Below are 144179 nucleotides of genomic sequence, written 5' to 3' on the forward strand. Positions count from 1 at the left end.
AAGGTTTTTCATCGGACCACAGATCCCAAGAAAGAACTTTTACTTTTAAGAGTGTAGGGATCCTCTTATCATCTGTGTCCTTAAAAACATTAAGCCTAGTTTGTTCACCAGACATTGTAGTAAGTTAAGGTAGTTCATGGCGTTGAAGCATTAGTTCACCCTCATGTCGTAGATATTTTTGATGAAATCCAAGAGGTTTTTTTTTTTTATCTCCCATAGAAAGCAATGAAATTACCACACTGAAGGTCCAGAAAAGTAGTAAAGACATCGTTAAAATAGTCCATGTGACTGCAGTGGTTCAACCTTAATGTTATGAAGAGACTAGAATACTTTTTGTGTGCAAAAACAAAACAAGTTCCGTGTCTACGTCTGAACGCTGGATCAGTATTGGCCGACAGCGTTCGTGTGAGCAGCACGACGCATGCATGTGATGCTGATGCAGGAGCCTGCCAATCCAGAGTCGGCGTTCTGACGGAATGCAATGTGTCTTCAACGTAAACTGCGTAGGAGAATGACAGGGTAGAGAGGAAATTGTTGAATAAAGACGTTTTGTGTACACAAAAAGTATTCTCGTCACTTCATAAAGTTAAGGTTGAACCACTGTAGTCATGTTGACTATTTTATCGATGTCTTTACTACTTCTCTGGACCTTCAATGTGGTTATTTCGTTGCTTTCTATGGGAGAAAAAAACTTGGATTGCATCAAAAATGTCTTAATTTGTGTTCTGAAGATGAATGAAGGTCTTACAGGTTTGGAACAACATGAGGGTGAGTAACTAATGACAGAAATTTCATTTTTGAGTTAACTAACCCTTTAAGACACTGCCTAGGACTGAACTGGAGAGTAGTCAATGCAACCAATGCAAGCACCTAATGATATTTCCTCCTCTTCTCTAGACCAGATCCCTTTCGCAATGACATTATCCCAGGTTGGTGACATCAACCAGAGTGACCAAAGCTTTATCCAGAACAGAGCTGTCTCCTTTAGCATTAATTTGCATGACCCGAGCCAGTATCTCAGTGGATCAGACATCAGCTTCAACTGGGATTTCGGTGACAATAGTGGAACTCTCATCTCTCGAGAAACGACCGTTACCCACACATACCTTACAACCGGTTCCTTCAGGCCTCAGGTGGTTTTGATGGCAGCCATCTCAAATGGTTGTCAGGTCAGTCCAACTCCAGCTGCCACTGTTGTTCCTCCTGTTCCTCTCACAGGTATATTTCATGTCATTTCATGGACAAGTCTTAGTCCAAAAAGTGTTTTGAAGAGATTTTAGAATGGAATTCCCATTTACATCCAAAGTATTCATCCGTTGGTGCCTTTTCCCTTTTATCAGATGAAGCTACATCAGTGGAAAGCATTGTGCTGAGTGTTTCTCCTCAGTCTGTTGATGTCATGCCAGCGGCAGAGGAAGGAGTTGCAGCGGCTGTCACTGTAGCTGCCAACGATTTGGCAGTGGCAGCAACTGACACAGCAGCAGAATTAGATGCTGCTGCTCAGGAGGTTGCTGTAGACACAGCTGTGGCTGAAGCTGACAGCACCGCTGCAGTTATGGTCGCCACATCTGCAGCTATTGAGGCTCAACCTGCGACAGAACTTCCTGTGGCTGACATCAATCTGGCAGCCACAGTTCTCCCAGAACCCCCTGCTGCTGTAGTTGACACGACCTCTGTCCAGACAGTCATAGAAACAGTGGCTGATGATGCAACAATCGTCATCATCACCCCTGAGGCAGTGGCCGCTGATGTCGTAGCATCTGTTATACCTGCAGCAGAAGACATAGAGGCAGTTAATGCAGCCGCTGCTGGAGTCAGCGAGGCAACCGAAGCCATCACTGGTGAAACACTTTATATCGATGAACATAACTTTAAAAAAGAAGTCCATAGCCAGTTAATTAAGTTGTGTATTTAATCTATTTCCATTGGTGCTTTAATTGCAGATGTAACTAGCATACCTGAGGCAGCAGTGAGTGAATTAGAAGCTGAACTGGTGGCGGGAACTGAAGCAACACAGGCAACTCTAGTCATTGCAAAGCGGCAAGCACCAGAAATGCCAGCAGAAACAAACTGTGTGATTTATCGTTATGGCTCCTTGTCTACAACTCTTACAGTTATCCGTGAGTACTTTTTTTTATAATCACTAAACAATACTATTACACTTGAAAATTAATCTTTTGGGCATCATTGTTCCCAGAGAGGAAACAAAAAATCTATACAAAAGTCTCTTGTTGATCTTTAAATTTCAGCCAACTTGAACTTTGCTTCACTTCAGCATTAAGCTCAAAGTATATTTCACTTTTTAAGCGTATGCGAGCGTATAGTGCACGTGACACGAATTTCGTCATCAGAAGAGTATGCACGTACTGTACGAGCACCGAAGGTCATGAGAAATTGAGTTCCCCCCAGGAATTGGGTCTCCTTTAAGACCTAGGCTGTAATGCCTGATCAAAAGTTTTTATTGCAATGTCTTCTTGACTAATTTTAACCTACTTAACTATTGTATGGTGTTTATTACATTAAGTGCACACACAACATGCTTGAAATATAAAATAAATGCCTATGTATTGCATAATAAAACAAACTGGAAACACATGCCTAACAATGTATTTTTTATAAGGATAAGGATTGTTGCAACACACTATGTTCTGTAAAAGGTAATTTAATATTAATTTCACACAATAATAGCAATGTGGTATAGTGTATAATAATACTATAATACATTTTAATAAATTAGTTGTAATGCTAAGTACACACAAACATTGGGAACTATATTGGAAGCAAAAAACATACCTAATATAATATAAGCTAAACTAGTAGGCTAATCGGGTACATAAGCTAACTAAAAATGAAAACCAGTAAGAATGAGAGATGCTTGATTTCACAACCTGTAGCTTCAGTTATATACTAGTATATGAACCATGAAATTTAAAAGACATTAATGGTCATTATAACACATTTTAAAAGATATAAATCATAATGTAATTTTGCTGGAATTGTAATCAGGCGCTAAAAATGCTACCCATTAAAGGTCAGTTGAACCAATGGGATCGCTCGGGGTCCTAAAGGCGACCCGATTCCTGGGGGGAGTCGATTTCTCACCACACCAGATTTTTGTAACCGCGCGTAATTTATACATTTAATATTGTGCAGTAATTAGTTTATCCATAAGGTGGCAACCATGCCCTGGGGGCGTCAATTCACAAGTAGGCGAAGAAAGCTTGCATAAACAGAACAGACGCGGAACACATGCAAGCTACAGCTACAATGAAGGCCTATATAGATGACACATTGTGCAAAGAGGTTAGAAAGTACCCTCATTTGTATAACTCTAGCAGGAAAGAATACAAAGATGTTTACATGGGCGAGACATTGCTCAAAACGAATGCCTGTGTACTTGGTACGAGTCAAATGAAATATACTTTGCAAGGCTATGCGTTCGACTGAGTGTACACATAAAAAAGTATACCCAGGGCTTCACTGGCCTGGCTTAACTGTCAAGTGTTTCACTCAGAACCTCATATAATGACAACAAGAATTGTGTAGCATTATCAAGACCATGTTAAAACACTGTTGCACTAATGTGTCTCTTATCTACGATAAAAGATAAAAGTGGCATACAAATATGCTATGAACACTGTACTAATGGTAAACAGGTTTTCACATGTATTATGATGATACCTTTAAATGACTGATAAAAAGAAGCATGCAGTTACTTCTACCTCAACTTTAGTGTCTAGACTGTTGTGTAAATTTAAATCTAACTGTGCAAAAGCACAAAAACAGCCTGTCTACAAATGTTTAATATTCTCTGCATTTATGTTTTCCCCCATCAGAGGGAATAGAGAGTGTTGAGATTGTGGAAGTGAATAATGTGGTGATCATGGCCACAGAGCTGGAGCAAAATGCTGTGGATCTTACAGTCACATGTCAGGGAAGGTAAATATTCATTCACTGTAATTTATTTTTATAGACTGTTCATAGCTGCTTTATAATAGTCTCAAAGTCGGCATGAAACTGAAGTGCGATAGACTTTTCTTAACTATTGAATGAATGAGTCTTTTATATCGCACTTACTATGTACTACTGTACATCCAAAGCAATTTACAATCATATCAGGAAGAGTCTCACCTCAACCACCACCAGTGGGCAGCATTTAACTGGATGATGCAATGGCAGCCACAGTACAATGACGTCACTGTGCTCACCACACACCAGCTGTAGGTGATAGAGCCAATCCAATGTTTGCGGATTATTAGGAGGTCATGATTGATAAGGGCTAATGGAGGGAATGTGGCCAGGACACCAGAGTTACCCCCTACTCTTTACGAGAAGTTTTATGGGTTTTTTTTAAGGCCACAGAGAGTGAGGACCTCAGTTTAACATCTCATCCAATGGATGGTGCTTGTTATGGTATAGTGTCCCTTTCACAACATTGGGGCGTTAGGACCCACAAAGACCACAGGGTGAGCTGCTGCTGGCCTCACCAACACCTCTTCCAGAAGATATCTAAGCCGTGTTTACACCTAGTATTAAGATGCATTTTGGTTGATTGGATCACAAGTGGATGGCACTAAATACAGATGCAAATGCAGTCTAAAATGTTTTGAGTTTGTCAACTTTCGGCGACTTCCAACGCTTGTAGTCGAATGCGTTCGAACAGACACAAAAGGCCGCCTACTCTTCACCTACTGACCTAATGCGTATTGGTCAGTAGGCGTACATAGGGTCCTATCATACATCCGGCACAATGTGACGCCAGGCACGACGCAAGTGCTTTTTTGGTAGTTTCAGCCCGTGTGTGTCTCATACGTCCTGAAAAGTGAAGCTGCGGGCTCTTTGATCGCCCCCTGGAGGCTGGATGCAGTACCGGTCATAAACCCCGCCCTCTCAATGCAGTCGAATGAGACTTCAGTGAAAACTTAAAAATAAATTCTGCTTCAAATAAAACTTTCTGAAAGATGGTTTTGGTCATTTAAGGTAGTTGTTATCACGCTGATATATATTCAATTGTTCGTTTTTGTGATGATTTAGATTTTAGCTAGCAATTTGATGCTATAAAAACGGGGCGTGACGTCATGATTCGAAGTTGATTGACAGCTTGTCTGAGGACTGTCGGAGCTTCGAGGGGAGATTGAAGATGTATTAACTGTTAGTTTTCGATTTCTTTGTTATTTAACACCAACAAAATGAGTTGTTCAGCAGTAAACTGTATTAACTGACCTACAGGATCTGACGGATCACTGAACTTTTTTTCTGTAACATTAAATGTGTTAACCATGTCGGGAAAAAGCAGGTGATCGTTATCTGGCAGTTACTTATTATTTTTATGGGTATAAAATAATAATTAGCTGGACAAAACTGATAGCCTACTCTAATTACAGCAGTCGATCTCCTGTAACGTTAGTTCAACTTGATTTAAAATGGCAGGACCGTTTCTGACGATTTAGAGTTGTTTCTAGTGGCATATTATATTGAGTTTATCTACTGAATTTGCTGTTTCAAAAATATTATTGCTCTAGAAACAGAATAGACTATTATTTTATTGTGTATAATTTTTATAGTCTATTTAAAATATACATGAATGATGACACAGTCGTCCAAGGACGATACCTTATGCGCATGCCCAGGTTGCAAACCTTTTTTTTTATGACGTTTTTGCATAACATGTCAGCGCCCATCGTCAGCCATTTTGGCCTCAGTTCATTACAATGGAAGGAAGCGGCGTTGCGTCGTCCATCTTTTTTTACAGTCTCTGTTTCAGCCCAACACAGTTATCATTTTCACGTCCTGCGTTTAAATAGCAAATGCACTCTCGCTCATCTGTTCGCCCATGGGTGTGCTGGTCTGAAAACGAGGTGTGTTCAGGTGCATTGTTGGCGTGTTGCTATTGCGAGGCAACTGAAAACGACTGCACCATTGACCATCAAAAACCTGGTCTAAAGTCAATGGCGCAGTATTTTTTGGTTATTTAAAGGGCGCGTTAGTAATATGTGCCTTTAGGCGTGTGCACAACCCGCGCACACTCTGCCTATTACACACACAGGGATGCACATCAGCACACAAACATGCCAAATATTAAAAATAAAAGGATAACAGCGCTTTAATCTCGTGTACGAGCAGATCCGTTTCCTCTCTGGAGAAGTGTTCAGTCTTTCTGCTTGCAAATTCCACTATGTAAATAGCAATCTGCCATGGTGCAAGCGCACCTGGCTTTTAAAGGGAATGGGAGATGAGACTCTTTATTGAGAGTTTATTGCACATTACGCCCAAAACACACCCATGACTCATTAAAAGAATAGGTACAACACTTTTGAACCATGCATCTTGTGCACCAACCATTTTTTCCGTTGTTAAACTAGCAAAAGTGGATTCGGACACGCCCTAAGTGCACCTGCACCATGTGCTTCAGACCATGTACTGTGTTGCTCATTAAAAAAAGGGCCCAATATGTTGTATAAATGCAACTACATTGTATTGTTCAATGCGTACATTATGATAAGCGCACTAGCCAGATGGGATTAAACTTTGTCGGCTGAAGACCCAAGTTTGGTTTGAAGATGAAAAACATACCAAGCACAATGTTGTCTCATCATTCCTGATTTCTAACACACACTCACACGGCCGGTCTTGTAGCTGTCAGAGCAGAAACGAAAGCTGATGCTCTCCATATGTTTTTCCGTCATCTCCGGTCACATTTATATGTAAATTGTGTGAACTTTTTTTGTCCATTAGATCAAAAGATCTGAAAAAAACATACATTTACCCATCCATAGACCCCCCCCATTTGAAGTGGTTGAAAGTGGAAAAAAAAGGATTAAAACTTCAGGTGTGAACAAGAAATGTGTCTCCCTCATCTACTTGTGATCCAATCGTCCAAAACGCATCTTAATACCAGGTGTAAACAGGGTCCCAGTTTTCACAGGAGCTCTCCCATCCATGTACAGACCAGGCTCAATCCTGCTTAGCTTCAGTGGGCAACCAGTCTTGGGCTGCAAGGTGATATGGCTGTGGCTATTGTGACGTAGAGCCGAGTGAAATTACTTCTGAAACAAGAACAAATGTAGGATGGGATTTTGTTCATGGGGAATTGATTGGATGGTTTTGGTTTGCTATTGGTGGATTTGATGTGAGTGACAGGTTGCCCCGCCCTCACGCCAGTAAACACATCATCAGAGAAGAGATGTTGCTGCAAAAGGGATGGGAAGTTATTTTGGTTAAAGATTATGAGGGCACAAAATATCTGCATGAATAATTTATACTAAATCCTGCAATATTCATAAAACAATAAGAATTGACCATTTTGATTTCACAGTTACTTTAAATGGGTAATAATGATGACTGGTCATTATTTTTGTTATATTTGCTTTTCAGCCTTCCTAGTCAAGTGTGCACCGTGGTGTCTGACGCTGACTGCACAAGTCCTGTTCAGAGCCTGCAGTGTAATGATGTGACGCCAACACCCGAGTGTCAGATGGTGCTGCGACAGTTTTTCAACAACTCTGGCACCTTCTGTATCAACGTGTCTCTGACCAATGACGTCAGCTTGGCTGTAACCAGTGCAATGCTCAGTGTGGCTATAGGCAAGTGTCACATAAATTCAAAGCATAATAAACATTTCTTTTCCTGAACCTGCCCTAGAACCTCACTACTCTTTGTGCACAACTTTTCTTCTTAAAACCGTAGACACAAATTCATCAAGGAATACGGCTGGAGCAATACTGGGAGTCCTGGTTCTTATTTGTGCTGTGGGGGCCATTGCTTTTACATACAAGTAAGACGCCAATATTAATTTAATCAAAATATATATTAAGAATTTATTGTATGCTGCCTAATTAAAATGAAATAATGCCAAATGACAGTAACCTTTGAAGTATGTTTTCACGCAGGCGGTTTAAGGAGTACCATCCACTGAGGGAAGATAATAGCAGCAACAGTTTCGGTTCTGGAAGAAGCTCAGTGTCTTTAATGCTGTGGAACCTTCTGAGCCAGAGATCCACTGCAGAGAGCCGTCCACTCCTGCTGGGACGGGTGGTGTGAAAGCCGCCCGCTCCCGCTTAAAGGCCTATTACATAGTCTGTACAATCTCTCAACAAGAGAATATAATATAAACAATGAGGGCCTCATTGTACTGTATTAACAAAAATGTCATATGTAACATGCCTCAACTTATTGCAGCATAATTTCAGAGTACTGTATGTTGTGTATGTCGTCATAAAAACAAGTTGCAGATATTTCCTGTCAATGGCTAGCTTCTAGCTTTCTTCCCTTCAGTATTTGTTACGACCCCAGGTGTCAATCAAGAAGTTGTAACACTAACTATTAAAAATATACTTTAAGTGCAGTGCAAAAGGCAATGCGATGTGATTCAAAAAGTGTTTACTTACATTAAATTAAAACAATACAAGACTAACTCGCTCATAACCAACTACGCCGACATGCAAGAAGAAGAAAAAACATACAGAATTAAAAGTGAAGTCTTTAGAAACCCAAACTAATTCACTCTCTAACAAGAACCGAAGTACACTCACCCTGTACCTAACAGTAATGTGGATAATAGGGCAGGAGTATCTTCATTTATTATAGGGAATGTAAATATAAGCACCCACTGCAAACTGCTTGATAGGAATATTGTCCTATTGTCCTTCAAATAATCTATTAAATAAATGTTCAGCATTTATACAACAGTACAAGTAAATTGATATTAACATTTAACCATTAATAATTAAAAATATTATGTATTTTCCCCAATTACCTTGGTAGAACTAGCATGTCATTATAATACTCTTATTCCATTGTAATTGATTTATCAGTCATTTGCATTTTCAACATATCACGTGTTGTTTGATATCGACCCGTGAGGCCTGATGTTTTATTTATAATGGAAAATGCCCACACTAATGACTTATAACCCCTAAATAAAAACATTTCCTATCACTGTCTTGGCTCCAGCCCTTTTGTTACTTGTTTATTTAATTGCTTGAAGTAATTGCAGTGACAGAAATGTGTGCAAAGCAGCTAACAAACAGTATATTTACAGTATATTACTTATAAAATGTAAATATGTTATATCTGGGTTTTTACAGTGTCCGATGAGGAAATTTGTTTCATGGCTGTCTGCTCTGTTTTCTTCAGTTTGTTTTTGTTGGATTATATCTCTCTGGCTTTGACACTTGTTTATTGGGGACTGAATTGGTTTGATGTGATTTCATAAGGGTCTAATGAAGTCAAATGGGGTCTGAAAGTGCTCTAATACAGTGAATCTCAACCTTTTTTGAGTAATAGACATCCATCATATTTGGAACCATCCTCAAGGACCCCAGAATAAAATTGGCTCATCGTTATCCTTAATGTCTTTGTGAAGACAAAATGCAATCAAGTATAATTTACTACTACATTAGTTGACTTGTCCTATGTTTAGTCATATAGTCAGTTATATTATCTTCTTCTTTTATGGGAACATGTCAAATGTCAAAATATACAAAAATTCTTATTCAGAAATTCAAAATTCTTATTTTATAAGGACCCCATGGCACACAGCAAAATCCCCAGAGTTAAAAACTCTGCTCATAGTACATATGGTCCCTCTCTAAATAGTGTTAAAATAACACTGAAGCAGAATTAAATTGAATGAGATAATTAAGCAATTAAGTAATGATTGTGCATTAGTGATGAACGCCTGCTGTTAACAAGCAGAATCACTGAAGAAATAAAAAAAACAAGAACTACAAGTGACTTAAGTCACAGCCTTATTAATTGCTTAATTATCTTGTTAACTTTAACTCTGCTTCATTGTTACTTTAACACTATTTAGAGAGGGAGCATATGTACTCTGAGCAGAGTTGATTTAACTCTGGGGACTTTGCTGTGTATTCTGTAAAGGACCACTAGGGGTCCATGGACCCCTGGTTGAGAAACACTGCTCTAATATGATCTGTCTGAGATATTATTTTTCATGTCTTCATCTGATTTACTTTTTTTGACAAGAAAACTTCCAGCATTTAAAACTGTTTTTATACTTTCAGCCCAGTCTTTGTCAAGCCAACATCAAAGTTTGTCTTTAAAAAATTTACTATATTGTTATTCTTCTACTAAATTGTCTAATTGTAACTCCTCCTAGAGAGCTTTCAAGCTACAACCTCCGGAGCAATAACCAAGAATACTTCAGCAACCTTGTCTTTCATCTTACATTGGCTTTCATTTGTCTAACATCGCCCAGCATCATGTTGCAAGTGGGGAGCTAAGTATGCTAAAACATATTATATATTACACGTTAGACTTATAAAAGAGACTAGAAATATGTAAGACCATGTTAAAATCATGCTAAAACAGGCTAGCAACAAACTATCATCAAGCTAAAACATGCTAGTACAGGCTAGAACATTCAATTAACTATTATCTATACCAGTCTGGATGGGTCAGATAAGGAAGACATCCAGAATGTGCAGAGTTGTGTTTCCAGAAAGAGGTTTGGGTTACACTGTTTTAAAGGTGCCATCGAACGCTTTTTTTACAAGATGTAATATAAGTCTAAGGTGTCTCCTGAATGTGTCTGTGAAGTTGCAGCTCAAAATACCCCATAGTTTTTTTTTAATAAATTTTTTTAACTGCCTATTTTGAGGCATAATTAGAAATGCACCGATTCAGGCTGCGGCCCCTTTAATTGCTCTCGCTCTCCGCCCCCTCCCGAGCTCTGGACTCTATCACAGCATAAACAAAGTTCACACAGCTAATATAACCCTCAAAATGGATCTTTACAAAGTGTCCGTCATGCAGCATGTCTAAGTACAACATAAGAACAGTGTTTAATTGGATGTTTACATTTGATTCTGAATGAGTTTGATAGTGCTCTGTGGCTAATGGCTAATGCTACACTGTTGGAGAGATTTATGAAGAATGAAGTTGTGTTTATGAATTATACAGACTGCAAGTGTTTAAAAATGAAAATAGTGACGGCTCTTGTCTCCTTGAATACAGTAAGAAACGATGGTAACTTTAACCACATTTAACAGTACATTAGCAACATGCTAACAAAACATTTAGAAAGACAATTTACAAATATCACTAAAAATATCATGATATCATGAATCATGTCAGTTATTATCGCTCCATCTGCCGTTTTTCGCTATTGTTCTTGCTTGCTTACCTAGTCTGATGATTCAGCTGTGCACAGATCCAGATGTTAATACTGACTGCCCTTGTCTAATGCCTGAATCATGGGCTGGCATATGCAAATATTGGGGGCGTACATATTAATGATCCCGACTGTTACGTGACAGTCAGTGTTATGTTGAAATTCGCCTGTTCTTTGGAGGTCTTTTAAACAAATGAGATTTACATAAGAAGGAGGAAACAATGGAGTTTGAGACTCACTGTATGTAATTTCCATGTACTGAACTCTTGTTATTCAACTATGCCGAGGTAAATTCAATTTTCAATTCGATGGCACCTTTAAAGCAGTGCTTCTCAAACCTGTCCTGTAGACCCCCTTACCTCTGCACATTTTGGATCTCCTTCATAGGTTCTACTTGTGTAAAAGTGTAAAGCAGTTGATGCATCCTTCAAAACACGCCAAATGAAGGACGCAAAAGGAAGGCTGCTTTCCAAGGATTCTTCGAATTGAGACACATGTATGCCAATCCTGCAATGATGCAAACGTGAAGGTAAACAGGGAAGTAATGACGCTGCTCTCAGAGGAACGCTCTCTGTTCCCCTTCACATGCAAACCTGAGGAGATTTTATGGTTAACAGTATAAAACCTCGACCCTGTCAGGCTGATCCAATTCTGTACAACTAGACTATGCCATACCACGCTTTTGCCATGATTCCATAAATTGTGGGTCAAGAAACCACACATCCCACATATGGAAGTAATTTACTGATGATATTCAGAAGATTTAGCTTGTTTAATTACTGTTTTGATTTAAACAGGTTTTGAGAATACGTGGTTCCTAATATGACAACTCCCTATCCAGGACCGAAAGTCTCTGATGGTTTTCATTGAAATGACTGCCTTAAAGCTTAAGTCAAACAAATGACTTGAGGGTTAATGGTCAGTCTCTCTTTGCCTGAATGAAACTAAATAAATATGTGGACATAACCTTTTACATTGGCAGAGCGCAAAGCTTTCCATGGTCCACACAGTCTTAACATGTGGACAGACTTCAACAAAATCCTCCTTACTTTGGCCTTCAACAGGATTTGCTGAAACTTACTGCCTTGTCAGCGGTGTTGTTAGAGAAATATTACTTTTTGCAGTAACAAGTGTAGCTAATTACTAATAATTCAATTCACATTTATTTGTATAGTGCTTTTCAGAAATTAATATCGTTTCAAAGCAGCTTTACAGAAAAAGCATGTCAACATTACAAGTTAGAGTAATCTGTTATTAGAGGTTATTAGAGACTGCGTCCAAATTATGTAATTTCATAAATGTACACATACAAATCATGCAGTTAGTTAACAATGTATTAATTTAAAGGGTTAGTTCACCCAAAGATGAAAATTCTCATTAATTACTCACCCTCATGTCGTTCCACACCCATAAAACCTTTGTTCATCTTCAGAACACAAATTAAGATATTTTTGATCAAATCCGATGGCTCAGTGAGGCCTGCATCGCCAGCAAAACAATTAAGCAATTAAAGACATATTTAAAACAGTTAATGTGGTTCAACCTTAATGTTATGAAGCGATGAGAATACTTTTTGTGCGCCAAAAAAACAATATAACGACTTTATTCCACAATATCTAGTGATGGACGATTTTAAAACACTATGAAGCTTTGAAGTTCACATCAGAACTATATTCTTTGTTTTTTCTCATTGTGATGAATGACTACAGGAATTTCCCCTTTGTGTTTCCTCATGTTTATTCTCCTGTGGAACAGGAAGTCATGGCTGGACAATTTCATGTTCACGATCACCCTGGTGTGCTAAAAAAATGTAAATATGAATGGGAATATACTTCAGAGATATTTTACTCATAAGAATTTCTAGGGGTGCCAATAATTGTGGCCAATGTGTTTTGGAGAAAAACATTTATTTCATAACGTGAGTTTCCCCCACTTTCAACTGTTTTCCTTCAATGAAAGGTTAGAATTTTGTGAATTTTTTGAATGAAAGATCAAAAGGATAAACAATGCAGAATTATTTTCATATCCACCTTTGCTCATATTTACTAAGGGTGCCAATAATTGTGGAGGGCACTGTATATTGAAAACAACAGAGGGCCTAACACAGATCCTTGCGGCACTCCATAATTAACTGACGTTATCTTAGATTTTTTCTAGACAAAATGGCGATGGTCTGATGTAAACCACATAAATGCCTGTCCCTGAATACCAGTGTAATTTTGTTCAACAAGACGTCAGTAATAATATCACAGATACCATCCATAAAAAAAAAAAACTTTGTTGCCTCAACCCCTACTGATTTGAAATCCAACAATTCAATCATTTCTAGATTAATTTTCGTGATCTTCACGACTTTCTGATCACCACTGCAGCAAGCTAGCTTGGAATATGGAAACGTTTACAGGAAAATGGAAAGGAAATATTGACATTACTTTTGTCAGGAGAAAAGATGACAAGAACATGGCTTGCCATCCACATCCCTTTTGATCCCGATAAACATCACCTTTCTAAAAAAACAGAACAAAACATTAATTTACGACCTTGCCCGTATTCTTTTGACTGCATACTTCATGAAATATAACTGATTTGAGTAACAGGTGAATTATAGCTACAGTTAGCATCAAGCTACATGATTTTACTCAAAACTCACAGTAAACTCCTGAGTGTTTGTAATAACTTCCGACTACAATCTAATTTGGATTTCGATCATATGATAAGGCAGAAATGTTGTTTGTAGCATTTTAGAATAAGCAAATCGTTACATGTAAACATGAAAATCACATACAGACCATATGCTAGTGATCATACGTTCATTAGCTTCATGTTTCTTGTGGAGAAACGTTTCTCTCGGTTAGTACGGAACAGAACACCGAAGTGTAGTGGAACTTCATCATCGGAAGAGACCGGAAAGGTTATGAACACATAATATGAGTGACATATGAGCAGAAAATAATGATGATTCTGTAGAAAATAAATTTAATATACACTATAGTAACATTCACAAAGGGGTGCGCATGCAACATCAGAATTTTGAGAAAATATAATTACCACTTCCGTGGGGTGTAACACAAAAGTAGTATAACTAGTAGTGTAATGAATTACTATTGCCAGGAAGTAGGTAATAGGTAAAGTAATAATATTAGTTTTGAAAGGAGTAGTGCGTAATAAGTAATAAAATAAGGTTTTTGAGTAAGGGGCCCAACGCTGCTTGTCAGGAGATCTCTGTGCTATATTAAATAAAATGCAGTTTAGGTTAAAATAATACTGATGCTAACACAGAATAGGACAACTGAGCTGTATGATGCATCATAAAGCATGGTTTAACCTTGTGCATCAATTTAACAAAGTTACACAGAGGTCCTATAGAGGACAAAAATGTTTGTCAAAAAGTTATTATATGACTACAGACTGCGCAAACTTCTTCTCTGGAAAACAGGTTGCCAGATACAGCAGGCTATAGGCTACAGGTTCCTCAAATGTCAAATGTGATGTTTGTGTGTTGGTTAGTTGGAGCAGCGCTCTCTGAAGACATACAGGAAGTGCATCATCTCTTCTTGACTCGAGATTTACAGTAAAACAACAAGACGCCACTGCGCGCGCTTGACTCAACTCCATTCAGCTCTACAGATCAAACCACTGGAGCTCTCTCTGTGCTGACTGGGATTATGGCTCAATGGTTGCAATATGCAATATTGCTGACTGCTGTTTTACGTGTTTGGTCATCTACTGAGACGAGCAGAAGACGAGAGTTCACAGAGGCACAGGTAACAAAAACCTGATTTAAATGTATGTTTGTTTAGTTATAGCCTATATTTTTTATTTGTTTAGGTTTTAAAATCGACAAATAGGCTATATATCATCCTTATTGTTAACACTTATATATTTCGAACAACAAAAATTTTAAATATGTCGAAACATTGATAAATACACACGTCTAAATAAAGATTAAAAAGAAAGCAGTTGTGTTGGATGACTGCTGTTATAAATGTAGGCTACTTTTCAGATACTTTAAAGTATCGCTAAAATCGTCGGAATGTTCTACTTTTTACACGAATCAAACAGCCAGAAAACGCTAAAAAATAACCTAATACAGACTTAAAACCAAACCCAAGAATTCTGAATGAATCTTAAAGATTAGGGGAAGTTCAACGAGTATTGAGACAGTCGTAATATATTTTTGACCAAACTGTTCTGAAGCTTTTGGGTCAAAATGCACATTTTTTTGTTTTATTAATGTATTAGTCCTTTGTGTCCTATTGTCCTATTAGTCCCCTCTCTCTCTCTCTCTCTCTCTCTCTCTCTCTCTCTATCTATCTCTCTCCGTGTGTGTGTACGTGTGATATATATATATATATATATATATATATATATATATATATATATATATATATATATATATATATATATATATATATATATATATGAACTCAGGGTGATTGGGACACTTTTTGCAATTGAGATGAATTGGAAAAGTGTCCCAATCAACCTGAATTCACCCTATACATATTAACTGCAAATATGAATTCTAACATTAATTAAAAATACTCTGAAAAAAGTCTTGTGTTTTCGTTGTGTTCATCACTTGTGTTAACTGCTTTCAAAAATATGATAATATTGGAAGTTTAGATTGAAGAATAGAATTCAAGGGGAAAAAATATCAAATTTAACAAAAAGATTTGAAGCAGGTGTTTGAAAGCAGGATGCTTCACAACTGAAGAAAACGAATATTTGTGTAATTGAATTATTGACTTGAAACCTTATATACGGCCCTTGTGGCTAGCCACAGTTTGCTGGTTTTGACAATCTTTCAGAATTTAACATTCATAGTGCATGCATTTAAATTTTTTAATTAATGGGGTAATTTTTGTTAGACTGCATATCGTTTCACATTTAATAGATATACCTGAGACGGTTTGGATATCTAGATACTCCACTGGACCCAGAAGCTCAGAGAGATTCCAGTGAGTGGGATATGAAAGTGGCTGTTAGGTAAAATCAATGTTGTGTTATATATATATATATATATATATATATATATATATATATATATATAAATAATATACAGCGATCAGGCATAACATTATGATCACCTTCCTAATATTGTGTTGGTCCCCCTTTTGCTGACCCGTCGAGGCATGGACTCCTCTAGACCCCTGAAGGTGTGCTGTGGTATCTGCACCAAGATGTTAGCAGCAGATCCTTTAAGTCCTATAAGTTGTGAGGTGGAGCCTCCATGGATCGGACTTGTTTGTTCAGTACATCCCACAGATGCTCAATTGGATTGAGATCTTGGGAATTTGGAGGCCAAGTCAACACCACAAACTCGTTGTTGTGCTCGGCCGCCCATGACCCTGTCACCGGTTCACCACTGTTCCTTCCTTTCACCACTTTTGACAGATACTGACTGCTGCAGACCGGGAACACCCCACAAGAGCTGCAGTTTTGGAGATGCTCTGACCATCACAATTTGGTCCTTGTCAAACTCACTCAAATGCTTACGCTTGCCCATTTTTCCTGCTTCTAACACATCAACTTTGAGGACAAAATGTTCACTTGCTGAATAATATATCCACCCACTAACAGGTGCCGTGATGAAGAGATAAACAGTGTTATTCACTTCACAGTCAGTGCTCATAATGTCATGCCTGATCGGTGTATATGCATGCTCAAATGCTTAATTAAAAAAAAAAAGTTAATATTTTTGTGACTTGCTCCTTATTTAATCAAAATTGTTGAGAAACAAACTCTCATTTTAATCTCTGTAATGTCGTGTTGTATTTGTTAAAGTCTCTTTCAGAGGGTGTCAGGGCTGTCAGTCACTGGAAATCTTGACAAAGCTACTCTTCTTAAAATGAGGCAGCCGCGGTGTGGTGTTGAGGACCCCTTCAACCAAAAGTCTTTCAAATACAGGCGATTTGGTGGTGGGTGCCTATACTTCCAGATTGTTTAATAATAGTCCTTTTTTACTAAAACGGTAACATTTCCTATGAAGTCTGTATTTATATGTTGCGATGCATGAACAATGCTTATCTGGACATTAAGATCTGCACAATATCTTAGTACACATGTAGGAATGAGTTATGCTGTTCCAGTGACAGTCCTGAAAACCAGCGTCAACACGCAACTGTGAGACAGTTATTAAAGGTACAATTTGTGATATTTTTTTCCGCTAGAGGTCGCTAGAAGCCTATTCAAAACAAAGGCGTAGTTTGATGACGTCAAGTATTAGAGCGGAAACTTGGGACATGTGGTCTCCATCTCAAAGGACGGTGCAAAAGAATAGGGATTGGAGTCTGGAAGAACTCATGTTCGTGGATGTGATTATTAACGTTACTGTAGTATGAAGCAGAGCAGGACCGAGTGTTGTGGGAGCTGAACGAGGAGCTGGAGCGATTGATCAACACACGCCTCACGAGCAGCGGGACTTTTATTATGACACAGTCGCCAGCGCCGCTTCCGCTTTTCCGGTCATGAGTTTACGGGAGCTGTCCTTGTCGACAGAACCAGCAGCAGATGGTAAACAGTAATTATGTTCCATAAATAAGTAACACAATCCACCATAAAACGTGCAAGAAGTAAATAAGGAACTGCTTGAAGCAAGCTAGTGGTTTGCTGGACGCTAGACACTACTTCCGCATTTGTCCACGGCACTGTTGTCATGTGGTTTCTACGTCAGTAAAGGCGGTAACAAAGGTAACTGACGTCATTGACAGGCGACTGCACTGCCCCGTGTCACTGTTAAGAAAGGGAATTTTCTCATGATTTACAAGTAGTTGAAAACATTAGAGATATTGTTTGTAATCAGCTGGACAAAATATATAACACTAACCTAGTGGTTTTTGGATATTTTACTGCAAAAATTGTACATATTGTACCTTTAACTTATAATATGGTGGATATGGTGTTAATCATGTGTTACTATTTCTAAAGGATATAACAACATATAGGTAAGCATTATAACTGTTGTTATGATTATTTATGAGATGATACAAGAAGTTTTTTTAAAGGGTTAGTTCACCCAAAAAATTTAATTCTGTCATTAATTACTCACCCTCATGTCGTTCCACACCCGTTTGGAGGCAATTGAAGTCCACTTTAAGGAGAATAATCTTGGAATGTTTTCCTCAAAAACCTTAATTTCTTTTCGACTGAAGAAAGAAAGACATGGACATGTTGGATGACATGGGGGTGAGTAAATTATCAGGAAATTTTTATTTAAAAGTGGACTAATCCTTTAATGACAGAATTTTTGGGGGAACTAACCCTTTAAGAAAACCCTTATACAATATAAATACAGGTTTTCTTAGGGAACGTTACCAAAAAGTGTATTAAAAAGCAGTTTATTCTAATGCATTTTGCATCTTACTCTTAAAGAAATGTTGTGGGTCATGTCTGTCTGTCTCTGTCTTACTCACAGAAATAACTTGAAAGGTTTGCATGTAAATCCAGAATACTTAATTATATTTCCTTTTAATTAGATGCTTACAAACTGGCAAGATATGATGCAGAATAAGTATGTGTAAAGTACAGACATTGGAATTGTGCTAATCTGCAACATTAGATAGTTTTCAACCAATACAAAGAGATATGTACACAGTATAAATTTTTTTTTTACAATTGATACAGTAAAGGATAGAATGGAATGGTTGGCATAACCAAGTAATCAGCTTTGCCCTTTACATGGTAAAAACAGTTGGTCTTTCTAATTTTGTAGGATTTTGGCGAAAGAAAAACTTAACATATCGAATTTACAACCACACACCAGATATGGGGAAAAGCGCAACACAGACAGCCATCCGCTCAGCCTTTAACTACTGGAGTGATGTCGCGCCACTCAGCTTTAAAGAGGTTCACTATGGGCTTGCTGATATTAGAATCTCATTTCACAAGAGAGATGGCTGTCCTTCACCTTTTGATGGTCCTGGTAAGTAAATCTCACTGCATGAATTATATTATTTAATAAAATAAAAAATTATATATTACAAAAAATAACGGAACATAATACAATTAAATAGTGTTTTATATATTTTACTCCTTTCATGACGTTTTACAATTCAATAAGATCCAACCTTAGATTATTCTCTCTACCACCATCTGATCACAAAGAAAACATTCTATATAGAATCTTGAAGGGTTCTGTCAGGTGATTCATATATAGAATCTTTTAGGTGTTCCCATCATTTTATGGATTTAGTTTCAATTAATTAATTTTTTTAATTAATTTTTTTATTTTGATTAAATTTTATGAATTAAACAGCTCATAAACATACTTTCTCACCAGAGAACATGAAAGTATTATCTTATGCAATCATTTAAGACATTTCTCCTTATATAGAACCTTTTTGGCATATAGGGTTCCTTAAAATTAACACTTTCAGATGCCCAGAAAGCTACTAAAGACATATTTAAAACAGTTCATGTGACTACAGTGGTTCAACGTTAATGTTATGAAGCGACGAGAATACTTTTTGTGCGCCAGAAAAACTAAATTCTAGTGATGGTCGATTTCAAAACACTGTCTTAAGAAGCTTCGAAGCTTTATGAATCTTTTGTTTCGAATCAGTGGTTCAAAGCATGTATCAAACAGCTTTGAAGCTTCATGAAGCAGTGTTCTGAAATCGCCCATCACTAGAAATTGCTGAATAAAGTTGTATTTTGTTTTTTGGGGCACAAAAAGTATTCTCATCACTTCATAACATTAAGGTTGAACCACTGTAGTCACATTAACTGTTTTAAATATGTCTTTAGAAGCTTTTTGGGCATTGAAAGTGTAAATTATCTAGCTGTCAATATAGGCCTCACTGAGCCATCTGATTTTATCAAAAATATCTTAATTTGTGTGAAGAAGATGAACGAAGGCCTTACAGGTGGAATGACATGAGGGGGAGTAATTAATGACAGAATTTTCATTTTTGTGTGAACTAGCCCTTTTAGTTAGATGCAGGAAGTAATGCAGGACAAATGAGTGCTACATTAACACTTCAGCTACTACTATTAACTAATATGGAAACAAGATGAACTAATCAGTAAGTAAAAGTGAATTAAAACTAAATCAATAAACAGATCCCCCTAAAAGGTTCTATATATGAAGCACCTGACAGAACCCTTCTATGTAAAACCTGTTCTTCTAAAAGCGTATAGTTCCTGCAGAGTGACTAGGTAACACTTGAGTGATGAGTGATGCATTCTATGACCAGGTTCAGAGTAAACAAGACAATTGCTCACATCTCAGACACCAGTTAAAGTGGTAGTTCGCCCAAAAATGAACATTCTGTCTCACCCTCTTTTGTTCCAAACCTGTGTAAATGTCTTTGTTCTGCTGAACACAAAGGAAGATTTTTTGAAGAATGTTTTTAACCAAAAAAGTCCATACTATGGAAGTCATTGGTGCCCCACAGCTGAAATTTATACAGGTTTGTAACAATTGAGGGTGAGTAAATGATGACAGAATTTTAAATTTTGGGTGATCTATACCTTTAATGTTGTAATTTGTCTTAGTTCTTAATGAGGCCAATCTCATGTAGAAATTATTACTGATTACCTAATAATGAAATATCTCTGTCTTAAACTTGCTTTTACTTACAGAATATTTACTCTTGTGTCCATATTAGTTAATAGTAGTAGCTGAAGTGTTAAAGCATTAGTTTACTTCACAATTAAAATTTTCCCCCATGTCATCCAAGATGTTTATGTCTTTCTTTCTTCATTTGAAAAGAAATTAAGGTTTTTAAGGAAAACATTCCAGGATTTTTCTCCATATAGTGGACTTCAGTGGGGTTCAACGGGTTGAAGGTCCAAATTGCAATTTCAGTGCAGCTTCAAAGAACTCTACATGATCCCAGCGAGGAATAAGAGTCTTATCTAGTGAAACAATCAGCCATTCAAAAAAATGAGAAAACAGCAAGCATTTTTATAGAGAGCATTTATAGAAAGCACAAAGTGTCTGATCATAAGAACATTGGTATGTTAGCACGAGCTCTGCAAATTAGCACTCCAGTCACGTCACGTTTATTTATATAGCACTTTATTCAATAGATTGCATAAAAGCAAGCAGCTTTATAATATCAAACATGAAAAGCAGTGTTACTGCCTCAGTCATCAGAAGCACAACTTCATTTTGTAATATACAGTGGTGTAACATAGAGGGAGTCCACTGGAGGCGAGCGTAGCGTAGAACCCATGTGCAGTTTATTGATAGCAATTCATAATACCAATGTGAACAGAAACAAAGACGTGACTCGACTCGACTCGACTCGACTCGACTCGACTCGACTCGACTCGACTCGACTCGACTCGACTCGAGACACTAACACATACCAAACAGCGGGTTACATAAAACAAAGCTAGACAACAGAACAATGAAACATGAGGTCTATTTATACAGGGAGACTAATGACAAAACAAGGAACACCTGTGAACAATGAAGACAAAGGACCAATGGCAAGACAGAACTGAAATCACATGACAATGACAACCAATCAGAACATGACACATGAGAAACACATGACATGAACACATGAGAGCAATGGAATCACATGATACAACACATGGCAAAACAAACAAAGCATAACTATGAAAACAAGCCAAAAACCATGAACATGAAACAAAACCAAAACATGACATGACATGACAAGTGGCTATCCAGTTCATGATTTCACCCACGGAGATCTTACCTCAACGAACTCAAGTAATGAAATGAATCAGAGAGAACTGTTCCACGTGAAAGAAGGCGTAGCCTCAGTGCACACCTCCTATTACGTTATCGTCATGGACCAATGGTAGTACGAAGATATTTTGCAGCTGGAGCGAACTTTTCCTGAGAGTTTGCTTTAGCAAGCCGTTTCGAACTCCCAAAACGAACACAAAAAGAACTTAGTTTTGGCCAGATTTTGTTCAAAATGACATCACATCAGTTCGTTCTTCAATTTCATTTGAAGTATATTGGGGCCTTAAAGGGGTACTTCACCCCTGGAAAGATGAATGTGTATTTAAAATTGGTCATTTATGTAATAGAAATGTGAAATTATTTTTGAATTTGGAGCTTTCTAGACTGAGAAAAAAAGGCAGAAAATGTATTTTTGACTGATGTGGATGAAAGACAACAACTCCCAGAATGCACTTGTTTTGCTGCCGTTGCAAGGCCACGCCCAAACCACGCCTATCGGTTACAGGCGGCATTACCAGGAAAATTCAAACAAATAAAAATCGTGAGTTAGTTCAGACATTTACTGCGAAATGGTGCTAAATTGCTTTGTACCTGGATGTACACCCAAAACCAGGAAAGGACAAGTTAGTTTCCATCATTTTCCGATTAAGGTAAAGATTTGGAGCGATGTAAACAGTGGCTGCGGGCCATCAATCTCCCGAAGTTTGGAGATGACACCGTTATAGAAAACCTAAAAAAACGCAGAATATGTAGTCTCCATTTCAAGCACGAGGACTACGAACCAAATATCTTTGCAATGAAGAGAATCATTCTGAAGGACACTGCGATACCATCGATATTCACTTTCCCAGAGGACGAACAGCCTGGGCATCTGGTACTAAGCGTATTCGCCTAGAGGTAAGACTCGCTGATACTAGACTGATAACACAGTATGTAGTGTTGTAGGTAGCAGCAAAACTGCAAACTTAGCAAAGTAACGTTAGATAGACAATTACATATAAGTTGCATATAAGTTGACTGTTATCAAAGTAAAGCCTCTGTTCTGTAAAACTGAGTTTATTTATCTATTTATGCTAACGTTACCACAAAAGCCTGTTGCTGTATTGGTTGAGATGACTGCAGAGACCGATAAATTTGCGAGATGAACCACTGATGTAGTGCAGACAAAATAAAGTTAATTACTGTAAGCTTAAAAATATAATTGACACCCACTTTTGATAAAATCTTTGATCTGTGTCCGTGAGTAACCTCAAACGCGCATATGTATGGGCGTGGTGAAAAAATGCGGAACTACCTGCTATTACTGCCTGTAGTTTTAAGCCTCTGGCCAAAAAAGCCTCCGATGACGCAAAATGACGATTTTTGCGTCATCTGAGGCTTTTTTACAGAATAAAAATGCATAAATCTCTCATCTCGGGCTGATATGAAGGGGGAAAGCACCCTAATTCGAAAATATTAGTGGTATTCTACTAATACAAAGCTTAATGCTAAATCCTGAAGTAACCCTTTAAGTCAAATGCCCTTTACAAAATAAAGGTAAAACAACAATATCGGACAATTTTTAAGCTCGAGGAGAAAATGAGATGGAGTTTTTCGCCCTACCAGGGTACTTCCACCTACATCACACGTGACCTTTCCAACATAATTACTTAATGCATGGAGAATTGCATTGAAAGTCGTTTGTGGTTAAAAAGTATATAAATGTTTTTTTTTTTTTTTAAATGGCCGATCGTTTCACTAGATAAGACTCTTATTCCTCGTCTGGGATTGTGTAGAGCTCTTTGAAGCTGCACTGAAACTGACATTTGGACCTTCAACCTGTTGAATCCCAGTGAAGTCCACTATATGGAGAAAAATCCTGGAATGTTTTCCTCAAAATCCTTAATTTCTTTTCAACTGAAGAAAGAAAGACATAAACATCTTGGATGACATGGGGGTGAGTAAATTATCAGGACATTTTAATTCTGAATTGAACTAAGCGTTTAATTTAGTACTCATTTGTCCTGCATTACTTCCTGTATAGTTACCTATTAATGACAGACCATTATTCTAATGTGTTACCTACTAATCTTTTGTTAGGCCATGTTCTTGCCCATGCTGAAGCTCCTCCATCAGGAATAGTTCACTTTGATGAAGATGAATTCTGGACTGAAGGGAAGTATTATGGTTCCAATCTACGTATTGTTGCGGCTCATGAGATCGGCCATGCTCTTGGCTTGGGACATTCTCAGTACAGTGGTGCTCTTATGGCAGCGCACTACACTGGCTATCAAGCCAATTTTAGACTGCACATTGATGATATCAGAGGAATCCAAGCCATATATGGTGAGATAATCAAGTGACTTTTTAAATAAATGAATATTTGCCAATGGATATAACTGCCAATGCTGATTACTATTATGAATTCAGGTAAAAAGATATCCAGTACAACTACTACTGATGATATCTATGATGAGGTAACATATCCCACTACCATGGCCCCATTCCCCAGGAGCGATGTGCTAGATCCATGCAATGCTAAACTTGATGCTATAATGCTGGGTGAGAAAACTGTGCCATATAACAGTACACATGACCTCAGTTCATTCACATTAAACAAATGCAGAAAATTTTCTTGTTCAACGGTAATCATATAATGTTTTAGACACTGTACTAAAACATTAATTATTTGTCTTAGGTCCCAGGCGTAAGACGTATGCATTTAGTGGGGATTATGTGTGGACGGTAACAGATACGGGCCATAACTCTCCAGTAAAAATAAGTCTGCTATGGAAGGAGCTGCCGGGAAACCTGAATGCAGCTGTATATTCCCCAAGAACCAACAAGACGTACTTCTTTAAAGGTAGATTATTATTCTCTGCACATAAAAGTTGTGCTTTTTAAAATATGTTTTACTGAAAATTGTTTGGAGTCCCACCTGATAGTTAAAACTTAAGTCAACTTATTGATTTAATTCATATAGCGCTTTATTGTAGCCAATGGCAAGGAACCAAAACTCTATCAAAAAAAGGCTATAGAAACAATTTTCACTCAGAAATGGCTAGTAAATTACAAAGAAATCACAAACAATCACAAAGAAATGGCAAGTAACACTGACATTTTGAAGTGCAAATCTGAAATAGTATTTTCTTGCAAAACATACTCCAATAATCTTTGTTTTATTAAAGGGACACTGTGTAACTTTTGGCTCTCTAGAGGTTAAAAAACAAATCTGCAAACATTTTGTGGAAGAACATTGTTTTGGGATGAAGATAACCCTTCACAATAGATAATGCTTTACAATAAACTCTGTTAGAGGGATACATATGGCAATTTATCTGTTCAATAAAATACCTCTCCTGTTGAGTAATAAAGACATAATCTCCGAGTTGTTTTTACAACATTTTAAATCCCTCAGTTCTCGCCATCTCTGAAAAGCCAAGCCAATATTGATTCTTGTTTTTATTTCCCAGCAGACAGTTTGTTGGTGTCTGGTAACCTGGGGATGACAGTGAAACAATAGACTTCACTTTTATAATTCTGCTGCTCTAATGCAGTGTAATAATATACACTGTAATCCAGGATTTGTGTTAGAGGATTAAGGGAAAGTTATGTGTTTGCTTGGTTAAAAAGTTGGGTCTTTAGAGTTAAAGGCTTAGTTCACCCAAAAATGAAAATTCTGTCATTTAATACTTACCCTCATGCCGTTCCACACTCGTAAGACCTTTGTTAATCTTCGGAACACAAATTAAGATATTTTAGTTGAAATCCGATGGCTCCGTAAGGCCTTCATAGGGAGCAATGACGTTTCCTCTCTCAAGATCCATAAAGATACTAAAAACATACTTAAGTTCATGTGAGCACAGTGGTTCAATATTAATATAAGCACATCTTGTCTGATCTGTTGCAGAACTGCATATGGCTTCGTACACAAATGTTCATTGGATAATTTATGTCAGTACTTAACTGAAGTCTAAAAAATGCTCTTTTCTTCTACACACCTGCTTCTCTTTCTCAGGTGAAAAAGTCTGGAGGTTCACAAATTACCGCCTTGACTATCGATACCCCAAACCACTAAAAAGAATCCCTGCCAACATCGACGCTGCTTTGTATTATGAGAAGAACAAGAAAATTTTCTTCTTTAAGGTATAGTGAGATTTTAACATTTTTATACACAACCTATGCTTAACCCTTAAATTCATACCTCGGGTCTTTAGTGACCCGGGACGTCATTCACTACCCTCCTCCTCATTCATTTTTTAAAGTTAGATATCAACTTTGTTGGTATTCCTCATTCAATTCATTATAAAGAATATAACAAGAAAAAAAAAATTATAAAAGAATGCCTATTTTTATATTAAATTTTTGTAAAAATTGTATAGGGTTGCAAACGACCCGAGGTGTGTATGAGTGTACGTATATTTTTTCTGCACAACAATAATTGAATCTTAGATGACGGAATAAGTGTGATTCACCTTTATTCCACAAGGTGGCAATGTCTGATACACAATGCTGAAGTGACGACTCATTTAGACAGAAAATTAAATAATAAGAAAAACATGAAATGGCTCAGCGATTTACTGCAGAGCAAGTACTGAACGCAATCAAATATGACTGTAACTGTTACTGGATGTATCTGGTGAAACTGTTAGCGATCGAAATATTGATTTTGAAGATGATGAAAATTATATAGTTTTGAGAATACGTTTGAGATCGCAAATGGGCTCATATTCGTGACCTCAAACATAAAACTAGCCCATATTTGCTGAATTTACTGGAAAATGAGCTCTGACGAGGACAGTGATGATGGCATAAAACATCTGCTCAAACTGAGCGCTTTCAAGCTCCAAAAGGTAACAAAATACGATTTATTTTATTCTTCTGTAATTGTTACTCTAATATCAGAGGAGTTTTATATTATCGCGACAGATAGAGATCCTTCCGTGTTAGATATAGATCCGGGTCGATAAAGACCCGAATATGTAAGAATGACTGGCGAAACAGTCATGCATTTAAGGGTTAAGAGAAAAAAATCACGATAAATTGTCATGTCTGTAAAAAGTTCTCTTTATATAAACAAACTTTTTTGTTGATACATATTTTCCATTTACAGAAGGTCAGTGGTTCTCAGCTCCATTCTTGAGGACCTACATCACTACACAAATTTTGTCTTGTCTTATTTACACACCAGATTCAAATCATCAACTTGTTAGCAGAGAGTTGCATGAACTGAACTAAGGGTACATTTACACGACAACAATGTACTAAAAACAGAAAAGTTGACGACGTCATCAAAAAGAACCCCGTTCACACAGATCCGCGAAAATGACTGAAAATGATGTACTATGCATGACAGGCCAGTAGTTGGCGATGTCACTTTGTAAAGAAATACTACGCACCTGTGCACATTTGCAATATTTTACAGAGCATTCACGCCAAACGTGCATGCCTATACACTGAACATGTAATACGCATGTGCATGTCGTCACTGTTTTCACAGATCAGGGTTTTTGCAGTTTACATGGAGATGATAATGGTATTGTTTTCAAAAGTTTGCATTTTCAGGCACCCAAAACGCTGTTGTCGCGTATATGAACAGCCAAAACGTATAAAAAGTTTTCTGTTTTTAGTTGAAAATGGTGTTGCGTAAACAGCCCCTTATGCTGTGTCATAAATCATTTACACCTTCCTAATATTTCTTAGTAAATGGCGGTTGTGCACAACAAAATTACGTATTCCTTAAAACTGGTCACATGGCTTCCAGATCAGGTCTTTTGTATGTGCTTCTTTAAACATAGAGCCTTCAAAGGAGCAAGCAAAGATGAGCTTAACCGATGTCCTCGCATATACAGATTAATATATCTAAAAGTTTTTTATTTTTCTTCTCACTAACATTTAGATAATTTAATCAAATAAAATGCCAATAATAAAAAGAACTAGCTAGGCTAGCTGATTACCTTAAAAGTCCAATAGATATTGCTGTCAGTCTTTCTCTGAAACGTGGAAGCAATGAGATCTGTTTTCCTGTTTGTTCATGTGACTTTTGACTATATCCTTCCCTATATACTGCACATGGCAGTATATCCACTTATTCCCCGTGATCCTGTTTTAGTATCTCTCCCTTTACTCCTCATTACTTCACTAACATGCACTGGTGAGCGAGCCAAAGACATTATGTCTTTCCACCTGGTATTAATGCTGCCTTTATGTGCTGTCTGAAAGTGGATAATTCCCACTTCTTAAGTCATGATTATGAGCTCATTGCATTCAAGTGTTGAAATGGGAGGACATTCATGTGCAATTTTTACCTAGGAAACCCATAATTCAGAGAGCACATGAAGGCAGCATTAGATGCGTTTTGGTCAATCAGATCACAAGTGGACAAAGCTAAATACAAGTGTAATCGGGGTCTAAAACGTTTTGAGCTTGTCCACTTTCGTCCACTTCTAGAGGTAGCTGAAAACTAGATTGCTTTCGTAGTGTAAACGCTCATGTGGTCAAAAGTGTTCGAACAACCGCAAAAGAGCACCTACTCTCTGCCTACTGAATGCGTAAACATTATGGGAAGCACGCTAGCCAGATGGGATTTAAACTTTGTTGGCTGAAGACCCAAGTTTGGTTTGAAGATGAAAAACGTACCAACCACAATGTTGTCTCATCATTCCTGATTTCTAACACGCACACACTGCGTTCGGCAATGTTCTGAGGCTGTCAAAGCCAAAACCAGGGCTGGACTGGGGCTAAAATTTGGCCCTGGACAAACCCAGTCCATGTGGCCCACGAGCTCCCCTGTGAATGTTTTTGCTGGGGTTAGGGCCTTAAATAGGAGTAAATAAAAGAATAAATAAAATAGGACAGGTACAAATAATGATGGATATTATTGAATTTACTACAAATGCAGTTAACAAATTTAATATTGCACTTTTGTCACATAAAAATGCACTTTGGCAGTAAAGCACTGATTTTGATGACATTAAGCAAATTGAATGCTTCAGAAGACAAACCAATGCCCGGTATGCCTGATTACCATTCCAGCCCTGGCCAAAATGAAAGCTGCTGCTCTCCGTCTCCGGTCACAGTCATATGTAAATTGCACTAGCTTATTTTGTCCAATAGATCAAAAGATCTGAAAAAGCCCCTACATATATCTGCCCATAGACCCTCCCCTTGAAGAAATCAGGACAGAAGTGGTTGAAAGTGGACAAAAGAGATGGATTAGCACACCAGGTGTAATCTGGTATGCATCTCCCTCGTCCACTTGTGATGCGATCAACCAAAACGCATCTTAATACCAGGTGGAAACAGGGCATTAGAGATCAGCACAAGACCTGGCCAGAATCAGATCAATGTCTACGTCTTCATCAATGGCCCTGTTTCCACCTGGTATTAAGATGCGTTTTGGTCAAAACAAGCTTGCGCAATTTACATGTGAATGCTACCAGAGATGACAGAAAAACAAACAGAGAGCAGCTTACATTTGATTGTTTCCTCTACGAAAGCAATCCGGTCAAATGTGTTTCCGAGCACCTCTGGAAGTGGTTGAAAGTAGACAAGCTCAAAAAGTTTTAAATCCCATTTACACCTGTATTTAGCGTTGTGATCTTAATAGCAGGTGGAAACAGGGCCTATAAAGGAAGTACAAAATAAGTTGTTTTGCTATCTTGGTTTCAATAAAAACTTACAGTATGTTTTGTAGTACAAGGATTTCTTATATTGTATGTCAAAAGAAGAACATTTGATTTCTTAATTCATCAAATGATTTATTTTTCAGGGCTCAGGCTATTGGCAGTGGGATGAGATGGTTTATAATGACCTCAGCATTTATCCCAAACCCATTTCCCGTCTGTTTACTGGCATCCCATCAAATCCTGATGCAGCTTTCACATGGACCAATGGGAAGATGTATTTCTTCAAGGGCGACAGGTACTGGCGCGTGAATGAGCAGCTATCTGTTGATTCTGGATATCCGCTCAGTAAGCGTGTCCGCTGGATGAGATGCAGCTAATCTGCCCCATTGTTTTCCTTTAAACTCAGTGAACGTTTAAAGCTACACTATGCAAATTTTGGCCTTCAGCTTCACACCACCCACAGCCAAAGCTCCTTTTCTCTGTGTACGGATAAGATTGGTGAATGATGTATGTATGCAGTTTCCTGTGTAGTCTGTCCTAACAGCTCTAAAATATAATTAATGTAGGTTTATCAAAATGTATTTGAGTAAAGACAAGGTTTGCACTCTCTCATTAATGACATTTTGTTATTTATTATCTAAAAAGGTTAGTGTAGCTTTAATCATTTTTTGTCTTTCACAATGGCTAATGCTTTCATTTCTTTGATGAAGACACAAGATACAGAATACCAAAGTTTAGTTTTGGTCGGCATGCCATAAAGTCTGTTAAAGTTACAGTTAAATTGGGAATACACTAAGAGAGCTGAATTCATTTGAGCATCTGCATTGTGCAACATGCACATTTTATTGTATGTAATATATGTCTAAAATAAGGCCTAAAAGGTTTCATTTCACCATTCATTCTCAACCTACAATATATACTGTACAGTGCATTTTTCACGTTATGTTGCAGACTTACAGTCTTATGCTAAACTGCTTTAAATTACTAAATTACTCTACACCCCATAATGACAAAGTTAAATCTGATTTATGATAACATTGTTTATTAAAAAGAGAAAAAAAAGAAAAAAAACTATGATAATTGCATTGCATAAATATTCAGACCCTTTCCTTTGATACCTAAATTTTAGCTCGGAAGTATTCCCATTTCTCTGGATCATCTTTGATATGTTTCTAAACTTCGATTGGAGTTAAAGGGTTAGTTCACACAAAAATGAAAATTCTGTCATTAATTACTCACCCTCATGTCGTTCCACACCCGTAAGACCTTCGTTCATCTTCAGAACACAAATTAAGATATTTTTTGATAAAATCCAATGGCTTAGTGAGGCCTGCAAAGCCAGCAATGACATTTAACACTTTCAGTACCCAGAAAGCTACTAAAGACATATTTAAAACAGTTCATGTGGGTACAGTGGTCCAACGTTAAAGTTATGAAGTGACGAGAATACCTTTTGTGCGGCAAAAAAACAAAATAACGATTTTATTCACAATATCTAGTGATGGGCGATTTTAAAACAATGCTTCATGAAGCTTTGAAGCTTTACAATCCTTTGTTTCGAATCAGTGATTCAGAGCATGTATCAAACTGCCAAAGTCACGCCCCCTAGTGGTGAACTATTGAAATTTCGAAATGCATAACGAAGCCTCATTTACTGTAATCACGTGACTTTGGCAGTTTTAATACGCACTCCAAACCACTGATTCGAAACAAAGGATTTGTAAAGCTTCGAAGCTTCATGATTCAAATCTAATACAAATATTCTCAGATTATGTAATCTGTATGACACGTCCATATAGGTGCGTCCACTACTGCAGAGATGATGAGTCAGCATCGCCGACTTCATCTCTGCAGCCGAAAATACACAAAACACTAGTTTATCACTTAATTATTAAAATGTTCAGAAGTCTCCTCCTGTTTTTTCACGGCACTTTCATAATCATTACGTTTGCCGGTGCGCTGCTGCAAGATTTATGCGTGCGCTTGAGCGCTGATTTGATCCAATCCACCTAACCTGCATGTCTTTGAACACACAGTGACCCAGCCAAAGCTGGACTTGAACCCAATCAAACATCTCAGGAGAAACCTGAAAATGTCTGTCCACCAACAGTCCTCATCCAACCTGATGGAGCTCGAGTGGATCTGCAGAGAAGAATGGCAGAAAATCCCTAAATGCAGATGTACAAAACTTGTTGTATCTTCAAACTGATTTAAGGCTGCAATCGCCACCGATGGTGCTTCAACTCGAGTAAATACTGAGGGGTCTGAATACTTCTGCAATGTAATTTTCCCAAATATTTCTTTATAATAAATTTGCATAGTTATCACAAAATTGTTTTTTTGCCTAGTCATTATGGGGTATGGAGTGTTGTCAAAAAATTACATACACCTTGCAGAATCTGCATATTTATTTGAGCAAAATAAAATGGATCATAAAAATCATTTTTTATTTAGTACAGTCCTGAATAAGATATTTTATATAAAAGATGTAGTCCACAAGATAAAATAGTAGCTTAAAATAGTAGTTTACACATCCTTGAGTCTTAATACTGTGTGTGGTTACCTGGATGATCCACAGCTGTTTTGTTGTGTGATGGTTGTTCTTGAGTCCCTTGTTTGTTCTGAGCAGTTAAACTGCCCAACGTTCTTCCTCCAAGTTCTGCCAATTAGGTTCTTCACCCGCCATGTCTTTGTTCATGTATTCAACTGAATTGCTTGGATATATGTTGTTTTTTTGTATAGTTGTAATTTCATTTTGTTATTTAATACACCACCCACATAGATGTGTTATGTTGTGAGTTCCTTGAATAAATATTTTAACAGAACAAAAATCCAATATATTGTGTAAATAAGATCAAAGCAGCAGCTCAAGGGACAATTTGTACAGTTTGATTTGTTTCATGCCTGCTGAAATAAAATGTACCAATCCTCAATACAATCAACAAGTAAATAAACTTGGATGGATAGTTACTCAACAGGCCCTTATTACTTATGATTTGTTAGGAGAAATTAAAGAAAGACCTACCACCCTGCAATAAAGCAATAAAACTCATCTGGAGAGATCTCAAAGAAATAGGACCCCGTAAGCCCCGGGTCCCTTCACAGCGACCCACCGCCCGAACCAATTCAACCACTTGCCGTGAGGACTGGCAGGCCATCCCCGGCATGTCAAAGTGGATTGTGGGGATTATAAAACGAGGTTACCTACTTCTAACGGCTAGTAGACACAGTACGAGTGTAGTATCAAAATGGAACATACTCGGTTTCTTACGTAACCTTGGTTCCCAGATATGTAACAAGTACTGCGTACTTTGCCATGCTGTTCGTGGGAAAACTCATGCCGTCGCTTCAGTCCAATAAAATAAGTCTGCTAAAGCCGAGTTCAGACGGCACGATTTTCAAAGTAGTCGGGTCACTGTTCTTTTCACACTGCATGACTATCTTGGCCAGCATTCAGTCGCTGCTGTGTTCAAACTGCACGATGGATCGGCGACAGAAGGTTTCACACTGCATGACTTTACAATAGGAAGAATCGCCGACAACTCTGTCTGGCACGCAAACTACGTTTCACAACCGAACTCACGCGAGATGTGACAAGAAAACAACGCGATATCATGCGTGCAGGACCGGAGTTATTATTATTATTAAAAAAGGTAGCTGGCAAGAAGCTGGCAATATGAATTGCCTGTGCGCTGATTTGCAGCGAAAACAAGAAAAAGAAAAGAAGAATATGGAGGAGGAAATGGTTGGGGAGACTGTGGATTGTGTGTTCTGCAACGAGAGTTGGAGGTAAATAAATAACTTCAATGTGCTGCTGTTGCGGATGGTCAAGCAAATGTTTGTGCTTTGTTTCTGTTTGATAGAATTGTAATGTTTATCTGAAACAAAGCCATGCTTGCTGATGTTGTGGTCTATAACTCCTCCCCGAACTCCCCGCTGCTCTGTATCTTGCTCTCTCATTGGCTGTCGGTCATCGCTGATGTAGTTTTCAGTCAGAACACTTTTCGCACAGCAGGATTTTGAATCGCCACATGCCAAATATCTCACGGGTGTCGGCGACTCTCTCTCAGATCGCGTCTTTGCTCATTCACACTGTGTGATTGTCACTCGCGTGAACGAGCACCGATTTGCTTGTGATTTCGGGCATTTGTCGGCGATTTCAAACCAAATTCGGGGCTAAAATCGTGCAGTCTGAACTCGGCTTAAGTGAGACGCTTGTTTGTATAGCCAGTTACCCCGCCTCTTTTGGCGGGCTTTTGCAGACTCGCTCACCATAGGCTCGCGCAGCCATTGGTTTGTTTACTTTAACTCCACTAACAAATGGTCATGCAGTTTCACTGAGTGATTGAAAAAGTCTTCAGAAATTGGAGAAAAGGAGTTTTCCCCCATATGTGTCTTAGCCTAATGGCCGGGTGCACAGTGTGCGATTTATAACAGTCCTTTAGGATTGTTGCTTGTCAGACTGCACGAACATGATCCTCATGTCACACTGTGGGATCTCAGCTGTTAAAAACGGACGCATGAAAACTTGTCCGGAGTTTTACATTACCAACCCACTCACATTCGGTGACAGTGAACTTCATTACACGCTGGACTGAAATGATGGCTAACAATCTCTAGCGTTAATGTTGATCACGGCCGGCCTTGAAAAACGAAGACAATTTGACATTTGTCGTAGGAGAAGTCACACTGGGGGATTGTGCGCCAAATCTTCTGACACTGCCAGGAATTCGTCGGAGGTAAAGTTTGATCGCAACTGTCATTAACCGGCTGTCTGTGAACATGTCAAACTAGCGATCAAAGACGTACAGATTTTAGGCTAGGATTATAGAAATCTTTTAGGATTTGCAACATTTGTCTCAGACAACTAAATCGTGGCCAAAATCGCACAGTGTGAACCAGCCTTAAGGGAACATAAGTAACCGAGTACATTTCTCGGCAGCAGTGACGTCACCTCATAAACAACTGCTTGAGAATGCTGGCAGGAAATCTGTCAGAAGTTACTATTATATATCTTCTCTTGTCTGCAGTACCTGCGGATGCAGCAAGATTTTATTTTGATGTTTCTTCATCTACTGTGTGAGTCAACGGCACGCTTTTGTGCTGTATTGGGACAAGAAAGCGTCGGAATATACAAATTATTATCGCTGCCTCTGTCTCGAAGTGTGCGCTCAAGCTGGATGTGCATTTGCAGCAAGGACTGGTGGGAGCGGGTAGTCTTGACTGAGTTCACAGATAATGACCCGACAAGCTTTTGAAAAACTGTGCGACATCATTAAAGATAAGATGAGTCCCGACGATCTGCAGGTGTGTTCCCCATTGCAAATGCGTGTTGCCATAGCACTCTACAGACTTGCCAGCTGTGGAGAATATAGGCTGGTGGCCAATCAGTTCGGGGTCCACTGTAAAAAAAAATTGTGTACATGTTTTGCAAGGTAATGGTCATCCATAAGATCAGACAGTTTATCAAACCACCAAATTTGCAAGAGGCACAGGTGATAGCACAAAGATTTGAGGAAAAATATCACATCCCTCAAGTCATAGGATGCATCGACGGGAGACACCCAGTGATGGCTACCGTGATTTTGTTGGACATCATATGTTCTCCAAGGAGTCGTGAATGACAACTGTTCGTAGGTGTAGTTAAATAACTAATGTTATTATGTATAAAATGAGACAGACACACACACACATATATTTAATATATATATATATATATATATATATATATATATATATATATATATACACATATATTTTAATATAAATATATATATATATATATATATATATGTATATACATATACATTTATTTTAATATATATATATATATATATATATATATATATATATATATATATATATATATATATATATAATGCCCCGATCTTTAATGGGGAGTGTTGCTCAACTCGTCTCTACAGAATCCCCCACAGGCGCTCAAGAGTGTTAAGATTGAGTGCAGTACATGTCCACAGAAGGTTTTTCACCTTCGGAGAATGCATATCCTAACTGTCATGTTGAAAAAATGAGGAATGAGGAAAGGGTAACCTCTTCTGTTTCAAGTTTGTGTATTAAATTACACAGTGCTGTGGGAATTCATGACAGCATTGATAAAGTACAACTCCCTCACACCTTCAGCACTCATACATCCCTATATAAGAGCTTTACTACCGCTGAACTTTACTGTGGGAACCAGGCACTTCTCACTGCACTCCTCCTCTAGCAGCACCAGAACATTTTGGACGCAGTTAGATCCAAAATGATTGATTTGGTCTCATTAGACCAGAGTTTTGATTCCCAGAATCAAATTTTGTAAATATGGGCTAACTGACTTTATTGTGCTTTGGCTACAGTAGGTAGATCCAGTGAGAACAACAACCATGCATGTCGTTTCTGCAGGCTGCATCTTACTCTGTGAGATAAACAGTCTCTCTTTTCATAGCTTTGGAGGTGTATTCATTTATGCTGTGCACTGTATATATGTGTGTGTGTGTGTGTGTATATTTTATATATATTTTATATATATATATATATATATATATATATATATATATATGGGTAACACTTTACAATAAGGTTCATTAGTTAACATGAACTAATAATGAACTGCACTTACATAGCATTTATTAATATTTTGTTAATGTTAATTTCAACATTTAGTAATACATTATTATCTTGTTAACATTAGTTAATGCCCTGTGAGATAACAAACAATGAACTGTATTTACTTTAACATTAACAAAGATTAATAAATACAGTAACAAATGTATTGCTCATGATTAGTTCATGTTAGTTAATACATTAATGTTAAACTAATGAACCTTATTGTAAAGTGTTACCAATATATCTATATATAATGACACGTGTCCATTATGTGAATTTTGCATTTTAAGATGTCAGGATTATATGACCTGTTAAAATGTAAATGGTGTACAACTGATGAATGAAATATGTTATGTCTCATCAACATCAGCTGGGGGGGTCTTCAAAAGCAATATCAACAGCGTTATCATCGACGGATGACAGTGGCCTGTGACCAAGTAGCTGGTCCAGTTCATCGTAGAAAGGACATTTTTGTGGGTCTGACCCACTGGTGATATATTTTTTACATCTATAATAGGATGATTTTAAGGCTTTCCATCGGCAGCGTCTTTGTTCATCGCTTGTTGAAATCTTGCCTCTGCTAGCTTATCTGAAACTTTCTGAAACATTTCTGCATTTTGATGTTTCCGCCCATCAATCTATTTCAGAATGTTCATTTCTTTCATGAGGATTAGCATTAAAATGATCTCGTCCTTGCACCAGAAGTGCTGCCACTTTGTAGCCATTATTAGCTCGTTCCCTGTGTGACATGCGCACACGAATAAACTGCTAGAACGCTCTCTGATAAAGGCGTTTACATGCAACGCGAAGTCGGGGTAATGGGCAAAAAACTACCTGTACAAACCGGATTTTGTTTTTGACCTTTGTCCGATAAAAGAAATCGGCTTGACGCGTTTACATGACATTACACATTAAGCATAGCCAGCTTAAGAACGTGCATGTAAACGCACTCAATATTTATGTTGCACACACTCACAACATGTGTGGGCTGTTTCTTCACACCAAGTTGTCAGCGTCTGAAGGTGCTCATGAGAGAAAAAGAGAAAACTTCACAAACCTGGGAACTTCAAGAGCAAGTTTGTTCAGTCCGAACTCTTCACACATCAGCTACTGAAATGTGCTAAAGTTTTGAGTGCAAGATTATGTATTCCAAGATGCCACCAACATCCATTACAAATGACATTTAATGCTATTGTGCTAGAAGAGGTAAAGGCACTGTGAACCAGGAAATCAATTAAGAATTAGATTATTTTACCAAGATTGAAGTCATGAGATCTCCATGAAGAAGAGAATAAAGAATAGAGACAGGTTTCTCAAATGCTTCTGAAATCTGTAACTTGCTACACCTATATAGAGTACAACAGGCTACTATACTACAATGATTTAACTGTAACTGTTATAATAGTGTGGCCAGATTTCCTAACAGCTTGTGGCAGCACAAAGTCCGCAAACCCTACTGTTAAGGATTTACTAAAGACATGCATGGAAAAATTAGCCATAATTTTGTGGCTGATCTCATTTCATATTTCATATGTATTTATTGGAGTTTTTCTTTCAGATGCAAAATTTATGGGAGGAAAGTATTTAAAGGGGTGGTTGACTATGATTTCACTTTTTGAACTTTAGTTTAAAAAAGTGTTAAAGTGGTAAAAAGTTTAGCGTGTAATGTAATTTAAAATAACATAAACAACATCTGCAAAGTTACGACACTGAAAGTTCAATGCAAAGGGAGAAATTTCCTTTTAAAGAATTCTCTGTTTAAGGACTACAACAAACGGCTGGTAGAGAGACTACAACGAACTTCTTCCTGTGTTAGTGACACCCTCATGCTTCATCCTAGGTGTAAATGACTTTCTTCTTTTTTAATGAACGCAATCAGAGATATTTTAATAAACATCCAGACGCATCCGAGCTTTATAATGGCAGTGAACAGGGCTCACGGGTATGAGCTGAAGAAAGTGTCTCCATCCATCATAAACGTGTACTTCACATGGCTCCGGGGGTTAATAAAGGCCTTCTGAACTGAAGTGATGCGTTTGTGTAAAAAATATCCATATTTAACAAGTTATGAAGTAAATATCTAGCTTCCACCAGACCACCTTCCATATTCAACTAAGAAGAAAATGTAAATTCCTTACAAGAAAATGTAAACTGGCATTTTTCCGAAGGTTGAAAAGGGAAGGCGTAGGATGTAGCGTAAGCTTTTTGAACTGCAAGAGTTTTACAATTTCTGTGTACATTGAAGCTGGTTTGGCAGAAGCTACATATTTTACTTCATAACTTGTTAAATATGGATTTTTTTTTTTTTTTCACAAACGCATCGTTTTGCTAGTTAAATAAAACCACACAGCAGGTTGAGTCAAACATTTAACCCAACCAGTTGGGTCAAAACAACCCATTTGCTGGATTTGTCCATATTTAACATTTTTTAGATTGTAAAGTAACACTGTCTATAGCAGGAATGGGGAACGTTGATCCTGGAGGGCCATTGTCCTGCAGAGTTTAGCTCCAACCCTGAAAAAAACACTTACCGGCGTGTAACTTTAGTAATCCTGAGCACCTTGATTAGCTTCAGGTGCACTCTAAAAAAATGTTTGGTTAAAAACAACCCAAGTTGGGTTGAAAATGGACAAACCCAGCAATTGGGTTGTTTTCACCCAACCTGCTGGGTAGTTTTATTTAACCCAACTACTGATTAATGGCTGGCTTAAAATGAATCCAAAATAGGTGAGAAATTAAAAATCAGACACATAATTACTAGAGGCAACAATAATAATCAAAAGGTGTACATTTATTAATAAGCAATTTAATAAATGTTTATTGTTTATTATTCATTGTCTTACACTCTAAAAAATGCTGGGTTAAAAACAACCCAAGTTGGGTTAAAATGGACAAACCCAGCAATTGGGTTGTTTTAACCCAGCGGTAGGGTTAAATGTTTGCCCAACCTGCTGGGTAGTTTTATTTAACTCAACTATTGTTTAAAAATTACTGTATTGCTTAATTAAAATTAGCCTAAAGTATGTTGGAAATGAACATTTATTAATGTTCAATGAATAATTATTAAACAATAAACATTTATTAAATTGCTTATTCATAAATTTATATTAATAAACTATTAAATTTATATTAATAAAATATTAAAGCTTCACCTTTTGTCTATTATTGTTGTCTCTAATTGCATCTGGTTTTTAATTTCCCAACTATTTTGGGTTCATTTTAAGTCAGCCATATAGCAATTTTTAAATAATAGTTGGTTTAAATAAAACTACCCAGCAGGTTGGGCAAACATTTAACCCAACCGCTGGGTTAAAACAACCCATTCGCTGGGTTTATCCATTTTCAACCCAACTTGGGTTGTTTTTAACCCAGCATTTTTTAGAGTGTATTAATAAATGCTCATTTATTAAACATATTAATAAATGTTAATTTCCAGCATATTTTGGGTTCATTTTAAGCAAGCAATACAATAATTTTTATACAACAGTTGAGTTAAATAAAACTACCCAGCATGCTGGGCAAACATTTAACCCAACCGCTGGGTTAAAACAACCCAATTGCTGGGTTTGTCCATTTTCAACCCAACTTGGGTTGTTTTTAACCCAGCATTTTTTAGAGTGTGTGTTTAATTAGGGTTGGAGCTAAACTCTGCAGGACAATGGCCAGGATCAACGTTCCCCACCCCTGGTCTACAGCGACACCCGCAGGTATAGTTACAGCAGGATGCCGCATCTCTCTTGCCTCCCCTGAACACATTGACTTTTAACAGACCCCCCAAAACATGAAAAATCTGGTGCACTTATGGGTACCCATATCAACAGAAAAATACTGGGATAACCTCACCTCTCGAGACCCCCTGTTTCACAGCATAGTTAATGATATCCTAAAGCCCGCCCGCACGTAGATGGGATTGGATAAAAAATAGACCTATTTGTGACATAGAGAATACCAGTGATTTTGTGAGACTGTCTTTTTTTAAATTGCAGATTTAAAGAGAAAATACTCAGCAATGGTGTGAATTTGCACATGGTTTGTCTTAAAGCATATTAAAAACACCACATAGACATATAAACAACATTAAAAACTTGATTTTCACCACAGGGTTTTTTTAAGAGAGCATCTGTGCATCTGGGATTCCTCACCCAGGCTGACCTGATTCCTGTTTCTTTGGGACCATAAAATTATTCATTTCAGGTTTACATGTTTTCTTTCCACATTGTTCTTTTTCAATCATTGTTTCAAAAAACACATAATTTGAACCCATCATGAGAGCATTTGGTTTAATCTCCAGAATTCAATAGTATTCTTTCAGTTTAGAACTTAACAATCAGTCTTGTTGCTGAATTAAAGATGTTACAGAAACATTACAATAAAATACTCTTATTACATAACAGACATAAAATCTATAATGTTTGTAATAGAATTTCAGTGCATTTTCAATATGTGTGATGAATTTATGACACGACCATGAGGTTTTGTGCTGGAGCCTAGAACAGAGTTTGCTGCCAATGCAGTAAATGTACCACACCGCTGTACCATATGACTGAATTTGTACTGTATTTGACCCTGGATTTACATATTGTTCACATAACTGAACAATTGTAAAACTGCGAGAATTAAGAACCAAAAGGGACAAATGAGTTTCAGTGATTTCATCTGACTAGACAAACATCATTCAAATGTTAGTGAAGGTCACATAGAGTAGTAGAAGGCATTTTTCAATATTCGGTGTCAAAACTTTGGTGTCTTTGCAAAACTGCTCTTGTTTAACCAGTGCTAAAAATGCAACATCTCTGAGACCAGCTAACATTAAACAAGAGCCAGAGTGTTTGATTTCATTCCATCATGCTTTCAAGATGCAGTCACACAGCTTTCTTCATAAAGAACTGTAAAGAACCAAATAGAAATACATATATAAATGATCAATGGTTCCCAACCAATACTTTTACATTTTTAAAGGGGACCTATTATGCAAAATTCACTTTTACATGCTATTTGAACATATTGCCAGTCTGTTTACACAACCACCTTATAATGGTAAAAATCCACCCAGTTCTCTTTTTTTTTAATCCCCATAAATTATAAGCAGTGTCTCAGAACAAGCTGTTAGCAGATTCTAGCAATGTGGCATCACATTGCATAGGCCCCACCCACGACTGCTGATGGACTCTGCCCTATAGAGGGTATATGCAATGAAGTTACTTTCCCACTGGAACACGCTCCCTCAGCTGGACTGAGTGGCAAAAAAACCTGCTGCATGATTGGAAATGTCGTCAGACTCGAAACCCCAAGTATTTAGTCGGAGCCGACAGGCATACAGCTTGCTGAGGGTGGAAACTATGGGAGTACAGGACTGTCAGTCAGTGGGCGTGGCCGGGGCATGAGTAATGTGACGTCATTACTCAGAGAATCAATGCTTTGTTTCAATGGGGATTTAAAAAAAAGGAGTGGATGGATTTTTATCATTGTAGGGTGGTTGTGTTCACACACTGCCAACACACATTTATATCCAAACACCTTGTAAAAGTGGATTTAGCATTATAGGTGACCTTTAAAGGTGCCATCAAACGTTTTTTTACAAGATGTAATATAAGTCTAAGGTGTCCCCTGAATGTGTCTGTGAAGTTGCAGCTCAAAATACACCATAGATTTCTTTTAATTAATTTTTTTTAAACTGCCTATTTTGAGGCATAATTAGAAATGCGCCGATTCAGGCTGCGGCCCCTTTAAATCGTGTGCTCTCCGCCCCCTCCCGAGCTCTCGACTCTATCACTGCATAAAGTTCACACAGCTAATATAACCCTCAAAATGGATCTTTACAAAGTGTTCTTCATGCAGCATGTCTAATCGCGTAAGTATGGTATTTATTTGGATGTTTACATTTGATTCTGAATGAGTTTGATAGTGCTCCATGGCTAACGGCTAATGCTACACTGTTGGAGAGATTTATAAAGAATGAAGTTGTGTTTATGAATTATACAGACTGCAAGTGTTTAAAAATGAAAATAACGACAGTCTTGTCTCCGTGAATACAGTAAGAAACGATGGCAACTTTAACCACATTTAACAGTACATTAGCAACATGCTAACGAAACATTTAGAAAGAGAATTTACAAATATCACTAAAAATATCATGATACTGTATCATGGATCATGTCAGTTATTATCGCTCCATCTGCCATTTTTCGCTGTTGTTCTTGCTTGCTTACCTAGTCTGATGATTCAGCTGTGCACAGATCCAGACGTTAATACTGGCTGCCCTTGTCTAATGCCTTGAACATGGGCTGGCATATGCAAATATTGGGGGAGTACACCCCGACTGTTGCGTAACAGTCGGTGTTATGTTGAAATTTGTCTGTTCTTCGGAGGTCTTATAAACAAATGAGATTTATATAAGAAGGAGAAAACAATGGAGTTTGAGACTCACTGTATGTCATTTCCATGTACTGAACTCTTGTTATTTAACTATGCCAAGATAACTTCAATTTTTAATTCTAGGGCACCTTTAAACTCTGCTAGAAGAAGCGCTGAATTAGTGAGTCAGGAGGAGCAGACAGAGGAATCCAAAACTGCAATGAAAACATGTGCTGCTGAATCCCACAACATAAATCGCTGTAGAAAGTGTTTTTAGAGATCCAAGGAGGTCCTGGCAACTCCAACCCTGATGAAACTCACCTGCCTGTAGCTTCTATTAGCCTAATGTTGAAGACCTTGATTGGCTTGTTCAGGTGAGTTTGATTAGGGTTGGAGGAGCAAAGTGCTGCGTTCACGCCGTATATGTTGTAAAAATTCTTAATTAATATTCAAAGTAGTCACGGTGTCAACGCGTTACTGTTTAAGAGTGATTAAATGTTTAACATCATTACATTTCTTTAAGGCAGTTACCACACATTCAAATTTTATTTAATGTGACAAGAACTAAATGAATAGTTTTGAATAAAGTTTATCTATAAATGGGAATCACTGTTGTTACCCATAAAAAGGTAACACCAGTGACAATTTTCATGAAAATGCATTTTACAAAATGGCTATCAAATTACAAATTATACTATTATATTACGGTATATTACGCTTGATTAAGGTATCAAGCAACATGTTATGAATCACGGTATAGCCTACTCATTAAATTAAGTATTTTAATCCATTTGTATTCTAGTTTTTAAAAATTCCCTAACAATAAAGTCGGTCATACCAGTGAGTTTGACTAAAATCTTCTTATGAAATTATGAGAAAATTTCTGTTAACTGAAGAGATACAGTGGACTTTCCATGGGCCTTTCCTCATAGATCTTCAAGAAATAGGAAAAAGAAAGTCAAGTGATGATATCTTTTTTTTTTTTTTTTCAAAATGAGAGATTTTTGCTAAATGGTAATACCAGTGAGAAAAATCCAGGGAACCACTACTTTCATTACATATTTTACAATGGTTTTTTTTATGTAATTACATCATATATTTGATATTATGTACACATTATTGTTTTTTAAATGATGGAAAAGCCTGTTTCTGATCTCAAAATAAAGCACTTTCCCTCTGCACTACTGTGGGGACTAGCACTTAATTAAAGGTGCCATTGAATTTACCTTTGCATAGTTAAATAACAAGAGTTCAGTACATAGAAATGACATACAGTGAGTCTCAAACATCATTGTTTCCTTCTTATATAAATCGTATTTGTTTAAACGACCTCCGAAGAACAGGCAAATCTCTACATAACAGCGACTGTTACGTAACAGTCGGGATCATTAATATGTACGGCCCCAATATTTGCATATGCCAGCCCATGATCGAGGCATTAGACAAGGAAAGGCAGTATTAACGTCTGGATCTGCACAGCTGAATCATCAGACTAGGTAAGCAAGCAAGAACAATAGCGAAAAATGGCAGATGGAGCAATAATAACAGACATGATCCATGATATCATGATATTTTTAGTGATATTTGTAAATTGTCTTTCTAAATGTTTTGTTAGCATGTTGCTAATGTACTGTTAAATGTGGTTAAAGTTACCATCATTTCTTACTGTATTCACGGAGACAAGAGCCGTCACTATTTTCATTATTAAACACTTGCAGTCTGTATAATTCATAAACACAACTTCATTCTTTATAAATCTCTCCATCAGTGTAGCATTAGCAGAAAATGTGTGTCCTGGAGGAACACTAAGGTGAACCAATCGCCTTGACGAATATTTTTACACAAAGTTCTGAGCGAAAGCATTTTGAATTTGTATTTTCTAAAGTGTTTGTTGAGGACCCGTAAATCCAAAATGGGACGGAGACCTCTCCAGCTTTTGGGAATCACAAAATAACTGGAGTAGTAGCCCATGTGGCTTTCTTTCATTGGAATCACTCTTTTCACTCCTTTTTTTCTTAAAGAGGCTATTTCTTCCTCTAAAACCTGAGCTGTTTTCCCTTGGGCCACTGAAATTACAGCTCCATTGAACACTGGAGGTTTTACAGCGAATTGAAGTCTCTATCCCCTGTCTATCGTGGTTAAAACCCAGGGCTGAACTGCGCATGCGCGCCAGTTCGCCACCTGAGCAGCAAGTGGGCCCTTCCTGTCAGGGCTCACTAGCGGTGCTGCAGCGCACTCTAGAGGTGAAGGAGGGAATACTGCTACATTGAAGAGTTATATTCGTTATATTTGTTATATTACAGCTATATTAATTTTTATTTGTGACTTTTTTTTTTTCTTTTCATTTTTATCCTACTCTGAGCCCTCAGCTGCTGGTCTGGATGCATCAGAGAAAACTTTATTTTTAATGGGATGCTTATGAACTTTTGTCCTTTCTCCCTTAGAACAAACCTCGTAGGTGGAGAGAAAGACAATTCTTTGGGGGGCGCCAGAGGAACATGGGCCATTTTCCTGTGCACATTGGAATTGAACTGTCCTCACAAACACATTCCACATTTAAATTTCTTCTCCTTTTCCCTGCGGGAGGGAGAAAGGAATCATATTGAAGGGATGGGACAGAGAAACCCTGAGTGCTTTCTCCAAAGGGGTAACCGACCAGTGTATCGCTGCGGTTTCAGTTTCACGAAACCGGGCTTTGACTGAGGGCCCACATTTCCTGGTTTTTGTGATGGAGCAGGATGGGAAGGTTGATAGTCAGGATGTCCTCCTCTCCCTGAAGGTCTGAAATTAGCTGAAATAGCTGTGGTTTATATAAGGGAGGCAGGACACTGATTGCTTGGTCTGCCATGGTTGGCAGATGTGGTGTTATTGGTGCTTCAGCAACCAGTCACACCTGAGGCGTTCCCATAGTGAGATACTGAACCAATGTTAGAAAGAGATCCACATGGACAGTATGGACTTTCTTGTGGACAGAAAAGAAATTGCAGAATATTCTCACCGTACTGTATGTGATCATGAATCTGAGATGTGAACTAGTGCTCTTAAGATCTGTTAGAGCAGATGAGCGAGGTTTTTATGAAATGGAATAGGGGTGTGCACGAATAGCTGAATATTCTATCTGTAATTATTATTCGAAAAGTAAAAATACTATTTGAATTCTACTACGTTGCTTTGCTGGTCATAAATACAGTGAATCCATGATAAATCCCAAGTGTGTAAACTAAAACTCAGTTATAATTAAAGTTATAATTTACTCTGGAAAAAGGCCTGCCATCACAGCTGGAAAAAAAATCCTAGAGTCAACACTGAATCAGATTACTTTTTCAAGTAACTAGTAAAGCAATGCTTTACTTTTTCAATTTACAACAGAATATCTAAGTTACTTTTTCAAAAGTTACTTTTTCACATTTATTGACAGACAGCTCTCCTGTCCTCATATTGAGAGAAATAAAGTGCAGAGGTGTTGTGTGAACATGATGGTTGTTGTAGTTCTAGACTGAATGTGAACAGCAAACATACATTTACTCATCTCTTGCACAAAAACTTTCAGTAATCCTCAAAATGAATAAAAACAGTGAAATGCAATCTCAGAATTGTATGCAAACCCGTAATTAACTATATTAAATTACATAAATATACTTTATTTAATTTCACTTTATAATCCAATGTCTTTGCTGCTGACCTTCAATGATCTAATTCAAACATACTGAGCAAAGAAATAGAAATAAGAAATAAGTGTTGAACTTTCTACTCCTGTATCCTATTCTTCTGTATTCCAGAATGGCAGCAGAGCTAAAAGGATTGTTTGAGCTGCGCCCTCTACTGTACAGGTGTAAATATGCATTTCCTTCAGCCTGAGGCTTTTTTATTTCACATTTAGTGTGAAAGGCTCTTAACATTTGCCCTAAATATAACTTTTTGTTGTTATTAAAAAACAAACAAGCAAGCCCAGCCCAGGTGAGAAAAAGTTTTAAGCTTAAAATAATCTTAAATGTAAGACATCAAAGATAGTATTCTCCTGGTATTTTAGGCAGTATGGCAAAGGTAAAGCTTAAACAAGAAGCACATAAAGAAAAAAACTAATATGGATATCATATTGGATGAATGACTTAACTAAATTATTTTATAGTTTGACCAATATCATTCTTTTCAATTGACTATCATCTAGTTCTCCAAAGTAATACATGACTTGTATTAAACTTATCTATCAAGCATTTTATACAAAGAGATATGATGCTTTGAATGAAACTTTTTTGTGGTTTTATTCCATTATGCTTATTGCTGTTTAAATGGTGCTTCGATAAAGAGCTCTTAAAATGTAATACTATGACCAGACCACTGTATATTTCACCTTTATAATTTGCCTGTTGAAAAAGATGGTTCAGGGAACAGAATGTGGAAAAAATATGTAACACAACATATATAAGATGTAACATGAGTTTAATTGAAGTTGCAAAAAGATGTGTTTTATGAAACTATCAAAAGAAATCGGTTTTAAAATAAGTAATAGAATAATATAATCTTTAAAAAAAAAAAAAAAAAAAAAAAAAAAAGATACTGGCAGTCTAAACTGTTTGATTTGGTCTAAGGCTGGTACAGAGCATTCTCTGTGATATGTACTTATTGCATTCATGAATAACACAATTTCACATGTTATATTGGCCACTGACACTGGAATGTCATCTCCAAACTACGAGGATGAGGAAACACCACATCTCGTCTATGCAAAATCTACATCTTCCAGGTAATTTTAATGAAATGCTTACTATTAGCACAAAAGTTTTCCAGTGAAATGCAAAGGTTGCAGTGGATAAACTTCAGATAAAAAAAAAAAAAAACAGAAAGACTTGAGAAAAGGTACAACTGATCATAGATTATAAAAAACGAATTTCCAAACAGCTTGGAAATAGTTCTCGGAAAAAGTGGAGCCAACACTTGAAGTATGGTTGCCCTTACAAGCGTAAGGGAGGCACTGGCATGGTGACGTCACGGAAGAACCGATGAACAAGAGCGTTCTTTGCTGAGATCCTCTTGTTAGGATCATAGATCATCATTTGCTGTGAAAAAACAACAGATGTTTAAAACAAGAAATATTCAAATTAGAGGTCAACCAATTCATCGGTTTTGCTGATTAATCAGCACCGATAGTTGCAGATTGGTTATCTGCAAAAATCCATACCGATAGTTTTTCTTGGTTGTGTCCTTTGCTGGAACAGTTGATGTGCTGTCATTACACAGTATGAGAGAAGGGTCTGCTGCCATAACAGAACGAGAGCGGCCTCTAGAGGCGAAATAAAAACTATCACTGACACCTCGTGTTGTTTATTTTAACATGTGAGGCTGCGCGCTGCACGGAGAGAACTGACACATTAGATGTGTGTTTAAAACACAGACAGCGACACGGTATGAATACAGAATACTACAGTACATGCTGTCATATCATTATAAAGTAATTCATTTGTTGACTAGATGCTGCATTAGCAGAGAAAGAACAGCAGTATGATTGCTGTCAAGGATGAGAGGACGTTAACGTAACACTGACAAAAATCCAACCCAAATGTTTAATGTTGCAATTGTTACCATCTATTTGCATTCGTTTTTATCCAGCTGGTCTCTTTTATTAGCCGGCAAAGTGGCATGTTTAAAGCTACTGACGTGATTGATTGATATTGATATTGATATGTTAATGCAGCCAACAGAACCATAAACAAAAACAAACCAGAAACGTATTCGATTTCAGTTTTTTTTTTAATCACTGTAATACGTTGTTATTTTGATTAGATAATCATCAATTGTTCTAGGATAGAAGCAAATAAAGAGAGACTATACATGTAATATAAATTTATGTAATTTTAATGCTCTGTCCTTTACGTAGACATTTAAAGAGGCCCATTTTTAAGCATGACTGTTTAGATTTATATGAAATGGTAACACTACAATAAGATTCCATTTGTAACATTAACTAAGATTAATAAATACTGTAGAAGTATTGTTCATTGTTAGTTTTTTGTTAATTTCAACATTTACTAATACATTTTTAAATTGAGTTAATTTTTATTTTATCTGTTAACTTTAGTTAATGCACTATGAACTAACATGAATGATCAAGGAACAATTGTATTGCTCAAATATTAATACATGCTGTAAAAATGTATATTGCATAACGCATAAAGTTCATGCAAGCTAGCTAATACATCCTTGTTAACAATTTGCAAAGAGTTACCAATGAAATTCACATACATGTTTCTTGGATATAGCTAAAGAAACACATTTGGGCCCGGTTTCACAGACAGGACTTGGCCTAAGCCAGGATTAGGCCTTATTTCAATAAAGGCATTTAAGTAGCTTTTATAAACATACTCTAGAAAAAAAAAAACATTACTAGTGTGCATCTGGAGACAAAACAATGGCTCTGACATATTTTAAGATATGTCAGTGCAAGTTGATTTCAGTTAAAACAGCTCAAACATGCATTTTAGTCTGGGACTAACTTAAGCCTTGTCTGTGAAACCAGGGGTTGATCTGTAATATTTTAATGTTTAAATAATTTTCTGTAGAATTTGTTCTGTAGAGAATTTTAATATATTCATATTTATACACTTCATTTAGCGCATTTTCATGGTTCAGCACCATTTTATTTTTTGCAATAAAATTTTAGTTTAAAAATATCGGTTATCGGTGAGTACGGCACAACTTAGTTATCGGTATTGGTAAAATCCACTATTGGACGACCTTTAATTCAAATCAAATAGACAGATAAAAATTGTGGAATATGGGTCGAGGTGTCAAATTCAATGGCTTGGTTAAAAGTAAGAAGTGGCAAGGGCATAAATTTGGTTTCAACATTGGGGGGGTTGAACGTTGGTATGCTGTCTGTTTTTTGTTTTTTTATTATTATAAAAAAAAAAATCTGTTTTGTGTGTAACGTTTATTGGATAATTTATTTCCTATCTATCTATCTATCTATCTATCTATCTATCTATCTATCTATCTATCTATCTATCTATCTATCTATCTATCTATCTATCTATCTATCTATCTATCTATCTATCTATCTATCTATATTTATGTATAATCATTCATCAAATTCTGACATAACTGTGATACTAAAAAGAAAGACATTATGTTAAATATTAACATCGCCAGTAGGCGGCAGCGATTCGCTTTTTTTATTGAGTCAGTCACTTAAATCGTTCATTCAGCCAATTTGTTCAAAAACTTTAGGAAGAAAACAAACACCGATGTGAATACTTTTGTCATTGATAAATACAGACACTATTAAAACATGAACTAACAAAACAGAACGGCTGTTTTGGTAACTGGTTGCAGTTACACTGTTTGCTATGGCTGAATTGCAATGGATTATATGTGGAGTGTACCTCATACCTCCTTCTCAGTAACGTTACATGCTTTATTCTTTTTAACGTCTCTCTTTGACCAGCAGTTTAATATAGTTGGCTGGGAAGCGTTTCTCTTCATTTTTTGAGCTACCTGTACTCTCTCATTCAAACAGTAGAGCGCCACTCGCGTCGTTTTGGTGAAAGTGCGACGTGCATTGGTTGGACGTTACCAATCGGTTCAATGGAGTGGGAGTATTTTTTTCTCTAATTTATCTCATTTATCTCATATTTTATTATGACAAAGTCATATTTGAATAGAAACGATATTAACGAATTAATTCTACATATTTTTCATCTGATTTTTATGTTGAAATATTGGGGGGGGTTGTAACTGAAGCATTTGAATATTGGGGGGAGTTACCTCCCTACCACCCCAGACAACTATTATTTTGTTCAATTTTGCCAATGAAAACAAAGACAAAGCAGAACTGTTCACAATGCAGAGCAGTGTTTCTTTTCTGAATCCACCTTTTGAACGAACCGAGTGAAACCAATGATTCTCCGGATCATTCATAAAAGATTTGAAGTGGCGCTACACAGACCTAGGAGAATACTTTTGGTGCGCAAAAACAAAACAAAAACAACGACTTTATTCCACAATTTCTTCTCTTTCCTGTCAGTCTCCCACACTGTTTACTTTGAACAGACAGTGCAGCGCTTCCCGGTTCTACGTCAGAAGGGAGGCTCATTATTGGCCGAAGCTGTTCACGTGAGCAGCACAACACATGTGTGTGATGCTAACCCAGGAGCAGGCCAATAATGAGCTGTTGTTCTGACACAGAACCCGGGAGCGCTGAACTGAGTCTACAACGACAACAGCGTAGTAGTCTGACAGGGAACAGAAGAATTGCAAATTGCAAATGACTATTAGAGATAGCTCATGGATTTCATCAAAAAATATCTTAATTTGTGATCTGAAGATGAACGAAAGTCATATGGGTTTGGAGCGACATGAGGGTGAGTAATTGATGACTGAAATTTTTATGTTAATCAAACAACAAAGGACAAAGAAATCGCACACTGCACTTGACTGAATGACTTTTCTAACTTTTATAAAGATTAATTTATATTTAATTTATAGAGTGCAGATTATATACTGTGTTATTTTTACATTTGATTACTTCATTCAAAACATGTACCTGAAAAACATTGTTCATTTCATTTGTATCTTTGTTCCGTTGTATTTGTATTTGGATTATTTGTTCTTATTTTATTACTGATTGTTTACTTGTCTTTAATAATGTTTTAATTAGGCATTAATTAGGCTAGTAGTTTTTGCTGTAGTGTAGTGCAGCTTGATGCATCCTGTCAAACTACAAGCAGCTCAATAAATGTTAACAACAAAGCAGCTTCACCAACCCCAGTCAGGCTGATACTAGATAAACATTGTTGCCCTCTTACCCCAAGGAGGTCTCGGCCATCTTCATCAAGAGGGGGCACCACTTTAGACAGGTCCTGTCGTGCCCACTTGGGAAAGGAGGGTTTGTAGTCTGGCATTGAAGTTACTCCAGGCCATATAGATTCATCTGGAGTGCCGAGTGTTCGAAATATTCGGAAGAGCTGGTCTATTTCAGAATCTCCGGGAAACAATGCCCTCCGAGTAATCTGGTATGAAAAGCCAGACAGTAAATAAACATCTTAAGCCATCAATAAAAGCAAGATGATAAGATGTGTACATAAAACAAATAATAATACCATTTCAGCAAAGATGCAGCCCAAACTCCAGATGTCAACAGCTGTAGAATAATATTTACATCCCAGGAGAATCTCTGGAGCTCTGTACCACAAAGTTACCACCTATGAAAAAGGATCAAATTAAGGCAGTTACAGATCAGTTGTGCAGAACACAGGGTTTGTCCTGGGTCTATGATGGTAGCTTAAGTACATGTAGGGTTTTTCCAACATTGAAATCTTTTTGTTCCACCAAAGCCTTATTTGATCAGTTATTGAGTGTTGTTTATTAGTGATGCTGATGACTGCTGCGCTGACGGACAGAACGAGCAGAGCTCCTCCCTCGTGTAGGCGAACTCTCTGTCTTCAAAGTAAGCACCGTCTTTGCACTCTCATAATAATCTAAATCAACTGACACGATGCTAAAAGTTTGGAAGACTGAATCCAAGTTTCATGAGGCGCTTTCGGAGAATGTTTTTCCTGAATAACTGCTGGGAGTGAATAGTGAATAGAGTGAATAGAACATTACCTCATCTTCTCTGACAGGTGTTCCTGCACATGCAGCTGACTTAAACCACACTTACAGTTAAACAAAAAGAAAATCCACTGATGAAGTGTTTTCTGTTTGACAAATCTTTTTCGCACACAATGCGTCAACGTCCGCAAATGTCCGATTCGCGACCTAATGACTCATTTGAACAGACTCATTTTAATGAATCATGACAACAACTGATCTGTCCACACGGTCTATAATGAATCATTTACTCAAACAATTCTGAAATGAGAACAAACGTGTGCTTACCCCATTTAGCAAGAGTGGTTAGTAAAATTAGCCTTAATAATCCACAATATTTTCAGGTTATTTAAAGCTGCAGTCATCTAAAGCTGTCGCCATCAGGTTTAAAACCTGCGATTGCAGTCATATGCGGAACAGTTATCTGTACGTGCGCTGTACCTCGGCACAGCTCGTCAGCGCGGATGAATATAATGTTTGCTGTCAGTCACCACACCGGTGTGGATACTGTACTTCAGAATCACAGATTCTACGCCTTGAAAGTGAGAATTTTCACTGGAAAATATCCAAATGACAGAATGTCTATGACATGTCCGTCACCACCGAAGACCATTTTTGACCCAGGAAAAACCCTGACATATTCAATAAACTTTTTTATTGAATAAATTCAATTTTTTCAATAAAAAAATAGTGATTAATAGTGAACAAAAACTCCACTGTTTTTAGACAGTTTAGACTCATTATTGGCCGGCTCTTGCATCAGCATCATACTCATGCGTTGTGCTGCTCACGTAAACAGCATCGGCTAATATTGAGTCTGCATTCTGACATAGAACCTGGAAGCGCTGAATGTAAACAGCGCAAGAGAATGACACAGAAGAGAAGATATTGTTGAATAAAGTTGTTATTTTGTTTTTGCACACACAAATTATTTATCACTTCATAACATTAAAGGTGCTATATTCGATTTCTCAAATTCGTTGTTGAACACTGTTGATATTTGAAATCAACCCAAACAAACCCACCCCTCTCTTTATTGCTCCGCCTCCAAAACTCACACTCCAATCCTATCCACCCTGCTCTTGAGTCGGTCTCGAACCCTGGCTCGATCGCTGCTGGTATGCGAGGTGAATGCACTACCAACGACACTAAACACCTCATTCTCTAACAATCGTCAGTGTGCAGTGGTTTACCTGCACAACTCGCACTATCTGGCCACTGTTACACACACAATGCGAGTAGGGATGCACCAATCCGCCTTTTTCGCTTCCGATACCTGGGATTCAGTATCGGCCGATACCGATCCGATCTTCAAGTAATAAGAAAAGTGCCAAATTACCTAATAAACTGTATGCCTCACATAGGGCTGTGACGGTCGGCATGACAACCGCGCCACAGCGGTCGGCGGTAGTGTGGCGTGTATATAATATATAATCTCAAAAGTCGCGTTAACCGAAAATTTTCCGTCATTGATAAACGAGTGTTCGTTGTTAGTTGCCAACAGCACAGAAGCTCCAGACAATCATGACACCCAAACCCAGTGTTACTCATATAAGAAGGAATCAAAGCAGCCTCCGCGTCTGTTTTCAGGCCTTCCCTCTTAAATCTCTCCAGCGCTGGAAAGCTTTTCTAATATAAAGACAGGTCCTAAAGCACTTGCCCAGGCCCCTTCATTCCAGTGATATTCTTTTGAGCTGTTTTGTATTGTGTCCAGTGTCTCTTGTTCTGCATTTTCAAATCTCCCTCTTGCTCGTTCTCTCTCCTCGACCGTCATACGCCCAATGCTAATGCTGATTGGTTAGACGTTTGTTGTTGGTGTCGGCCCGACTAACCTCCAAACAGTGTATCTGAAATAATACGGAGTCCCCCTTTAAGGTTGAACCACTGCAGTCACGTCAACTGTTTTAAAGGGCATATTGCAGGTTAGAGCTTCAGTGATTCAATGTATAGAAAAATAATGTATGAAATAATTTTCTTGAAAAAACATGTATAAATACACAAATTAGGCTTCTGGAGTCGTTTTTTTGTGAGAAAATTTTACTTCCGCATCTGAAAATTGCCAAATCGGAAGTGATATAACTGAAGGGAGTGAAATCAATATAAACAATCGGAAAACAATTGATCGCAATGACAGTTCGGACGCTGAGGAAATTGTAAATGTTTATTCTTACTCGTATAACAAACCACAGCCATAGTCAAGAGAACGTTATTGATTACTAATAACAGAAACTCATAAACTTCCTTAATATCCGTCCACACTAACGTTACGTGATATAGCAGTTTCTCATCACGACTGATTTGGTAACTGATTTGGTAACAAGACTTAGGCCGTGTGTCCACCTAAGCGTTTTTTCCAGCTGCTAGCGTATTTTTTTCAATGGGAACGCCGTGTTTTTTAAATGCCAGGAGCGTAACGAGGCACTGAGCGTCTTTTTACTGGTCGCCTCGAGTTGAAGAATGTTCAACTTTGAGTAAAATCACTGTCACTTTTTAGCCAGCCGTCCAATCAGAGTGGAGGAGGGGCGGGACAAATACAACTCCGACCAACTGTCACATTCTTGTTGTACAGCGACATCAACAAACAGAGACAAAATGGATAAGAAATTAATATTGCTGGTCTCCGAACATACATAGCAAGTAATTCCACATTGTGTGAACATTTTTAGCCTGAAACAAATTACCTGCAAAATCAGTTATAAGTAACAGTGGATAACAGCGGATATTCGGTATCATAGCAACAAAGCGCCTCAACGGAAAACGCTCTCAAGCGCTCACAGACTGGCGTTTTAAGCAGAGCGCCTAGCGTTTTCAGCTGGCTAAAAATGCTTATTTGGACACACGGCCTTAGGGTGCACCATTCACGTTTCATCTCTCTGACGGATCCGTGATCATGTCTCCCGCCGGAGGCTGAACATGCAGTGTTACTGTATGTGTTTCTTGCAATGTTATCCTTTATTCATTCATTCATTATGTGTTATGAGTTTATTCCGAGGCGATCACTGTGTGGGGATGCATATGACGTCATTATTATGTAGTTGTGTGAACTTGAATGTATAGGCTATATACGTTTACAGTCAAGTTTATATACATGGCATGAATGAAATTGGAGTACATTACCAGCACATAATTCAAAACTGTTTTGTGTGAGTGTGAGACTGTATGCATTTGTGTACATAATTTCTATATTTATCAGTGTTGAAACTGATTCAAGTAAAAAAGGTGAAGAAGCATCGCGTCTAAGTTTATTCATTTAATATTATCATTTATAGTGGTATTACAATGTTAAACTCGCTGGGATGATAATCCCCTGGTCTATAATGAACGCGTTTTTCGAAGCAGATGCAGAAGTGAAGTCCCTTCTCTTCACCTGCACAAAAAATACCGGCACGGAAGATAGCAGTGTCCTTCTTCTTGTTATTAAACCTCTGGAATCGATGTCCTGACAGGCTGGAGTTTGTGCAACCTCCACAAACACAATAATTTACCATGATGATGATAAATAGAATACAAAAACTACCGAAAACGCACTGATTCACGACCGCGGTCACTGAACACCAACCTACTCTGCACTGAGTAAAAAGAGCTCAGCAAACAACTCCCTTTAGCGACGTAAAATGACGCGACGCTGAGAAAAAAAAAAAGAAAAGTTTTTTTACAGAGACCGTCACTTTATCTACTAAATTCATGCCCTTATGTCCTGCAAAACATTTTTAAACCCTGCAGTACCTTTTTATATGCTATTGTTGTACAAGGTAATATATTCATCTCAAACCTGCAATATGCACTTTAATGGTGTCTTTAGTACCTTTCTGGACCTGAAAGTGGTCGTTAAATTGCTGTCTATGGACGTGTCAGATACCTCTCGGATTTCATCAAAAAATATCTTAATTTGTGTTCTGAAGATGAACAAAGGTCTTACAGGTGTGGAACGACATGAGGATGAGTAATTAATGACAGAATTTTCATTTTTGGGAGAACTAACCTTTTAACACCTCTGATTGGCCATTGTGATCACACGCTCAACAACATGTCTTTGATTGGCTGCTCAACAGTTGAACAGTTCACAGTGTAAACAGAAACCTTGGACGCTCTTCACCGAGAGCTCACACAAACACTAACGGGAGCATTTGAAAGCAGCTGCCCGTCAGCAGTCGTACTTGTGAGACGAAAAAGTGGAGTGAAATTATCTCAGTCTTTATAAGCTGGTTTCTTACGGTCAGTGAAATTTTGCCTGCTGGTGATTTTTTATTTGACAACTATTTTAAACCATTACTGCATCTGCTTAGTAATCTTTAGAGTTGCATGTTTAATCGTTAAAAGACCAATGGGAACTTATTCCTAAACGATTCGGCTATGTCAATTAACCCTTTGAGAAATAAGATCATTCAATTCTGCGCTGGCTCTGCTGCTGACCCAGGGAGAGCAGTTGCCATGCATAGCTATGAAACAATTTCACAAACAGTATTTTCAACAACACAGTGTCATTATGTCTGTGTTACAATAATCCAAATGATCACAGAAGTACTGGGATAAAAGTTTATAGTTCAGATATAAACACTGATGTCTATGGTAGTGATCAAAATAGAGTAAATCACCTTTTGAAAATAAATTGGCACTTCAAATAAAGATTGTATCTATTACATTGATACACCAATAGGTGGCGGAAAGTGACTAGCTACGTTTACAAGGACACTTTTGTTTCAATCTGAATTAGTTCACCCAAATGACAAAAAATACAAAAATAACGAGTTTATTCAACAAATTTGTCTATCCTCTGTCATACGCTACGCTATTTTTGAGTTTAGCTCCAACCCTGATGATAACTCACCTGCCTATAGCTTTCTTACAACCCTTCAGGCCTTGACTGGCTTGTTCAGGGGTGTTTGATTAGGGTCGGAGCTGAACTCTGCAGGACTAACGTTAGCCACCCCTGCTCTAGAGCAATGTTTCTGCCTCTCACCTCATGTGTATAAGTCCGTACAGGTACACCAAACGCTCTGGCCAAACCAAAGTCAGCCAATTTGATCTCGCCCTGAGCGTTGATCAGGAGATTCTGGGGTTTGAGATCCCTGTGAAGAACCCGATGGGAGTGACAGAAGGCCAATCCCTGGAGCAACTGGAACAGGTAACTCTGAACAAATAGACAGACAGACATTAGACATTATTCCCACACCTTCTTGGATGTTTAACAGTTGTGGGCTGCATTTCCCAAAAGCACTAATAGTTATACATCACATCTGAATGTAAGTCACATCAGGACAAATTTTCATTGTTGAGAGAGAAAAAACCTGGTCACTTCATGCATTTTTACTGATCGGATAGCTATCTGATTTGTTAAAACTGTTCCATTTACACTTGGCCACATAATATAAATACAATATTCAATTCCCACGCTATATGCAAATTCAACAGTTGTTCAACGTCAATGAATATCAAGTCAATGCAATAGTAGAGAGAGCGACATCAGCACTGGTAAGATAATTAAGTCTCACTACTTTTAATGAACATGATGTGTTGAGCATCTGTGATGTCAAACTTTAATTTATGGCAGTTTGCTAAAAAGACACTATGGTGATAGAGAAGCGCTGTCACATCTGGCTATAACATGTCATATAGCCTATAACATGCTCTCACAAATATATTTTTTAACATTTTGGGAGGAGTAAAACTTACACATGTGGTTTCAACAACCAGATACATTACACTTGTCTAGTTTCATCTGAAATGTGTCTCAGACCACCTCCTGAAGTGAATTGGGTGATCGGATTTAAATCCGTCTCGAAAGTGTTTTGGACGGCATTTACACCTGGTCTTTTCATGAACGGACAGCTATCCAATCAGAGAAAACGCATGAAATGACTAGGTGTAAAAAGTCAGATTTTTTATTACATTCAGAAACAACAAAAAAATACCAGTGAATAAAACAAAATGTCTTCAAACACTACAAATATGCATTTTAGCTACCCTCACTCCTCAAAAATCATTTAAATTTACTGGTATACAGAACAAGAATTAAAAATAAAAATATGAAATAAACAAATCATGGTCATTTATCATTAACAACATTATAAACACAAATCCTAAAACCTAAAGTAAAACTGAATTACCAGCATGTAGGAAATAAACTATTCAAATAAACTTTATATGCCTTATCTTGTCTAACAAGCACAAAAAAGCACACATGCGCAGAAGTGTGGCATTGAGGCGTTCGTGCGGCACATCCCTTTAACGTACAATAAACGTTTTAAATGTGTTTGTTTTTGTTGTTTTTTTACAGAAACTCAGCACAGAATGGTCTTAGTTCTAGCTCCTCAGAACAAAAACTGACCTCTAGAGCACAATTTTAAGGTACATTCAGTGCTTCCCACAGGTTTGAAATATACTTGCGGTTCGGAAAAAGGCGAAAAATCCTATTACCCACGGCACAAAAATGGTCTACTACATGTGACAAACAAATAATGTGTGATTTTTAACAGTATTTTTATTTATTCAAATTCATTTTAATTACATAGCATATTACATTTAATTACATACTAATATTATGCATTATTATGCATTGTAAATTATGCAAGATTACAGCATTTAAATGGTTCACCTTTTCATATGTTCTCCTTGCTGTCATATAGTATCTCTCTCAGTGAATGGGACTAGTAAAATTTATAAAATGAATAATATATGTGTCAAATAATGTTCTTAGTCTTTTCTTCCTGTGGGGGAGACTACAATAATTTACTATGAATTAAATGGAAATCAGATTAAATACAATTTATTGTGTAACCAAAATACCAATAATGCCCAAAAGAAAAAGAAAAAACTTGGCGTGTGACCTTAAATTATAAACAAGCCCGAAATACACCAGGACTCTTATTTTGAAATGTCTGTACTATTGCAGGCTGATCCTTCAGATTCTTACAATCGTCTAAAACATTTTATATAAAGGCAATGAAGTACACTTTGTAATAATTCATCAACTTGAGTTCATTAGCAATCGCTTGGCATAAATCTGCGCTTTTCATTGATTGAGAATCACTTTGAAGCAGACTGAGGCACTGTTGTGTGAGCTTGTAGAACGCGCAACAGCGCCTTGTGACTTTGCCACATGCAGCGCCCGTTGGAATGCTAGTGGGAGTAAACAGTTCTGACACACACATAATGAGCAGGTACGAAACGACTAGTTATTCGATTGCGGATGGTTTCATTATCTTGCGCGGATATAAAAGTATAAGAGGATAAAAATAATAAAAGCAAAAATGTGTCTCCAAACATACCTGGGCGGCCCGCCCAAGTGAAGTCTATGTGTGGGAAGCACTGACATATATAAACACATTCTGCTTACAGGGGTGCTATTATGCTCATTTTCACGTTCATAATTTTGTTTATGGGATCAACTAGAATATGGTTACATCATTTAATGTTCAAAAAGCTAATTTTTCTTATAATTGCTGCAGTACCTGTTTTTACCCTCTGTCTGAACGCTCTGTTTTAGTTTCAGTATCTTTAAAACCCGCCTTCCAAGAAGTGCAGTTTGCTCTGATTGGTCAGCAAACTCCAGTCTATTGTGATTGGTCTAGTGCTTAGAGAGTGTGTCAGAAATGTAACGTATCTTACCAATAACCGGCAAGTATCAGCTCTGGAGGCTTCCTGAGGCACTGTAAACACTACTGTAAATATGCTAACTAAATACATTTTAACCACTGTTTTCTTAAGTTTGTCCACCTTAGGAAGGAGGTTTACATTCCAGGTGGAAAAACTAGCATCTCTTGAACATGGCAACAACATATTACAATAATGCAATACAAACAAAAAAAAATTAAAGTAAAATTTTTCAAACAGATTAAAGTACAAAAAAATGATAAAGAACAACAGGTAACACTTTACAATACATTAGTTAATGCATGAACTAAGATTAAGAATGAGCAATAGCTACATTTGTTACAGAAGATTATTACTATTTTTTGTTAATGTTAGTAAAGAAATACAACTGATTGTTAGTTTTAGCTCAGGTCCATGTGTTATTAAACATTAACTAAGGAATAAACATTAAGATTAATAAATGCCTTGAGTATTTTTCATGGTCAGTATGGTAATAATTAATTAACATGTTAACTAATGAAGCCTTAGGTCACTAAGTGTTACTGAACAATAACAAATAAGATTATGTGTCCAGACAAATGTTAAAGTTTGAAAATAAATAGCATATTAAGTCTTTAAGTATTAATTATTTGTGCTGTGATGAACAACATTGCCAATACAAAAAACTGAATGGCTTTTTGAAACATTTGAAATACTGTTCAGTAGTGCAGCTGCTTTGTTTACGCCCTTTGCAGGGTAATCGCTTCATTTCTGCTGTTGCATCAGCACCCTCTGCTGTCAGAGAGTGAACATGCACTTTCATTCAATGTGTCTCCTTCGCTCGTTCTGCCATGTGGTGCATTTTATTATTTGTGCATTTTAGACACTTAAAGGGGAAAGTATTCTTAAAATGCATTTTAAAAATTAATAATTCGTAATAAATTATTCACGGTATTTTGAAGTGCTCACAAAAACAATATTGTGCATATTCATTATCGTGATATATCACATTACCGAATATCGGCACGTGTAGTCCGTTCAGTCAGATTTTGTGCTGCAAACATGCATGACAGCTATTAAAGGATTAGTTCACTTTCAAATTAAAATTTCCTGATAATTTACTCACTCCAAGATGTTCATGTCTTTCTTTCTTCAGTCAAAAAGAAATGAAGGTTTTTGATGAAAACATTCCAGGATTTTTCTTCATATAGTGGATTTCAGTGGAGCCCAAATGGTTAAAGGTCAAAATTACATCTTGAACTAGCTCTCTTCTTCTTTATTAGAATTAGAGCTTAGATCGGGCCCAACAAATCAAGCCCGACCCTACCCGAGCCCGAGCACGTTGTGTCCGAGCCCGGCCCGGCCCGACACGTCCACTGTAATTATGAGCCCGAGTCCGATTTAAACCTGACCATTTTTAATATGTGGGCCGTTTTAACCAGGGGCGGCGCCAGATTATTATTATTTTTTTTAACGCAGGTGCTGCTGTGCTAGATCATTTAGGCTACAGGGGGGAGCTGCGCAGTTATTTAAATTATATAAATACTATTAATAAATGAGCAAAAATTGGCAACTCAATATTAAATATTAAATTATTTTAATTATCATTAATTAAAGTTTTAATTTTATTAAATTGAACAAGCTCAACATTCAGCATTCAATCAAATATTCTTAAAGATGAATTATTATTAATAATGTTACTTCAACCTATTGTTATTTTAACATAATATGTGTGTGAGCAACAAGCAAGATGTGCATTTGTAAATTCGGTGACAGCGTGTGTTACGAGTTTCAAATGGTGTGTGTCCGTGGCGCGTCGGCGCCTCCATGTCATAATTACATTGTCTGCTATATTGCTTTTTATGTATTAAATCCAGGTAATTGGATGATGAAAAATGTATTAAAATTAAGATACAATTTATACTAAACGAAATTCACTTTAAAGAAAATCTTTCTTCAAAACAAAACTTAACTTGAAACTAAATGTGCTTATTTAATGGCTAAAACACGTAGACTACAGACTCTCTTTTTGTACAAATTGCAGCACATTCATTTAATTCTGAATTTTGCACATGTAAGTTGAAAAGCATTTGTTTGTGCATAGTAAACATATCTGTAACATTTATCAAGTTCATAATTGTGCGTGCATTTATTAATTATTATCTTAATGAATAATACGACAAGGAAGAAGCATGTAAACTGCGTTGTTTGTTTATTAAAACTAGTTTAAAATGTTTCCATACCTCCGATTTTCCTCCAGACTTGCTCAAAGTTAATTCTCCTGTTTTAATTTTTTTCTTTGCTTCTTCAAGCTCCATGTTGTACTTAAGCCTCGTTTACACTGTTCGTATGGCTCCGACAAGGTTTTGTTCCGTCCTCTGAGCGGTGTCAACTCACACCAGAAGCATTTCAGAAGCGAAGCGGCTGGATTCGCGAGACCACTAGATTTGCCTGGCCAACATTGTTTTTGTTACATTTTTCATGTTTTTAATGGCTAAATGGTTATATTTTGTCCGGTTTGATTGTGTTTATTGCTATGCCATACTTTATTTTGCTGTAGCCATACAGATGAAGTTAACACACTTAAAATTCCAGTTATGGACAACAAAAACAAAGAAATTTCAAGTTTTTCAAAATCGAATCTCTTGTCTTCAGTTTCTGTCATTGTAGTGATGTGAAATATCAGCAGGAGTTTACAGGATTATTTTTACTTTATTTTGTATTTGAGCTGCGCGTCAAAAATAGGCTAGGCGCCTATCTTTAGCGAAGTGGCGCAGTGAGCCCCTTCTGGGACGCTTCTCAAACGCACCGCGGCTGGCGTAAACACGAGCATTGACTAGAGTAGCCGCGAATCAGCTCCGGTAGCCGCGTCGCAGCCGTAACGTGGCGCACACGCGTGCAGTGTAAAAGAGGCTTTAAGCTACTGAATAGTACAGCACGCACAACAGGTGTGATGAGTCAAGCGTGCGAGACTGCGAGTGCGAGTGGACGAGATGCTGCGCATGACACGTGACGTGCTTTATCAAGGGCCCGGCCCGGCCCGGCCCGAGGACGGTGGCGGGAAATATCGGCCCGGCTCGGGCAGAGAATCTAAGCTCTAATTAGAATTCCAGCAGTGTAGACACTGCTAAGTGTATTACTGCCCTACACAGGTCAAAGTTTGAACTAATTGTTATATACTTGCACTAGAATATTGTATATGACAATTTAGTTCAAACCTTGACCTGTGAAGGGCAGTAATACACTTAACAACATCTACATTGCCGGAATTCTAATAGAAAAGGGCTAGTTCAAGATGAGTAGTTATGGTTAAAACGTGTACATTTTTAAAAAAAATTTAGAAAATGAGCGATGGTTTCTCTAGATAAGACCCTTATTCCTCATCTGGGATTGCTGTAAACTGTAATTTTGACCTTCAACCATTTGGTCTCCATTGAAGTCCACTATATGGAGAAAAATCCTGGAATGTTTTCATCAAAAACCTTAATTTCTTTTTGACTGAAGAAAGAAAGACATGAATATCTTGGATAACATGGGGGTGAGTAAAATATCAGGAAATTTTAATTTGAAAGTGAACTAATCCTTTAATTAATCCATACTGGCAAATAATCATGGCCACCTGATGTGAATTATACAAATAATTTTAGTACGGCCATTAAAAACATGAGTGTCAACCATGTCGCGTAGTAAAGTAATCACCAACAGAATCATTTTGGGCAGGGATTAATGTAAACACAGATATCAACCACCAGTCATGTCTAAAGGGAATGTAAACAGATGTGACAAAAAAAAAAAAAAATCTGATATGGTCAAAAGATCAGATCTGTGCACAAAGTCCTGCAGCTTAAACGCAGCTCTAAACTCACCTTCACGAGTGGCAAGGATATGCCAGAAACAGAGGATGAGTCCATAAACCTCTTCAGATCTTGGTGAAGAAATTCAAACACCAAGTAAAGCTTATTTTCTGTATGTATCACATCACGCAACCTGTGGGCGAGAAAACAGCCACTGTAAGACTTAAGAAGTTGATTTAATCTACATCATGATGTGAACAGAGGACAAGGTTTGTATTGGTTAAAATAATGAATAGAAATAAGGTTTTAGACATTACTCATACTTGACTATGTTTGGGTGATTGAGCTCTTTTAGTAGAGAGATTTCACGTATGGCAGTGCTGGGAACACCTTCAGTTTCCCTGAAACCAAACAAATAATCATGTCAATCAAACACATCCAACATAAGACAAACATCTGTTTATATGGCTAGTGAACCTCATCTAACAGCCTATTAAATTAGTTAAAGGGATAGTTCAGCCAAAAATGAAAATCATCCCATTATTTACTCACCCTCAAGCCATCCTATATGTCTATCTATATGTCTATCTTCATTCAGAAGAACAGAATCAGAGTTATATAAAAAAAATTCCTGGCTCTTCCAAGCTTTATAATGGGAGTGAATAGTACCTTAGAGTTTGAAGCCCCCAAAAAGAGGGAATCCAAAGGACAGAGCAAAACAAAACACCGGTCACAAATATAAGAGAAGAGGAGCTTGAGTTTGTTGCCCAGCCCTACTTGTTTGAACTGCGAGAGGCATCTAAGCTTACACTACATTTACATCATGCATCGGGTCAGAGGTTACTCTTCTGTTGGAAATAGACTCGTGTATGGCCGTTACCGGAAGCCAGTGATTACAGTTTATTAAGTTATAAATATGGATATTTGTCTTACAAAAACACATCACTTCACTTCAGAAGGCCTTTATTAACCCCCTAGAGCTGTATGGATTACTTTTATGATGGATGGATGCACTTTTTTGGGGGATTCAAAATCTAAGGTACCATTCACTCCAATTACTAAGCTTGGAAGAGCCAGGATATTTTTTAACATAACTCCGAGTTTGGCTGAAACAATAAAATCTTATACACCTTGGATGGCTTGAGGGTGAGTAAATTATGGGATAATTTTCATTTTTGGGTGAACTATTCCTTTAAGATTAGTTAAATCAGGGATCATGAAAAAGCAATGAGCACTATAACATTTATCAATCTAGGTTAATGTTAATTTCCACGTACACATTTTAAATTTCACGTTGTACACCGAACAGGAATAACATTATGAACACTGACAGGTGAAGTGAATAACACTGATTATCTCTTCATCACGGCACCTGTTATAGGGTGGATATATTACGCAGCAAGTGAACATTTTGTCCTCAAAGTTGATGTGTTAGAAACAGGAAAAATGGGCAAGCGTAAGGATTTGAGAGCATTTGACAAGGACCAGATTGTGATGGCTAGATGACTGGGTCAGAGCATCTCCAAAACTGCAGCTCTTGTGGGGTGTTCCTGGTCTGCAGTGGTCAGTATCTATCAAAAGTGGTGAAAGTGAACCGGCGAAAAGGTCACGGGCGGCCGAGGCTCACTGATGCACGTGAGGAGCAAAGGCTGGCCCGTGTGGTCTGATCCAACAGACGAGCTCCTGTAGCTCAAATTGCTCAAGAAGTTAATGCTGGTTCTGATAGAAAGGTGTCAGAATACACAGAGCATCAGTTTGTTGCGTATGGAGCTGCAGACCAGTCAGGGTGTCCATGCTGACCCCTGTCCACCGCCGAAAGAGCCAACAGTGGACACGTGATCATCAGAACTGGAACACGGATCGATGGAAGATGATGTACCAGGATGCACTATGGGAAGAAGGCAAGCCGGCGGAGGCAGTGTGATGCTTTGGGCAATGTTCTGCTGGGAAACCTTGGGTCCTGCCATCCATGTGGATGTTATTTTGACACGTATCACCTACCTAAGCATTGTTGCAGACCATCTACACCCTTTCATGGAAACGATATTTCCTGGTGGCTGTGGCCTCTTTCAGCAGGATAATGCTCCTGACACAAAGCAAAAATGGTTCAGGAATGGTTTGAGGAGCACAAAGAGTTTGAGGTGTTGACTTGGCCTCCAAATTCCCCAGATCTCAATCCAATTGAGCATCAGTGGGATGTACTGAACAAACAAGTCCGATCCATGGAGGCTCCACCTCACAACTTACAGGACTTAAAGGATCTGCTGCTGACATCTTGGTGCAGATACCACAGCACACCTTCAGGGGTCTAGAGGAGTCCATGCCTTGACAGGTCAGAGCTGTTTTGGCAGTGAAAGGGGGATCAACACAATATCATGAAGGTGATCATAATGTTACGCCCGATCTGTGTATATTAACATTGTTAATGCATTATAAACAAACATGAATTAACAATGAACAGCATTTAAAAAAGGCTCATTGTTTGTTCATGACATTAACTAATGTTAACAAAGTGAACCTTTGTAAAGTGTTACCATTATCTGCTTGAACATTAAAGTGTTTTAAATGAGCTTTGACAGATCATCTCTCTGAGAGGTGAACAGATTTTTAAAAGCACTTATACTCGTAAATCACGAAAGAGTTCCGTTTTATCATTCATAAACATAAAATATACAGTTTAGATTGTGACTGTATGCGAGTTATTTCATTCTGAATGGCCTTTCGACTACACAAAAACAAATGACAAACACTTACGTGTCTAAACGAATTTTCTTCAGCGCGACAGTCTCTCCGGTGATTTTGTTCTTGGCTTTATAAACCACCCCGTATGTCCCTTCTCCAATCTTTTCCACTTTCTGAAAGGACTCCATGTCAAACCCCCCCTTTTCCGGGGAAACTTCCACTCTAAATCTATTTAAAACAACAGATGTGTGGCGAGAGTACTTTTGGTAGCACAACGGCGATCAGAAACATTAAAACCGTTTATTTCATACGTAAAAAAAACAGACGATCGAAAGTCATCACAACTTCACATCAATACCGCCAATTCCCGCGTTTCAAACAACACGCCCTCGCGACAAAGCGCACAAAACAGGCCCCGCCCTCCGACCAACAGAAGAAACGTCAGCCTACTGTGAACCAATGAACTGAGTGAAACAACAAAGACCTCCCACGTTACGTGAAAACCGACCACACTTAAAAGAGCTCGTCTCATGAGTAACCAATGAACTGAGAGAGAAAAATAACGCCCGCCCTCTTTAAGGTTCTGCTGGGCTGCAAACGAACATCATCATCAGTTCAAACTATAAACAGATTTGGCTGGCTCTGTTCCTATCTATGGAAGTTCATTTCGTACACTTCATACAAAAATTATAAAAAAATAATAAGTCACAACTATGAAATATTAAGTCGAAAATGTGACAATTACTACGTACGCCCTATTTTTGACTTTTATATCATAAATATGACGTAAAAAGTTAAAATTGATATAAAATCTAAATTATGACATGTGTAATAATTATGACGTATTAAATCGAAAATTTGACAATTACTACGTACGCCCTATTTTTGACTTTTATATCATAAATATGATGTAAAAAGTTGAAATTATATAAAATCTAAATTATAACATATTTAATAATTATGACGTATTAAGTCGAAAATGACAATTACTACGTACGCCCTACTTTTTGACTTTTATATCATACTTGTGGCATAAAGGATTGAAATTATGAGATAAAATCTAAATTATATGATATAATCATTATGACGAATTAAATTGAAATGATGGCATACTATGCCCTAATTTTGACTTTTATATCATAATAACTATGATGTAAAAAGTTGAAATTATATAAAATCTAAATTATAAAATATTTAATAATTATGACGTATTAAGTCGAAAATGACAATTACTACGTACGCCCTACTTTTTGACTTTTATATCATACTTGTGGCATAAAGGATTGAAATTATGAGATAAAATCAAAATTATATGATATAATCATTATGACGAATTAAATTGAAATGATGGCATACTATGCCCTAATTTTGACTTTTATATCATAATAACTATGATGTAAAAAGTTGAAATTATTCATACTAAGTAATTGACATATTAAGTCGAAACTATGAATACTACGCCCTAATTTTTGACTTTTATATCATAATTGTGACATCAAAGATTGAAATTGCGATAAATTCAAAATTGTATTATCATTATGATATTAAGTCGACACTAAGCTCTATTTTTTTACTTTTATATCATAACTATTATGTAAAAAGTTGAAATTATGAGATAAAGTCGAAAATATGACATACTAATAATCGACATGTTAAGTTGAAATACTCCGTCCTAATTTTTGACTTTCATATTATAATTATGATATAAAAAGTTGAAATTATGAGATAAAGTCGAAATTATGACATAGTAATAATTACAAAATACTTATGAATTTATGATTATGAAGTTATAATTATGAGATTAAAAAGTCGATTATGAGATTAAATTGCATGACTTTTTGTCATAACTGACTTTTTTATTCAACTTTCAAAAAAACATACAATGACAATTTAACCACAATTGACTTTTTAGTGACTTAGCATGTCATGATTTTGATTTACATTCATCATTACCAGCTGATAGATTCAACTGTTTTAATTCTATTTGTGCGCACGCTCTGTGAAGAGTCAAGTCATTTATACAGCGCTTAATACATTACAGATTATTGTTTCAAAGCAACTTCATAGTAATAATCAATCAATCATGAAACAAAGCAGCTCTATAGAAGACAACATTGTCATTATTTAGCTCAGTTTATTTCAATGCTGATTCAGTGTAAATGATCCATTGACTTCCTCAGTGTGTAAAAAATACTATGGAAGTCAAAGGGGCCCATCAACTATTTGGTTATCGACATTCTTCAAAATATATTCTTCTGTGTTCAACAGAAGAAAGTAATTTATACATGTTTGGAACAACTTGAGAGTGAGTAACCGATGACAGAATTTTCATTTTTGGGTGAACTATCCCTTTAACTAAAGTCCAACATTAAGTTTTGTCCCAGTCTCCTGACCGCCCGGTGGCGCTGCAGCGCAAAATGAATCACGTTAAAACCGGAAGGAAGCAGATTTCCAAATACAAACCTCTTCAAGAAAATGGCGGAAGTCGTGGAGCTGCATAAACTCAAGGTAAGAGACTAGTACAAAGGACAGTTTAACGTTCTACTTAGTGTTGGTATATGACTGTAATAGTAAGATGTGTTTAGTTGAATTGTGATGATTAAGTAATAATAGACGGAACGTTTCTAGGTTCATTCAGCACTTCTGTTTCTGGAAATCCAGCGAGCTTCCAATAGACAGACAGCGTTTTGACTCTAGTCTCTGCGTTTCTTTCGTTATTCGCCTTCTTAAAACATAAGTACGTTTACCTAAACAGCATTTGAGCATTTTAGTCTTTAAGACTCATATAAAAAGCGCGACTTTTACGTTGTTCCCCCACCATTCAGATACTACAGTCTACTCTTGCAGTGGTTTATTAACTAAACTTATATAAACTTAACATATATATATATATATATATATATATATCTCAAAATCAAATCAGTGGCGTGCAGTGGTGTTCTGAAATGAGGCACATTTTTTATTTATGAATCAGTTTAAATTCATGCATTACTCTTAACATTGACACATCTTCCTTGTTAAATGAACATTACTTACATTACATCAAAAAAGAAACCAAAGACAATTCTATTTTGTAATTTTATATTAACAGTATATTGTAATAAATGTTCTATCTATCAAAACCAAGTCAATCTTATCAAGTTAGTGTTTTAAGCATTTTTACATTAATTCCAAAATAATAACTAAAGGCTGTAATAACTTTTTAAACAATATATTTTGTGCATTGATGTTTTTCTTTTTAATTGTCAACTTAGGCTATTTTGGATCATCAGTCATGCTCCGTAAACACCGTCTGTCACAGACACGAAGATTTATTTTTAATTGTACCAAGCCGAATGCACTAAAAATCATGTTTTCAGTCCATTTCGAGTTTGATTTTGACGTGACATAAATAAATATCTAACTGTGATCTGTTCACTTACTTTTCAATTAATCTTCCTATTGACGCCATCATTTGTACAGTCAAACTGACACGTGGAACGTGCACGTCAACAAGAGGCGGGATTTATCGAACAGACCAATCATATCCAATCACAACCAGTTACATCCAATCATAGTGCGATGGAGACACTGCCTCCTCTCACATGACTTTTACCCATGCATTCTCAATTACCCCCCACAAAACCCACCGCACGCCGGGGGTCTAATGGTTTTCTATGAGAGCAAAGGGAGGCATGACTCCTGCTGTAACTTCACCTGCGGGTGTCGCTGTTGGACAGTGTTCCTTAATAAATACAAGTGACTTGCGCTCTTTTTAATGTCGTAATTTGTAATATATGTGGTGTTTTATATGTAATATGGATTATTTTCTCATCCTATTTTTTTGAGGAGGCACTTCCTCCCTTACCTCCTCAGAGGAAACGCCCATATATATATATATATATATATAAACCCAACAGCACATGTTCTTCTTTCCTTAACCGTGCCTATATGTCTTAAAAAAATAAATAAAAAATTTGACCATCATAGTCCACCAACACCCAGTCAGCTGCTTTCCTAAATAGCATTTTTGGGCTTAAACAACGTGTTGGCCATTTCGCCACCTAAACTGTTGTTTACTGAGATAAGCTCGTTTAGAATTTGACACCGCTTACTGTATCACAAGCTAATATACATTTCAGTCTTAAATTAAAGGACACCGTGAAAAAAGTCTTTGTCTCATTCTCTCTGCCTGTCTGTTTCTTTCTTTCTTTTTATTCTTTCTTTCTAGAAAAGTAGAAATTTCATATTGCTTTCAGTTTAGTTTGTCAGGACTTTATCAATATAGAAGTAGCCATGTTTTAGATGCCAGCTTTCTATGGACTGGCAAAGCATTGGTTTTGATACAGCAGATGTGTTAATTTGTGGTTGATAAATGTCACTCCAGTCATTAACAATGACATAATCTCCTCAGTTGGCTGAGCTGAAGCTAGAATGTACTGCTCGAGGACTGGATGCCAAAGGAAATAAAGCCGATCTGATTGCCCGGCTGCAGGCGTACCTGGAAGAGCATGGTATGTGTTTTCCAATGCAATATATTTAACTTCATGGTCCAGCTCTTTAACAGATCTCATTACAATTATGTTGTTAGATTTCTCATATCAAAGTGTAATACTGTAACAATAGGCATCATAGTCAAGTTAATGGATTTTTTTTTTACCTTTGTACTGTAATACTTATTTTACTCCTTTTTCTCTTGATAAATGTGAATGTAAATTATAGAAGATGGCTACACACTGCCAAATATATTTTAAGGTTGCACACGTTAAATATAATTCATAGCCTTTTCTCACAGCAGCTGGAGTAACTTTTCATTTTGATGCAGATTGATTAGACTGTACAGAAAACTGAAATCTACAGGTGATAATAATACACACTAAATATATATAGTCGCACACTGCTGATGTTGTTAACATTAACAATTTGAAAAAGTATAAAATAATAATTTGCACGGTTTTTCCTCAGTTGGTCAGAACAAAAGTGGCAAATTTGTTACTTACTTGTTCAGATGACATTTTCTGGTCAATTCTTATTTTGGTCGTACTTCCATGATTCTGAAGTACAGTATCCACTGGTGCGGTGACTGACAGCCACACATTCTCCTCAAAACGTTCTCCTCTGAGGAGCCGTGTCAGTGCACAACCCTTGTAAAGATGATAATGCTGCAAAATAACTGCAATTGTAGGTTTCGAACAGAGATGGCGACAAAGAGGCAACTTGCAGACTGCAGCTTTAACATTTAAAATATTTTTTTGTTTTTGTTTTATATAGAAGAAGTGAATGAAGAGGAAGTTCTGGGAGTGTATGGTGATGGTGATGGTGAGGGTGAGGGTGAGGTAAGATATCCTGAATGTAATGCATTTCCATAGTATTCTCAAGGCAAACACTAAAAACGCTGCACACTGAATTTAGTAGCTCCAGTGTTCTTTTATTTAATAGCAATGCATTGTGTGTGTGCCCTCTGAAGTGCTCCTCCAGTTTACACTTGGTATTAAGATCTGTCTTGGCTGATCACAAGTGGCCGTGAACAGATTTCGAGGGGAGGGTCTCTGATTTCATGACTGCATGCACCACTCACTGTCACTTACTGTGTGTTAATAAATCACATATGGAACAAAGTATAAAAAAAAGCACATCGTTTTCCCTGTAGTTGCCTCACCAGATATGATTACATGCATTAGTTTTTGTCAGTCAGACTCAACTCTTTGATAAAGTCGGTGTGTGCAGTAGCCAGTACAAATGTCAAAAGGGATTTTTGTTCACACTACTTAATGTAATATAAAGCATAATCACTTCAGAAGAACTGTACTTGAAACCTCTGAGTAACACTGAGAATATGACTAGAAATTTAAACAACACCTCCCCCTTTGCCTTTCGGACGAGTTACATGTTTTATAACAATCACTGGGGGTGTCGACTCATTTAAAGTCACTATGAAATCAAAATAATTGATTCTAATTTTGGGATATTGTGGGATTTATTATAAATGATTAATCCATGCACATTGTTTTTTTTTTTTTTTTTTTTTTTTAGTTTAAATTTGTGTGCCTAGTAATCTAAAAACCAAATTAACAGTCACTTGATTGGTCGATTTGTTGCTCACATGAGACCAACCAGTCTCAAACCACAAACATCCAACCATCCAATCGATTTCCCACAGACAATATCCTGTCCTGTCCTACATTTTATTCTTGTTCATGAAGCTGTTTCACTCGGATATACATCACAATAGGGAAGACAAGCTTATAGCAACTTCATGCCGACTTTGAATTTTTTTTTGTCTCCAAAGCTTATTGTCCTTAATAACATCAGCTTTTACATCAGGCACATCCCATTCTTTTTGCCATTCATGAATCTTTCTTTATTGCTCTAACATGGCTATATTTTATTTTGTCGGCAATCATTTTATTCATTATATTTTTGTTGCCCAGCCCTAGTTTTCTTGACAAACTTCATAGTTTTATTTTTAAGAATAACAGAGGGTGGTGGATGATTGACATTGAGGCGGTACTTTGCTGATCAGGAAGCATCAAAACAAATCAGAGTTTACATTATAAAGCTGTGTGGTCACATGCATCTCATTCCCGCTCTCATTAATCAGATCACAAGTTTTGGGCCCATCTGATCGTCTGAGATCGGTTTTAATACCAAGTGTAAATCAACAAAAAATGTTTCTTGTGTAAAGTTCCAGATGGTACAAACACGGTCATAGTGATTGCTTTGCTGAACATAACATACTTCACATGTGTTTTAGGAGTCCTTTGCCAAAGAAGAGAGTGCTGACCAGAAAGAGGAGTTTAGTCCACCTGAAACGTATGTCTTTTTTTATTATTATTTATTTTTTTATGCATTTTCTAATTAAAGAGGTCTTCCTTAATACATCAGCAAATTTTGTACCTCACAACATTTGTGTCAGGTTAACATAATTTTGCAATTAGCCACTTAAACCAGGTTTTTTCAAAGACAGTGGGCCTCCCTTCTCAATAGTGTTGTCAAAAGTACAGACTGTGGTAACAAGTCTGTACTGAAATTTTAAAAATGTAACGCTTGAGCGCTGTTCGTGAACATTAAAGTTAATTTTAGGTCATCCACTCATTCATCTTCAGAACACAAATTAAGATAATTTTTTGATGAAATCTGAGAGGTTTCTGTTCCCTCATAGAAGGCAACGCAAATACCACTTTCAAGGCCCAGACAGGTAGTAAAGACATCATTAAAATAGTCCATGTGACTACAGTGGTTCAATCTTAATTTTTATACTTGTGCTCCAAAAAAAAAAAAAAATCTGCAGCAGGTTTATTAAGTTGCTGTCACTTTAAGACCGAATGCACAGATCCGACATACGTGCACACCTGCTATTCTCCCAAATGTTTACCTTCACTAAAGATCTAACCGATTGTTTTTATGTGAATGCCAAGTCAGGCATTTTGATACGTAAGATGCGGGAGAACTGAAGTGGGTGCTGCGCGCTGACAGCTAAAAACCCCTGACTTCAACTGTTATCTTTGTCCCTAAAGGATTTTCTTTTTTGATTGGTGCTGCTGCCATTTAGTGAAGTTACTGTAATCTCAACAAAACGATGGAGAACTGGTGCCAAAGGAGAAATTGTAGTATTTTATCACTAGAGTGCTTTTTTGAAAAAATGGTTTGTTCGTTGTGCTCATGATTTCAGGGTGACTGAGAAAAAACTGGTCAAGATGAGCCCTCCTGCTGCGGTTGGTGAGGTAATGATCTAATGGATCTTTTATATATCATTTAATGCAATTTAATATTTTAAAGTGTTGGCTCACAAAAGAATGAAAAATGTAATTTCATACCTGTAATTCTTGCTTTTTTTTGTGGAATACCATGAATGTGTCATTAAAGTAATAAATAACTGAAACTACAGTTTCAGTGGTAAAGTGGTAGTCAAAAATACATCACCACAAATGTTTAAATATTCTCACCGAGTTTAGAGTCTACAGCAGGGTTATAGTTCACTAAAACGGTTAAAACATTTGTTCATTGAAATAAAATAAAAATATTATTTGAAAATGGGTAACACTTTATTATCTGCACATTATGAAGATTATATATGATATAATGACATTAACAAATACAATTATTAAACGCATTAAAGATATGCTTATAAATCAAGAACAAAGCATTAATAGCTGTATTTATAAACTTAGCTTACTAAAGTCTATTAATGCTTTATATTGATGAATTTGACTATTTACTAAAGCTTAACTGATGCTTCATAGCATGCAGTCATTATAAAGTGTTACCGTTAAAAATAAAATGAGAAAGAACTTTAGTTTTCAATTTTATTGGGGGGAAAAATGTAGCAGGTTGTGAAAAAATGGGAATAAATGGGAAGACCATCTGTTTATTTGAACCCTTCAACTATTGAAATAAAGAAATGGTTTAACAATTAATAATCAATCATGAATATATGTATACATTTACTTTGATTTGGAGAACCATTTCATCTGGTTCACTGAGACGTCTATTTCAAGAGTGATTTTGTTTATGAACTGGACATTTACTACAGACTTACTTCCTGTGGTTGTATATGTAATTGTCATGAGGCATTTTATGATAAATGTGATCCTGTTTAAACTATAACAATTGTGTTCATTGCAGAGGCTTCAGAAGAGAGCGGAGCGCTTCAATGTTCCACCAAGTGTGGACACAAAAAAGGCAGCGCGAGCAGCAAGGTTTGCCTGTTTTAAAGAGAAAAATGTCTTTAAATGAGGGTCAAAGACTCAAGAATTATGAAAATGTATTTTGTTTGAAGAATTGCTTTACCACCGTGTGGCTATATTTCTTGCGTAAGCTTTACATTTGTATCTTGTAGCAATATGTTAAAACAATTCTCTCACACACTACATCTACATAACCATTTGTTGACCATTTCAAAACATTTTCATGTGTGTGTACTTGTATAGTTACCTTTGTGAAAAATGGTTTGAGTTTTAGACCATCTTTGTGAGGACAAAGTGAGGATCTTTTGGTTGCCCCTTTAAAGAGCTATTTGAGGGTTAAGTTTTAAAAGCTCGCCCGCTTTTAGATTCTACTGTGTGTATGTATAGGCGGCAGCAGTACTGAATGCACAATTTACAAGATATTTGTCAATGACGTTCAGGATCTGTTGTGCACAAGGCCTAAAACAAACTTTTTTGCCACACCTGCCAATGGCCGGTGACTTAAGAAAATATCCCAACCATAAATATTTAAGCGCAGTGTGAAAAGCTCTTCTGACTGTAGTGTCCGTTGTCCAATTGAACTAAATGTTTTTTTTTTCTTTTTTTTTTTTTCTATAAAAAAAAAGCAAAAAGTCAGAAGGGGCGGTGCCGTGGTTGGCAAGTAATGTAATCAAACCCTTACAAGCCTAGTAAGGTTAGGGATGGTTAAGGTTGGGATAAGGGGATGGGGAATGCATTATGCCAATGAATGTCCTCACAAAGATGGATGTACAAACCTGTGTATGTGTGTTTTGAAGCGTCCCTATATCTTAATCTTATTTTTGTTTTATTAGGTTTGGTTTGCCAGTACCTGACTCTTCAAAAGGTGAGTTAACCTCAAAAGTTTTTGTTAAAAGTTGATGCTGTTACTTTAGTTAAGACCATGATTAGTATATATCTGCCACATAATTCATCTTTTACTTCCACACATTGATTGTCCTCTTTTATTTACAGTATCCAATTGAAATAGCATCATACCATTTTTTTTAAAAATAAGTATAGCATAACATTCAAACAACCAGTCAGTTTCAATTCTCATTTTCTTTTGTGATTCATCAGAATGTGTTATGAGAGTTGGTTGTTTGACATTTGGTCTGATAACTAATGTTCAATTTGGTTAATTTAAATCTTTTAATACGTGACTTAAACCTATTACTTAATTTTCTTCAGTAACACTTATAAAATATTATAATATTTTATTGCTAATACTTATCTTTTGTAAATTCCTTCCTAAGTAATGTTTATTTGAAGTGTTGTTTTTTTATTACTGGGCCTTTCTACAGAACTGGTTCAAACTGCTGTCCCACAACCAAAAAACACAAAGTATTCAAATTTTACATGTGAAATAAGATCCTTCTGTTATTTACTGAATCACACAATCTTTAAAATATTAATATATTTGTAAGCTTAATATATATAAAATCCTCATTTATTACATTTATTATCCTCATTTTACAACTCTTTCAGTTGGGAGGTAGCTGTCCCAAACCCTAACCCCTAAATTTTAACTTGTGAAAATATTACTTTTTTTTTTTTCTTCTCCATTTGTTGTTTTTAAAAATATATATTTTTTTTTTATTTTATTTTTTTAGAAAAAGGGAAGTAAAAAAAAAAAAATTATTTTATACTTTATTTTTAAATCATAAAACTTTATGTAAAAAAAAATGTGACCCACATTTTCATGTCACTACCAAAACAGTGTATGTTTTAGTCCACTTGCGCTACATTTTTGATCAGGAAATATTCCTGTGTCCCTCTCAGCCTGTTTCATTGGAGATACAAACCATCATTTTGAGTTAAATGTGTTCAAAAGTCTGAATCTGTGTGTAACTTTAAGGAACGTCACTACCGAAAACTTTTTTTTTTTCTCTCTTTTTTGGGTGTTATTCCAATAAATTTAGTGTTTTTTTAGCGTACAACTGTTCAGAACTGTGCTAACTAACCATGTGCTGATTAGCCTCTTTGAGCTAGACTCAAAAATATGTAAAACTGTCATGAACATGACCAAACATGCTACCAAACACTACCAAAACATGTGATAATTGTTTTGGTAGTGACAAGGGAACACAATCATTTATTTGGGGAAAATAAAACCAATTCTAGTGCAGTTATGCAAATCATTAGTATTTTAATGTTTTAGTATGCGAGTTAAAATTCTGTATTGTGATGTGGTGGCTAACAACACATTACTGTCACTACTGAAAATCACGACCGAAACATGGGACGTTTTGTCAAAAGTATATTGAATTATCAACTAAGATATTATTATAGTGTTTGTTTAAATATTCAAACTAATGAATCCTTAACTTTGAAATCAGTTTGATAAACTTCATGCCTTTTACAAAGAAACACTGGATTCAAAATACGACACTTGAAATATTGTTAAAATTGTAATTTATTGATTTACCTGTGAGAACTTTTTGTAAAAATAGCAAAAACTATATTTACAGGGTAGATGCAAACAGTGTTAATAAGTAACATTGTAATCCTTCTTATTGAATTATTTATTATTGTCTTTCAGTAGTGACAAATTTGGGGAGAGGAAAAATATTCCAAAACTATTTGAAATGCAACATGAGAATTAACTGCACAATTACTAGAAATGTGTGCCTTGGATATTATACAATTTGCATACATACAAAATTTGTGGAAAGACGCATTCAAGATGTTTCCAACTCTGACTTTGAACCAATTCTGTAGAATGTCCCAGTTATGATTCATTTGTGAAGCGTTAATATTGATAATGTGATCAATAAAAATATCTGAACATAGGCCATTTATTCACTGTCTGAATTGTAAATTTATTAAATTAATTTAACAATAAAACAGACTCCCAGACTAAAAAAAGGCTTCATTTATTCAAACGTCAGTCATTTGCAGACAGACAGCAGTGCTTGTTCTGTGTTTGTTGTTGTCTGTCGTGGCACCCAGTCTCTTTTTCTTTGAATTTAAAGGGTTAGTTCACCCAAAAATGAAGATTCTGTCATTTATTACTCACCCTCATGTCGTTCCACACCTGTAAGACCTTCATTAATCTTTGGAACACAAATTAAGATATTTTAGCTGAAATCCGATGGCTCAGTGAGGCCTCCATAGGGAGCAATGTTCCGAAGATGAATGAAGGTCTTACGGGTGTGGAACGACATGAGGGTGAGTAATAAATGACAGAATTTTCATTTTTGGGTGAACTAACCCTTTAAGGCTGCATTCAATGTTTAATAAATGAAAATGTAATGGATATGTTCATCCAGTGATGTTTGTTTTGTTTGTTTGTGTTTAGGAACTTCAGCGAAAATAAGTGTAAGTAATTTGCTTGCAAATTTGGAGGGAAGTTGCAATTTAATAATTTCTATCTGTGCAAAATAAATGTTAAACGCACCACTCTTCTTTAGGTTGACGTTGAGGTATTAAAGAAGAGAGCAGAACGTTTTGGCATGAATGTCTCCTCCGTTTCTAAAAAGGTACCTTTTTAATATTTCAGAAAAATCTTGGTCACAATTAATTAATGTGCCATATGAAGCTAAAATATTTTTTAAAGCAAAATGTGAAAAACATTGGTAATTTCTCATCCTCTGCCTTTTTAACTGTGAATTTTTATTTTACCTCTTGGTAATCAAAAGTAAAAGATAAAATAACATACAGTAAAACATAAGCACTTGAAGTACTATGCTGATTGTAATTTTGCAAGTTTTTCTTGTTTGTAAGAGGTCATTGTATTCTAAAACAACTGTCAGAACTCAAAACCTTCTCAGTTTTATATTTTTTGCTTTTGAGAAGAAGAATGAATCTGTTCCCAGGAAGAACAGATTCTCTGTTACCTTCTAAATGATCCTAACATTCGGAAAGAGTACCACACTTACACTGTTCATCACTGGAAATGATCACTTTTAAAGCCTTTCATTTCAGAAGAACTTCATACAGACTAATGTCTTGTATAGATGTTTTGTTAAGGTACTTTTTGTTTCACAGGTTGAGGATGATGAAAAACTTAAGAAGAGGAAGGAGAGATTTGGCATCGTCACAAGTGCAGCCTCCGCTGGAGCCGAGGATTCAGAGGTATGGATTCTGCTGGAGAAAGAGAAAGTCCTATTAAAGGGATAGTTCAGCCAAAAATGAAAATGCTGTCATTAATTACTCACCTTCATGTCGTTCCACTCCCGTAAGACCTTCGTTCATCTTCAGAACACAAATTAAGATATTTTAGTTGAAATCCGATGGATTAGTGAGGCCTGTATAGGGAGCAATGACATTTCCTCTCTCAAGATCCATTAATGTACTAAAAACATATTTAAATCGGTTCATGTGAGTACAGTGGTTCAATATTAATATTATAGAGTGACGAGAATATTTTTGAAGAAAATAACGACTTTAGTGATGGCCGATTTCAAAACACTGCTTCAGGAAGCATTGGATCATAAATGAATCAGTATATCGAATCAGCAGTTCAGAGCGCTAAAGTCACGTGATTTCAACCATTGGCAGTTTGACACGCGAACTGAATCATGATTCGACACAAGATTCATAACGCTCTGAAGCTTCATGAATCAGTGTTTTGAAATCGGCCATCACTAAATAAGTCATTTTTTTGTTTTTTTGGTGCACCAAAAATATTCTCGTGGCTTTATAATATTAATATTGAACCACTGTACTCACATGAACTGATTTAAATATGTTTTTAGTACATTTATGGATCTTGAGAGAGGAAATGTCATTGCTCCCTATGCAGGCCTCACAGAGCCATCGGATTTCATCAAAAATATCTTAATTTGTGTTCCGAAGATTAACAAAGGTCTTACAGGTGTGGAACGACATGAGGGTGAGTACTTAATGACAGAAGCTTAGTTTTTGGGTGAACTTACCATTTAAGATTATTGAATTTCTTAAGAATTGTTGTGAAGGGTTTAATTAATGATTAATCAATCATTAATTAAATTAATAAATTCGATTGGATCAGTTGTTGATTGGATTGAGATAGACCTGAATGCAAGTCATGTTACAAACTTTGTTTTCTCACTATGTAACCTTTCTCCTCAGCCTCCACCCCTTCTTTCTTTTTCAGGCAAAGAAGCGAAAACGTGCTGAGCGGTTTGGAAATGTATAGAAAAATGGATCTGACACTTTTTTTTTTTTTTTTTACTTTTTTTTTTAAATGAAGAGTTCTTTGAGGTTGATTTTGTGATACACTTGTAATCCCTGTAGTACCATGCTTTTTTTCTGCTATTTACATTAAAAGTACCTCCGTTCCTTCCTAGTTTCTCTTGTCTTGGTCTTCATGTGCTTGATTGATTTTTGCATTGTTTGCCGTAGTGGGGCTTAAAGCATCCTTTAGGATTACATCAGGAATTATGCTCAGAATTATGCTCAGATATGTATGGTGTATTGATGCAACACATTAAAAAAAAAAAAAAAATTTTTTAAAGGATTAGTTTACCCAAAAATAAAAATGGTCATTTATCACTCACCCTCATGTCATTCCAAACCAGACTTTCAGACTTTCGTTCATCTTCAGAACACAAATTATGATATTTTTGATGAAATCCAAGAGGTTTTTTACGGAAGCCCTGAACCGCATGGTGAAAAAAAAAAAAAAAAAAAAAAAAAAAACTTGGTAGGGAGAAAAAAAAAATCGAAATGTTCTCAACATAATAAGTCGTTATAACGACATAATATCTCGTTATTTCAACATAAGTCGTTATAAGGACATATTATCTCGTTATTTCAACAAAATAAGTCGTTATAACGACATATTATCTTGTTATTTCAACATAATAACTCTTATCTATCAAGTATGATAAAGGACGTGTATTTGACAACGCCCCCAGTGGCGTAACGCTAAAGTATTGGACCGCCAGTCTAGCTTTTACTGCGATCACCGCGGTTTCGAATCCGCCTTTTGCCGAGTTCGTTCTTCTCTAGTTTCACATCACATATCAAAAAAGGCATTTATTTTCAATAGAAATTAAAACGATGTTATAAAAGTGCAAATAACCTGCCTAACGAGTGTTTAATAACATTAAAAGTATTAATTGGGCAGGGTTAGCAGCATGTTCGATATTACACACTAGAGGGCAGAATAAGACAGGGAATCAATTAAAGAATGCAATAGTTATGTTGAACTACTGTTACAATTTGGTGCTCCAAAATCCCAGAGGTTTATCATGGGAATTTGCGTTCATCCCAGGCTAACCTTTATTGAGGTTAAATTTATTAGACCATAGTAAATAAAACAATTTACAGTGCAAATGTCAGGGGTGTCAAACTTACAGCCCGGTGTCCAATCTGATTTGAACTATAATAAAACATAGAGATGCACTAGTCCAGGGGCCAAAAACGTTTTTAAGCGGGTTTTTTTTTTTTTATTATTCTGAGCTTGCAAACAAACTGTTTAATATTTTCTAAAGATATAAAAATCAAAATAGGTGCTAATATATTGAAATAATAGGACACGGAGTGTCTATTTACAGTAAGTGCAAATAGCGTCCCTTGTTGACAAACACTCTTTACAGTATAGCTCCAGTGTCCGGTTGGGCCACTCAAGTTTAAAAAGGGACAGTTGTAATTTAATGTATTCAGTGGCGTAACAATAACATGTGGTTTCAGATTTTGGCTTTTACAGCGATCGCTGCGGGGTCGAATCAGCATTTTGTCGAGCTCACCCAATAATAGAGCTCACTCCTATTTTCTCATCATATACATTTTCAATAAAATGAAAATAATGTTCAAAAAGTGGAAATAAAATGTGAACAAGTGTTTAATAATATTAAAAGTGTTCATTGAGTATGGGGTTGGTGGAAAGTGGAGGGGTTTTATTCTCCCAATAATGCAGCATCCATTTAATAATTTTAATAAATATAATCACTCTATAAGATATTACTGCATCCTGTACAAAAATACTGAGGTACAAATAGTACGTATCTGCCAATACTAGCCTACAGCATCTAAATACTATTTACACTTCTTGCAAAGAACTGATAGGCTGCTTTTACATGGTGTCAATAGAATATATCGCTACTTCACCTAGTATAAATAGCATATCGTGAAAATGCTGCTATTGTCATTTAGTATAAATAGGATGTATCGGTATTTTCACTTAGTGTAAATAGCATCTACAGTAGGGGTGTCAAACTCATTTTAGTTTGACGGACTGGAAAGAAATGAACCATATGTGGGCCGAATTACCTTCTTATAATAACCTTATGCGCAGATAGTTGCATTAATATTAAACATATGAACAACAAATTAATTTGCAAGAAAACTGCATTGTTTTTTTTTGTTTTTTTTACAGTGAAAAGACTATTCGATTTTTATGATTATTTACTATTTTGATTTATCATGGCCAATTTCAATTTTTATAAGAAGCAAAACGTCTGATTCTGATACTGGTTGCAGTTTTTTTTTAAAGCAAATTTATTTGTTGTTTATTTTTTCACAGGCCAAACTGGCCTTAAACAAATATATCTTTGATATTTGAGGCAAACACTGGCATTTGGATATTAGAGGCATTTTTTATCATAGACAAAGATGTTATGCACATGAGCATGAGCAGTTGTTTTTAATTTAAATTACATACATGCTTACATACTTTGTAAATACACAGATGAAATTTTGGGAAAATATTACAAAGCAGTTTGTTTGCAAGCCCAAAAATCGCTTGAAAGTTAGTAGAATGCATCCGACTGAGTGCCCCAAGCACAGTCCAGGTGGTTTAATCCATGAAAAATTATATCCATAAACACTGTGTCTGCGGACCCGTTGGTTAGGACCTTGGGGCGTCGAACGCTAGTATGTGGGGCCCTCGGTAACGATGTGTCAAAGAGCCAAATTCCTTGGATTTTGGCAAGTGCCTTTTAAAAAAAAAAAAAATCTGCAAAAATATTCATTGAGAATTAAAAAAAACATGTACTCGTCCCTTTTCTGACCTTTCGACCCACAAATGAGGCTGTAGGGCCGCCAAACTTTTCCGCCCGACTCGGGGGCTCGTGACAAGAAGGAAAATGGCGCCCCCTAGTCGATCGGTCCTATCGAAGCTATTTTCTTCATGTCCCGCTCCCCCATTTAATAATGGGTCTGTGTACGGGTCCTAACTCGGCCCCTAGGGGGCGTTCGACCTAGGGGCGTCGAAGGCTAGTACGTGGGGCCCTCAGTAACGGCGTGTCAAAGAGACAAATTCCTCGGATTTTGGGAAGTGCCTTAGAAAAAAAAAGTCTGCAAAAATATTCACCGAAAATTAAAAAACGTGCTCGTCCCTTTTCTTGACCTTTCGACCCCCGGGGAGGTCATAGGGCCACCAAACGGGGGATTGAGGCGAGAAGATAAATGGCGCCCCCTGGCAGATCTGCCCTTTCTAAGCGGCGTCCGCAAAACTGCTATTGCGAACCCATGCAAATAATGGGCGACTTAGATTTTGCTACAAAAGGTCCCAGGGGCCCCAAATTTTGCATGGTGGCTCCCGGGCGACATACCAAGAGCGCCTGGCTCTAGGGTGCAGGGAAAAACATTGCATTTTCGTAGAGTTTCATGCTTCGGGGCCCTGAGTCATGGGCCCCTGGATAGTCCAAATCTCAAGGTCCCACGACCTTTTAATTTGAGTCCTGAAAATGAACGAAGGTCTCACGGGTGTGGAACGGCATGAGGGTGAGTAATAAATTACATTATTTTCATTTTTGGGTGAACTAACCCTTTAACTTTTGCCTTGAGAATACTATGTAAATGCATTACATCCAAGATATCTTACCTCACCATCACCATACACTCGCAGAACTTCCTCTTCATTCACTTCTATATATCTATAAAAAAAAAAAAAACAACCAAAAAAAACATTTTAAAGGGGGGTATCATGCTATTTGATGTAATCTGACTTAAGCCGGGGACACACCTAACGATTAGCTGAAACCATAGACTGTAAAAAAAGATGGACAACGCAACGCCGCTTCCTTCCATTGTAATGAATAATATTTTTGAGACAGCAAAAAAAGATAAACTCAATATAATATGCCACTAGAAACAACTCTAAATCGTCAGAAACGGTCTTGCCATTTTAAATCAAGTTCAACTAACGTTACAGGAGATCGACTGCTGTAATTAGAGTAGGGTATCATTAGTAGAGCTTAGATCGGGCCCAACAAATCAAGCCCGACCCTACCCGAGCCCGAGCACGTTGTGTCCGAGCCCGGCCCGGCCCGACACGTCCACTGTAATTATGAGCCCGAGCCCGATTTAAACCCGACCATTTTTAATATGTGGGCCGTTTTAACCAGGGGCGGCGCCAGATTATTTTATTTTTTTTAACGCAGGTGCTGCTGTGCTAGATCATAGGCTACAGGGGGGAGCTGCGCAGTTATATAAATTATATAAATACTATTAATATATGAGCAAAAATTGGCCACTCAATATTAAATATTAAATTATTTTAATTATAATAAAGTTTTAATTTTATTAAATTGAACAAACTCAACATTCAGCATTCAATCAAATATTCTTAAAGATGAATTATTATTAATAATGTTACTTCAACCTATTGTTATTTCAACATAATATGTGTGTGAGCAACAAGCAAGATGTGCATTTGTAAATTCGGTGACAGCGTGTGTTACGAGTTTCAAATGGTGTGTGTCCGTGGCGCGCCGGCGCCTCCATATCAATATTATATTGTCTGCTATATTGCTTTTTATGTATTAAATCCAGGTAATTGGATGATGAAAAATGTATTAAAATTAAGATACAATTAATACTAAACGAAATTCACTTTAAAGAAAATCTTTCTTCAAAACAAAACTTAACAAACTTGAAACTAAATGTGCTTATTTAATGGCTAAAACACGTAGGCTATAGCTAGACTCTCTTTTTGTACAAATTGCAGCACATTCATTTAATTCTGAATTTTGCATATGTAAGTTGAAAAGCATTTGTTTGTGCATAGTAAAACATATCTGTAACATTTATCAAGTTCATAATTGTGCGTGCATTTATTAATTATTATCTTAATGAATAATACGACAAGGAAGAAGCATGTAAACTGCGTTGTTTGTTTATTAAAACTAGTTTAAAATGTTTCCATACCTCCGATTTTCCTCCAGACTTGCTCAAAGTTAATTCTCCTGTTTTATTTTTTTTCTTTGCTTCTTCAAGCTCCATGTTGTACTTAAGCCTCGTTTACACTGTTCGTATGGCTCCGACAAGGTTTTGTTCCGTCCTCTGAGCGGTGTCAACTCACACCAGAAGCATTTCAGAAGCGAAGCGGCTGGATTCGCGAGACCACTAGATTTGCCTGGCAAACATTGTTTTCGTTAATTTTTTCATGTTTTTAATGGCTAAATGGTTATATTTTGTCCGGTTTGATTGTGTTTATTGCTATGCCATACTTTATTTTGCTGTAGCCATACAGATGAAGTTAAAACACAACAAAAAACAAGAAATTTCAAGTTCGAATCTCTTGTCGTCAGTTTCTGGCATCGTATTAATGTGAAATATGAGCGGGAGTTTACTCAGGGTGATTATTTTGACTTTATTTTGTATTTCAGCTGCGCGTCTTGGACGCGGCGTCCGTCAAAAATATCTTTAGCGAAGCGGCGCGGTGAGCCGCTTCTGGGACGCTTCTCAAACGCACCGCGGCGCGGCTGGTGTAAACACGAGCATTGACTAGAGTGGCCGCGTATCAGCTCCGGTAGCCGCGTCGCAGCCGTAACGCGCCGCACGCGTGTAGTGTAAACGAGGCTTTAAACGAGGCTTTAAGCTACAGAATAGTACAACACGCACAACAGGTGTGATGCGTCACGCGTGCGAGACTGCGAGTGGACGAGACGCTGCGCATGACACGTGACAAGGGCCCGACCCGACCCGGGCCGAGGACGGTGGCGGGAAATATCGGCCCGACCCGGGCCGAGTCCGGGCTCGGGCAGAGAATCTAACCTCTAATCATTAGTTTTGTCCTGCTAATTATTATTTTATACCCATAAAACTAATAAGTAACTGCCAGATAACGATCACCTGCTTTTTCCCGACATGGTTAACACATTTAATGTTACAGAAAAAAAGTTCAGTGATCCGTCAGATCATGTAGGTCAGTTAGTATAGTTTACTGCTGAACAACTCATTTTGTTGGTGTTAACAAAGAAATCGAAAATTAACAGTTAATACATCTTCAATCTCCCCTCGAAGCTCCGACAGTCCTCAGACAAGCTGTCAATCAACTTCGAATCATGACGTCACGCCCCGATTTATAGCATCAAATTGCTAGCTAAAATCTAAATCATCACAAAACGACACAAAAGAAATAATCTTGCATAAAGAAAAATAGCTTGTATCTGCTAATTCTATTCATCGGTGTTAAAATAAAAAACAAAGAAACATATTTCATTCCAGGTTTAAAAAAGGAAAAACTAATGTACGCAAAAGTACACGGACCAATCAGGGTATCTTCTGTTCGTTTTTTAATTTATCATATCCGTCATAAAATGGAAAAACATTAAAATGGATTTAAAATGAATGCATACATTTTTTTATATTCTGATCCTCAATCTTACGTCTTAAAACTAAATTGTGAAAAATTAAATAAAGAAAATCTTAAAGGGGGGGTATCACACACAGTTTCTCATGTTAGTCTTGAGTACCTATAGAGTAGTAGTGCATCCTTCATATCTCCAAAAAGTCTTTAGTTTTATCATATTTATAAAAGATACATACCTACCAAATATATCCGAAAACAGCCGAGTGCCTGGAGGCGTGTCGTGAGTGGAGATAGCGTGACGAGCTGTCACATGTACACGCAGCTTTTGTGTAGAGATTGTCTACAAGCTATCAATGGACAGCTAAACAACTGTATTTAAACAAAAATACAGTTGTTTACACAAACTGGCACCTGCCACCAACCCGCAGACCTCCTCCTCGCCCTCTGGCAGCCCGTCAGGGGACCACGACCCGAGGGAATCCACTTCCGTAAGTCTCCCGGGGGGTTCATTTAAACCATTTGTGCAACGAGTAGTGTGTATTTATAATTATTGTGAACAACAATAATTATATTTTTTTTGTGTGTTTGCTTATAATGAACTGAAGAAGATTCAACATTCATACAGAAACTCTGTCTTTTTATGACTATTATGCTGTTTTCACAAAATCAACACTGATAAGCCTTTGGATTTTTTAAAATGTTTTTTCATGCTCTCCAAGATATCTAATCCTGCTCAGTGCTCAAAAATTGCAAATGTACATGTACTATCCACAAGTTTCCTACGCCCCATGAGGCCTTGCATCAAACGTGGGAGCGTTTTCCGGTTCGAATTAAACAAGCTGAACGTGACACTCATGCAATCAACAGTTGACAGTCATTCAAGATTTAACGATCCAAACTTGCGAACGTTTGTTTTTTACTTAAAGATTTAAGATTCCAGCATCAATATTTGAACAATGTTTTACAATAAAAAATGTTACAGTAAAAGTAATGTATTAATTTATGTCAGGAGTGCACATCAATCATGCTAAATCGAACTGATTTTTATACTGACATAAAAAGAAAACCCAGACCTATTCAGTTGCGCCTGCTTCCATTTATCTACGATCACAAGAATGCACAAAACAATTCCACTAAGGCTTTTAAATCCAAAGGCTTACACATTTAGAAATATATTGATAACATACCCTATGTTTACATCACTTTTCTGAGCATTTCTATTGATTTTCCCCAGATGATTGCAATCTGAGGACGTTTGCGCGGTCTCCGTCTATCTATCCTGATCCTTTCAGCCAAAACAACAGAGGGAGCTCATGAGAAGACAACAAGAGTTAAGAGGTATACAAGTTAACCAACCGGAGTGTGTGAATCTGTGAAAGATACGCATTTGTCTCATCACTGGTGTCATCAGCAGGACCACTCTCTTCAGTGCTTCCTCCCTCCTCTACATTACCATCAGACTGCATTCCCACATCTGCATTCCCCTATAAGACAAAAAAGCATTTGGCACATCTTCATTGTTATTTTTGTTATTAATGAAATAACATGTTCATCACAACAAGAAATCCTCAGCCCCTAATCATTTTAAAATTTAACACATCTTTGCACATGGTTAGATGTGTGGATGACATTTTTCTACCAGCAGTGCAACAGTTGAAAGTTTAAAAGGTACAAATACAATGAGAATTTCAATGACCTAAGTAACTGCTGTTCAGTTTTTACAAGTTGTAATTACCATCAGGGCAGCAGCCTTGGACACAACCATGGCATACGTCTCCTGCACTTCTGAAGGTGACAAGAAGAGCATCGACTTAAACCTGGGGTCTAAGGCGGAGGCAACGTAGAGGAAGTTTTTCTCCTCTGCAGACATGTAGCGCTTTGATAGGTCTCCATGGATGGCACACTTTATGTCCTTGACGAGAGGGGCATCCTCAATTGTGCTGAGTGTGTCGCTCAGAAGTTGGACGTGAAGAGGAGCAATGATGGAAACAGTTGGACTTTTCTCCTCACACATGCTCTTTGTTGCTAGCAGCTTTGGATGGAGGGCTTTCACAACCTCTTCTGCATTCTTGATGTCTCCATCAGTCAGGGTAGAGATGTCAGTGGTATTCTTTCTGACCTTTAAAGAAGGAAGGAAAAGAACAGAATGAAGTCAAAAGTTTAAACTTTATAATGCACATATTCCTTATTAATCCAGACCAAGAACTCAGGAAAAAGCACTTTACACTAAGGAACAAAATATATATCATGTTAACAATAATATTTTATAACACATTACAGTTATATGCAATTAAGTAACAAAACAATAAATGCCTTACCTCTGGAGATAAGAGGGCAGCAGTAACAGCTGGCTGTTGCTCAAGAAACCGGCTGATCATCTCATAGGCACTGTTCCAGCGGACAACAACATCAGTTATCAGCTTGTGGTGCGGAAGGCCTAACATCTTCTGGTTCCTTTTCAGTGCCTCAGCTGCTGAGGTGCTCCTGTGGAAGAATGTGCAAATTCTCCTAATTCTCCCGAGCAGTCGAGCAACATTTGGCAGTTTGAGGGCACGCTGCACCGCGAAATTCAAAACAGCGAACGTGTGGATATCCAGCAATCTCAACAGCTACGGACATATTCGCTGCGTTGTCAGTCACCACTGCTGGCTCTTTCTCGGTGAGCTTCCACTCGTCTGCAGCCTTCTTAAGCACCTCTGCCATGTGAGCGCCAGTATGACTGTCATTCATAGCCCGAGTCTGAAGAACGTAGCTTTGGGCATCCCAGTTGTTGTCTATGAAGTGGGCAGTAATAGTTACGAAGGACTCGGTGGCCCTTGACGTCCAACCAGTGGTGTAGTCTAGTTTTTTGTAGTAAGTATACTGTGACCCCAACCACCAGCCCCCCCAAGAGTTCATTTTTGGTCACGAGTTTATGGTCACTGAATATTGAAATTTGTTCTGAGGTAACATTACAGGCATGAAAACGGGTCGGGGTGAAAAAGGTGAGAAGGATATTACCCCTCTAGGGGGGTCCGGGCGCATGCTCCCCCGGAAGAAAAATTTTAATATTCCACATTTTAAAGCATCAATCTGATGCATTTTGAGTTGCTTTTTTTGCCAACCTGGGGAGAGCTGGAGAAACTTAACTTCAGCCATGAGTCAAAAATGATCATGGCCTCCTTACTAAGTATTATGCAAGCCATTTCATGCCAGCCTGTCACTGGGTCTAACATTTACAGTATATTTGGGGGAAGAACCTAACGCTATGATTGGTCGAACTCTTCTTCTTTTGCTGTTGCTTGATTTGAGGACTGCGCGTGCACAGAGGCATCATCAGGTTTTTGCGTAGTTTAGAGTTACAAATCGTACCAGCGTACTTTGAAGTCAAAATGCGTATCCGCTACGTAAATTGTGTACAGGTTGGCAGGTCTGCTTATTAGAACAGTGGAGCACTTTACCTTCTGCCTTGTCAGTCCCCTCACCTCAAAATCTAACTCCTCAAAAACTGTAGCATTAGCTAATAATTTTCCACCGGAGCTTTAGCTAGCTGGCTAACGTTGTGTTCTCTCCTACTGTGTTCAATGACTCAATTCATCAAGCTGTAGCTAACGTTAGCTAAGTCTATGTCAACAGAGCTCCTGGGTAACTTATATACCAGAAAATATTACAATTATTGAAACCATTCAGGGCTCAACGCTAAGGATTTTTTCTGCTGGCCCAGTTGGGCCAGTAGTTCAAATTTTTACTTGACCCGCCGAAATTTTCCGGGCCCCACAACAAAAAAATTAATAAAAGTAAAAGACAAGAAAATGGGCCTATAAAATAAGCATAGTTATTGTTTTCATTGTTTTTGATAAATTTAACCTCAATACATAATGTTATGACACCAAAAGCTACTAGATTTATTTTAAATATTATTAGACAATAAACAGTAAGTAGTAAAATAGTAACAAATAATCAAATTACGAGTAATAGCACAAATAAATACAACAGAACAAACATATAAATGAAATGGTGCTTTTCAAGTTTTTTATGTAGGTTTAAACAGAAGATTTTCAGGTACAGAAATTGTAATTAATGTATAACTATAGAATAGATAACTTCATTAAAGTTAATCAAGAGCAGCTACAGATGCATAAAAATGTTTTTAATGTTCAAAATATAAAACGTTAAATACTGTTATTTGAAATTTTTAAAAATGAAGACACTTTAAATGTGAAATTTAACCCGCCAGTAGGTGGCAGCCAATCACTGTTAATGAGCGAATCATTGAGATTCAACCGATTCATTCAAGCAGCTGATTCATTCAGGAAGTGTTGCTCAGAGACGCAAAACAATTCGGTGGACTTTGGAACTATTTTCGTTGGTGAAATACAGCGAAACAGACGATTTGGTGTCTAAAATGTAAGTCACTTGATATTAAGTTCTTGTTCATTAAATTGTATGCTGAATAAATCCTATATCACATTTGTAATCATGCTAATATTTGGAGAAAAACTTAGCTCTTTGTGTAATATTGATTAACTTTATTAAATTATATATGAAATATATACAGGGCCATTTTTGCCCCTTATCTTGAATTTTGGGGGCATTTTAATAGACTAAATCACGCAGTGAAAGCGTACACTTTAACCGTAGGTAACAATAACTATGCTGTGTCTAGTAACATTAGACTGTTTTTGTAAAGTGAGGGACATACTCGATAATTTCAGATCGTTAAATCAACAAGTAGCCTACGATATTATAGACGATATAACGCACACCCTACAGCACTTGCCCAATCGGGCAAGTGACCGGTGCGTCTACTGTCCCGAGCGTCGTTCACACTGGCCCCGGGCCATCGGGCAGTCCTGTCGAGCCCTGCCATCACTCACCAAATTCAGTCAGGTAAATCGCCGAGGCCAGGCGTGCTTTCAGCTTCTGATGGTGGTCTGTGATGCAAGGCCCTTCGCGTTAATATTTCCATGCACTCGCGCGCCCTTCTGGCACGCGCATCTGTTCACAGTTCACTGAATCGCAGGTCGCAGTTCACCGAATCTCGCGCTCCCTTCTGGCACGTGCACCTGTTCGCAGTTCACTGAATATGACGAATTTGACGTTACGTGACATTGTTTACAAGCTGTTATTAACGTCTTTCCGCAGTTGAAACACCGATTATGCAAATACACAAGACATGATATGGATTTCATTAAGTTGTTCTGTATCTTTTAACATACCTTTAGAAGTTCATTCATGTTTATTCAACGCTGAAACTGGTATGAAAACGGAGTAGAGGGTCAGTTCATGTGTGCTTTACGCTACCGCTTCTCTTGAACTGATAAGGCGTTACACATCAAAGAGCGCCAAAACGGTATTTATGTTTTTTTTTTATTTATTATTATTTCGTTGTAAAATGGGCAGAATTTGAAATATTAAACTTTGTTTCATGTCAAAAGCAACAAACCACAAATCTTATTGTGATTTATTGGATGGTTACGTATCCTTGTGCTTTTTTAAGTGGGTATACGGAAATCCTTGATCTTTCCTAGTGGGTATACGGCGTATACCTGCGTATCACGTAGACTACACCACTGCGTCCAACCATCACAGGTTAGTGCAACTCGTTTAGCAGACCGGAGCGCACCCTCCACTTTGGCTCTGGTATCTGCATACAATGCAGGGATGACTTTGTCTGTAAAGTGCCGACGACTCTGTATCTCGTATCTCAGTTCCAGTGTTGTCAACATTCTGCAAAATCCATCATTCTCGACCACGCTGTAAGGGCAATGGACTTAGTGATACTCTGTGCCCTCAGCGACCCAAAGGGGAGCTTTGCTTTGAACGCAGTAGTGATTGTCGGCTGACTTGGTTTACCCTCATTATCACCTGAGAGTAGTTCACCGTGATCGCGAACGAGGTGCATTTGCAGATTCGTAGTGTTGCGGTTATATTTTATCTTTGCAAAGCAGTTCTTGCAGATTACATAGTTTTTATCCAGTGCCTTTCCGTCGACTGTCTCGTAAAACCCGAAGTGTCTCCACACTTTAGAGTGGAAACTAGCGGGTGGGTCTTTGATTAGTTTTTTATTGTTTTCCGCCATTCTTCTCGCTTCTCTCTTTTTCTGCAATTCTCTGTTGTTTAGTTAACTTGTGTTCTTCACCAGCCGCTGTTTGTGCCACTTTACCCCTATTTACTCGAACAGCGCCCCCCGCAAACAGAATGGTAGATATTGGGTAGTGACAGTGACACTGAAAACGGGTAATCATTTTGTGTTGTAATAAAATATCGATATTGGGCGTTAGTGTATCGATTATTTATTGCGACAGAGAGCACAACAATATATTTCAATATCGATTTTTTTTCCCACCCCTACTCTTTTTATACTGCTCCTTTGTGGGTTAAGTTTAAAGGTCCCGTTCTTCGTGATCCCATGTTTCAAACTTTAGTTAGTGTGTAATGTTTTTGTTAGAGTATAAATAAAATCTGTAAAATTTTAAAGCTCAAAGTTCAATGCCAAGCGATATATTTTATTTAACAGAAGTTGCCTACATCGAATGGAGAGTTTGGACTACATCCCTCTACTTCCTTCTTTAATGACGTCACTAAAACAGTTTTTTTTTACTAACCTCCGCCCACAGGAATACACAAGAGTTGCGTTTGTAGAGTGTGTTTGTCGCCATGTCGTCGAAACGCTGTTATTTTCATCCCACAGTTCAATCACCGGGTCTGATTCCGGCTCAAATTGATAGGGTAAAATTAAAGACATGTTTACAATAACACTGAGCGCGTGCATCTCCACGTTATGGTAAGAGGCGGGACCTTTCCAGGCAAGATGCGCTAAGCTGCTGTCGAATCACAACACAGGAACCGCTGGCACAATCAGAACTCGTTACGTATTTCTGAAGGAGGGACTTCATAGAACAAGGAAGTCATCAGCCCGTTTTTATGACAGTGGAAACAGCGGTATACAGATAAGTAAATTATGTGAAAAATACTGTGTTCCCTTCGTGTCTGACAACTACATATACTGGAGATTGTTTCTGGATGAGAGAAGAGGATTTTTCTTGAAAACCTCCCGAACAACTTGTGGGGATGTAGGTACTGTTTGATATTTTTTTAACGCTTTCTGAGACTCAAGACTCAACTAATCTCTGCCATTCTCCAGCTGTGATCCTTGGAGAGTCTTTGGCCACTCAAACTTTCCTCCTCACCGTGCATTAAGACGATTTAGACACACGTACTCTTCCAGGCAGATTTGTAACATCTTTAGTTAATTGGAACTTCTTAATTATTGCCCTGATAGTAGAAATTGCTTCAGCTATTTTCTTACAGCCACTTTCTATTTTGTGAAGCTCAACAATCTTTTGCTGCACATCAGAACTATATTCTTTGGTTTTACTCATTGTGATGATTGATTAAGGGAATTTGGCCTTTGTGTTTCCTCATGTTTATACTTCTGTGGAACAGGAAGTCAAAGTCAAATCTAACCTCCGTCAATGAAAGGTTAGATTTTTTCTAATTTTATGAATTAAAGATCAGAAGGATAAACAATGCATATTTATTTTAACAGTCGTTTTTGATCATATTTACCAAGGGTGCCAATAATTCTGATCACCACTGTAAATAAGTTTTTTTTTTTATTTCAGTAAACAACACCTTTACTTAATGGGGCTCCATGTATATGGATTTTCATGCATGAAATTTAAAGTTTGATTTGGTGACACCATGCCACCTGGCCACTGGCAGCTACGATGGGGAGATCATCATATGGAGCGTAGTGTCTGAACGTATACTGTGTCGGTTCCAGATCGTTCAACCAACCCCTCCTCAACCGAGCAGCAGTTTTTCTGGTATGCCAATATTCCCATGAATTTTCAATGAATAATGATCTCAGATTTGCTGATCCTATCTGTAATACGAACGCTTGGTAGCCTGTATTATGCACTACTTTTAATATTTATGTGATCTATTCATTTAAGAGTGAGATAGATTTTCATTCTGTTCATTTGTGTTTGTGAATGTGTTTTGAGGTGTTGATGATGTTTTTTAATCATATACAGTAGTTCACCCCACAAGTGTGCTGAGCCTGATGTTCCTGAAGACCCAGGCATTTGTTCCTGAGCTGTCATCTGCTGCCTGCCTCCTCACTTCAGATTGTAAAGGTAAACTGGTCTTTGTGGTGAATACATTGATCAGTTCATATACAGTTTGCAGAATGTATTTCATCTCTTTTAAAGGTCAAGTGCATTTCTGGAGTGTCCTCAACGGAGGGAATTTCTTAACATCTTTTCAGTCTGTAAGTATCATATATTCATAGCTTTCCTCAAGGTTGATTATAAATTAAATGTCAATAGAATGAGACAGAGGCTCTAATCAAAATCTTATTTTTAAGTCTCAGCAGGCAATAAAGAAGCTGGCATTAACCAGTGATGACAACGTGCTTTTTGCATCTGATTTTGCTGGCTTCATCTATGCTTTTAACATCAAGCAGTATGCCCTGAAGCCTGGAAAAAAAAAAACCCCTCCTGAAAGTAAGGACAGTCCTCATTTTATATGTGTGACTCAAGGTTTTTGTTGTTGTCCATGTTGAGTCTTGATATGTTATCCATTTCTAGAGGTTAACTTCTGGCATCAACATCTCTAGGTATAGGCCTAGGTACAATAAGTGAAAAAACAAAAATGGTCTCATTCATGAACCACGAGCAGAACAAATTTTTGTGTAAATCATGTGTAAAGTGGTTCTGGCGTAAATTTTCGGATACATTAAAATGTTCGTATTTTCCAAATGTTAGTTGTTACGAAAGAAATCTACACCTGCTCCCAGCCACGCGTAAAAAGTGCGTTTAACATCCGAACGTTTTGCTCATTAATAAGGCTGCATTTTAATTCACCTTAATAAGGTACATTACACAGCATTTTGAAAAAATATTATATATAGTAATTACATACGTTTTTTCTTTTTACTTTTATTGTGAGAGCCAGTAATAGCATCCGCAAACGGAGCAATTTAATCAAATAATTAATTGATTTCAATAGGGCTGGGCAAACTAATGACCCCTTAGTTGTTATGGAAATTGTTTCTTATAAAATGGCCAAAATCCTTCGTTTGGAATCCTACTTGGATTTTGTGTCATAATATGATGCCCATATATGGTTGTCAGTCGGATTTAATGGGCGGGATTTATGCTAATTGAGAATGAGCGTGCACGCGCGTCCCATTTACGACTGATTGGAATTCATTAACACACACATTTCACTATCACTTCTGACGTTTACAAAGTATTTGTGAATCAGGAGAAGAGTTTTCAGGAAGGTCTCTTTATGCGCTTGTTTCTATATTTGAATGTTTCATGAATGAGACCCAAAGAGTTTATTCAATTTTCTTAGTTTTCATTTACTATTGTTTTATGTCTTTTGTTTAATATTTGTTAGACTTCTCATTAACATTGTTACCATAATTTCTTCTCTTAAAGCCTGAAGATTATTGACGACCGGTATGTGCTTACCTCCTCGTGGGACTTGTCACTGAGGCTGTGGAGTATTTATGGAGCGTTTATAGGTACATCTACAAGTTTCTTAGATGTTTGTTTGTTTTTTAATGGAAGTGACGGTTGTGACGTGCATTCTTTTACCAATGCATATCGAACTAAATATCATATTAAAAAAAAAATTGGACCGCGTTCCCATTCAGTACTTATTCAGCAGTTCCGCTATTAAATCTATGTAACCAATGTAGTCTGATTCCGGAATAATGTTTCTTGAGTTGGTTCTTTTTTGTGAATCAAAACCATTCAGCACAAATGTAGTCCAACACCTGAACGAATGACGCTAATGAATTGGTTCTATTTCAAGCTGTGATCTGTGGGACTACTAAAGGTGCAGTGTTAAAATCAGTGGTAGACAAAGTACACTCATCAAGTACAGATACCCTAATATTATATTATTCTAGTAAAATAACTCATTTTAATATTACTTGAGAAAAAGTACACAAGTAATTGATTTTGAATGTACTTAAAGTGCTGATTGATGAACCTTGCTTATTTATTTTAGCCAGTACTAGTCTTTGATTAAGCCAGGATTAGACCTTAGTTCAATTAGGAAAGTGCCTTAGAAGAAAAAAAACAACATCCACAGCTAAAAAATGTTCTAAAATCAATAGACAATATGCCTGTAGTTTTGATTCTAGTATTTACTTTTCATAAATGCATTACTAGAACCAACTCAAACCTATGGACTAAAGACGTAAATAAATGGCAAGAATGCAAGAATGCGACGGCCTTACGTGTGACATTCTTTACATTGATCGCTTGTTTACAATACATTTTATCAAGTAAAATGATCACGTTGAGTGAAATTTATCAAGTTGTGTGAAAGATACAAGAATGCTGATTCAACCTGTACAAGCATTATACAATCAAGATAACTTTATAGTAGTTTTTTGACCGTGAACAATTTCCTAAGACATCAAAAGGGAGGTCCTTACCTTTTTGTGTTGTGGAACTGTAATGTTTGGCAGTATAATGGTGATATTGACGTTTTTTTCCATGGGAAGAGTCCAATACACTATTTCCATAGTAAATATTTGTCCAAAAGCATGCAAACTGGTATAAAAATCGATATAACTTCTATTGTTTACATCCTGTAAGCGCTATTCACGGGTGCGCTGTCATGTTTATTCGACGAACTGTCCACATCTAGCGCTTTATTCAATGAAATATAACGTATCACTGTATTTAGTAGAGTGTCTGTAAATGAATGAGAACAGCCCAGAAGATGTCCGATGAAAACTGGACACATATACATGTATAAAAAAAAAGTTGACAGGCGCTTTCAGTGACGTGTGATTACGCACAGGCAAACATAAGTGGGAAAAAAAGTAAAAAGACAGCAATGGCAAACTATTGTGTTGTCATGTAACGTTAGCCTATGCAATAACGATTACGATTACAATTGTGTTGATTTGCATAATCTCGCGTGTAATACATTGTTGTTTAGTGTGCGTAGCAATTTGCTTCCAGGAAAAATAGCGCGCGCCCCCGCTGGCGTGACGCAAATATAAGGGACACACCTGCTGGCCGCTAGCACTCGCACTGCTAGCATCGTGCACAGAAGTTGTTTTCTCTTGCTGCTGCATTGGAAGAACTTATGCGAAGCAATAATGAAGAAAATGTGGATTATTCGGAAGAGAGTGCTGTATCTAACGTCTTGATTGCAGTCTTGGTCATTAGCTGCTGGTGTAAATGTTCAATAAGGGCTTTTGAATAGAAAAATTGTAAACTGATCAGTGTTTTCCACAGGATTTTGTGAGACTGTGTTGGGTGGACATCGGTTCCTCTAGGGCAGTGGTCACCAACCTTTTTAAGCCCAAGATCCCTGACCTCGACCTTTGTGAAAGACAAGATCTACTTGATAGAAAAAGACAGCCCAGATTGTATTTAGCATTTTTTTTTCGTGGTCAATGCAGATTCTGATTTAATTATTTATTTTTACAAGCAAATTGGCCGATTCTGATACTGGTTGCAGATATTTATTATAAATATTATTATAATAAACAAAAATACATAGCCATTTCAAATTAGAGGGAACCACTGCTTTTTAATCATAATCCAAACAAAGATGCTACACATGTTGCATGAGCAGTTGTTTTTTTATTTGAATTAGATTTAATTTCAAGATTTAAAGCAAAATCAGAATGGTCTGACTTTATCTTTGTGAAATTATAAATGCTACACACACAAAAAAAGCATGAAACAAAAACAGCAGGCTGAATGAACGCAGATTCAGTCTCTGACAGCAGGTGGCGCTTATGGAGCAGCAGTGATACAGCGTTTCCTTGGTTATTGCTGTAAATCTTCCAAAGACTGATCTCCATTTAGAGATGAATTCATAACTCCTGTTGTGGAAATTTTAAATTTTCATATGCTTTTTACCTGTATTCTTGTGAAATATGATGCTATGGAACATGGTATGATGTTGGCTTAAGTGGTAATGTTTAACATAGTGTTAACATAGATGTTGGAAATAGAAAGAGCAATATGTATGGGGAAATGCAAGATGTATGTTTAAAACATGTCTGTGCTAACAATGTGTGGAAAGTTACAGCCACTAAGGGATGTTCCAAATATGGTAAAAGGACAGAGGCTTTGGCCTTTGAGGTTAGAGATATAAAAGTGAGGGGAAGCTTTCGTTCTTGGTCTTACACTCTGCAGCTACTTGTGTTTCTGTATGACCTGTCTGACCTTTTCTTGCAAGAAATAAAAGCTTTAAAGACAATTGGACGTGTTTGTCTCTTATGCAGTAGAGTCGGAGGTGATTTTTGCCACAACACCCCTCACCCCTAATTCAATATTTATATTTTCTTCCTATATTTCGAGCATTGTGAACAGTGAGCTGCTCTGCCTGCTACAGAATTTTCTCCTCTTCGCGTCCGTCTTCAGCGTCTCTGGCCTCTTGTTGAAGGCAGGGTAGGCAAAAAATTTTGTTCCAAATTTGTTTAAACTTTCTATATATATCCATGCATAATTAAAATGTAAGAACTCTGATTAAAAGAGTATAAAAATCGAGTGACTCGAGACCGTTTAATCTGTATTAAACACAGCTCATTATTTCCATCCGGGACGAAACATAGGATTGGCTTAGGCGACTGTCACTCTCTCGCAACCATGGCAACCACCCTTTTGACACACATGACCTGCCCACTTTCGCGCGCACGTTTGATTTGGGGAATTCAAGAGGCACGCGATCCTAGGAATACCAAAACAATGGCAGAGAAACAGCAAGCAAAATTCACAGTACCGGCCTATGCAGTTAGTAAAGGCAAACCAGGCAAAAAAAGGAAGACAGTAACAGTACAAGAAAAGGCACTGAACAAAAAGTCTTTGGATAAACAAAGAAATAAAACGCGAGTTAATATCGGCGTGGCTCTCCAGCGATGTCGAGAACTGAGAGCAGGATTGTGCACAGTTTGCACGCATGCATCAATCGGCATTCATCATATAACAGTGGCAGGTCCCGAGGAAGGCGCATATAACCACGGAAGGTCCCGAGGCAGGCGCGTATGGCAAGCCGTTTTGACTTTTATTCACATCTCAGGATATGAATTCTTGATATCAACAATTCAGTTCTTGATATCAGGAATTACATTTCCACTAGTAACAATGTTACTTCTTGATATCAACAATTTAATTCTTGATATCATCAATTCAGTTGTTGATATCAGGAATTACATTTCCACTAGTAACAATGTTCATTCTTGATATCAACTTTTGAATTTCCACTAGTAAAAACTAGAATTCTTGATATCTGTAATTGTATTTTCACTAGTGAAATGTCACCATAGGGTGCCATTCAAATTCAATTGTTGATATCAAAAATTTAGTTCTTACTAGTTGAAATTCCAATTTCTCATATCAGAAATGCAGTTCTTACTAGTAAAAATAGTCATTTTTGATATCAATAATTACATTGCTACTAGTAAAATGCAAATTGTTGATATCAAGAACTCAATTGTCACTAGTTAAAATGTCAGTTCTTGATATCAACAATTGAATTGCTACTAGTAAAAATGTTCATTTTTGATATCTGAAAATGTATTTCTGATATCAACATAATTTCAGATATGTAAAATGGCTTTCTTACTAGTAACAATCACATTCATGATATCAGAAACTAACATTGTCACTAGTGACAATCAAATTATTGATATCAAAAATGAACATTGTTACTAGTAGCAATTCAATTGTTGATATCAATAATAGATTTTGCACTAGTAACAAAGTAATTAATGATATCAAAAATTAGCATTTTTACTAGTAAGAATTTATTTCTGATATGTGAAATTGGAATTTCAACTAGTAAGAACTCAATTCTTGATATCTGTAATGGTTTTGTCGCCCTTTTAACATTTAAAAACATGAATTGTTGATATCAACAATTCAATTATTGATATCAGAAATGCAATTTTCACTAGTGGAAATGCTGATTGTTGATATCAGGAATTACGCTTCTTGATATCAACAATGACGTCATCACCGCAGAAATACATTTATGATATCAAAAATGAAATCACAACTAGTAAAAACATACTTCTTGTTATCTGTAACTTAATTCTTACATGTTAAAATTTAATTTTCACTAGTAAAAATTCTTATTGCAGATATCATGAATTCCGTTTAGGATATGTGCATAATAATGAATTCCTTTTCGGATATGTGCATAGTAATGACGACTGCTTGCTTGTTAATATTCAAATAAGAGCGTGATGTTTTTATGTGCTCAGAACTGTGGACAAACTGGCAATGGCAAAGGAGGTTTTTAGGCAAATTAAACGCTTCACAATTCAGTTTTCAGACCATACAATGCAAATGCAAAACCAAAAAATTGAAACCAGGCATTTATTTTCCTTGTTTTACGGTTAGGCCTACATCATCGGTAGCAGCCGCGCCATAGAGTTACAGCAGAACAGACCGTTTGTGATGCACTTTTAAAAGGTAAGCCGTTTAAATAAGATTTTATATCATCAGTACATCTGAATCAAATTAACTTGTGTATTAAAGCATGATAGCTGACATTGCTCACTAAATAAATAGTTTCAGGGGAAGTTATATGATAGTAGATTAGATAATAGATTAAAACAGCTTTATTCGTCGTCGTGTAATTAGAGAAAAAGTCTTCACAACGGGATTATATAACTTTGGGGCTTGTGGTGGGTGAAAGTGGTAAAATTAGAATTCCTTATTAAATATACAACCCAGGTGAAAAAAAATACTAAAGTAAATAGTAGTCTATTGTGTTTTTGAACCATACTATAGTAAATTGTAGAATACTGTCTATATTAGCCTATAGTATTTACAACACTTTGTTAATGAATGCTACAGCATACTGCAGTATAGTGAACTGATACTGTAATAAATACTGTAGTATACTTTGTTTTTTTATAAACTTCCCTCTCCCCATCAATCCAAAAATCAGCCGAGCTGACACATATAGACAGTCAACAGAATCACAATGTATTACTGTCTATATGTGTCAGCTCGGCTGATTTTTGGATTGATGGGGAGAGGGAAGTTTATTAAAAAAAAAAAACAATGCTTAAAAGCAACACTATATATATATATATATATATATATATATATTATACTAGGCTAAATGGGAAATCATACTAAATACCAAAACTGTATTATATACTACTACTATATTTAATTTGTCCTGTTATGTCTCCTTTTATCTTGCTTTCAATACAAGCACAAAGGGGATTCAGATCCTGAAGACTCCATGCAATCTCGCTGTACCCTCACCGTCTCTGCTCCTTGGATTTTGCAAGCTTTTCCTTGCTCCTTATTTTTAATAAACCTTCAATAAACATAAAAGTTTCCAGTGTTGTTTTTTGTGAAAAAGGGCAGATACACCTGTATATGATTAACACACAACTTGGCACACAATCTTTAGTTATTTAGATTGCTCCTGCTCACTAGAACATATTTCCTCTTTTCCGTGTAAGTGCAAACCATGCATTCATACTCCTTTCTCTGACCAACTGGATCATCCTCGTGCAGCACTGCAAACCAAAGCAGAGACTACAAGAACATGTAGGAAAGGACAGACGAAATGCTTGACATGCAGTTTATTAGGAATGTATAAATCCATTGCATTAAACCAGTGCAAAAGTCAATGTGTGTGTATGATCATGTTTTGTTTTAGAATTGAATATATTGTGTATGAATCTAAATAGTAATAAGTTAATGGGGTGCATAAGAATTGTAAAAATTAAGATAATTTACATTTTACTTAATTAAATTTTACATTTCACTTGTTTGCAATGTGTTTTAAGGCAATCAACTGTCACCTGCAGGTCTCATGTCCTTGTGAAACCACAGTGAACATGACATGATTGCAATTTCACATATCAGAAATACAATTCTTACTAGTAAAAACTTCATTCTTACTAGTAAGAATGAAGTTTTTACTAGTAAGAATGAAGTTGTTACTAGTAAGAATGAAGTTTTTACTAGTGGAAATGTAATTCTTGATATCAACAATTCAGTTGTTGATATCAGGAATTACATTTCCACTAGTAACAATGTTAATTCTTGATATCAACATTTGAATTTCCACTAGTAAAAACTAGAATTCTTGATATCTGTAATTGTATTTTCACTAGTGAAATGTCACCATAGGGTGCCATTCAAATTCAATTGTTGATATCAAGAATTGAATTCTTACTAGTTGAAATTCCAATTTCACATATCAGAAATACAATTCTTACTAGTAACAACTTCATTCTTACTAGTAAAAACTACATTCTTACTAGTAAAAACTACATTCTTACTAGTAAAAACTACATTCTTACTAGTAACAACTTCATTCTTACTAGTAAAAACTACATTCTTACTAGTAACAACTTCATTCTTACTAGTAAAAACTACATTCTTACTAGTAACAACTTCATTCTTACTAGTAAGAATTAAGTTTTTACTAGTGGAAATGTAATTCCTGATATCAACAATTAAGTTCTTGATATCAACAATTGATATCCTGGGAATGAATAAAAGTCAAAACGGCTTGTCGAAGTGTAGGTAAGGCGCGTTAAAAATAGTTTTGACGCAAACTGACAGAGGTTCGAATCCGCCTTTTGCCGAACTCGCTCTACTTCCTTTTCCCATCCATCAGATTGGAAAGGCATTTATCTTCAATACAAATTAAGAAATAAAAATAAGATATTCAAAAAGTGTCGAACTTGCGAACGTAAGAAATTAAAAAGACTTCCTATTTCTGCGGTTTGTGCATTTTATAAGTCCAACTGCATCGTTGACAAAGTGGATGTAAACTGACTACAACGCACTGCACCATGCAGCACCAAAATTTGCAATAATGGAAGTATACCGCTCAATTAATTTAGTGTATTTATGTATATTGATACACCGTTTACTCTTTTATGAAACTATCATAGTTAATGAAGCCCAAGTGCCACCTACAGGCCTATTAGTGTAGGCTGGTGAAATGGTGACATGAAAAGAAAGTACTTTATTATGTTACCATTTTTGATAATTATGCAGCATTATGAAAAAAGTCTCTTAATAAACTCCTCCTGCATTTATTTGATCAAAAACAGCAATATAGTGAAAGATGATTACAATTTACAGTGATGGTTTTCTATTTTAATATACTTTTAAATATAATTTATTCCTATAATTTATGCTGTTCTTTTCTAACATTTTATTCATCAAAGAATCTTGGAAAAAATGTATCACAGGTTATAAAAAATATAAAGCAGCACAACTATTTCTAACATTGATAATAAATCATCATATTAGAATGATTTCTGAAGGACCATGTGACACTGAAGACTGGAGTAATGATGCTAAAAAATTCAGTTTTGCTTCACATAAATCAATATATTTTGAAGTATATTAAAACAGAAGACCATTATTTTAACAGTAAAAATATTTCACAATATTACTGTTTTTTCTGTATTTTTGATCAAATAAATGCAGCCTAACCTATATAGCTATAACCTATATATATATATATATATATATATATATATATATATATATATATATATATATATATATATATATATATTGCCCCTTTTTTACATCTGAGCCCCTGCCCCTGAGGAACTCTCTGCATGTCCCTGTCTGTTATTATTGCATATAGTTTAATGTACAACAACACTAATATACAAATATTATCTGACACCATTTATAAGTAGCATCTAACTACTATGTGCACTTATTGCAAAGAGAATACTTTTTTATAGGGCAAATAGAATATTTAGCTTTTTTCACTTAGTGTAAGTAGCATATAAGAAATGGTGCTGTTTTCACTTAATGTAATTCTATTGCTATTATATTCTATCACTTAGTGCAAATAGATTCTATTGCTATTTCATTTAGTGCAAAATTAAACGTACCTTGGAATATCCAATCTGTGCGCTTAGATTTGTAAACCATATCGGTTTTTCGATCCGCCTATACCCACAGATTTGTAAACCATGCCCACGCTTCGCAGTCTGTTCCCACGGATTCTGTACTTAAACTGTACTCATCCAAGAAGAGAACAGGCTTAAAATATTAATAAAATAATGATATTTTTATATAGGGCAAATAGAATGAATCTTAGGCCAATTACTTTTTGTGTATGCCTATGTGGAATGCATCAAATTGTCTTAACTGCATGCTTAAAATAATTCTCTGAAGCACTTTTTTCTAAATCAGAAGACACAGAATTTAGGTAAGGTCAAGAAGGGATACAGCTATGGACACTGGGAATGTGCTAAATTAATATTTGGTCATTTCATTACTGTATGAGCACGAACAGCCCATTACCAACACATGTATATCAAACTTATAAAAACTTTGTAAACATGGAGAACAATAAATGACCACACATGCTGAGTTTTATGAATTTATTATGCTGGTGGTGAGTGTAAAATCAAATTCAAAACAGCCATTTCACTTGGAAGATTAAGGCTGTGATATTAATGTTGGCCACTAGAGGGGGCCATACGATAAGGAATCTTTTAACCTTAATCTTTTCTCTATAATTTTTTTCTTTGTTTTTTCCATTTTACATGCCCCAATAAAATATTATTTGTCAAGTTTCCAGACATGATTGCTGTAGGCTTACATTTAAAATGAAGAGACCTTTTTATTGGTCTCTTTTAACATAACATACACAATTCCGTTCTATTCCGTATTGTTTTGCAGGCAAAAGCTCTGTAAACTACAATCACCAAAACAACACTTCATGATAACAATGTAATGGAACAGTAGAGGCACTTTACCAAAACAGAAAAAAAAAGTTTACGAATAAAGCATTCATTAGTTATTTTAGGTTTTAAGTAAACATTATTTTATAAAGTAAAACGACAATAACAACGACAACAACAATAATAATAACAGGCTGACAACCCGATGGGCAAGATTACATTATTATTAAATCATTGTCTCTTCCACTCCGAACCCACTACAATTGAGAGACATTCCAGATGCATATTTCATTCAAATATATTATGCAACTGGACTATCAGACGAGTTATCCAGTGTTATATTTAATGTGACATTAAAATGGCCAATGGGAATAGGAAAGAGGTTCAAAAAGACTTTATCATTCATCTTGTCCAATGTGGCCCTATACTTCAAGTTAATGGACAACATATTACTATAAATAAAAATAATACAAGTTATTAGCACATTACAGTGTAGCTATCATGCCATATTTACGCATCCATTGGACAGAGAGTGCAAATATTTCGGCTCATTATTAGGCTATCCCATATGAGAAGGTGTCGGTGTACATAATACATCAAAATGTACACTAAAAATTTTCAGTAGCCAATAACATTTCATTACACTGTTTTACAATGCACAGGCCTTTAATCAAAGAGAAACACCGGCACGAATTTGGGCACGATGACGACACATTCTGTATTAGAGCCATATGTAAATGTCAGGGATGGAACAATAAAAAAATAGTCCATTGATGCATTAGAAAGTGTAATGAAAACAAAAATAAACATGAAAAACGACACGAGGTTATTTTTCTTATGTTCATGTCAATGGTAAAATAAATGATACATGAATGCCTTGTTCATTTTTTTCCCTTAATTCTCTGAAGGACCCCGTGGCCAATAAAAACAAACAGGATGAAACTACTTTTTTTAACAAAAAAATAAATAAATAAAAAATAAAAAATCAAGCCATAATATAATTTTTATGTTTTATTAACTAAACGGAAAAATAAAGGAGCCATTTCTCTGGACGGATGTTCTTCCTCCATCTTTGGCTTACAGAGGATTATGCGAAAACCACATCTCATTAATATTCATTAGCTCATTACCATAGCTATTCTTACCTGTAAAAATTGCGTTTCTAGATATCAGTAATTGAATTTTCACTAGTTGCAAGAGCAATTTCAGATATCAACTCTCTTTGTTGATATCAATAATTACATTGTTACTAGTAAAAATGCAAATTGTTGATATCAAGAACTCAATTGTCACTAGTTGAAATGTCAGTTCTTGATATCAACAATTTAATTTCTACTAGTAAAAATGTTCATTTTTGATATCTGAAAATGCATTCCTGATATCAACATAATTTCAGATATGTAAAATGGCTTTCTTACTAGTAACAATCACATTCATGATATCAGAAACTAACATTGTCACTAGTGACAATCAAATTATTGATATCAAAAATGAACATTGTTACTAGTAGCAATTCAATTGTTGATATCAAGAACTGACATTTCAACTAGTGACAACTGAATTATTGATATCAAAAATTCGCATTTTTACTAGTAAGAATTGTATTTCTGATATGTGAAATTGAAATTTCAACTAGTAAGAACTCAATTCTTGATATCAACAATTGAATTTGAATGGCAGCCTATGGTGACATTTCACTAGTGAAAATACAATTACAGATATCAAGAATTCTAGTTTTTACTAGTGGAAATTCAAAAGTTGATATCAAGAATACATATTTCTGCGAGTGATGACATCATTGTTGATATCAAGAATTAACATTGTTACTAGTGGAAATGTTAATTCTTGATATCAACAATTGTCATTGTTACTAGTAGAAATGTAATTCCAGATATCAAGAATTAACATTTTAACTAGTGAAAACTGAATTGTTGATATCAAAATTTCATATCCTGGGAATGATTAAAAGTCAAAACGGCTTGCCTATTGCCTTTCCCAGGATATAAATTGCTGATATCAAGAATTCTAGTTTTTACTAGTGGAAAATAATTCTTGATATCAAAAATTAGCATTTTAACTAGTGAAAATTGAATTGTTGATATCAAAAATTAACCTTGTTACTAGTGGAAATGTAATTCTTGATATCAAAAATTGCCATTGTTACTAGTGGAAATGTAATTCCTGATATCAAGAATTAGCATTTTAACTAGTGAAAACTGAATTGTTGATATCAAGAATTCATATCCTGAGAATGAATAAAAGTCAAAACGGCTTGCCATAGGCGCGCATAACCGTGGCAGGTCCAGTGGCAGCTCCCCCTGCCACGCAAAGATTTTACTCCCTCTCAACTGAGGGAACTCAAGGGGCTGAAAAGTGACTCCTTGATGGCTTTATTTCTGCTGGACAGGTAAATCTTTCTTTTTGTATTTTGATCATACATATTTTTATTGTTTATTTTTTCATGAAGCATGTGTCATTAGCACACATAGCTGCGTAATATAGCTAACATAACATTACTTAGCGAGCCGTCGTAGAGACGATAAATAATCTATAGGCCTAGCTCAAGATGATAGCTATAGTGTTGAATTGTGCATAATTTTGCTTTAGATAACTAAATACATGTTTAACAGATAGTAGGCCTAACGTTACTCCGCATCTAGGAACTTTTCTTAGAACTATATTTACCCTCTAACTCTTTTACCATGTTCACCTGAAAGTTTACCTGCACGTTTTTTTCGCCTTTGTTTTGTTTTTATATTCTCTACCTATGTTTACTGATGTCTTTATCTTGTATCTGTGTGTGTCGTACACACTTTGTTGTATGTGTGTGTTATTATTTTGTGTCTGCAATGCAGTTGTGAGTTGATATTTGAGTGTATGTTACTCTGTTTATCTGTAGAACAACGTATATGTTATGAATCTTACACGAAATTCATCTTCATCACAGTGTAAATGATGGTAATGGAAAAACGTGTATCATGCAACCTGTTTTTAGCTTTGCCTTATAGATAACTAGCTCGTTAACGAATCAAAAAATATATATTTTAAACTTTACCAATATCAATATGCTAGCTTGATAGTGAGTACTAAAATACATCTTGTTTGTTTATCTTCATAATTATAAAGTTATTTTTATTACATGTGATTCTGACATGATGTCACTACATGCACTGTGCTCCTTCCTCTCCGCTCGTCTCAGGTAAATGATGCGTCTTCCAGCTCCGTGGTCGGAGTCGCGCGTTCATGCGTTTTGGGGGCGTGGCTTTGGAAGGAGCCCAGAAGGGAGGGGGTGGAGTGAATGGAAATAATGAGCTGTCAGTCGTGAGAGGTCTACAGACACTCGATTTTTATACTTTCTTTTTCAGAGTACTTACATTTTAATTATGTATTGATATATAAATAAAGTTTAAAAAATTTTGAAAAAAAGTTTTTTTTATACATTTTTTACCTACCCTGCCTTTAATGGCAGTTTACAGACTCAGACATAATGTGGGCTATTTACCTTTATCTGTCTGTCCCAGTAGCTCCAGAAAATAACATAAAAATAAATACAAAAATACAGTACAAAGACTGGAGAAATGTAATGTATTTTTGTACTCGTATTTCTGTTATTTTCGCGAGCTACTGGAACAGTGATAAAGATCGACCCGTCGATTGCGGTCCGGGGGCATGCCCTGCACAGGAAAATTTAGTACGTTTTAAATTTAAATGCATAAATCTGGTGCATTCTGAGACCAAAATTTAAGTGATTAGATCAATGAAGAAACTTGTTCTCTTGTAAACAATTTTGTGCTTTAAAAGTAATTTATTTATTGGTGATGGTAGGGCACATTAGTCACGTCCACGTATATAGTAGGCTAAATGATAGTTCATAAGTGGTCAAACATGTAGAGTACACGTTTAAACCATTAAAAATATGTAGCAAAAGAGGTTACCTTTGTTTAATTAAATTATTAGAGGGGGCCTGTATCTACATCTGTATTTGTGCAACTAATGGTCAATCTTTGACAATCCAGAATGCACTAAACGCACTACTTCATTATAGAGAAAAACAACAAATGATTAAAAATATATAATCATAAGCTGACCAATAAATAAATAAAAACTAGGTGACTATATAATTCAGCAGCAAAAATTATGCTGGCCTAATTCTTGAAAAAAACTTTTAATTGCACAGTAATTTTATAAAATCCAAATGTTAATAAAAAGTTTAAAATTACTATTTGTATTACGAAATGAAAAAAAAATATATTTATATTAGCTTTATATTTATATGTAAAAATTATATGTATTTATATTAATGTAAGATTAAAAGACATTCATTTTAAATGTATTGTGCAGATTTTTAATGGGGCAACAAGCTATACGACAGAACAAAATAGGCTATTAATAATCTTTCAGTGTGCAAAACCATGATAATATGAAACGCTTCAAAACAGCAGCACAAACTGCTTAAAGGTGCCCTCGAATTAAAAATTGAATTTACCTTGGCATAGTTGAATAACAAGAGTTCAGTACATGGAAATGACATACAGTGAGTCTCAAACACCATTGTTTCCTCCTTCTTATATAAATCTCATTTGTTTAAAAGACCTCCGAAGAACAGGCGGATCTCAACATAACACCGACTGTGACGTAACAGTAGCGCAGTTGCGCTGCGCATTGAAAAGTTCACGGCACAAGGAGAATCCCTGTTTATATCTACATCTAAGTTAAGTTTGATAATCATGTTTCTTCTCACTTTTAAATTCCAGTTATTGTGCATGTGACGTGAATTCATAGTCCTTGTGTTGTGCGATCTAACAGACATCCTGTAGCCAGTATGATGACATCATTCAGAAACAGCAATAAACTCCATCAAGATAAAGTCGTTTTATGCCAATCCACAGTCCTTTATCTACATATCAAGAATTATAATGGGAATATATTATATTGGAGAGTTTTACCGTGCGTGCTGCTGACTGCAGTTACCGAACACGACGCGCTGAGAGAATGATTGACAGCTGCAGCGGAGGGAAGGCGATTTTCTGTGAACTTAAATTTAACGATGCACATATTCTTCTATCTCTCACATGAAGCTATGAAATGGCTTCAGATGAGTTTGAATATAGTGCACGAAAAATTAATTGGTGCTAATCTATTTCTTTTGCTCTATGACTCCCATTTTTGCCATATGAAAGAGCGCAATTATCAGACGGCTATTTAAATATCGCGACAAGCCTAATTTCCGTTTCATTTTGAGATTGTGGTGGGACAAATTAGAATATGGGAAACACTGCCCCATGTCATCTAAGATATTCATGTCTTTCTTTCTTCAGTCGAAAAGAAATTAAGGTTTTTGATGAAAACATTCCAGGATTTTTCTCCATATAGTGGACTTCAATGGCCTCCAAACGGTTGTAGGTCAAAATTACAGTTTACAGCGATCCCAGACGAGAAATAAGGGTCTAATTTAGACAAACCATCGCTTATTTTCTAAAAAAGATTTTTTTTTTATATATTTTTTAACCATAAATGCTCATCTTGAACTAGCTCTGTTCTTCTTCTCTATTTGAATTCCAGCAGTGTAGACACTGCTAAGTGTATTACTGCCCTCCACAGGTCAAAGTTTGAAATAAAATGTTATATACATTATGCTAGTGCAAGTATATAACAATTAGTTCAAACTTTAACCTGTGGAGGGCAGTAATACACTTAACAGTGTTTACACTGCCGGAATTCTAATAGAGAAGAAGAAGAGAACTAGGTCAAAACTAAGTTTTTGGGGGTTTTTTTTCCCCAGAAAATGAGCGATGGTTTCTCTAGATAAGACCCTTATTCCTCATCTGGGATCATGTAGAACGTTTTGAAGCTGCACTGAAACTGTAATTTTGACCTTTGGGCTCCATTGAAGACCACTATATGGAGAAAAATCCTGGAATGTTTTCATCAAACTTCATTTCTTTTCGACTGAAGGAAAAAAGACATGAACATCTTGGATGACATGGGGGTGAGTAAATTATCACAAAATTTTAATTTGAAAGTGAACTAATCGTTTAAATACTGTCTGGAAATGCAGTGAAAAATACTTGTTTTACAGCTGCTATTTAGTGTTGAAGAACTAACATTTAAGAACTAACACTTTTACCATATACAGTACTTATAGCAGGGGTCCTCAAAGTACAGAGTCTGAATGGCATGTGTTTGCCTATCCAAGGAGCCCAAAAATTATACGTTGGTGATCCCGCAAATGGATTATGTCTACCACCTAAAAATAAAAAATTGCATTGTATTTACATTTGCAATTTGACAAGCTTTCCAATAGTGTACAAAGCACTGTGCTCATACTTGCAACAAATCCGCAACCAATCATATCACAAGACATGGCCTCCCAAAACAGGTTAACCTCCCTATTATTAAGAATGCAGTCATATGCAAAATAAAACCACATCAGTTTCTCATTGTCTTCATTTCTGATTCCACTCAAAAATGGACATTTAAAACATGATATAATAAATGATCTGTGGGGTATTTTGAGCTGAATCTTCAGACACATTCTGGGCACGCCTGAGACTTCTATTACATTTTGTAGAAAGGCATAATATGTCCCCTTTAAGAAACCTTCTACAGGCAACCTTCAATCTGTGTATAATTGTGTTCAGTAAGTACTTTTCAATGTCACCAAATGTGTAGATTATTTTTTTATTACACTTATTTTTTTTTTATTTTTTCAGGTCTATTTTTTAAATGCCCAGTTCTACATGCATACTTGCATTTTAGGCCTTTACAGATCATGAGCACAAGTATTCCTGCACTTGTGATCATGGATTTACACACAAAAAGGTGTTTTCAATTTATCAGGTATGACTATCGTCATACTCCCCGCTTGCTAATTGCATTAACATTCACATATTTTGCAGACACTTTTATCCAAAGCAACTTGCATTGCAATTTTTTATCTGTTCATAATTGAATCTTTTTAAAATAATTGTCTCAGTTTTATGATTTTGTCATAATGCACTATTTATGTCACTCTTTTAGTAAGTGACATCCAGGGACCTGCAGAAGATTTTAATGGGGAGGTTAACCTGGTTTTGGGAGGCCATGTCTTGTGATATGATTGGTTGCAGATTTGATACATGCACATTTAAGTCTTACAGTTGAGTAAAAATCAGTGTCTTCTTCATTGTGATTTGTTCTGGTGATTGGTTTGTAATGATCTAAGCTAATCATATGACTGGTCTTTGACCTGAGCATCCTTAGTCTACATTTTCTGTACATTTCATGTTGACATAAAATATTTCTATCACAGGTATCACCAACATATAATTTTTGGGCTCCTTGGATAGGCAAGCACACACGCCATTCACCCTTACAGAACAAAAATATATGGGAATATGCTGCAAAATATAATGCGATTTATTACATAATACATTTCCGTATATGGGAAACTAGTGCTTATATACTGCAATATTGATCATATTGACCATATGGCTGTATGTATATATATATATATATATATATATATATATATATATATATATATATATATATATATATATATATATATATATATATATAACATTATCTATGAATGAAGACCAAAACAAAGTTTTAACCTTTATTGTCTACATATATTGCACATACATGTTCCCATATAAATGTGAATGTATTGCATATATAGACACATTCACAAAATGAGTTACAATCAGTGGTTACAACAGACTTCTGTTTCCCAGCATGTGTTATTTCATGTGTTTTGCTCTATATTAATAAAGGAGGCAATCTGTTAGTTTAATATTCTGTTATTTTGGAAATTAAAAGGGTTTCTGGTAGTTTTTGGAGTTACCATTGTGCTGAAGAGTAATAATAATATAATAATAAACTTTATTTTAAAAAACGGTAACATCTCAAAGCGCTTTACAGACATGGAGATAAAAAATGAAATAAAGATCATATACATACCAGTATATGTACACCAACCCGTTCTCACTCCCCGAGGCATCAAAAATTGAAGCATGGTCAAGCGCCCTCGGCGTCACTCTGTGGACGAACTGGGGACTCCATTGCTTTCAATGAGAATCTTTTAGCGTCAAAAACTGACGCGAGTTTTATTGGTATGAAATCACGTCTCATTTAGAACACATCACGATATTTGGCATCAGTTCACGTGTGCCAGATGTTGGTAAGTAGTCATAATACACTGTTCTAATGTTTGATATAATGTTTTTTTTGTTTGCAGATTTTAATCAGATTAACGTTATCTCCCTCATGTTCAGTCACTGCATTATCTGTCACCTCCGCTAAGGTTTTGCTTTTCATTACTTTCTAAATTAAAGAACCTTATAAACTAGGTGATTAAACACTGTCACGTGACGTGCAATAGACCTTCAATCAGTTAGTCATATATCAGGTTCAAACTAGTACAAGTGTAGTTTCAAAATGGTATTTGTAGTACGGTAAAAACAACACATACCATGATTTTTACCACAGTATTGGTAGTTTAAATGTGATATTTGTTGTAAATACAGAGTATGTAAAATGCCTAATAATGTAAAATCCAAAAATTGTAAGGTCAATCAGGACTTTTTTCCTACATATAATCCTATGTATTATAAATAATATTTTCTTTTCTCTCGTTTCAGCTGAAAAGACCGAAAGGGCCTTTTGGAAGTGAACGGAGGAGACAGAAAGCTGCAGAGGCAAATATTTGCAATGGTATGTGTGTGTTGGTTTTAACCCTTTACATTTTAATAAGCATTTGTTAAATAGTTTCAAAGTCTTAAATTAAAGTCAATTCCTGTACATATTTATCACCATATTTGTAAATCAGTTGTGCCCCTTCTTGGACAGTCGGACGTCCCACACACCGTCAGAAAGTTTATATTAATTCCACTGAATTCTTTAAAATGATTTCAGATTGGGCCCAAAATGTTCCAATGATACAAGATGTCTCTCCGCACCTCATTTGACTGGTCACATGACATTAGATATTCAATTATCAGTTACACTGCTGATAATGTCTTGCTTGCATGTGAAACATGTTATTTTTTTATTTTTTATATATAAATATAGCTTGCTATTAAAGACATACCTTTAACCATGGAAATGCCCACACATTAGTGAACTTATTACATAAATGCATTTAACATTTAATTATGCAACACTCTTTCAGAAGGAAATCCTACAGTTATGTATGAACTCACAACATCATCAAGTGCTGTGCTGGGCACATTGGGCAACAAGTGTCCTCCAACATATCCAATCTGTGGCCCCGTTCTCCACACCATGGGACACCGACATTCTTCAGCTCTTCGTGAAACATCTGTCTCCACGTCTTCATTGGTCTTCCCTGTCCCCTGCATTCTCCTGGTGGTGTCCACTTCATAACGGTGTTTGGGTGTTGTTGTTTGGTCATGCTTAGGATGTGTCCAGGGAGGTGCACCCTTTGCTCTGTCACAGTTTTTAAAAGTCTTCATATGGACTCCTCCTTATGAAACGTACAGAACCAATATTGAAAATAGTAATTTATTTTTTTCTGGATTGTTGCCTTTATCAAAGAAGCACTAGTGCTCATCCGGAGTTTTGGTAAGACTTATTCATTGCCATCCACTAGTTCAGAGGTCACTAACAGGCGGACCGCAGTCCGAGTCCGGACCCAGAAGCCGTCCCGTACGGACCCGAACCAAAACAAAAGGTTATGATTTAAAACCTGATGGGGCGCTATTTTATCAGCGCGGCTTTTGTAGTCTTTACGGTAAAGGTTTATGAAGATGAAACGCACAGACCAATTGCATGCGAGTTAAGCTATCCCACGTGATACTACTCAGCCAATCAAGTCTGCGCATCCCAGGCGGTAATCTTTGACTCTATAGTGCAGACAGATGCGAGAATTAGAGGCAAGTTACACATGAAAAGACAGAAAAAGAAAGATAGCGATACATTTACAAAACAAAGGGGGAGAAACAGGCGAGTGAGACAGAGAAAGTTGAGAAAAATACGAGTGAGACGGAGATAGGCAGAGAAACAGTAAAGTTGGCCGCATTTTCACAGATTCAAATTTTCCGGATAAATAACTCGTGAGATAAACGATGTTACTACACAAATAACACCTCTTTTTAACGTAGACAAGCAGCTACAACAACAACAACACAGCTACAACTACAAAAACAGTCAATAACTTAAATGTTACACACTGCAACTTCTGTAAAGTTGGTTTTATATTCGCACATTCGGACTTCTGATAAATTCAGACTTTCCAATAAATGCGAAATAAATTAATGTTTGCAAATTTTAAGCAGCGACATGATATCGACAACCAACGATTGTCAACTTACAACATTTTTCACAGTCGATCAAAATAGGCAAGTATTGTCTTAATGGCATATTTACTTGTGAATGTCCACTGAATGTCCAATGTAGTGTGATTAACAAGGCCTTTGATTACGGATGTGCGAATATAAAACCAACTTTACCCAAGTCACACTGCATTGTCACCAAATTCAGTTCACACATCACTGCCGGTTATACTACAACTCTTTATTTTAGAAAAATATATTTTTTAATAATTTTTTTTTTTTTTTTTTTTTTTTTTATTGGCTTTTGACAAACAGGGAACATTAATAACATTGAATATGTTATGTAGTTGTAAGTATACAAATCAAGGTATATATACTGCCGCTGTTAGAGATGAATATACTTGTGCACAAAATAAACAACTAAATAATCAACTAACTACATAAGACATAAATGTTCTGTATGAATATACAATATATACATACACTCATACATATACACACACTCATTATATAGACATACACATGTACATGTACGAGTACATACAATCTCATTATACCTTCACATACACCTTAAACATACACATTCCTAAACTTGCATGTTAGCAATTGTTTAATGCATACATACAGCCCACATATACATATTCAACACCTAAAATGGAAAAAGAAATTAGGCCTACTACTTGTTCCTTAACATGAACAAAAACTAAACAAAGGCGGTAAAAAAAAAAATAAATAAATAAATAAAATAAAAAATAAAATAAAATATCTATGTCGGATGTACTATAGCTCATTGAAAAATGAACAAATAACTGAAACACACAGAGCGTACCATTATCCTTAACCACTAAGCCTTTAAGAAGTTACAAGTCAAGCTTATTAATGAATATTTTTATTGGGTTCCATATTTTTAAAAATGTCTTTTGTTTTTCTAAAATCCTATATCTCAGCTCTTCTAAAGGTAACACGTAACTTAGCTCTCTAAGCCAAATTTCAAAGGTTGGTACAGACTCACACTTCCATTTCTGTAAAATTGCCTTCTTAGCTAAGATCATGCTTAATGAAACAGCTTGCGACACATATTTACTTCCAATATTTGAAGTATCTCCAAGAATGCCCAATTTTGGCTCAGGAGGCAAATCAATTTTATATGCATCTGAAAGAAATTTAAATATATTCTGCCAGAATGGTCTAATTTTATGACATGACCAAAAGGTATGAGACAATGTACCTTCTGAGGCTTTACATTTGTTACATACAGAGGATACATTTGGGTAAATCCTATGTAATTTAGTCCTTGAATAATGAAGCCTGTGAATGACTTTGAATTGGATTACAGTATGCCTTGCGTTAATAGAGCAGACGTGAATTTCGTTGAGACAGCTTTCCCATGACTCACCAGAAAGTTCCACACCAAGTTCCTCTTCCCAAATTTGCCTAATATGATCAGTGTTTGTGTTCACCTTATCTAGTAGTAACGCATAAAAGAAAGAGACTGTGCCTCGTTCAGTTGGGCTGCAGTTACTTAGACTTTCCAAAGTTTGATGTATAGGGATATTTTCAAAACCAATTAAATGCTTTCTAGCAAAATCCCTAATTTGTAAATACCGGAAAAAATCTGTAGATAAAAGATCATATTTTAATTTAAGTTGAATAAATGAGCCAAATTTATCATCAATATATAAATCTCTTATGGAAGTTAAACCTTTTTGTTTCCATTGGGAAAAAAACTTATCCTGTAAACCAGGGGTAAAGGCATGATTTTTACAAATTGGGCTATCCAAGTATATATGTGGAAGATCCAGATATGATTTAATCTGCTTCCATATCTTAAGAGAGTTATTTATTACCATATTCTCATTATAGAACCTTGATTCGATTTTTACTGGACTGTTCAACAAAGCTTCTAAAGAGGTCTTCCTACACTATGTTCTTTCTAACCAAACCCATTCTGGTATCTCCCCTTTAACCTCTGTAGTTTGTCTCCACCAGGAAAGAAACTGTAAATTAGCAGCCCAATAGTAACATCTGAAGGACGGAAGATTAAATCCTCCCTTTACTTTGGGTTTCCATAAATGTTTTTTAGATATTCTGACCGCTTTATAATTCCATATAAATGAAACAATTACAGACTCCAATTTTGCAAATAATTTAACTGGAATATTAACTGGGATGGATAAAAACAAATATAAAAATCGAGGGAGAGTTACCATTTTAATTGCAATAATTTTTTTATAATGAAAAATATTCAATAACTTCACTAAGAAATTATGAACTTCATTATGAAAAAATACATGTAATAACTTCATTGTAACACACTGTACTGTCACCAAATTCAGATCACTTATCACTGATGTCTTGATAGTAGATACTACAACACTTGATTTGGAAAAATGTCAATAGTGCAGTGTATTACGGTGAAGTTATTCATTATTTTTCATAATAAAAAATACAAAAAAAATATCAAAAATACATTTTTTCCAAAATAAGTGTTATAGTATAACCAGCAGTGGAGAGTGAAATAATTGAAAAGAGCTGTTATTTGTGTAATTTGCCTCACAAGTTGTTGGTCCGGGAAATTCAAATCTCTGAATATGTGGCCAACTTTACTCATAGTCAGAACATGCACAATTTTTTGTTTATTTATTTTCTCTTATTTTGAAATGTAGCTCTATTTTATTTAGCTAATGAGAGAACATATCTACAGTTACATATATGTTCAGTTCTATTTTACGTGACAATAAATATTGTCAAAACGTTTTTGAATTGTACTGAATTCATTTGAATTGACAGTCAGGAATCAATTACATGCAGATATACAACTACTAGGCTACTTATAATGTATATTCCGGACCTTTGCTTAAAGAAATTTTCTCTAACTGGACCTCTTTAAATTTTAGTTGAATACCCCTGCACTAGTTCTAGTCATGCAGTGACTTCATGATGCGATAGTCAAATATATATTTCTGCATGTGTGTATAGCAGGTGTTTGTCCGAACAATTGAAGATAGTGTTCAGGAAAACCCTTTTGAAAACAATCAATATTTATGTAATTCTGTTTGGTGCTGATAGAGTATTACAGAAATAACACATTGAAATACTGGACATTATTCTGTGAGTTTGTTACCTTTACATTTAGATAGACTTGAAAATGTCTTGCCTTTTGCTTCATTAAACCTTCTATTACAGTGGTCACTATAGTAAATGTCCACTTTAACTACATCTATGGTTATGGCGTCATTATATCACTACCTGGATAATGTAAATGTAACATACCCTTGAATGTATTTTATAGAAGCATTTTATTGCTGAAAACCTTTATAATATGCATTAACTATTTGAATTTGCCTTTCATTTAGTTACAGTAAATGGTGAACAATAATCACAAGGATATTGTGTTAAAGTTGAGAATGTGAAATGTTATTTTTTTCCCTATTCTTTAAAGGGAAGAAACATATTTTCACATGAAATTTTATCTCCTCTCTTGGTTTGTAAAAATAATACTTCATCATATCGATTTTTTTAGTTATGTTTCACTATAATAGATTGCCTCTGTAACTGGATACTTTTTTTCCTCAATTTTTATACTGATATTTATACTGATTTGTGCAGTAGTTTGGGGACTACATTTTGTCTTTGACATTAAATATTGGAATATGATTACAAAATTGAGTGCATTCATTATGCTGCATATTTATTTTAATTCCAAGAGTTCAAATGGTGGAGAATGGTACAAATAAGTGATTAAATGTATACCTTTAATATACACATTTACTGTAAATGTTAGAAGCACTTTAGTAGATGCAATTATATCTCTTTCAAATATATGTATGCATCAGTTTAACTACACAAAGGTGTCTTTCGTTTTAAAATGTGATTTTTTTATTATATTTAATTAGATTGACTACATATTAAAGGAATCTTTCTCTTTAGCCGGAAGCGAAGGAGAGCTGTCGTCATTTACCATAAAAGTAAGTGTGACGCCTCTGTTCAGCTGGGTTGTCATTGGCGGTGACTTTTTCGCAGAACTCGCTGTGATTGGACTATCTTAGTATACTTGTTAACAGATATTACCTCCTCTCACTTTCAAGAGATCGCGGGTGCGCGTCTTATAGGCTAAATGAACCGAAACTCGGCGTATAGGCTGCTTGCCTCACAGAGAAATATATCTTTATAAAGGTTGAAATGTCTACTTTTAAACGAAATCATTCAAAACGAAAAGGACTTGGCTACTCTGATTATGTAATCCAAATGAAATGTGCATTCTCTCAGGCGCGTCCACATGCGGAGCTGATGAGAGTCGGTGTCAGCTTCATCTGTGCAGTTGACAATGATTCAGAAAACATTAGTTTATTAATAAACAATTATAATGTGTCCTTGCTGTTTTTTGTCAGATTCATAATCATTTCTTTTGCTGGTTCTTTATGGCATGCTTTACACTTGAGTGCTGTGTCATTAGTTGTAGTTTATTCTCTCCAGTAGGCTATTTAAGAAATCAAATATAAATGTGATTAGTCAACTAATGGCATTCACATATTTTCGATTCAGCATGCTAAGATGGCAGCGGCCTCATTTTCGCTTCAAAAATGCTCTTCAGAAGTCACAGTCTGAACTCAAGCCTTTTCAATTTTTAAATCAAAACAATTCGGCTGCGCTGCAGCGTGACGTCATAGTATGCGTTCTACTGATGCCGTCACAAAACTAGAGCTTATAAGGTGCTGCGTTTACTGAGTGATCAATCTATTGACTCGTTGCAGTTTGTATCAGTCTATAGCTTTTGATCGGTGTGCAATTTGAATCAAGTGTACGATTAACTATCAGTATCTGATTGTGAATCTGCATTTTCATTCAGTGTACGATTTTTGTTCAGTGTACATTTTTGATCAGTGTACGGTTTCAGATCATAAAATTTTACTTCATTGTAGGATTTTGGATCAGGATACCTATTTAGATCCCAAAAAAATGTACAGCAATAAGTTTCGCCGGCTCAGGCCCCTGGCTTCTGCCAGTCCAGCTCAGACGGTGCAACCTTTGTTGCCTGAACTGCGTCCACATCCGCCACCTAAGAGAACCACTGAAGGCATTGCGTCGATGTGTGCTGCAGAAACACCTAGACTGCGTCCACATCCGCTGCCTAAGAGAACCACTGAAGACATTGCGACGGTGTGGGTAAGAAGGCTATCATAGTACTGAATGTGTTTTTTTTTTTTTTTTTCAAGCCTCATCAATCATTATTAATATTAAGCTTGCATTCAAGTGTTAAGCATAGTATTAATGTGTTTTCTTTTTCATATTGATCATCAACAGGAGTTTCAATACAACCAGACCTCTTTCAAGCTTCCTCCGATCTTTGGCCCTTCCCAAGCCAGAGGTGAGCTAGTCGAACAATCTCAAACCGGTTGCTACATTTGAATTCAAAACATATCACTTAAATATGGAGTAAACATGAGTTCCTTCATGAAAACCATATTAACATGAAATAAATGTGATGTTTTATGCAGGACTGTGTCCATACCCACAAGCTCAGGGGTTGAGGAAGCCTATAATTGCATATGGTACCAGTGTCGTGCAATTTGAGACAGATCTTTTCAGACAAAAGAGTCGCAGTGAAGTAAGTGAATTTTGTATATTTTGATTGTTCCAGTTCAAATGAATATGATATTTTGAAATGTGAAATGTCTACCTCTTGAAAATTGTGTGGATTTGGTGTTTCAATTGTGTGTGCAGCATCTGTACTTTTCTAACCTCTCTCTCTCTCTTTCTTTCACAGTTTCTTGAACGGGAGAAAAGAAAAGAGGCCCTTTGTTCTCAGCGCCAATATCCATCTCAGGAGAAAAGTGCTTCCCTCAAAAGAGAGCTGAAAGCCACAAAGTAATTAATTTTACATCATTGTTAAATGTTTATTTGTAAGTAATCAAGTTTCATTTTGTATAGCTCTGATTATTAGACACTGATTTTCATTTCATCATGTTTCAGGGCTCCGAATGCAAACAGGGTACAGCTGAAAGGTAAAGAACCTGAAGCTCTTGAAAGGTCAGCACAATAGTAATGGCGTGCCAGTGAGCACAACTGATGTTTTTCTATTTCTACATATGTAGAACAACAGTACAACAGTGCTGCTTCTGATAACTTTATTCATAGCCATCTCTGTTACTGTAATCTGTTTCAGAAAAGTCTCTGAGCCTAAACTAAATAGGCAAGAGATGGCTCTGACAGAACCTGAAGAGCCAGAGGAAGGGAACAGCAACTCTGAGGAGATGGATCTTCCAGAAACTGCGGACTCTGAGGTTGAAGTATATTTGTGGCATTACAAGAACGACGTGGATGAGTTTTATGACAACATGGAGGTCATCAAGTGCCATCAGTATAAAATTGAAAAGATGTGAGTTTCTTGTGCAGAACCATGGGTTTGATTTCTTCACACTGTCTGAACTGAAGACAGTAACAGCGTTTGACCCTCTTTTTGCTTTGTGTGTTTTTGTGCAGGAAAGAAAAGGCAGACTGCATTAAAGAAGAGGTTGCGAAGATTTATACCCTTATTAAAGAAAATCAAAAACTAAAAACAATTCAAGCCATACATAAGAAAAATCTAGACAATAAAAGCGCTGTCTCTCCGAAAGTAAGTGCACAACGATCTAAACCATATAAAGCCGACACAGCATCACACACATCTAAATGTAATAAAACATTGTATGGCTGATCTGTCACATGTCATCTCATCATTTTGCTTTTGTCTCACCAGATCAAACAGATATCTGAGAAAATGGCTAAAATTTACGGGAAGAGCTACGGCCATTTCGGCTGCCCTGAATTTTTATTCCTGATGTTGAACGAATTCGAAGAATGGAGTTTTGACTTTGAAGAAATCATGGCAGCTGAGACACTCCACAAACAACAAATGGAGTTTTGGAAAGACTATTATAAAAAGTAAGATATAAAAATACATATCTTCATGACAGAAAGCGATAAAGCTACAGTGATGATCATCAGTGGCTATAGTATTTTTATGGCTTGAGTGACCTCTTAATAATCTCACTCTTGCTTTCTCTCCTTTACAGAGTCAGAGTTAAAGAACAAGCTGAATTAGATGCACTGAAAGAGGAACGGTGGCAGAGAAGAAGAGAGCAAGCTCTGGAGAGAGCTCTTGCTCCTCTAGTGAAAATAGTAAGTGGCACAGAGAACAGGCACTACATACCCTGTACATTTTTCATCAAATACTGTAAAATGGTAAATTGTGACATTGTAAATATTGTAATATTTAAAATTGTGTGATGCTAACTTAAAAATCACATCTCTATTGCAGAGCGGAAAAAAGCTGATGCCACGCAGCCCGCCTCCAATAAAGGTTGTAAAGAAAGTGGAAACCAAGAAACAAGAGTGAAAACCAACGAGGCATGATAAAAGGAGATGGAAGGATGAGAATGTAAAGGTTTGGTTCCCAAAACGCACTGCCATCCAGCCCTCTTCTGCGATGCCTGGCGGTGGTGCTGGATACCCTCAGTGGACGGCTCGAAACTCCTCCGCTGCCTGGTGGATGCGAAGGCCCCTCTGGCTTCAGGGAGCTGGCAGGAGTCCCCCGTTCCCTGCTCCTCCCCATCATGGCGGATGACAGCAGGCACAAGGCGGCGACTCCTCCGCTCCCTCGCGGGCAACCCAGGTGGACGCCAGTGAGTTCGTCCGTCCCCCCGGAAAGTTACTCCAGCCCACCGCCTTGAGCGTCCATGGCGGCGGACTCTGCTCAGTAGTGCTTGCTGGCATCGTGGATTTCACACAGCGACAAGGGCTGTTTGGCAGCGCGTTCCTCCTTCCTCTCGGCTCAAGCAGGAGCAGCCGTAAGCAGCAGTGAAGCGAGGCTTTCGGTGCCGAGTCTATTTTTGCTGCGCTGCTGACGCTCAATTAAAGTGAAAGCACACTTTTGATGGGCAAATTAAATAAAATTTCACACAAAAAGTGTGAAATGCACAGAATAAGCATGTCTCATTTGTTTTAACAAGAATTTGAGTATGACAGAAAAGAAAACAAGAATTAAATTATATATATAATTTTTTATATATATATAATATACACACACACACACACACACACACACACACACTTTAACGGCAGGCACGTGCACACATAGACAAAAAAAAGGGGCTTGAGCCCCAGCCCTTTTTCTTCCTGGAGAGAAAGTGCCTTTTTTCTGGGATGCTTTTTTTTTATTTATTTATTTTTTTTTTATAAATGAATATATATTACTGTTTGTGCACAGCTTCCCTGTCAAACAAATATATTTACTGTATAAAACAAATTAAAAAAAATACTATATCAGGTCTGCTTTGTCAAGTTCAGATGCCCTCACTCCGCGAAGCATCATTCATGCTCGCTCACAGAGTACATGCGACTATTGAAACGCTGGAACATCTCTTGGCTTGGGGCAAAGTCCTTGCAGCATAAGCCTTGTCTTCTCAGCCCGTATTTTATGTGGAGTATGCTGCTGAGAGTTTCTTGTCCCATTCTGTTCCTCAGTTTAGACTTGACCAGGCTCATCTGTGAGAACACTCGTTCTACATCAGCATTACTCAAAGGTATTGCAAGCAATGACAGAGAAAAAAGGGCAAGTGTTTTGAAAGTGTGGTCTCCACTGCTGTCTTTGTAATTGAGCACTTCAACCCAAAAGGCCTCTGCCTGGCTGCCATGGGAGATATGCAACAGCCTGATACTGTGTTTCAAGAGCTGCAAGATCACCAGAGTAGAGCTTCAGCATTGAGAGTGAGCTGAGCTGTGGTTTAGTTTGTGAAAGGATGACAGTCGGACTGAACACAGTCATAGAATTCCATATCTGGATGTTAGCTGGGAGTCTCTGTTGCACTTGTCTGCCCGCTTCCACCGAGAAGTCACGGCACCTGCTCCTCATTCTTGCCTCATCCAATGCCATCATGAAGGTGACCCCATAATTGACTGTACTCACAGGTAACAAAACACTGGGGTCTGTTATGTCAATTGCAAGCAGTTGTTCATCTGATGTGGGGATCATTCCAGGTCTCACCACTCTGGAGATAAGGTAGCGAAAGAAAAGAAGCAGACACTCCAACATTTTGAATGGATTGCCCCTGTCCTGCTTGAACAGCTTGTTGATCCTGTTGAATTCTTGTAGAAAAGGCATTAAAAACAGCAGGTACAGTTAACAGGATCACTGTACATCTGGTGCAGGATTTCAGCATCATAACATCTCTGGTGGTCTTTGGTTAGCTGAAAGTGAAGCTTCAATTCATCCCACTGATTATGCGTGAACAGCAATCATGGATGGAAAGCCACCATGTACCTGACATCTGTACAAGCATCAAAGGAATTTCACCAAGATTGATGAGGCTGTAGATTTTTGCATACTCATGGCGGCGAAGAGCACTGTGGGAAAACCAGTTGTGAGAATGAGAAACCAAGTATTCAAGGTTGCGTGGGAGGGACTCCACTGCCTTGCTTACACACAGCTGTATGGAATGGCACACGCACTTGAGCAGTTGGAGATTTGGGTTTTTCTGGAGAAGGTGAGTGTACACTGACACTACCATGACACTGCAGCCATCTGTACCTAATCCAATGCACCTTTTGATGTCCAGTCCAATACTCTGTAGAAAATGGGTCAGAGTGGAGGCAATAGCCTCTGCTGTTTCACCCTCCAAGTTTATTAAATCCAAAAAGGTGGACACAACTTTGTTCAGTGTCATACTAAAGTAGCGGATTACCACACAGTTGCTTGACAGATGAAATGTCTGTGCTCTCATCAATTGTTAACATAAGTCCCATATTGCAGTCATGCAACTTAGAATAAGTTGTATGTGCCTGTAACTGTTATATGTCGTGTCCAATATTTACAAAAGTGTTGTTCTTTAACTTGAGTATACTGGTGACACACATATACAACGCAGGGTGGTAACATGTTGTATAAACTACATGATGACACAGAAAAAAAAAAAAAGTATAAGTATGTAGCATAAGCGTGGAAGTCCTAAAAGTCCATGGCGCCTGAATATCTGTGGAGTCTGTTCCCGGTAGAGTCCATTTCCATGTTTCATGATTCTTTGTCGTTGTGCAACTCCGGGTTGCTCAGATGACTCCGTCATCATAAGGGTTGTTCATGGATATCTGAGGTGATGCTTTACAGCAGGTGCTGCTAATGAGACGTCATAGCATACAGACATACCTGCACACAAGAAAACAAAGAAACAGCAGACCAGCAGTATTCATGCATAGACTTTAGTACGTTAGACCTCTGATGATCGTATAGTTTTTCTGTCTAACTCTGATCATCATAAACTTCTAGTGATCGTATAGTGGTTTTGTTCTTCTTTTTCTTAACCTAGTCTTAATCAATTTGACACCTATAGACCAGTAAGGTGGGGATAAACTGAGATGGGGAAACCTATGAGGAAGTCTTCACACCAGGGTTGGCCCCCGAGGCCTTATGCACTTCGGTTCTTCCCTGGGCTCCTCACTGGTCTGTGTGTCCTATTCTCTCCCTGTAATTAAATTGCAAACTTTATTGTGCTACATCTCCATCTTCCATTGAAACATCAGTCATAGCAGACATCATAACCCATAGAGGATGGATAAGTGAATGGTGTGTGCTGCAGCATAACATTTAAGGCCGTGAGTGTACTTAACCTGTGTCCCAAAATGGTGGAAGTGATAGTCAACTTTCTTTTGTTCAGAATGAGTCTTTCAGCTTTCTTGTAAATGACTGGGGAAATTAAGCACTCACAGCCCAAATGGTTAGCATGTCAGCAAGCTGCTGCTCCAAGAGTTTGGAGAAGAGGGGAGGGGCAGTTTCAGTGTAGCAAGTACAGAGTAGGAGCTGAGTAAAGCTGTTCATTTCTTTAAATGTCTTTTTGTTTTTCCTACACTCTTTCATCCAATGTCCAGGTTTACCACAGTAATGACAACTGCCTTCTCTCTTAGGACATTTACATTTCTGTCGATTCTCTGTGTTGACCTTAAAGGATGCTGCTGCAATCTTTACTCTTGTCTTGACATCTGAGTCTCTTTCCCAGATGGCTAACCTATCCAAGTTGTTTTGCAGGGTTCCATTGGACCATGTGAGGTCTAAGGAAGGCAATGCATTTCTGTATTCTGATGAAAGCCCATCAAACCACATGCGGACCAGTGGTCCATTATCCTCTAACACCTTCTCTGGAGTGTCAACTATTCCACTGTATGCTGCTGCTGACTGACAAAATCTTTCAGTGTACTCACTTACAGTTTCATCCTTCTTCTGTACACAACTAGTGATCTTTGACCAGTCCACCTTTGGTCCAACAAGGTTCTGTAACACTCTCAGAACTCCTTCTCTCAATTCGCCTTTACTGAAATGCTGAAATTCAGAATTATTTACAGCACTTTCAAAATCATTTAATTCTGACTCTTTCAGGATTTGTGACATTAGCTGTGTGACTTTAGCTAGGGAACATATCATAGAGCTTCATTTTTCTGGACAACTCTGTCCTAAACTCAGAAAAGTTTCTATGCACTGATGGCAAATTCTGAGCAATTCTTTCTATGTCTTCAGGACCTATAGCAGTGCAAAAAAATATTCGGATCAGGTTCGATTTTCTGCGTTTTTTGCATCCGTGGCAACCATTTTGAGAGACGTTTTGACAATTGAGAGCCACCGTACGCGAACGCAAAAATCCAGAATGCCATCTGACAAGTTGATCCACGTCGTCTACAGCACAACACAGCAGCACTGAATGACAAACAACGTGAGGAATACAAAGAGACCGAATATAAAGACAGATTGTGCCAGTAGTAAAGCATCAAACAGAGCCACTGACATCCTGAAGTAATCTTTGAAACGCTCGGATAATCCCGCAGCTCCTTGATGGTGAATTCTCCTTTCTTTCTATGCAATCTCGGGATTGAATGGACCCAATATTTCCTCTTTCTTTTTCTCCTTTTAAGAAGAAAGGAGACACTCATGCTCACTGCTGCTTGAAGACTTCATTTTGTATTGTTTTGCAATTTTTTTTCGCAACGCATTCATTAATACGCATCGGACTCAGTGTGCAAGGTCTCTGTGCGTGACGAATTTTTAGGATTGCGAATACGAAAAAACACATGCAAAAATGTTGGACTCAGTGTGCAAAGGCCTTTACGGTTGCCAGATTTCCAGAATTTAATCCCACTTTCAGAGCTTTTCTGTTAAAAGAACACATTTTACTTAATCTTTGCTATCTGGCAACCACAAGCCCTCTCTACATGGAGGAAGAATCGTGGATGATCTGAAAACACAGACAAGTAAGTAAGCTGGAGTTCAGCGCTCTTCATTTGAGATTTTCTACTTAAAGTGTCTATATTGGGCTGCTCGTTTACTGACTAAATCTGGGACCAAATTAAGTGCAGGCTGATATCCAGCAGTGGTTCTCAAACTGACGTACGCTAAAAGTGCCGTTCATTTTATTCTACTCCACCTTAAAATAACATGAATACTGAACATGTATTTCTAGCAGGTAAAATGTCGTACACGATATTCAATCAAATTACCTCATCTTTCATGGTCAAAACTGACTGCACCCACACAAGCCAGCATCGCTACATTAGTGCTGTTCTCGACAATATAACGTTAACTTTGTAAAAGTGGGGATTTAGCACTTACTAACATGAAGAACAAATATAGACATAGACTGCATGTAGATTTAAGATTAAAACTCTCTTGGATACAAAAACATAGCCAACCATTCTGCGAGTTACTGTTTTTAATGTCGATCATTGTAGCACATCCCTCGCCACATACCCCCACCGCCCGACACTCAGGCCGGGGAGCCATCCGGACAGCACCCAGCCCTCTGTCCGACGCGTCAGTCTGCAACAGAAAAGGGAGAGAAAAGTCAGGAGAGTGAAGCAATATAACAGAGCAGCCTTCACTTTGGTGAAGGCCTGCTGGCACAGCTCCGTCCACTGGACCGTATCTGGAGCATCCTTTTTAGTTAGATCAGTCAACGAGCTGGTGAGGGCCGAATAATTAGGTACAAACCTTCTATAATATCCCGCCAGCCCGAGGAACTGTCTAACCTCCTTTTTGGTCTTAGAGCGCGGACAGGTCGCAATCGCTGCTGTCTTGTCAATTTGGGGACGCACCTGCCCATGCCCCAAGTGGAAGCCCAGATACCTTACCTCCACGCTCCCAATCGCACACTTCTTCGGGTTGGCCGTGAGCCCAGCCCCTCTCAGCGATCTCAGGACGGCTCTCACATGCTGCATATGCCGCTGCCAATCATTACTATAGATAATAATATCATCTAGATAGGCAGCCGCATATGCACCATGGGGCCGGAGAATCTTATCCATGAGTCGCTGAAAGGTAGCCGATGCCCCGAACAGCCCGAACTAAAGCGTAACAAATTAGTGTAATCCGTACCCTTTCGTTAAGTCCAGTGTCGAATAAAATCGAGCCGCACCTAGCCGGTCAAGCAATTCGTCCTCCCGCGGCATTGGATACGCGTCGAATTTCGACACTGCATTCACCCTGCGATAGTCCACGCAGAAACGAACCGAGCCGTCGGTCTTGGGGACCAAAACTATTGGGCTCGCCCAGTTACTGCTGGACTCTTCTATTACTCCCATTTTCAGCATTGCCTCTAATTTGTCCCGAACTTCTTTTTTTGTGTGTTCAGGTAACCTATACGGCCGGCTGCGACATGGTGCTGAATGAGGTTGGTACGTCCCGGCAGGGGAGAGAACACGTCTGCAAATTCTGTTTGCAATTAAGATAAATCAGTGAGCTGGGAGGGCGAGAGGTGATCTCCTCCCAGAATCAGAGCGAGGGATTGAGTTTTTATATTCGCCTCTGGCCCGAGATCATCCTCCCCGCTAATCACCGTCGCCAGCATCACTGATTCTGCCTCATTCCATTTTTTAAGGAGGTTGAGGTGATAAATTTGACGTGCCCCCCTCCTGTCGGACTGTACCACCTCATAATCGAGCTCGCCCACTTGCCATGTGACCTCAAAGGGTCCTTGCCACTTTGCAAGTAACTTCGAATTTGAAGTAGGGAGCAATACAAGCACTTTCTCTCCCGGTGCAAATTTGCATAAATAGACCGTCTGTTATACAGCTGGCTCTGTCTGTGCTGGGCTTGTAACAAATTCTCCATTGATAGCCGCCCCAAAGTGTGGAGTTTTGTTCTCAAGTCCAGCACATACTGAATTTCGTTTTTGGCCTGAGATGGTCCGTCCTCCCAAGCCTCCCTTAGGACATCCAGCACCCCGCGGGGCTGGCGTCCAAAGAGAAGCTCGAAGGGGGAAAACCCCGTGGAGGCTTGCGGGACCTCTCGCACTGCGAATAACAGAGGTTCTAACCACTTATCCCAATTTTTGGTGTCCTCTTCGTGAGACTGCTCTAGGGGAAAATCATTGCGTTCCGGAAGAATTAGTCTTCCGGCTTCACTCAGTTCCCCTGCAGCAGAACTCTCCGGTCTCTGATCAGTCTCTCCCACCTGCACTCGCGCCTGCTTACCCCGCGTTTCTTTCCCCCAAGAGGCATCCGAGCATAAACATCCCAATAATTGCTTGAACGCAGGCCAGTTCGTTCCCAAAATTATCGGATGCCGGAGGTGCGGGTTAACTGCCACCTCAACACTATGCTTTTGTCCCCTAAATTTAGTTATGACGGGCATTACAGGATATCTCACCACATCCCCGTGCACACACCGAACCCCAACCATGCGGCCTGTAACCAATGCCCCAGATGAAATCAGGCTTTGATGAACAGAGGTTTGGTTGCAGCCCGAGTCCACCAAAGCCTGATAGGTACCCCCCTTGATACTCACAGGTATTTGGTACCCGCCAGCTTGACCAGGGGCAGCCTGTGGATCGTCGGGGACCCGGATCATTGTCCCGACCTCCATAACCGGACATTTATCCACAAAATGATCCGGATCCCCACACCGCCAACAGACCGGCCCAGACCTGCCCGCCACTCCAGTGGCAGAGAGTGGGCTGAATGGTTGACGTGGAGAAAGGGGAGAAGCAGGAGTGGGGTCCGTCCCGGCAGCAGGAAGTCGGGGCGGAACACGAGGTGGGCCGGGCGGACGAGACCTGGGAAGAGGGACAGGTCTAGAGAGAGAGGGGGACAAAAGAGAGGGAGAGAGAGAGGCAGCTGGAAGGGGCTCCCGGGAACCTCCCGGTCAATCCAGCTCCGGAACGCCTCGCGGTCCTCCTGCTGGGTCTGCAGGATGGCTTGGAAGCACCGCTCCTGATCGCTTCGTAGATCCAGCAGGGCTTGTTGTTGTTCGCGATGCAGGACCACAAGGGACGCGATGATCTCCGCAAAGGGGATGGAGGACGATGCTTGCATGGCGACGTGCTCCCGTCTTCCTTCCCGGGTTTTGGCACCAGTGTAGCACAGTTAAGTTTGTAGTTGGGGAAGGAAGAGGAAAGGGTCGACGAACAACTGCTGACTGAGACTTTATTTACTTGCAAAAGGTTCAACAGAAAGACTGTGCAGTGCACAACAACAAAAATAAACAATCCAAAAGGGCTTCTCTCCAAGTTCGGTATATACAATCCACAAGGGCTTCACTCCAAGTAACTCGACGTCTCCACGCCAATCACTGGAATGAGAAACAGGTGTTCGTGATTTGTATTCAACCCACTCACTTACCAAGCGTCTCTCGTTATTCTCTCCGGTTGCAGACCTCGCTGAACCACGCCCCCCTCGCCACAATCATATTATACCAGTAAGAATATTGCCCACATATAATAATATTCTGAATATTGATTTTATACAACAGATGAACAAGCAAAAGGGTAATATTAAGTGATGTACATTTTAAACAGTATTTTTTTGCTCTATTTTGCAACGAAAGCCACAGCAGGACTGCAGCACACAAGCTGTTCGTCAACGAATCTGTGGCTTTGAACGAATCGTCAATGATCCATTCAAAAATACAGCCGCTAGCTTTGATACTGAATGAATGAATGACTCGATGATTCACTCATAAAAACAGTGACACACCGCCACCTACTGACGGTTTTAATGTAATATTTAAAAGTATCACTTCATTTTATCATTGTATTTATTTAATTTTTTTAAGGCATTTATTTAAGGCATTATTTATTTTACAAAATAATTTATAAAGGTAAAAAATGCACTGGAAAAATCGATTTAAGAAGGAAAATATTGTCCCTTAATGGAAATGTGTAAGTGCAGTCTAAGTGGAAAAGAGAGGGTACACAGAAGGATGTACGACACTCTAGAAAGTTTGAGAACCACTGAAAGAGGACATGTAGAATTGCACAAGTGCTACTGCTAAGGGTGCAATGTCAATACAGTCTGTTACCTTGATTCATATTTTTCATAAGCTTAAATGAATTGGTCTAAATAGAAAAATTATAATGACTATTTTGTCTAAAGACTACATATGAAATAGCTATCAAAATTAATGTTGGTAACTGTAGTTTGACTAAAAGTAATGACTAAGACTTGACAAAAAAGTGATGACTTTTCGTCGACTAAAACTAGACTAAAATATGAAAGACTAAAATGACTAAAATGTGACTAAGACTAAGGAGCATTTTTGTCTGAAGATAAAGACTAAGACTTGTCGTGGAAATTCCCAATACTAATCTGACTTCACTACTGACAATTCAAACAACCTCCAGTTGTCAATATAATATATATATATAATACTCAGTACCAATACAGTATTACAGTACCTTCAAGGTAATTCCCATCCCGAATATAATACAAAATAATACTATGAATACTTCTAATACATTTCCAATACTTCGAGGTAATTCCCTTCCCAAAGTAAGTTGACGGCGTACCGTCAAGAAGCTACTATCACTACCTCAATCACACGAGCACACAGGTCTTTAGCATCTATACACTCTCACCGTCCTTCTCAGGTGTACGCTGGTCCGACACAGGATCATTAATACTAACTCCGAGTATTACAGCCTCACCCCGAGGGCGACTCTATAGTCTTCCAACACTATCACTGTCTCTGCTGTGGTCTTTTGAGCGTAGAATCTTTAGTACTTCTATTCCTTAGCTGCGCAGCATTATATCTGACACGACTTCCAAGTTGCTCTTTGTAGAAATTAAGTTTTATTTACGGCCGGGAGGTCACTCGTCACAACAACAGAGTGAGTCTCAATGAATAGAAAGATACATGCACATTTAAGTCTTACAGTTATGTCGAAACCAATGTCTTCTTCATTGTGATTTGTTCTGGTGATTGGTTTGTAATGATCTAAGCTAATCATATGACTGGTCTTTGACCTGAACATACTTAGTCTGCATTTTCTGTACATTTCATGTTGACATAAAATATTTCTATCACAGACTAAATCAAAAATGTCTGCCAAAACACTGGTCATGAGGTAATTATGCAAGATGCATGTTGCCATTACCACAGAATCTGCATTTTCTGGCTTCACATTTAGTCTTGTTTGAAGCAGTCTCCATCTTGAGGAAAGAATGCCAAAGGCACACTCAACTACCATCCTGGCTCAAGACAGCCATTAATTGAAAATGCGCCTCCATCTTGGAATGTTGTTCCCTGGAAATGGTCGCATAATGTACGTCTTCAAGGGGAATGCTGCATCTGCAACCATGGTATATGGCATGGGACCCTGAACACCAGATCCTGGTAATGGGTCATCTGCTGGCAAAGACAGAGTTTTCGCCTTTTGATAAACTTTGATAAATCCCACCATCACTGGCTCGGCCAAAGGCTCCCACTTGGACGAATGTAAATTTGTAGTCTGCATCAACCAGTGCAAGAAGTACAAACTTCCAGAATGATCAGGTGCCACTATGTCAATAACTCCGATGCAGTTTGGAAAGTTCTATTTACACCAAAATTTGGAGGCGATGATTCTCCACATGTCTTCTGCTGGCTTTGGAAACTGCATTGTCATCATTTTCCTTTCAATTTTCCGGCAAGTCATATGCAAACATCCAGCAACAGTGCTTGTCCCAAGACGATATTGGATAGCAAGGCTGGTGAAGCTTTCCCCTGTTCCTAATAATCTGAGAAAAACAGACAAAAGTATGTAGTTATTAAAATGTATTTTCTTTTACCCACAGTGATTGAGTGTAAAAGGAGGTGGAAGGCACTAAGAGATGCCTTCGCAAGAAACCGGAAGCAAAAAAATCTTCCTAGTGGCAGAGAATGGAAATATGAAAAAGTCATGTCCTTTCTGCTTCCCCATATGCAGTCCAGAAGGTTAGTCTGTTATATATTGATATTGTGAAATATGCTTAGAATTATGTTAAATGAATAATCAAACTTGTTACATACTGAAATAAGGTATTATTAATTAAACTAATTTGTACACAGTGTTGAAATTATAAATATATATATTTTTTGTCTAATGTTCCTAAAAGATGTAAATAAATGTGTTTTTCTTATTATTTGTTGTAGCTCCAGACACACTCTGCACACTCTAGACATGACTGTTGCAGATGATGATGTGGAGCCAGAATTAGCAGAACTATCAAGGTCAAGTTCTCCAGTGCCATCTCAACCGAGATCTGCCACCCCAACATTCTCTACAATTTCAAGATTTGACACCTCCACACCACTGGCCAGTCAGAGTTCAAACACTCCCACACCCCATCCCAGAGTGCAAGCACTAATTAGTGAGACTCAGCCAACAAGACCAAAGAGGAGGAGGTCAAATGATCCATCTGCAACAGAGCAACAGCTTTTGGACATTTTAACACAACCCACCACAACACCGTCACCATATTCCCATCCCAAACCAGGAGAAGAAAAGACTTGCAAGACTACTTGCCCGGAACCAGAGGAGAGCACAGATTAATATACTGACTTACCTGTCAGAACTGGAAGCAGAAGAGCAAGCCATGCAACAAAGTCACACTACAACCCAAACATTCACAAGCAGTCAGCAACCACACAGTTCAGGATTTCATCAGTACCAGCCAACCCCCACGTACCATCAAAGCCACACTCAGCAAATCCAGACACATCACCGTCCTAGCCCAATCAACACCTTCTTCAACAAGGTCTGGCCAACAAGAAGGTCCATCAATGGAAGACACATCACCAGTATATCACCTGTTTTAATACATTTACTTTGGTTTCCAACATTTATTTTGGTGTGATAGCAGTTTTGGAGATATTACTTTGTTGTACATGTTTGTGCCTTATATAACACATTATAGCCTATGTTTTTCATTATTTTAAAAATATTTTGAAGAATGCATGCTTCTCTTGTGATATTTATATTATTCTGCCTAACTTACAGTTGTTTACAATCACTTTGCTACTATTTTGAGAACCTTGATGTCATTTTTTACAAAACTCACAACCAATGATCAAAATGCACGTTTTTCAAAACTCTAACCCTTTTCTCAATTGCTTGGATACAATACACATAAAACTTAGATCATTTGACACAACTTAACATCAAAGTACTACTATTTCAAAAGGCAATTCATACATTACATTTCAAATGAGTTTCTATTCATTTCCTTATAATGATCTAACTATCAATTGATACAACTGCTCAAAATGATAAGTAACTGTTGCATTACTCTTAATGCATATAATGCAAATAATCTTCCATGTTTACTGTAAATCATGAAAGTTTCAGGATAAAGAGATTCATTGTCACCAATTAGCGTGGAGCATGAACCAATTAGACTACAATATCCATGGATGTAGCCTAATATTTTATCATAATGCTTCATCAAATACTGTACCACCTTCTTACCTTTACATTTAGATAGACTTGAAAATGTCTTGCATTTTGCTTCATTAAACCTTCTATTACAGTGGTCACTATAGTAAATGTCCACTTTAACTACATCTATGGTTATGGCGTCATTATATCACTACCTGGATAATGTAAATGTAACATACCCTTGAATGTATATTTTATAGAAGCATTTTATTGCTGAAAATATTTAACATTTATAATATGCATTAACTATTTGAATTTGGAAATTTTTATCTCATCTCTTGGTTTGTAGAAATAATACTTCATCATATCGATTTTTTTAGTTATGTTTCACTATAATAGATTGCCTCTGTAACTGGATACTTTTTTTTTCTCACAATTAATTAACGATTTTTATACTGTTTTGCAGTAGCTTGGGGACTACATTTGTCTTTGACATTAAATATTGGAATATGATTACAAAATTGAGTGCATTCATTATGCTGCATATTTATTTTAATTCCAAGAGTTCAAATGGTGGAGAATGGTACAAATAAGTGATTAAATGTATACCTTTAATATACTACACATTTACTGTAAATGTTAGAAGCACTTTAGTAGATGCAATTGTATCTCTTTCAAATATATGTATGCATCAGTTTAACTACACAAAGGAGTCTTTCGTTTTAAAATGTGATTTTTATTATATTTAATTAGATTAATTACATATTTAAGGAATCTTTCCCTTTAGTCGGAAGCGAAGGAGAGCTGTCGTCATTTACCATAAATGGACAAGCAAGTATGACGACGCCTCTGTTCAGCTGGGTTGTCATTGGCTGTGACTTCATCGCAGAACTCGCTGTGATTGGACTATCTTTTTACTTAACAGATATTACCTCCTCTCACTTTCAAATTTGTAATCTTTTTTAATTGTTAAATCTTTTCATTAATGGCAATTGATGATTTGCACTACTGTACTGTATCAAATTATTGGTACTATACCGCCTCTCTCTGGAAGAAATGTGATATGTGTGTTAGTATTCATTGACAGATAAAAACAAAACTGATAAAAGCACATTCAAATCAAAATGATGGCAAACTCTGCATTTCTGTAGGAATTATATTGAAATTTAATCTTAGAGGAATATTTTCAATTGCTAACATACTTTTGTCCAATTCTGAAGTCACATTTTCAAACTCTAAACACATTTAGCACAGCATCCGTCTGTTGTGACTATACCATTAACACAACTCATGTCGTTTTCACAAAAAAAGTCAATTAACATGTTTCTAATATTTTCTTTTCATACAGTTTTATCATACCAAAATCATGGATCTTTCTCATCTTATTTACAAATGCTTAAACACAGCATGTCAGAAATGAAACTAATGTTCCAATCTTTAAATAATAATAATACATTTTATTTAGGTTTTTTTTTTTTTTTTTTTAATTGTTAACAAGCATTTAGCAATACTTAAAGTACTTTTTCTAAACTCTTAACACAGCAACACACATAAATCACATAATTAGCCAAATAGTTTATTTTCTGCCCAAAACCATATTTTGTTAAATAAACACAAACTCTACATTTCAAAATGCTAAAAAACGTTTTTCAACACATACTAAAAACTCAATCAAAACACAGCAAACCTGATTTAAAATCGAGTCGTTCTGTCAAACACACTAGTTTTCTATCCAACATGACAGCCTGGTCTCATTCTCATTGTCACTACGTAGTAATTCTGACCTGTTTGGCTTGCGATGAAATTTGTGTATTCTGTTTTAATGTTTTGAATGTTCCTTTAAGTTTTAAGGCATTTATATAATATTAAAAAATGGTAAATACTAAAAGAAATAGAAGTGGTAGAAATAGGAAAGAAGATGTAATAATTACTAGGAGGAGACTTGGACATACGGGATTGAATGCTTCATTGTTTATAACTGGAATACATGAGACTGCTATGTGTGAGAATTGTGGGGAGAAAGAACCAGTGGAGCATGCAATATATGATTGTAAAAGGTATGGAAGGAATGGAATTAATATCATTGTTAAACAACAAAGGAAAGGTAAATAAGGATTTTGAATATTTATTAGGATATGATTTTAATAGAGAGAGTGTGATACATATATTAATAATAATAACAATATTTTATATATATATATATATATATATATATATATATATATATATATATATATATATATACACACACAGTGGCATGAAAAAGTATGTGAACCCCTTGCAGAATCTGTGAAAATTAGAATTATTTTAATAAAATAAGAGGGATAATAAAAAATGCATGTTATTTTGTTATTTTGTGTTTAGTACTGTCCTGAGTAAGATATTTTACATAAAAGATGTTTGCATTCAGCTAAACAATAGCTGAATTTTTTAAAATAACCCCATTCATAAGTATGTGAAGCATTGATTCTCAATACTGTGTGTGGTCACCTGATGATCTACGACTGTTTTTATGTTTTGTGATGGTTGTTCATGAGTCTCTTGTTTGTTCTGAGCAGTTAAACTGAGCTCTGTTCTTCAGAAAAATCCTCCAGCTCCTGCAGATTCTTCAGTTTTCAAGCATTTTTGCACATTTGAACCCTTTCCAGCAGTGACTGTATGATTTTGAGATCTGTGTTTTCAACTGAGGGACTCAAACGCAACTATTAAAAAAGGTTCAAACATTCACTGATGCTCCAGAAGGAAACACGATGCATTAAGAGTCGGGGTGTGAAAACCTTTGTACAAGACGAAGATGTCACAATTTTTCTTATTTTGTTTAAATATCTTTGTTTTTAAGTTTTAAACAAGTTTCAAACGGCTCAACCAACAGAAGATACTTGCATGTTTCCCGGCAGAAAAATTTGAATTCAAAAGTTTTCACCCCTCGGCTCTTAATGCATCGTGTTTCCTTCTGGAGCATCAGTGAATGTTTGAACCTTTTTTAATAGTTGAGTTTGAGTCCCTCAGTTGTCCTCAGTGTGAAAAGATGAATCTCAAAATCCTACAGTCACTACTGGAAAGGGTTCAAATATGCAAAAAATGCTTGAAAACTGATGAATCTGCAGGACCTGGAGGATTTTTCTGAAGAACAGAGCTCAGTTTAACTGCTCAGGACAAACAAGAGACTCATGAACAACCATCATAAAACATAAAAACAGTCGTGGATCATCAGGTGACCACACACAGTATTGAGAATCAATGCTTCACATACTTATGAATGGGGTTATTTTAATAAATTCAGCTATTGTTTTGTCTTGTGAACTATATCTATATCTAAGATCTATATCTACTATATATATCTAAGATCTATACTGGATTTTAGGAGACCACGGATTTAGTCTGGAGGAGCTGAACACGCAGTGCCAGGTGGGTCCTGGGAAGGATAGGAATAGGATAGAGCATCAATAAATATTTAATTAGATATACAAGTATATGTGAAAAATTGGATAAGAGCAAAAACAAGGAAGAAATTTAATAAAAATAAATCATATCAAAACAGCAAAAGTAGGTGGCGATATGCACAGGATACAACGCGCCAAAAAACTAAAGAAGAAGAAGATTCCCGCCATAGTTTTTTCTTTCTAACTTGTGAGAGGCTGTTGCTACATTTGGTTGTGCGAAGCGGCAATGATCCTCCGTCCGAAACCTAGACGCGTAAGTGAGGGAGAAATTGACAGTTCTGTGCATAAAAAATGCAGGGCAAATCGCGTCACATGTTGTTTCAGGGTCAAAAGTGCAGTTTTTTTCAATAGCTAAATGACAAACCTGGGATAAGGCTGGCCACTCACGTGAAGATTTTAAGCCCGATTTGAACCAGAACGACCGGAAGGGCGCGGCCCGATTCGAGGCTTGTCGAAAAAATCCTCTATTGTGTAGTGTCATGACAACCCTAACCCTAAGCTCCACGTAATCTTTGAAGTTCCATTTGACTTAACAATGCCTCTTTTCATCCCAGTAACGATACAAGTATTTCAACTTTGAAAATGCTGACTCCAAACATGGGACAGGATCCACACTGTAAGATGTGACGATATCCAGAGCCCTGCCAAAAGTATGAGGGTATCCAAATCCCTTCCGTTGGCACACCTCATGACTGAATTCCCCGACAGTCCGACATCCTACCAAGTTGCCAATAGGACGCTCGGGCGCTTGCAGGGATTGAGTCGACAAGCGGCCATTGTGTCTGTAAAGGTCGGACATAAGGATTCTTAATTCTTAAGGATTCTTAATCTCTAGCTTCGTCATCACGAAGCCAGATCTCCAGAGGCGGTGGGGACTCACCCACACTGGCACCGCCCACTTGTCCGACCCCGAGGAATCCCTTCATTCGGGTCAGGCTGTTGAGGCCTTCGCATCCACCAGGCAGCGGAGGAGTTTCGAGCCGTCCACCGAGAGTATTGCGGAAGAGGGCTGGATGGCAGTGCGTTTTGGGAAACAGACCTTTACCTTCTCATCTTTCCATCTCCTTTTATCATGGCTCATCTGTTTTCACTCTTGGTTCTTGTTTTCCACTGGCTTAACTTTCTTTACAACCTTTTTTGGAGGCGGGCTGCGTGGCATCAGCGTTTTTCCGCTCTGCAATAGAGTTGTGATTTTTAAGTTAGCGTCACACAATTTTAAAATACTGCAATATTTTCAGTCACAATTTACCTTTTTACAGTATTTGAAAAAAGTACAGGGTATGTAGTGCCAGTTCTCTGTGCCACTTACTGTTTTCACTGGAGGAGCAAGAGCTCTCTCCAGAGCTTGCTCTCTTCTTCTCTGCCACCGTTCCTCTTTCAGTGCATCTAATTCAGCTTGTTCTTTAACTCTGACTCTGTAAACGAGAGAAAGCAAGAGTGAGATTATTAAGAGGTCACTCAAGCCATAAAAATACTATAGCCACTGATGATCATCACTGTAGCTTTATCGCTTTCTGTCATGAAGATATGTATTTTTATATCTTACTTTTTATAATAGTCTTTCCAAAACTCCATTTGTTGTTTGTGGAGTGTCTCAGCTGCCATGATTTCTTCAAAGTCAAAACTCCATTCTTCGAATTCGTTCAACATAGGGAATAAAAATTCAGGGCAGCCGAAATGGCCGTAGCTCTTCTCGTAAACTTTAGCCAACTTCTCAGATATCTGTTTGATCTGGTGAGACAAAAGCAAAATGATGAGATGACATGTGACAGATCAGCCATACAATGTTTTATTACATTTAGATGTGTGTGATGCTGTGTCGGCTTTATATGGTTTAGATCGTTGTGCACTTACTTTCCTTCTTCTATAGAGGTAGCTGTCATAGTTGGGATTTTTCTGAAGTATGACTTGAATTTTTTTTTTAGTTTCTCTTGCCTTTTTTAGTGAAGTTCCTAAACGTAATTTAGGGAGGAGCGAGCCCATCTAATCTTCCAATCAACAGCCAGAGTATATAAGCAGCTGCTTACCTCTCTTCAGTCTCAGCTGTTTCAGCATCCGGTAGTGCCGTACTGAACAATGTCCAACACCACGGAAATTCCACCATCCCCCTTCAGACGACGAACTTTCCCCGAGACACCAACAGTCACATCTCGCGTAAGATCGGATCTCACAGATCCAAACACGGATGCTCTTTCTGAGTGCTCATACAGACCACGCTGCGGATAGCCACTCTCTCCTCCACGCTCAGGATCGCCCGTTTAACTGCGCCTCATCTGTCTTCTTCACAGACTTCATCTCTTCATTCTACCGCCGCTAATACACTGATTCTACCCATTTCAAATGGTCCGCCAACAGCCTACGTCAAGTCCTCTCCAGCTCTGGAATTAATTTCTCCCGCAGATCATCAAAAGCTAAACTCTACGATCTTCTTTAGTTCTAACAACAGTTCCAGCATGCCAACAAACACTTCAGCATCATAAAAGCAAGACTCAGAAGTTTCTCTTCTGACCTGATGTCCTGAACATAAACATTTACAGCACGCTAATCCACAGTCCGTTGCCGCCGCACGCACTTCCTCGTCCGCCGTTTTTCCGCCCGATCAACAACAGCTGCCGCAAAAACAGTCCCGCTTTTCCAGCTCTTCCCATATGCAGCTCCACTCCTCAGGCAAGAACTATCCAAACTTACTCCTGTCTCCCGCACTTTACTTCCTTCTATGGATTATGAAATGAAGCCTCTTGAATCTTGAAGCTTTAAAAAATAAATACATTTACAGCAGCCATAAACCAGCCAGTGCAGCCAAAGAATATAGATGTACAGCTCAGTCATTCCATTAAGCAAATTAAAGCCTGGCAATGTTAAACGTGTAGATTTCTGATAATATATTTTCCATACTAATGTGTTGCAATAAACTTAAATATAACAATAAAAATACTAACAGAGTTTGATGCAAGTAAATCATGCTCTCATTATGATAGGGTTTTATACTGTCTTTATGGCAGAATGTACGATCATGTAATGTACTGTAATGTAATATATATATATATTAGTAAATGGACTTTAAATTCCGTAAACCTGTAGAGTAGTGGTCTGGGTTCAACATTCTGAAACGCACGGCATTCATGTGACTGGAAAGATAGTTGAGACGTCTTTCATTTATCACCACTCCTCTGAAAACATATGCAGTCATTATAATTGAGCTGTGTATTCGATATGAGATTTGAAGCTTCAGTTTCATATGTAACATCACTAATTACTTCTGCTTTTTCAGTTCTTTTTCAATCTTCATCATGATAAACCCATGCGCCAGGATGCCCTCGCAGATGGTTACTTCTTGCTCACCCAGGAAGCGGATCCTAGCGTGAGGCTGCCTCCGCTAGTCATCCCTCACCCTCTATCCGTTTACAACTTACCTCATTCCTCCCCTCCCTTCTGTTCCCCAATTTCTTCTAACATTCTTCTTGGCACAGATCCTAGCATGAGGTTGTCTCCGCAAATGATCTCAACACTCTTTTTGCCCACCAACCCCTTTCTCTCACTTCAGCCATCTTGGACACTAGTCAGTAATGGAGCCCTCCTCCCAGCATCCATCTTTTTCCAACACCAAACACTTCTTCAGGTCTGAGCCGCTTGCCAGCCCATTCTCTCGCAACAGCAGTCCCTCTTCCAGCTCCTCCCAACGCAGTTAACATGGAACAACCAACATTCTCAACCCATAACTGTTCCCTAATTCCATCAGGTGCAGACATTTGATCTTCTTCCTTTGGAGCAGTCATTTTTATATCTACCTCAAGCTTTGCAGCTAAGTGAGCAGCCTCTCTCTTCTTCAATCATTATTTCCCAGTTAGTTAGTGAAATGGACACCATCCAGACAATTTCCAACCAGTTCTTTTTTCAGGCCTGACAGAACATTTCAGCCGCAGTCTGGAAAGTATACCTGACTCCAGCTTGATCTGCAATAACTTATAATCTGCAACAGCTGGACCTGATATAGTGGAAGCCTCATCAAAAAGAACTAGATTCCAGATTCATGATTGCCCATTTTGATTCTCCACCTTATTCCGCATAAGCCCAATTGGAGTAACCAAATTAGATGAATTCTCCACCACCACAACATAGACCAAGCAATCATTCTCATAAACCTGTATCCCATAGTAGTAACAGCCAATCTATGGGGTTCCGAAATGTTAATTGCCCCTTAGAATTTCCGCCTGTTACCAGTTCATCATCATAGATGAACATATCCCAGGTCACCAAAATAAAATCACAGATGTTTTATATTCTTTTTCAAATTTAGAACATTGGCTCTGGAAGCAGACTCCAATCAACTTCAATTCCTCCTGATTCAGAACTCTCATTCGTCTGGTCCATTCCCTCAAGACCTCTTCATAACGCATCCACAAATACCATACTGCAAGCCGTTTCTCTCAGAACACTCCAAACGTACTGGACAGCTTGGAGTTCCTTCAAAAAAAACTTCCACAGAGCTTTCCAGGAGTTTTCCCTCCTTTCAGTATCCTTCATCTCTTACCTCCATCATACCAATTTAATTCAGGAACAATCAAAATCTACCTCAGTGGCATACATTGCTCTCCAAGTTCATCCATGGCCAACAGTGCCCCGACTCTTCAAGTCCCCAGATATCCCTCCTCATCAAAGGTTTACAAAACCAATCCCCCTCAGCCAAACACCAGACAACCTTGTAACCATCCTTTTTTCTTATCTTTCTGCAAAGGTGCAGCCATCACAGCAGCCCAGAGGGGCCTATCCGAACACCAAATTAAAATGATCGGTCGATGCCCCGCCTTTAAAACAACATATGTTCGATCAGTTCTACATCACAAACACTAGCATCTTTCTGAGTCTGGACCGCTTCTCCCTACTATTTTTGCATCTCCCCGCTTACCAAGCCCCGCAGGGCTCATATTCATCTGGATGCAGTGAGAGCTCTCCCTTTTCGGATGTGTGTTAGCTACCACTCCTGGAGTGGGCTTTCCCATTCGAATTGCTGTGTGGGCTCCCCCGTCCAGATACTGTGCAGGCTCTCCCGTTCGACTTGCAGTGTGGGCTCTCCCGTTCGACTTGCAGAGTGAGCTTCCCGTTTATTTTATCGGGGGCTCTCTCCTTCGAAACGCAGCGGGAGCTCTCCCGGTCGAATCGCAGTGTGAGCTTCCGTTCAGGCGCCGTGGGGGCTCTCCCTTTCTGAATCGCAGTGTGATTCTTCATGTTCTTAACCATGGAGGCTCTCCCGTTCGGATCGCAGTGTGGGCCCTCCTATCTGAACAAGCGGACTGGAGGTACCAAGGATCGTATGTCCCATAAGGATTGCAGTGGGCCCTCATGTCCTTATGTGATCCAAACCACCTTGGAAGGACGGTAGCTCTGCGTTTTATCTATATACCGTAGGCTCCCTTTTTCTACGGCAGGCAGGTTCGCTCTGGATATCAGTGGCCCGTTTTCCCTTTTGGGACGAGGACCTCCTTCCCCCTGTGGGCAGCTGGGGGCCCCATGTACTTCTGAATTCATGGGCCCCCATGTTGCAGACGTTGCGGCGGGACGTTCTCCAACCACGTACTCAAACCTCCAGTCCCAAAAAACACTCCCGCAGGAGTAATTTTAGAAGTCACTGCCGCAGCAGTGCAGCGGCGAGATGCATCCTAGTCAAACTCACACAGCAGCAATAAACGCAAGCTCCCGACAGAGTTCCTTAAATAACATTGCCGCAGCAGAAGCCTGCTCATAGCTCCACATGGTGGACATAGTAGGGCGACGCGTTCCAGCCCAGCTCCCACAGGAGCCTCATTAAATATCACTGCCGCAGCAGTATTCATTCATGACTCCAGGCCAATTAATCACAACCACCTTGTGTTCCGGCATAGGAAACACTAGTGCCACTCCTCACCTGAACTCTATTTTTCATGTCGCTTTAATCTTTCGCTCATTTTGGGGGGTTAACAAGCATTAAGCATCTGGGTATCCCATATACATTAAATCCTTAAGCATTTTC

General features: G+C 37.2%; 4 protein-coding genes across 6 annotated transcripts in view; 3 read left to right on the forward strand and 1 right to left on the reverse strand.

Annotated features, from left to right (window-relative positions):
- The window catches only part of pmela (premelanosome protein a), a 14529-nt gene extending 5604 nt beyond the window's left edge, over positions 1-8925 (forward strand). The window contains exons 6-12 of the mRNA XM_067387500.1: positions 898-1218; positions 1341-1841; positions 1944-2120; positions 3837-3939; positions 7375-7583; positions 7687-7774; positions 7890-8925. Coding sequence (XP_067243601.1) covers positions 898-1218; positions 1341-1841; positions 1944-2120; positions 3837-3939; positions 7375-7583; positions 7687-7774; positions 7890-8040 — 1550 coding nt within the window. The 3' untranslated portion in view covers positions 8041-8925. The remainder of the gene's footprint in view (positions 1-897; positions 1219-1340; positions 1842-1943; positions 2121-3836; positions 3940-7374; positions 7584-7686; positions 7775-7889) is intronic.
- Positions 8926-14821: 5896 nt separating this feature from the next.
- Positions 14822-31878, forward strand: mmp19 (matrix metallopeptidase 19). Of its 2 annotated transcripts, XM_067387502.1 has the most exons (9): positions 14822-14898; positions 16922-17055; positions 18849-19058; positions 23880-24125; positions 24210-24341; positions 24478-24642; positions 25798-25925; positions 29551-29702; positions 31444-31878. In XM_067387502.1, exons 2-9 carry the CDS (start codon positions 16986-16988, stop codon positions 31577-31579), a joined length of 1239 nt encoding a protein of 412 aa, XP_067243603.1. In that variant the 5' UTR covers positions 14822-14898; positions 16922-16985; the 3' UTR covers positions 31580-31878. The 2 variants fall into 2 exon arrangements, with proteins under 2 accessions (XP_067243603.1, XP_067243604.1); XM_067387503.1 differs by lacking the exon at positions 14822-14898 and having other exon boundaries at positions 16496-17055.
- Positions 31879-46930: 15052 nt separating this feature from the next.
- Positions 46931-66387, reverse strand: cdk2 (cyclin dependent kinase 2). The gene is made up of 7 exons (XM_067387504.1): positions 66073-66387; positions 63642-63719; positions 63391-63511; positions 56913-57083; positions 51463-51564; positions 51169-51372; positions 46931-47424 (listed from the first exon to the last, which is right to left on the reverse strand). The coding sequence occupies exons 1-7, from the start codon at positions 66186-66188 to the stop codon at positions 47320-47322; spliced, it is 897 nt and encodes a 298-aa protein (XP_067243605.1). The 5' UTR covers positions 66189-66387; the 3' UTR covers positions 46931-47319.
- Positions 66388-68394: 2007 nt separating this feature from the next.
- On the forward strand, positions 68395-79946 carry sarnp (SAP domain containing ribonucleoprotein). Of its 2 annotated transcripts, none has more exons than XM_067388651.1 (11): positions 68395-68508; positions 70394-70493; positions 71251-71315; positions 72734-72792; positions 73652-73703; positions 74605-74678; positions 75500-75531; positions 77986-78005; positions 78098-78166; positions 78675-78761; positions 79740-79946. In XM_067388651.1, the coding sequence occupies exons 1-11, from the start codon at positions 68476-68478 to the stop codon at positions 79785-79787; spliced, it is 639 nt and encodes a 212-aa protein (XP_067244752.1). In that variant the 5' UTR covers positions 68395-68475; the 3' UTR covers positions 79788-79946. The 2 variants fall into 2 exon arrangements, with proteins under 2 accessions (XP_067244752.1, XP_067244753.1); XM_067388652.1 differs by having other exon boundaries at positions 79765-79946.
- Positions 79947-144179: the final 64233 nt, after the last annotated feature.

The sequence above is a fragment of the Chanodichthys erythropterus genome, chromosome 6 (assembly GCF_024489055.1).
Source record: "Chanodichthys erythropterus isolate Z2021 chromosome 6, ASM2448905v1, whole genome shotgun sequence".
Lineage (NCBI taxonomy): Eukaryota > Metazoa > Chordata > Actinopteri > Cypriniformes > Xenocyprididae > Chanodichthys > Chanodichthys erythropterus.

What these genes read in the sequence shown, in the direction of transcription:
- cdk2 (XM_067387504.1), bottom strand. Translation starts at nt 66,188, where the DNA reads ATGGAGTCCTTTCAGAAAGTGGAAAAGATTGGAGAAGGGACATACGGG. An exon ending in TATCCTTGCCACTCGTGAAG is followed by an intron (nt 57,084 to 63,390) that starts GTGAGTTTAGAG and finishes CTATTTGTTCAG; the next exon opens with AGTTACCTGTTCCAGTTGCT. An exon ending in ATGGCCGAGACCTCCTTGGG is followed by an intron (nt 47,425 to 51,168) that starts GTAAGAGGGCAA and finishes GTTTTTTCACAG; the next exon opens with CAAATGATGATCTATGATCC.
- mmp19 (XM_067387502.1), top strand. Translation starts at nt 16,986, where the DNA reads ATGAGGCAGCCGCGGTGTGGTGTTGAGGACCCCTTCAACCAAAAGTCT. An exon ending in ACTTGATGCTATAATGCTGG is followed by an intron (nt 24,342 to 24,477) that starts GTGAGAAAACTG and finishes TATTTGTCTTAG; the next exon opens with GTCCCAGGCGTAAGACGTAT. An exon ending in TATTTCTTCAAGGGCGACAG is followed by an intron (nt 29,703 to 31,443) that starts GTACTGGCGCGT and finishes TTGAACACACAG; the next exon opens with TGACCCAGCCAAAGCTGGAC.
- sarnp (XM_067388651.1), top strand. Translation starts at nt 68,476, where the DNA reads ATGGCGGAAGTCGTGGAGCTGCATAAACTCAAG. An exon ending in TGGAGCTGCATAAACTCAAG is followed by an intron (nt 68,509 to 70,393) that starts GTAAGAGACTAG and finishes TAATCTCCTCAG; the next exon opens with TTGGCTGAGCTGAAGCTAGA. An exon ending in GAGTTTAGTCCACCTGAAAC is followed by an intron (nt 72,793 to 73,651) that starts GTATGTCTTTTT and finishes TCATGATTTCAG; the next exon opens with GGTGACTGAGAAAAAACTGG.